Consider the following 144179-nt stretch of genomic DNA (forward strand, 5'->3'; position numbering starts at 1 on the left):
ATACTGCAGGCTGGGTGCAATGGCGTTTGCGCCGTCTTTATTCAAAATACAACACAAATAAACCAAATGTTTTTAACAAAAAGAGAAAACTGTGCTCACTGAGCAAAATAAACAGTTAAACAAAAAACAAGTCACGAACACAAAAAAGAAATACAATAACTGGTCCAGGTCAGGCTGAGCTGCAGCCGTCACTGTTCCTGGACCTATTCTTAAACTTAAAGCTTTTTCTCTCTCTCTCTCCCTCGTTGCTCTCGCTCTTACTACACCACCACCCCGAGCTGGAGAGCTGCAGACTTTTTATACAGGTGACCATCTCCCAATTAGCAACAAATTAAATCACCTGATTAATTCGGGAGATGGCCACCTTCTGCACGAGTTTTCTAATCAACGGCTATACCGTCACAAATACATAAATAATAATATACGCGGCGCTGAGCCGTCCTAAAACATAATAAATAAATAAACAAACAAACAAACACAAAATAACACGGCCGGAGGGGGACCCCGTTCTAAAATAAAACAAACAAATACTGTACAGGGCTGCTCGCCCTGTTACAGTCCCTCAAAATACATTCCATCAGAACATCGGTTTACCATCCACAATGTGATGGGCTTGTGGAACGTTTTAATAAGACTCTAAAACAAATGCTGCGCTGATTCGCCAAAAAGGAAGCAAAGAATTGGATCAAAATGCTTCCGTATCTTCTCTTTGCTATCCGAGAAGTACCACAGGCATCAACAGGCTTTTCGCCCTTTGAGCTCCTGTATGGGTGACAACCCTGGGGTATTCTCGATTTAGTAAAGGAAGGGTAGGAAGCAAACCAAAGCCGAGCACAGAATATAGTAAAGTACGTGCTCGAATTGAGAGACCGTCTGGAGTTGGTTGGTCGTTTTGCTAAGAAAAGCCTGGAGGCGGTGCAGCATACACAGAAGCAACAAAATAATAAAAATGCTCGCATCAGGACTTTCCAACCTGGGGACCGAGTGCTATTACTCCTCCCCTCGGCGGAATGTAAATTGTTTGTAAAAATTTGCATTGACTCTGGCCCTCCTGTGGGCCAGGAGGCAAAATTATCAGGGTCTGTTTCTCCTCACCACAGTGGACCCTACTGGCCAGGTGCTCAAGCGGACTCCTGGTGGACTGGCTTATGTCCACCAGGGGCCAATAACTTGCTGACACCCGTTCTTAAGCTCCAGGAAGTAAAAAGGGAATTAGTTTGGTTGATGGATAGGAGGAATCACTGTCCTTCAGAACTGATGCAATGAGGGAACTTACTGAAATTGGACATTACAAAGTGTGGAAAGAACAAGTGTCAAATAATTGAGCACTCTAAGTATGTGGATATACAACACATTTTGTCGGGTTCTCAGGATGAATATATCATATTCTAGATTACGATTGTGTTCTAATAATTACATGTGGGTTGTATATTGGTTTGTGAACTGTACACACACTGTACGGTAGTACAGTAAACAAAAAATATAATTATAAAACACTTGGATAGATGTACAGTAGCACACCCTATTGACCAAACACATGCCAGTTGCATCTCAAAAAGGAATCATAATGAAACATCATTTCAGAACATAAATGCCGCAGGAACCCAAGAAGGTGTGAATATGCTAATACCTTTGTATCATTGTATGTATTACCTGCATCTTGGCTCTAATAATGTAGTTAGGCTTTGTGAATGTACTGTATTTAATGCTTCAGAACTATTTCAAAGAATCAGTGGATCCCCTAACTGAGCATCTTTACAGTATTTTGTGGTGAAGTAGGTAAATACTGTTATCTAATAATAACTTTATATAGCACTTTTCATAGTGGACCACCATCACAAAGTGCTTTACAGAGGTAGGCTGTGAACTGTGCATTATATACAGAGCCACTTACAATACGACACTGATTTAACATCTCATCTGCAGGATGGAGCACAAGGTTAAGTGACTTGCTCAGGGTCACACAGTGAGTCAGTCAGTGGCTGTGGTGGGATTTGAACCGGTGACCTTCTGGTTACAAGCCCTGGACTTTAACCACTGGACCACACTACCTCCTTGTAAATACATTAGGGGCGGAGCGTACATTGAAGCAGCCGAGGCAGCTAGGTACATTTTTCAAAAAATAAAAGTACAAAATATATCTAAAGATTTTTTTTTAAATAATGTGCCCTCTTTCATTTTTAAGAGTGTGTGGCAAAGTGGTTAACAGTGTGCAGGTGCAGGAATGCAGCTAGTGATCAATGAACAGACAGACAACGGTAATCCAGGTGCAATGTTATTTATTTTTATACTCCAATGTCTGATGACAAAACGGCAGTAAACAATAACAATGAGAAGCAGGAAATACAGCACCATTTATTGCACTGTTTTAATCCACGGGTTGGTCCCGAAATAATAGTCCCAATCTTATACACCCACACGTAACACAAAACACAAACACAAGTCCACAGTGAGTGCTAAAGTGCTTGTGGTGTAAATACAGTTATTCGTGAAACAAAGTGCAGTGTAGTCCGGATAAGTGCTGGCCTTTTGTGACAGCTCCGGATCGTGTTAGCCGTGTAAATAACAACAAACAGTATATTTAATAACAACAAAACACGATAATAACACATGTCTTTCCTTCTGGTTCAGCTTAACCATAACAAGGAACAGATCACTTCGCTGCTCCCCCTTTTGTACCGTCAATCATGACCCCTTGGTTAACTAGAGCAACTGCTCCTCCAATCCACAGCTGCCATGTCGTTTCCCTTCCAGGTCGATGATTTAGTGTATCGTAGCTCCGTCCCCTTTCTAGATGACCGACTTCCTTCTAACCCTGGGAATAAATAGTTTGGCCACCCAGTCGGCACTCTGTTCCCTTTACACAGCGCTCTCTCAGGTCAGGAGAGAGATTTATCACCAAGAATCATTCTGTGGCATAATCGACATGTTTTTATCAGACCTGTCAACTCTCCCTTATTTGCCGGAAGTCTCCTGTTTTTTGGACACTTCTCCCGAACAACTCACGGGACATATGCTCAAAACTACTGTTTAACCCCTTTATGTCAGCAAACCTTTAATTTATTATTATTATTTTTTATTTCTTAGCAGACGCCCTTATCCAACTCAATGTCGACAGGAATGTTTTATGTTATTTTTTTATTTGCCATTTCTTCGTAATATGGTTGTGATCTCAGGCGGTATACAAATTTGACTGCCAGGGTATTGAAACATCGTGCCACACAGACATCTTCGCTTCTCATTGGTCAGTTTCCCTAGTTACGCCACGTGTAGCTTCAGAATTGGATCAAGATTAGTGATCATTGGAGTCTGATCCAGATCCGCATTAGTACAACACCTTCTTATGATCCGACTCCAGTGAATTCGGTTCCGATCCTGTTTTTTGTTCTACAACCGGTCCCCGGAGCAGCGGGTAGTCCAGTATATTATTTAGTGGACTGTTCGGTACTGTACATACTAGATGAAACGAAGAAACCAATCTATAACGCATTTCTTTCAGAAGAAGCCAGCTTTAGAGGCATGTTTACACAGAAGCAAACTGCCATGTCTGTGTTGGCACGGATGCACTATCACTGTCATTGTAAACGGGAAATGTCGCACTTTATGACGGCACTGAACCACCTCTCCAGGCGGTTCAGAGACCATTCTGTGCTGGCCCTAAAACAGCTTTTCTTCAGTGTAAACTGCAATGCCACCACTGACACTGCATTTTGCATTCAAGATGGATTTTTTTCTCAAGTAAACGCAATTTCCTGTTCCGCCATGTGTTGATTGAAGAAATAAATCCATCAAAATGGCAAGTGACCCAGGCAGTAATTGGTCTGAAAAAGAAGGAAGGGAGCTTTTGACCATCAGAGCAGAATAAGAGATAAATGCACAACTTGATGGAACTGTGTGAGATGCTAACGTGTATTCCACAAGAGTAGAAAAGTTAATGACACGCGGTGTTGTGCGTAATAAAAAGCAAGTGATGGCTAAATTCTCTCTGTATGTCTTCCAATCTTTTCATTAGTCTATTGTGGTATTCAGAAAGTATAGTGAGAAATATCACGCCTACCACGGCAGGTACCAAAGGCATCATTGTTTTGATCACAGTACTGAACACTAGCAAAATTATGCTTACGTGAGAATATCCGCCTTCTGTGTAAATGGGGGTAAGCCGCCAAATTGCCGACACTGAACTGGCAATATTGTTGTGTGTGTAAAAGGTGAATTTAGAAAACGAAGTGCGGCATCAGTGTAAGCACTGATCCTGCATTTTCTGTGGGAATACGGCTTGGGTAAGAATGTTTAGTGATTTTATTTCTTATATTAATATTGTTTTTCTGCTGACAGTCCTGTGTGATATTTAGCTGCGATACGTTTTGATAAATCAATGTTTTTCTGGCGCAATGGCAACTCCTTCCCCCTCCCCCGTATTAAATGATTCATAGCTGTTAGTTTTTAGTACTTTTAATGTATTGTATTTTTGTACGATGGCCCCCGATGCCATGGGCTAGAAGAATTTGAGGTAATTCTATCCATACATTCACTGTTTGGCAACAGCAGTTTTTAAAAATATATATTTTCCTAATGTTTTCTTTAGAGAAAAAATAATCCAAGGAAGTACTGTTTTTAATACTGATGTGTTGTAGAAAATGTGTAAATCGGGCAGCTGAGTTTGCTTTATTTAAATGGGTATATTTATTTCTTGTCACTTTAACTGCACACTGGTGCTCTGTCCAGGTATTGCCCTACCTGGCGTATGTTTATAGTGTTATACAGTACTGTCTACTGGCGAATGGGCCCTGTGTATTTGGCACACAGGCCGACTCGCTACAGTCCCAGGAGTAGCAGCACCAGTCTTACCAGTTCCATCTGTAGCATCAGTGTCACCAGTCTCAGCATTAACTTCAGTAGCAGTGAACCAAACGCATGTCTCTCAATGAAGGTATAAACCCATCTACTTAGTCATATTTATAAGTTCTATTCTTCTTGTCCTTTTAATGTCACCTATTTCTGACTATGTGAATAGGGTCATTTTAGGTTGGTGTTGTTTTGCCAGGGAGACATATAAAAAAAATATGCGTCATGAAATTTCAAACATCATCCAAGGTGGGTCACTGGCTAAACAATTAGCGACGTATATTGCTTTGCAGTTTGCATTAATAGTCTCTAGGCTTTATACAATTGTAACACTTACCTTCATAACATATGCAGGGTTTTTTTTTTTAGACAAAAAATCTATTCCTAGCTACACCCCTGTATGTGTCTGTGTGTGTAATTTTATATATATATATATATATATATATATATATATATATATATATATATATATATATATATTATATAGCCTGTGTTACAAATACATTCCTTTTAATATTTAAATGTATTCATTTACGCAGCATTACAATCAGGGTGGGACAACCAAGTTTATCTTATGACCCTATTTTGTTTCACGAATTTCCTGCAAATGCCATAATTGTACTTAACAAAATGTATCCATTTTTGATCATTGGTTCCACTTCTATTATAGGAATATCAAGAACAGAGGAAGGGCCAGGAAATTCTGTGACCTTTCCCATCATATTGCTATACTGTGCTTCGCATTGCGTGGCTGTAGATACCAATCACTTACTGTAGAATAGTGCCAATAGGCGCATGTGCTTATAGTTGAGAACATGTTTTCTGAGACAACCCTCCACAGCTGAAGAGAAGTGTAAATGCAAGAGGTGGGGGCTCAGATGTATATACACCTGCATGGCAAGTTGCTACGGTAGCAGAAATATAAAATACCACAATAAAGCCTTGTAAGTGGATTTATAATCTATTTTATCCTGTATTAGAGCACTTCCATACATAAGCTCATGTGCCTATTTGTGCAGTTACAGTATTAGAAGTAACGGTAGCGCTGCAAAGAGAGGCCTTGCATTGCTGCTGCCCACGTCATCCTTCTGCTCTGTGTATCAATAGAAGACAGGTTTATTGTTTTCAAACCGTTTCTTCTTACAAGTGCTACAGATAAGTAAATAAGAAAATAATGTAAGTAAATAAATGTATCTTAAACTCTTTTCAATATGTAGTTGCAGATGTTGCATCATTCCCCCCCCCCCCCATACTTTGAGTAACTTATTTGTGTGAAAAGAAACATTTGTAAGAATAAACCGTTAGTTAAAACAAAAAGGAGCTAGCTTTAATTCACCTATACCTTTTACAGTAGAATACACAAACAGCTTTATAAAGGACTATAATATTTACACAGTATGCAAATCATGTAATGGTCTGAAACTTGTACATCTGTTGGGTTCCGTTAATAGTTTCAACTGGTTAAAGAGTTAAAACAAACTAAAGACCTTAAAGACTCTGTCAGTGTGTCTGTGAACATGCAGCCTGGGTCTGGATTAACCTTTGCTACTTTTTCCAAAGCAGGAGGAATACATTTGAGCCATTCTTGTCCTTTAAAATGACCTAACAATAAATTAGTGTAATTGCATACATTATATATATATATATAGAAAATGCGAGTGATAATTACATTAAGACACGATTGAGTATATTACATTATTTACTATTACATAGAAATACATTCTATATCTCATGTAACTTGTTTGCCTTCTTAGAGTGGTCACTTATACAATGCATACTTGATAATTTAAGACATTTTCTGTAAACGGATCCAAGAGACACAGATGAATACATAGTTAAGGTAATCGTGTCTTGGCTCTGATTGCATCATTATACAGTTTCCAACAAGAGACCATTAAGGATATATGTAATGAATTCTTTGTAACTGTTCTGAATCAAGTAATTCCAGCTGGTGTAGGTTATTAACACAGTCAACGATGTCCCTCTATCTCTTTAATTTGCTCATCTGCTTTCCCATGAGGGGCAAGGGAGCATATGCCATTATAAACCCAGACAGCATAGCATGCTGCTTGCACCAAGCAGACAAACACAATCCATCTTCCTAAATACACACACTATACCTTCTCCAGCAACAGAAAAAAAATGCATGAAAACATAAGCAGTGTATTATTTCAAGTAGAGACTTGCATATCATTTTTAGAACATTGGTCTTTTTATTGTTGAACATATTAAAGTGATAACACACGAATACAGCCACTGCAAAACTAAAAATCCCTAAAACCATCTGCAGTGCACTGCAAGAAGTCTTGACAAAACCTGTTATAACAAATGTTCTGTTAAGGAGTGTTGAAGACCATTTTGATTACATAAATCACACATGCGGTTCCTAATCCTTTATGAACAGATTTTTTTTACCGTTTTTCAAAGCATTAATTTACAACAGTTTTGATTAGGGCCCCATTGCCTCCAAGTGTATTTATTTTGTCTCATATTTGTAAAGAGCCAAGGATTTCTATTATTGAAACAGTGGTAGTATATAGAGCCACAGCCATTTCAAAACAATAGAATTCAGAATGTATTCTATTGAAGTCCTATACAGTATAATACCTTTAGTGCATCCACTGCATTATCTAGTCAATGTAATGCCTTATTTTGTTGTGTGTACTTAACTGGTACGAAAGATTTAAAAAAAAATACCAGTAGTGCAAGTCTGAGGGTGAAGTATTGAGACTACACATCTGATTAGGAATACATAAAAAAAAAAGCAAGACAGGAGAACATTTATGACATTTTTCATGGGAGTCCAGGCCAAGTGCTGACTTCAGTGCTGTAAATGTTGCAAACCCCCCCAATCATGCAATGTAAAATCTAGCACACTTAACCCAATATATACTTATTTCTTGATTCCCGATTTTTTCTGTATGTAGAGAAACCACCCATGAAGAATTATGAGTTACATGACCACATCTGTGGCCCAGGGGCCTGAACTAGGATATATCTAAACCTTTATAAAAATAAAGGTTATGCATCCAAAACTTCTTTACAGTCTGTAGTAGAATAGCTCCACATTCCTGTCATTTTTTGTAGAGGCTTTTTACTGAACTTTAGTACTTGTGAAAGACTCGGTATATAAAGTGGAAAGAAAATGTCACTGTTCCGTATGACTTTCAAAAACAGCCAAAGACCGATGACAAACACTAGTGCCACATGTATTCCATGCCCACACAAGATCATATGTCCCAATTGCATAGATCAGCAAGTCAATGTTTCTGGTGGCAATGTACCAACTCCTTTACTAACACCAGATGAAGCACTCTAAAAATAAATGCAGCAGGTCATTTAAAAAAAATAAAGCCAGCAAACTTACTAACATACAAGTCAGTTTCTCTAATCCTTCTTGACTTAATGTGACCCCCACCCCCCCTCCTCAATATTTGGTGCAGGATTTTAAAAGTTAGTTGGCAGGGGAAATAAACCCACAAGGAGGAGACAATGTCAACACAAGATAAAGGTTTATTCAAGTTAGAGACTGCTTCTCTAGGACCTGGCCATTTGCAAGACAATCCATTTGAGGAAGAGCATTACAACAGATACCGAGACCAGCAGAGCAAGCAGCCCCAGGAGACCATGGAAGTGTGTCCAGTGCTTCCCTGCAAGAGGAAGAAATAAAACAGTTACTGGCAAAGCATTCTGGTGTTCAAGTGAGGAATAAGCTTCAGGTCTGGCTTTGGCCCAAAGAGGGCAACCTCCATCTTCAAGGAAACAATACATGAAAAAGGGTAGTACTGCTTTAGTCCACATGATCTCAATCACTTACCCATTTGTTCATGGGGCACAGGCTCATCCAAAAGGAAGGTTCCTTCACCGACAGCAATGAGGCCAGTATGACCATGAGCAGCTCGCTTGACTACGTTGGATTTCCCAGGACAGGGCTTTCCTGCACAGAGCCCTCCCACACCAAGATCCACTGGAACAGGCATATCTGTGGAAGGAGAAAGTTATCTGGAACATTTTAATCAAGTGGTATAACGATTGCCCAAATGTTAGTCAGGGGAGCAGAACTTAAATACTTCAGGGGAAAGTCAAAAATATACAATGCAAGATGCAATAAAATTTAAGGCTGGACCTAAAGATAGGCAGACTTCAAAAAGGACTAACATCCTCAGAAACTGTGGGTCTAGAGTGCTTTTCAGTAACATACCTCTCCCATCAAAGCATCCTTCATTACAAACACTGTGTTCTGGGGAACACACTTCAGTTGAACACATAAAATAGATCTAAAAAGAAAGTAAATGGCATTAGAGCAGCTGTAGATCTGCATTTGTCAAATATACCATTTATGACTAGGCATTTGGAGACAAGCTTGGAGTACATGATTGGACCACTATTAAAACAAACAAAAAAACTCACTTCCTCATCCAAATGCTGCTTGGTCTTGTAGTCCAGGAACTGGAAGCTTTGTATTTCAAAGCGTCGAGTGTGCTTGGATACAGGCATGTTATTGTATTTCACATGGAGGCCAGCAGCACTGCTGTAATCCAGGATGTTGGGACAACTGTGGGGTAGAAATTCAGAAGGGAGTCAGACAGCTGCCAACTAGGAGGCTTGAAGTGCATGGCAGCCATATTGCCACACTTCTAGCAGCTGCGACAGTCTAAATAGCGTGCAAAGATTTACTTCAGGTGTTTGCAGCCAATAGTATTGGATAATCTGAGCCACTCCCTTAACCTGTTGCCGAAATTACAAATCCTGTATAAAACAGCTCCAATACAAGTAGGTGCTGATGCAGCCGTTGAGTGGGTAAGAGTATGAAGGGTTGACTTCAGAAGGAGAGAATAAAAAGGTCAGCAGTCATATCTGGCATGTTGCTTTGTCCAGACAAATGGAGACATCAGGATACTTGAACACCGTCTATGATTCAGGATACTCACCCTTCATAGAGGATCACCCAGGCAGCTTGAGAGGACTGGGGATAGGCGATGCAGTAGTGGACCAGCAGAACTACATTGGGGTTAGGAGGGTTTACAAGCTGCACTTCCAGATACACCTTGCTTCCAAGCAAGAAGCTCAGGGGCAGATGGGACCGAGGGTAGAAGCTAGTGTAGCTGGTGTCTGCAAGAGACAAGTGCTTTAGAATAACTGGACACCAGGTACTCCGTGTGCATCTCTTCATACACCAGCCATTGAAAGAGGGACTTCAGCCAGTCAAACCTAGCAGTCATTACGGGACATGATGCCCAACATACGGCTACAGCACCACAAGACCAAGTGGGAGGAGAAGTTCTGACATCCACGACCCTCTCATCAAGAACTGTAGTGTACTTATTAATGGAATAATAAAAAATAAAGGTTAGACATCATGCATGATGTTCAATTACCTGTGGCAATCCTTAACCTAACCCCAAGTGAGCCAAAAGCCAAGGCTGCTGATGGAGGCGGTGGGTTCACCACCAAGTAACCAGTGCTGGCCAAATGCCCTTTAGAATAGCGACATTCCACCTGGAAACTGCAGTGCAGAGAGGAGACAGTGAAGAGAAAGAATCAATGTAGATACCAGTTGGCAGAGATGGTCCATTCCTTGACAAAACCCATACTCCGATCATGGGGTCCCAACCCACCCATTACAACCAGCAAAGTATGCTGGAAAACAGGTGTCTTTCAGCAAGTGGGTTAACTGACACTTCCCAGCTCGTAAAAGAAATTACCGATAAGGGCCATCTCTGGTAATTTGTCCATACATCTGCTGGTTCCCCCGAACCAAGCCATGAACTTCAGCAAGATAAATTGTAGTCTCCGCCACCGTCTACAGAAACAAAAAAAGCTTGTGGGTGAGAACTGAAGCAGATAGGAGGAGGACTGGAAAATCAACTGGGCCAGTGCAAAACCAGTGGTATTGCATTAGATTAGCACCCTACCACCACCCTTTAAAAAAAACATATGGCTACAAGGACTGTAGCCTAAAATCCTAACCTTTGTTGTAGTGACAAAACTAGCAAACCCCAGAGGAGGAGGGAACTTACAAAGACATGTGTCCCACAGCCAGTCACAGGAAATTTGAAGATGGCAAAGTCTGGAGTGCAGATTACTGGGGCACATGATCGGTTTCCTGCAATTACTAGACTGCCAGGATCGATTTCTGGCTTAGTTGAGGTGCGGTCTACGGAGAATACAAAATGGCCATCTGCAGTGCATGCTGAAAAAGTAGAAGCAAAGAATTCCATTAATGCAAATAGTGAAGCTTGTGAAAGTGTTTACCTGAAGGACCAGGTCTCCTGTACAGCAAGATTGCAATTGAAGTCAATTATCTCCCCGCCCTCTCCAAATTTTCCTATACAAGCTGTTCAGTTAATCTGGATTGCTCATTAGATGAGCAGTACTATATTAAAACCAAGCCATACCATTCAAAGGATAGTAACACTGGGAAGTTGTTGCATCCACACAACATCCATTGGCCACACACAGTTGTGGATCAGCATTAGGTGGACCACAAGCAACCTGCTGACTTCTTGGTATCTTGCACCCTGCAAAACAGTACACTTAAATGTTTCACATTGTATAGGGAAGACCCTGTAGTTTAGGTTAACATCTTGGGTAGGGAAATCCGAGAGACTTGGTCAAAAGGCACACGGCATTCAAGTAAAACAAACATGATGCAGCAACAGCAGATTTGGTAGACGAGCAGCACCAGACTTGAGCATTCCTGCATTATGAAGAAGTGTCCAGTGAATAAACACTTACCCTCACGTGGTACTAGACCAGGAACAGGACACTTGGCCTGTATATCTCCTCGCTCCCCAGTAAGAGTGGTGTAAATGACTCTCAGGATGTAGAAGTTGTTCTAGAAGTGGAAAGGGAGTTGCTCATTCCTGACAGTATTTTGATCACTCCCAATACAAATGGGGATTACAGCTGCAATTGCCCTCCGCTTACCAGTATCTTGACATTGCAGGCCTTGTAAGGAGCGGTCAAGATGTTCTTGCCGTTCCCCCTCACCAAACTGAGGCCACAAGTCTTGGGAGCACTGGCAACAGCTACCAAGTTGTTGGATTCATCTACAACAGATGCCACATTTAGAGCATGCTTTCTGTTTTACAGCACCCAAATTACTGTGTACCAAGCCAACTCACCCATTAACTGGATATCTTGTAGCAGTCCCCCAGGAAGTTCCACTGTCATGCAAGTATCACTGCAGAGGACAGAAACCCCAAAGGGAGGGAGCGGCAACCCTGTTGGTAAAGCTGCACTGACTGGACATTTCATCTGCACCAGTACCCTTTCCCCAGTAAGGGTTACATATGCTAGAGTCAGGACATAATTCCCATTCTGGAAGAGAATTAAGGGAGGGGAGAGCATATGTACATGCTTTTAAAATTCATATGCAACAATACAAAAAGCTAAATATTTACCAGCATCTTCACATCACAGGCTGTGTAAGGGGTTGTGAAGAGGTTCTTTCCTCTCACATGCACCAAGCTGTAGCCACACTTTCTGGTATCATCTTTGACAGTTACCAGAGTGTTGGATTTATCTGCAAAAGGCAAGGATGCCACGAAATTGGGTTTCCAGGGTTATCCTCACTGCCAAGCAATTCGGGAGGAAAGTTACCTGGGCCAAGGCACAACTTACCTATCAGGGCTACTTGTTCAATTGGTCCTTCAGGCAGCTCTATTGTCATGACTGAGGCTTTGCAGACAGTGGGTATTGGTGGTTTTCCAGTAGTGGTTGTAGAGGAAGGTGTTTTTGTGGGTGCTGCAGCACTGGTGGGGCATTTCATGTGAACATAAACTTGTTGCCCAGAAGTTGTATAGCGGAGGGTCAAGATGTAGTTCTCATTCTAGAACAAGGAGGAAGTTGGCTTCAGAATGTAGAACAAGCAAATTGCAGGCTTCGGGTAGTAGTCCAGACATTTTGGTCATGTCAGCAGGTGTCAAATGGCTTGCTTTGAAGCAGACCAGAAGATCTACTAGGCACACTCTTGCAATAATGCCTTCAATTTGTTGTCCCACTTCAGTGGGATCACACTTACCTGGACTAGTTTCAAAACTAAATCTGTTTACATTTCAAGCCTGCAGTGTGTTGCTGAAGTTTCAGGATGGAGCTGCACTTTGGTAGTTGCAAACAATATTGCCAGCAAGATGCATTTATACTACTTCCAAATATCTGACATCACTTCAAAATGTCTATGATTTGATGCTCAGATTTCCTGGAAAATGAGTTTGAGCAAGAAATGGCAGGTTACCAATCTGTCTGATCTACTTCCCCAAACTGCAACAATTTTTTTTAATTTTTTTTTTTATATAGAACCTTGGGCTAAGCAGCCATAAAACAGGGTTCAAAATGTCATGTCAAAGCTTAGGGTGTACATGGTTTGCATTACGCAATTACCCAAATTAAAATGCAACATACAAAATGGACCATGCAGCTTTATGCAATTAAAGCAGCTTATACATATAGCCGTGTGATGGAGAGAGAGGAAGGATCAATGCTGTAAAATCTCCCTCCCAACTAGAAAGGGCGCTGTGTAAGGGGGAAGGTATGCTGCCTCCTAGATCTGCCACCTCTGTGGTAGGTGGAAGCCGGGAGGTGACCATATTAGGAGGGGCGCATAGCTGCAAGTACTCGGGACGATTCCATTGCAGTCAGCTGCAGGGCCGCCCTCTATTGGAGAAACCATGGCGACGCATTAACCGCGGGCAGGAGTTTGCTGGGTACAAAGGGGCAGCAGCTACGTCCGTACCTCCCCTTGCGCTGAGAAAATAGAGCAACTGGCTGGAGCCGTTTATTTTCTGTGCGTTAAGGGTTTGTGTTTTCTAGAGGAGCAGGAGGACGGGAGGCTGTAGCCGGAGAGCCAACTTTTACCCCAGAGCACGCCCCTCACCACGATCCCCCTAAAGGAATAAAGCACTGTTTACGGGCACGGAGGATTGTGGCTATCTTAGTGTCTGGTTTATCTTTTTTGGACTCCAAACTGTTTTGCCCCAATACCATCGTTGGTAGCAGGGCTTATTTATTTGGAATTATTATTGATGGACTTTGATATTAAAAAAGGCTTTTTTGGGAAAACAGCAGTTTGGACATTACATTCTTTGCACTGCACCAGTCAGTCACAAGCTGATATGCATTTAACCATATCATACAATCATCCATCCATCTAATCACACACAAAAACACCCATGTACCATTGTTCAGGTGTTTTAAAATATCCCACACCTCCCTCCCCATGATTACCAGTATCCTGACATCACAGGCTTTGTAGGGGGTTATGAAAAGGGTCCTTCCACTTCCCTGCAGCAAGGTGTAGTTGCAGTACATGGGAGCCTTGTTGACAACTACCCATTTGTTGGCATAATCTACAACAAGAAAAAAAAGTTACCGTAAGATTCCACTACTGTCCCATGGACAAATTTGCAGGTGTCGGCCAAAAGTCCAACTCACCTAGAAGCTCCACTAGGTCTAAAGAGTCCTTGGGCAGCTCCACCATCATTCCGGATGAGTTGCACACCACATCTGGTGCTGGGGGGGTCCTTGTTGATTTCCTGGTCGTGTTTGTAGTTGCAGGATCTTTTGTTGGTTCTCCTGCACTGGTTGGACATTTCATCTGCACATACCCTACTTTACCATCAATTGTTGTATAGCGCAAGGCCAAGAAGTAGTTCTCATTCTAGAATTCAATTTGCATATAAAAAAAGGTTTAGGGTAAAAGGAAAGTAAACTCACAAGCAGAAACTGGAACCAGCTAATCCCCAATGAGGGTCTTTGGAGTACTTCATACAACATAAGGAAATCCAAGAGCAGTACAAGTCAGGGTATGTGAAACCAGCCCCATCTGTTTTGCAAGCACTACTTTGGGTTCATTCTCTACCCCCCTCCCCTTATGGCATTAGACCATCACCTTGCAGAAACCCCTTTACAGTTGTGTATTTACAGTCCAAGTTTGAATAGAAGTACAGGAGTAGCCTATTTTGCTAGAAATGGGATTACCAGAATCTTGACATCACACGCCATGTAGGGGGTTTTGAAGAAGTTCCTTTCTCGGCTCTGAACCAAGGTGTAGTTGCAATCCTCAGGAGCATCAATGACAGCTACCCACTTGCTGGATTCAGCTACAAGAGAAGAGTGCATAAAAATTCCCCTAGTGCCCTTGCCAAGTTCATCCACATGGGATCAAAAAACCCAACTCACCTAGAAGCTCTACTAGTACCAGAGGTTCCTTGGACAGCTCCACTACCATACTAGAGGCTGTGCAGACTACAGTTGGCTCCCCACCAGTGGTTGTCACAGTTGTCTTCGTAGCAATTCCAGTGGTCCTGGTCGGTTTGGTTCGCGCCCATGTAGTGGGAGTAGTTGTTGGGGCTTTTGTGGGTTCTCCAGCACTGGTTGGGCATTTCATCACCACATACCCTTTTATGCCACCAGTTGTCAGATACCATATCTTCAAAACATAGTTGTTATTCTAGAACAAATATATAATACCAACATTGATTCCATGGTTAATCACACAAGATGGAAATATGAACTTAATTTAACAGAAGGACAAGAGGAAAGCAGAGCAAGTTGGGCCAATCATACCATTGCCTAAAAATTTATATACTGAGCAACAAAAGAAACTGGACTATTACAACACATTTAAAAAAAATGCCCAAGATCAGATCATTTTGCAGCATCTTCGTGATGTCAATTGTTAAATCAGCACAATAAAAAGTCACTGCACCTGCTCTAAAACAGAAGTCATTTTTCAATCACATTTAGTGAATTTTATCCAAATACAAAGACACGTTTCTTTTGATGCTCAGTATATGAAGCTTTAATGAAAGCACAGAAGTTTGGTTGGAGGGGAGAGAAGGCACACAGTACAGTGTTGAGTAGCTAGGTGAGCTTGGACACAAGGATTACCAATATCCTGACATCACAGGCCGTGTAGGGGGTTATGAAGAAGTTCCCTCCCCTTCCCTGCAACAAGGTGTAGTTGCAGTACTTGGGAGCATCAATGACAGCTACCCACTGGTTGGATTTATCTACAAAGAGAGAGAAAGTTACCATAGCCTCCATTAGTGTCACACGATGCCCCTCAAATACCCAACTCACCTAGAACCTTGACCAGTCTTAGAGGTTCATTGGGCAGCTCCACCACCATACTGGAAGCTGTGCAGACCACAGTTGTAGGGGCCTTGGTTGTCTTCCCAATGGTGGTCCTGGTCGGCTCCCCAATGGTGGTTGTGGTGGTCTTCCTGCTGGTGGTCCTAGTTGGCTCCCCAATGGTTGTTGTGATGGTCCTCCTGCTGGTGGTCCTGGTAGGCCTCCTGCTGGTGGTCTTCCTGCTGGTGGTCCTGGTTGGCTCCCCAATGGTTGTTGTAGTAGTTCTCCTGCTGGTGGTCCTGGTTGGCTCCCCAATGGTTGTTGTGGTAGTCCTCCTGCTGGTGGTCCTGGTAGGCCTCCTGCTGGTGGTCTTCCTGCTGGTGGTCCTGGTTGGCTCCCCAATGGTTGTTGTAGTAGTCCTCCTGCTGGTGGTCCTGGTAGGCCTCCTGCTGGTGGTCCTGGTAGGCCTCCTGCTGGTGGTCCTGGTAGGCCTCCTGCTGGTGGTCCTGATAGGCTCCCCAATGGTTGTTGTAGTAGTCCTCCTGCTGGTGGTCCTGGTAGGCCTCCTGCTGGTGGTCTTCCTGCTGGTGGTCCTGGTTGGCTCCCCAATGGTTGTTGTAGTAGTCCTCCTGCTGGTGGTCCTGGTAGGCCTCCTGCTGGTGGTCTTCCTGCTGGTGGTCCTGGTTGGCTCCCCAATGGTTGTTGTGGTAGTCCTCCTGCTGGTGGTCCTGGTAGGCCTCCTGCTGGTGGTCCTGGTAGGCCTCCTGCTGGTGGTCCTGGTAGGCCTCCTGCTGGTGGTCCTGGTTGGCTCCCCAATGGTTGTTATGGTAGTCTTCCTGATGGTGGTCCTGGTAGGCCTCCTGCTGGTGGTCCTGGTTGGCTCCCCAATGGTTGTTGTGGTAGTCCTCCTGCTGGTGGTCCTGGTAGGCCTCCTGCTGGTGGTCTTCCTGCTGGTGGTCCTGGTTGGCTCCCCAATGGTTGTTATGGTAGTCCTCCTGCTGGTGGTCCTGGTAGGCCTCCTGCTGGTGGTCTTCCTGCTGGTGGTCCTGGTTGGCTCCCCAATGGTTGTTGTGGTAGTCCTCCTGCTGGTGGTCCTGGTAGGCCTCCTGCTGGTGGTCCTGGTTGGCTCCCCAATGGTTGTTGTGGTAGTCCTCCTGCTGGTGGTCCTGGTAGGCCTCCTGCTGGTGGTCTTCCTGCTGGTGGTCCTGGTTGGCTCCCCAATGGTTGTTGTGGTAGTCCTCCTGCTGGTGGTCCTGGTAGGCCTCCTGCTGGTGGTCCTGGTTGGCTCCCCAATGGTTGTTGTGGTAGTCCTCCTGCTGGTGGTCCTGGTAGGCCTCCTGCTGGTGGTCTTCCTGCTGGTGGTCCTGGTTGGCTCCCCAATGGTTGTTGTGGTAGTCCTCCTGCTGGTGGTCCTGGTAGGCCTCCTGCTGGTGGTCCTGGTTGGCTCCCCAATGGTTGTTGTGGTAGTCCTCCTGCTGGTGGTCCTGGTAGGCCTCCTGCTGGTGGTCTTCCTGCTGGTGGTCCTGGTTGGCTCCCCAATGGTTGTTGTGGTAGTCTTCCTGATGGTGGTCCTGGTAGGCCTCCTGCTGGTGGTCCTGGTTGGCTCCCCAATGGTTGTTGTGGTAGTCCTCCTGATGGTGGTCCTGGTACTCTTGGTTGGCTCCCAAGTAGTTGTTGGTGCTTTTGTGGGTTCTCCAGCATCGGTGGGGCATTTCATCACCATATACCCTTTTTTGCCACCAGTTGCCAAATACCAGATCTTCAAAACATAGTTGTTATTCTAGAATGAGAGGAAACATCTTTAATATACCCAACTGATCAACGCTTTTAAAATTGCACCACACAAGATGCAGATATCCAATCGGATATTAACACTAGAACCTCCACAGCAGCCATTTTGACAAGGCTTTCAAAAATTAAGTAACTCTGCATGGCTGAATGTTATGCGGTTGTCCATTTAGGACTCACTACATGTATTAAATATCCCGACAGTATTGGAAAGGCAGGATCACAAAAGGGAAGATACAATCCCTCCCACATAGAACTGCCAGCAGTTATTTTGACTGCCTTTTACAATAGATGCTTTTTTTTTTGTTATTTAATACAAGCTGGTTATCTGTACTAGACCCGACAACCACCAATTCCTTCATTTTGTACAAGGAATGCACTGGGGAAAATCTCTCTTGAAGCTAGCCACAGCGCTTCAGCAAAAACATTGATCAGAGAAATGTAAAAGCAGCAGGCTGCTGAAGTTCATCCTGGATTCAGTGCTACACAGAGGAAACGCATGTTACTTCTGTTTTAAAAGTAAACACATTTGTTTTTAGTATGTACATATACCCGTTTACACACTAGTTTCATTTAAAAGTAGTGCTTTGTGGCACGCTAGAAAGTAACCCCTTATGTTTAATTGTTCCTTTTAAATAGTGTTTGGTCATGCAGATGTTTGCTAGGACATGCTTGAATAAAAGTTGTTGCATCATAGTTGCCTTCCATTTTAATACGGATGTTTAAAATGAAAATCACAAATACTGCGTGCGGTGGTTTTAGGTACAAGTAACTGCAGCGGTTCTAGTGTGAAGTCACAAGTGTTGGAGAGTCACGATAAAAACTTGGACAAGAGGGAAGCAGAGAAAGTTGGGCCAATCACACCACCACTAAACACTTCAGGAAGCTTGATTTAAAAGAATGCTCGACACGGAGAGAGCAAGTGTCTTAATTACATTGCCTTTAGGCAAAGGCAGAAGCCATATGGACTTGATAATGTGAAACAATTGGACAGGGTTCACCACCTCCAATTACACAAAAGGATTACCAATATCCTGACATCACAGGCCGTGTAGGGGGTTATGAAGAAGTTCCCTCCCCTTCCCTGCAACAAGGTGTAGTTGCAGTACTTGGGAGCATCAATGACAGCTACCCACCGGTTGGATTTATCTACAAAAGAAAAGAGAAATTTGCCATAAAGACTCCCCCTACAGTGTCAGACATGATGCCCCTCCAATATCCAAAGCCTAACTCACCTAGAACCTTCACAAGTCTTAGAGGTTCCTTGGGCAGCTCCACCACCATACTGGAGGCGGTGCAGACCACAGTTGCAGGGGCCTCGGTCACCCCTACAGTGGCGATACTGGTAGTCTTCCTAGTGGTGGTTCTAGAAGTCTTGGTTGGCTTAGTAGTGGTTTTTATTGGACATCTCATGTGCACGTAGCCTCCCTTAGCAATGGTTATGTAGAGTAAGGTTAAGATGTAGCTTCCATCCTGCAAGTGAAGGGACAGAACTAGTTGAATGCAGAAGGATGTTATGCCTTTGTTTTTCCACTGCAGAGCTACCGACGTCACACGCAGTGAAAGACAGTTACCGAGTTAGTCAAAAGCACAAACTGTTCAAAAAAAAAAACCCAACAGTACAGCTGTATTGCTATAGTTTCCAAATATTTAGGACTGTCTAAAAATCCCTGAATTGATTTAGTTAAAATTAGTTTTGTTGAAGGGGGGGTTTAAATAGGATTTGACAATGATCTCATTTAAGGATAGTCATCTAGTTTGTTTGGGTGCTAAAAGAATTCTGTGCAGTTTGGTTCGGCTTGAGAAAGCCAGTTGAGAACTACCTGTACCCGTACCCTATCGAGCCCTCGCAGGTCGGATGTGCTAGTGGAGAAGGGGTATCAAGGTTGTAGTATTGGAGATTAATCTTCAGATTAGCATACAATGTACGATTCCTACCTGTATCCGGACATCACAAGCCCTGTAGGGGGTTGTAAAGAAGTTCCTGCCGCCTCCTCCCTGCACCAAACTGTAGTTGCAGTAACTGGGAGCATTACTGATATCTACCCATTCATTGGATGGACCTATACAAAAACAAAGTTACTTTACCTACCAAGATGGATCAGTTCCCTCCCAAAAGTGTTTGGGCCAAATTCAAACTCACTCAATAGTAGAACTTGAAGCAACTCAGAGGGCAATTCTACAGTCATGCTGGAGGCTCTGCAGAGAGCAGCGTCAGGGAGAGTAGGCATTGTAGGTTTCCAAGTAGTTGTCGTTTCTCCAGCAGTAGTTCCGGTCAGCTCCCCACCAGAGGGGCTAGTAGTCTCTGTTGGCTCCCCACCAGTGGTGGGACATCTAATGTCCAAGTACCCTCGTTTATCAGCAGCAGTTATGTAAAGCAAGGTCAACATGTAGTTTCCATTCTGAAAGTGAAGGGACACAACAAGTTGAAGACTGGAAGGACTATTCCACGACAGTGTACATCATCTCATCTGCTTCTCAACTCTGGGAGGCTTCCATAGCTGGCAACCATCTTGCCTCAAAAGTGGAGTTTAGTGTGTTACAGTAAAATTTAAAAATGTACTCCAGCTCTACATCCCACCCATATTCATGCTTAAAATGTGTCTAGCATCAGCAACATTAAATTGTGGTGCCAGATTAGATAGCAATGCACTACATTCTAGCGCCATCATGCCAAATTTGCACCACTGGGATAGCTTAGGCTTGAACACACCAATGCTTTCAAGTGTAGTCCTGCGGTGAAAAAGGTACCAGAGACATTGAACATATCAAAATGCATTGCGAGACTAGTTAAACCTAAACTGTCCCAGTGAACACATTGTCATACGAGGACCTGAATGCATGCCTGCCACAGGCATAACCTGGGTCCTAAAAAAGTGTGACAGGCAGCAATTGTGCTGCAGTAACAGAGATTTTTAGAACCCAAAACATTGGAGAGAAATTACTTTTGCAAAAATGCAAGTTTAAAATATGGGAGAAAAAAAAAAAATCAGCCAAGGAGAAGGGCCTAAAGTAAGGGAGACGCCCAGTAAAAAGGGGAGTCGACAGGTCCGAGTGCAGGTGAAATGTATTGCTTGGAGAGAAGGAGACCGGGGATAATACGGTTATGTTTGTGAAGATTTGCTTTACAATAGCCAGTTGTCCAAGCTAATTGGGACAAATACTAGTTTGCATAATCTATTCGTATGGATAATCAAACAGGTATTAATTACTGCAACTAATGTAAAGTTTACACAAGTACAGATGAACCCGTTTCATATCACCTCGCTTATCACGACTTAAATCCACCACTTGCCATACACCGTAGGTTCTTTGAGAACTTTGAATATCTTCACAAAGCTGCTTCGGTCACATTTTGTACAGCCGGTCAAATGCTTCATGGCTGGGCTTTACCAAGTAACCACAAGAGGATGTCAGTGCTTATACACCCTACAACAAATCATCTCGTTGCCAAAATCCATCAAGTTATACAAATGCACACACAAGAAAGCGCAACACCTAACTGATGGTGCAGTCGAATTCATGCCTTGTATAAACAGACTCATTCCAACCAATGACACAAATGTCCTGTAGTACACTATGCGTTTGTTTAAATGAAAGAATGACAGGGTACAGTATTACACACCTAATTCTCTATCAAACTTTGAAAATCAAATACAAATTTCAGTACAACTGCCAAATTACACAACTTCAGCAATCATTAACTTCAAACATTTAATAAAAGTGTTTCTATACTTGCTGTTAAGGCATTGGAAGAACATGCAATTAAACAAAAAGTTCTTAGCTGCTCAAATACAGGATCTCCAGCCCCTCCTGACACAAAACAATGACGGGATGGTTTAAGTTTGCTTAACTGCAACAGTTTAAAAACACACTATAATCCATCTAAGGTTTTGGCGGTCAGAATTCCTTAACTGGCATTTGCCTCCGTCTGATGCTCCTTTTTGGTAGATAAATCTCAGCCATGTCTAGCAGTAGAAGCTGTGTGCACCACACACCTATACAATTCACCACGAGACTACTGTACAGAGGAACCGTTTTGAATTGCATATTTTGGACTGGGTTTACAATTTCAGATTGCAATTTACATAGTTTCAAAACGAGGGATAAAAGGCTCAGCCCTTCCCCAAGAGAGTTAGGACAAAGTTTAGTTAGGGCTCAGAGGGAACTAGGTTTTGTTTCCCCATTTGTTATAAAAGAAAAGAGTGTGCTGGAACACACTTCACTGTGTTGGTATCATTGAACAAGTCCTGGCAAGAGGCTAGCAATCCTGCGTTCCCAAATTACCTAAAATTTTAGGATTGAGAACACATAGTAGGCAGCAGTGTGGAGTAGTGGTGATGGCTCTGGACCACAGGGTCGGGAGTGCAGTCTCAGATGGGGGACACTGCTGCTGTACCCTTGAGCAAGGTACTTGACCTAGATTGCTCCAGTAAAAACCCAACTGTATAAAAGGGGTAATTGTATGTAAAAAAAATAATGTGATATTGCAAGTCACCCTGGATAAGGGCCTCTGCAAAGAAAGAACTACATAGTAAAACTTCACATAACCGCCGGTCTCCACTAAGCACCAGGGCTGCTGTGAAATAAGGTAGATAGACGCCGGGTGTCTAAAATGGCAAGTTATGAATACTGCAAGACAAGAATTTCGTGAGCAAGAAATGTTTGCTAATTTAGCGTTCGTTAAATCTGTAAAGTTAACGTGCCGGAAAATAAAAGCGCAAACATTTATTGCAGCAAAGATGGACCTTCAAGGCCATTAGCAAAGTGAAGCTGCCGCAAGAAAACAAACCTGTTCCAGTAATAGAATGCAAGCCATACATTATAACGTTATTCATTTTAAAACCAGTTGAAGCTTTGAGCGTGCTGAAAGTAATTCAGAACTTGTTTCCCGATATTAACACGGGTGCCGTGGTGTATTTGTACCATTTTGTAGAACAGTATTTTGTGCATTTGAGTCTTGCAACATAGTATTACCCCTCTTCCAGCGGTTTATTAATGTACACGTTATAAAAACACAAATTAATCACTTTTGCTTGTGATGAAACTGGTACTTGAGTTTATTGTGAATCAACAGTTTGAAGCATAGGAGTGTTGAGCCAACAGTATGAACTTGTTTCATATTAAACACAGTATTTCATGTGGTTGTTTTGCAATGAAGATTCTTTGCTGGTTAATTTCTCAGAGAGTCCATGCCTACCAATGTACACGTTTTGTGGGTTAAAAAAAAAAAAAAAAAAAAAAAAGATACCAATTAATTTTAGAACCATGTTTGTGCTGCAGGCCTACCTTAATACACAGTTGTGTTCCAATATTCACAGGGTTCTCTAGTGGATTTCTGTTTTTATTACTACTACACCACATTGTTATTACCCACTTACACGAATGCATCTGTGTCAGCATGAAAATCAAAGGACACAGAATTCTATTAGGTACAGAAATATACCACATTTGAAAACACCAGAATTCACTTTGATTGAACTTGCCTTTTTTTTAATTCAGCAAATCAAGAACATTCGTTGTTGAGCTGTGGTACAGAATTTAACGTAGGCTTCAGTTTTATTCCCGAAATGTGTTTAGCACATCCTCTACAGTTTGTCATTCATTGTCAGTCATAAATTGACTGAATCATCATTTTAAAAAATAAAATAAAAAGGTACAGGGCTAGTTTTAAAAGGCTACAATGTATAGAGGTGTGCATATATGTGGCCATTTGTTCAGGAGTATGGGCCCACAAGCGTATGTGTGCCTAGGGCCCAGCAATAGGTTAATCTGGCACTGCATGCAAATCAAAAGAAACTACAATGTATCAAAGTCCATCAGAAGCCATAATACAGTATTTCATGTTACAAATTGAAATGTCACATTTATGAAGTATATGGAAACACATATATAGTGCCATGTAATTCCATAGCTTAAAAGTAACATTGAGCAGGTTTCATTCAACTTCATGAATGAACACTGGTTAATTCTATAGGGGGGGGATGGAGATCGGTCACAGCTGTAAATCTTGGGATTGGCACATCAAGATTATGTAGTTGGGTACAAAGCCACTTCCTCTGAATTGCAATTCCATTTTCTCCCTTCAAATTAGTGCAGATTAACAGCAGTCATGCCCCCCAACCCCACCACAGATCAAATGGAGGATTACCATACAATGTATTCCTACCTGTATCCGGACATCACAAGCCCTGTAAGGGGCTGTAAAGAAGTTCCTGCCGCCTCTTCCCTGCACCAAACTGTAGTTGCAGTAACTGGGAGCAGCATCGATATCTACCCATTCATTGGACAGATCTACAAAGAAACCAGATTGACATGAACTACCAAGGACTACTCAGTTCCCTCCAAAAATGCTGGAGCCAAATTCAAACTCACTCAATAACAAAACTTGTAGTGACCCAGAGGGCAGTGCTACAGTCATGCTGGAGGCTTTGCAGACAGGAGTGGGAGGGAGAGTTGGTTTTGTAGGTTTCCCAGTAGTCACTGGCTTCCCAATAGTTGTAGACCTAGTAGTAAGGGATGTTGTCTCTACAGCTGGACAAGTCATTTGCACCATCCCTCTTACCCCAGTTGCAGTTGTGTAGATTACAGTCAAGACATAGTTTTTATTCTGGAAAGAAAAGGGTAGACACAAGAACACCGGCACCAAGAGATTACAGTGGGGAACGCTTCTCAACTTTCATTTAGTTGAAATCAAATGTTCTACGTGAAACATTCAAAGCCTAACTTACAGATACATGCAAGAAATTACTAGTAGACTTAAAGGCCAGCCATATGGCTCTGCGATTCTTCTAGTTAAGCCTTTAAAAAGGACCTGGATAGTGTGAACACGATCATAATGAAGTGGGCTTTTAGGACCACGATCATGTAAAACACAATAAAAATAAAGGTTTCTTGTGAATTTATAGGAAGAGCGTCAACTACAGCCAAAAAGCACCTGGTCCTGGGGAGTGTCTCGCGTCCAGACTACGGGGCGCATCCTGCACTCTACTCAAGTGCTTTTACTGGATGCGCCACTCAGGAGCCCCTGTACAAGGTTGCTTGAGGTACCTCAAAGCTGTCATGTTTGAAGGAGTAAGTATTCCTTGTCCCTGTAGTTGTAGTTTTTTTTCTGGTTCACCAGCACCACTTGGGCATTCCATTTCCCAAACGCCCCAATATCCCAGTGGATGCAAGAATATTGTTAGGACAATTGTTCTGGCTATAGAAAAGTTGGGATTAGGGTCATTTCTATTTAGAATGTGCATCTGTTTCCACAAGTTATTCTTGGTCGCCATAGTCTATCCTCACAAGGTCCCGTCCCCCCCCCCCCCCAAAAAAAAGGTGCTGGCCCAAAGTTGAAGCCATCAAAGTGGAGACCTAATCAATAATCCATTTTCTTACCACAATGCAATTCTATTTTGGTTCTTTGATCTACATATTGCGTATTAATGATCAAATACAACTGGTCCAGAATGCAGGCGCTTACTCCTGAAGTATCATTACAGCACATGTATGCTTAAATAAAAGCCAGGAAAAAAACCCCCAGCAAGAAGCTGCCATAATCTTAATGCCTTTCTTCATTACATATGCATAGTGCATGGAACCCAATACCATGGGCCCTGCTCATTTATATCATGTTGCCCAGATCAGAGGGTTAGTCATTACCAGTATCCAGACATGACAGGCCTTGTAGGAGGTTATGAAGAGGTTTCTTCCTCTTTCCTTCATCAGTGTGTAGTTGCAGTTCTTTGGGACATCCTTTACAGCTACCCATAGCCCATTGGAGGCATCTACAAAAGTAAACCAGTTTCCATGAGGATCATCATAACCATTACATACACACAATGATCATATACAATATAAATAAAATATTCTTACTCATTATCTTGACTTGTTCCAGAGGCCCCTCAGGCAGCTCCACGATCATGCTGGAAGCGCCACAGACAGGAGTTGGAGGAATGGGTTTTGTAGAGGGAGGGGGTTTTGTTGGTTCTCCAGTGGTAGGGCATTCCATCTGCACTGACGCAAAGCCTCCAGAATAACTTGTATACATAATGGCCAGGACATAGTTTCCATTCTACATGTACAAGGGGAGAAGGACAGTGGCAAAGTATGAAAGCATTAATTGGACAAAATGCCACTCTATAAGCTAAAGTTGATTTGATGCCATTAATATAATTCATGGAGGGGAGGCCATTTGGCCCATCCAAGCCAATTCAGTAGTCAACCACCCAAAAACTCAGTTACCACTATAAAATTCAAAATAAAATGTTGTACCAATTTTGCTATGAAGTAGAAGTAAATTTAGGATTAAAAAAAAATATATATTTATCAGTCTCATCACAAGTTGTGTAGGGGGATATAAACCTGCAACGTTAGCCATCAGTTATGGAAAAAGTTGATTACCAGAACAGTATGTACAGAACGGGGGGGGGGGGGGGGGGGGGGGGGGATGACGACAGACCTCCAGAGTCAGATGCAAGGGACATGCAGATGAACAGACACATGGGTCCCCAGAAACTGATACTCAAGCTAAAATGTTAATACCACCTTCCATGACAATTAAACGAGGGGTTCTCCAGACATGCAAAACAGTGATAGGTAGACAGCCACCGCTATCCCCCCCAGTGTCTAGTCCCTGTCTGATGCTACTTCTGAAAAAACGAACAAAAGACTTCATCCAAGAATCAAATTGAGATGATCTTGTCAGGACAGTGTTCAAACTCTAAAAATGCAAGTGCTGACTGAAGGCAAACATGCTTTCAAAATTACATTAAGCCAGCCCCACTTTACCAAGACATTTCATAGCGTTACAGGGTTCCAATATACCCCAAAACATTGGTGCTTTCAAGTTATTTTCAGCAAATGCAGAGTATTTGCCTATATAGTGGAGAGTACACAAACACTGAAGACAATTACCAGGATCTTGACATCACAGGCACTGTAGGGAGCTGTGAAGAGGATCTGTCCTCTTCTCTCCACCATGCTGTAATTGCAGGACTTGGGCGCATCAATGACTTTTACTGGCCTGTTGAGGTGATCTGCAACACAAATGTATCCATGAGTTCACATCCAGGATAGGACTAGTCCTTGATACTTGGTAACGCAAGTACCCCACCACAAAAAAAAGTTCTAGTATCCAAATCTATCTTGTAAACACACCTAGAACCAAGACTTTTTCCAGAGATCCTGCAGGCAGCACCACAGTCATGTTAGAGGACCTGCAGACACTAATGGGTTTCCCCACAGTGGCTGAAAGAGGAGGCAATTCTGTAGGGCTTCCAGCACTGGTTGGGCATTCCATCCGCACAGACCCTCGATTCCAAGTAGCTGTCCTGTACAGGACAGTCAGGACATACCGATCTCCCTAGTAGGAACATAAATGACCAAGGCATGTAAAAGCATATACAATTTCGCACAAGTACCACTGCCATGCAAGGATGTACAAACAATGTCCAGTCCCATTCAACTTTATGGATGAAAATGTTAGCTCAAGGTCAAACCGAAATATTAAGAGATTACATATCAAGCTAGCCCCCAGGTAACCATGAAAACTGTTCTAGTGTCACGTGAAATGTACTTACCACTTGCTCAACAAAACAGCCAGTGTAGGTAGTTGTAAAGATTATTTTCTCCAGATGCAGAGAGAGATTGTAATGGCATCGTTCTGCAAAATCACTAGTCACAGTGATCTCTTTGCCAGAAAGATCTGCAATAAAGGAGACATCATTACAGCAAGTACAAGACTATGAAATGCCACTACAGCTTTAAGCCAAAAATAAAAAAAAGGGATCACAAGACACATTCACCATGCATTGGTTAATCAAATACACCAGCTAAAAAAGCGGGCATCAGTACTCCGATAGTCACCAGTTGTTTAGATCGCTTTCCAAGAGCCAAGAATAGTGGACAACATTGTGATAGTCAGTGCTGTGGAATGCCCACCCTAAGGCACCAAGGAGAGTGAATGAATAAATGTGAATCTGTATGTATAGGTGCCTCCATTAGTCAATTCACAGGAGGTTTTGCACTGGGGGGGGGGGGGGAGGAAAGAGAAGAAAATCGGTCACTCACCTTTCACTCTAATCCCCCACCAAGGACCATTGGGTAGAACTACTGTCATGCCATCCTTGTTGCAGATGGTAGCAGACACATCCGCAGGAATTACTGTAGACAGTATACTGGAAGTTACATCTCGAGTTGTAGGAGTATCAGGTTGGGAAGTTGGTTTTGGCCCCCCACCTGCATGGCAAAGCGCAGAGACCTCTCCCATTACACGATCAGCATGCTGGAACTTGATATTCAAGGCAAAGCAACCATCCTTAAAAACAAAGAAACTGCACACTCAGTATTGCTTGTACTAAAGCAGTTTACTGGAAGCATGCAGCAACATTTAATAATCATGGCCGCAATATTCTTACCACAAACGCAACTTGACAGCTTTGGAAGGAAGCAATCAAGATGATGTGTCCAGTCTTCATTTGAAAGAGTTGATAATTACATTTCTTGGCAATACTACCGACAGGTATTGCCTTGCCAAAACCATCTGCAGAAGACAAATTCCATGAGTTCCCTGCACAGCAAGTTTTTCTAAATGCTTATTATACTACTCCAGTAGTAGCCAGCAAGCCAAGAACCATCTGCAATTGAACCTGCGAATGGCTCACAACTTCAATTTCTATGTCCATCAGAAAGGGTTGACACTATCAGAATTCATAGGACCATAGATGCAGCTCACCTATCACTTTGACTGCATCAAGACGTCCCTTAGGCAATTTGATTATCATGCCAGACTTGGCACAAAATACAGACGGCAAAGACGCTTCAGGCGGGACTGTGACATTAATTCCGGTCCTACAAGACATGAGTGCCTGTCCTAGCTTCCCTGGAGCCATTTGATAGTAGATGTTATAGAAGTAACGATCCATCTAGGAGGGTCAAAAAATAAAAAATGGCATCACTGGAGTTTTAATCGCCACAGTACTCTCTTCCTATGGGTAGGAAGGCTCTCCTAGTTTTAATTATAGAAGTGAACAGCCAAATTGAGTGCAACAATTCCAATATTTAAATAGGAAAATAAACCCATTATATAATTATATATATATATATATATATATATATATATATATATATATAACACAATTTGTATGGGCACACAGGTGAAATACTGTATTGGTCCATTCTTCCTAGGTTACAATGCAGGCTGTATACAGAGCAGACTGTTCCGTATACTGGTGGAAAGCAGGATACACGTACCGATCTCCTCACGTGACATCCATTGTAGGAAGTAGTGAAAGTGATCCTTCCCTCTGAATCACGCAACAGTTGATATTTGCATTTAACAGCAACTTGGTGAACGGATACCCATTTGTTTAATTTATCTACAATTAGAAGAAATTTAGAGAGATCTATTAATAGGCAGCATTTCTCAATTGGCTACACAGCAGCGAGAGGAAACTGGCTACAATATACATCTATTTCGTTACTCAGAACCACTACAAAAAAAAGAAAGAAACCCACCATCACCTCCTCACAGATCCCAGTATTATCCATCACTGAAGTGCACCCAAGACTGACCACCACCACACCAGTACTTTAAAACTGAAATCTAAAATGCTTTTGAAAAGGGTGCTATAGTCCTTTTGTTCAAGGACATTTACTACTTTAAACATGTACTGCAGCATATATGCAACAGTTTCAAATGCATGCAAGGAGTTGCAGCAAGATATATGGTGAAGCAAATACACCCATACATTCCAAAGTAGGTCATTTAGCGACAGGCAGGAACAACTCACTTTTTACACGAAGTGCTTCTACTGGTCCTGCTGGGAGTGTGATGGTCATGCTACTCGTACCACAGATTGTAACAGGTTTATCAGGTGTAGAAATTGGACAGGTCATATGCACATAGTGGTTTCTCCACATCAGGGTCAGGACATATTGCCCACCCTGCAAGAAAAGGTAAGAAGTCAGGTTGAATGGGAATGTTATAGCCAACATCTGCAATTGTAAAGTCTCAAAGTTGAAAGCAGATACACTAGTTCACAAAAAAAAAAAAAAAAGAAATTAAGTTAATTGTATACATGGAACAGCAGTCCCGTGGCATTTGCTTTGTCAGTTTAACATTTATACTGCACAAGACCAGCAAGTGCGTATCTGATGCCATAGTAGCAGACTTTTGAAGTTATTAATCCAACTCTTACCTGTATCTTCACATTGCAACCTTTGAAGGCAGTTGTAAAGTGGACAACTCCATTTCTCTCAAACACTTTGTATCTGCACCTCTGCGTAATCTTGCTTACTTCAACAAATATGAAGGCAGCTGTGGGAGAAGTTAGTGAGATTTGATAATCGTACCTCTTCCAGAATTAAACAGATACCAAGTTAACAAGAACCCTTACCTCGCACTTTGAGGTCTGTTAGCCTTCCACCAAACAATTTGATGGCCATGTCTGCAACACCACATGTAGTTGCTGAAGCCAGGGTGGTTGGCTCTCCTGTGCTATGGGGAGGAGGGTTTGGTGGGGTAATAGGTCGATTAAATACACCATAGGGCCCCATAGAGGCATCATAGATGCTGCTTGGCACCCTGGGACCTCCGGAGAGATCAGGAGAGTTGAGTGCACTGGCAATCTTAAGAGCTGGAGAAAGAGCTTCATCCAACTCCAGATTTATATCAGTAAGTACAGAGCGGTCAAAAGAAGAAACATGCATTTCATTGAGGTCACCAGTAACTTGGTCCTTACGATGATAGGAATGCACACCAGGATGCAAAGTATCAGTGCCATCCTTTTCAAGATCTGCAAAGGCAACAGAATCATAGCCTAGGGTTTCAGAATAGGTACCAGACTTGTGGTCAGAAGAATCAAACTCTTTGCCAAGTTCACCTATACCCATTTCTGCTGCAAGATTAACCGAATCATTGAGATCAAGGCTAGCAATATTAGACACATTTTCTTTATCTGAAGTAGCTAAATCAGCATATGCTGAGACTTCTGGGAAGTCATCAGGGTCATTACTCCGATCAGTAAAAAGTGCATGTTCCACATCGCCTTCAGAGTCTGAAGCCATAGGGTAGTCGTCAGCAGCAAAAGGGACAGAGTTCTTGGTCAAATCAGAATTGAAGTCATCACTATCTGGATTGGAAAAGCCAGGCTGTTCAAGAGCATCCACATCATACCTATAATGCTGGCTGAAATCAAAAAGCCCATCGTTTGTAGAATCAGACTCAGAAAACACATGATCAAGAGACTGCATCTGTTGTTCTGCAGAATAACCAGCAATCTCAGAAAGTTCACTTTTTCCATTTGGTGAAAAGTAATCCAGTTTAGAAAAAAGGTCCTCAGCATAAGGAATGGCTAAATCAGTAGCTAAGCTCAAGTTCCCTCCACGATCCAAGTTTCCTGTCCCTGACATGGAATTTGCAGCTGCTTCATCCTGCAGGCGATCATGAGCTGAAGCAAGAGCTTGTGTGAGCCTCAAGACCCAGGCCAATAAGAAGAAAGGCAGCATCGCCTGCCCTCTCCGTAACATCGTTGTTGTAACTAAAATCCAACCAAAAAACAACACAAAAAAAAGCAGTCAATATGTCTGCGTTCTACGGGCGCGGGTATTTAAGTTGTGAGGCTTAAAGTGTTTTAATTGAATTTGCAATTGGCAAGCCAATTGCTGCCGTTGAATTATCAGCATTCTTAGATCATTAGTAAAGCACTGCTAGACTAAATTCTGCACGAGAGAAAATCACCTGATTTAATTTTCAAAAAACGTCAGTATGTGTATACCGAGAAACGTGTGTAAACGTGCCCTATACTTAAAAGATGAAAATAGCATTACATTAGATATAGGGATGAATGTAATGAAAGAAACAATAAAAATGAAGAAGCAATGGATCTTGTAAACGATAATCACCAGTGCTTAATGTGTAAACAAAGAGGTGCCGGGGCGCAAGCAATGACAATAATATCGATCGACCGCACATTCAAAATCATAACAAGTTTATTTGGAAGAGCATGTACAAGTATTAGATTTTATAATCGCATATTCTACATCACTATACAAAGTAGTAGTATGTGTAGAAAAATAAATTAAAGGGACGGGGGGGTTGGGGGGAGACTATGTATTTTGCCCGTCCACTTTATTTTTGTTCTGTGTATATGCACTATTATTGTGTTTGGTATTGTTTGGTATTTAAAGGGTTTCAAATGAAATAAAAAATGGAAAGGCATTCAGATGACTCCAAAAAAAAAAAAAAAAAAAAACGATACACCGCACCCTACACAAACATTGATTTGACCCATGGTCCGCGCTGTGTCAGGTATGCATGCAAGCGTTTAATGTCAACATCCCTAAATAACATGTTGTTCCTGTTAGTAGGCCTAGTAATAATCGGATGCAGTGGTATTTAAAAATAACAAAGGCCAGTTTTCACTATAGTGAAGTAGGCTACACCTTTCTTTTCATTTAAAACGTGTTGTTTATTGAAATTCATGTTCAGCTTTCATACTGAAACATGTTGTGTACTATTCATTCAATCAAGCAGTCATATATATGAATCTGCCTGTATCGTTCAAAACGTTTTTCAAAGCAACTAAGCTTATTTGTGTATAAAAAACGACATCTTTATGGCACGTAGCTGAAATCGTAAAGTAATTAAATGTTTCTGGCAGCGGACTGTGTTGACAATTTTAAGAAAACGCATTTGCGAGCAAAACACTTTATGATATTTTTAACTAGCTGAAGAGGTGCCGGGGTACGCCTCGTCAAGCCCCGTAACCACTGAATCCATGAGGTGTTGTAATATATCATCGATAACTTTAAAACACATTCTATCAGTGGTAGAATATGTAGTACACTGAAAGACAAAACATACTAAGGGGATGTTTTAGGCACTGGGTTTCCATTGACAAGACTGTCAGGGTCTCAAAAGTGATGAATAAGATGAACTTGCAAAAGAAGAGGGCCAGCGGTACCGTCCATCACCAAGCGCATTTGGGCAGCAGCTAAGGATGTGCTCTAGTGTTTTCTTTACTAAAACGTATATTAATGTTCACTTTTATTTTAGATTAATGGTAACCACACAGACACACATAAATGCCGACGCGCTGTCATTTCATACCTTTTGTTAGGATGACAAAACAAAGTCATATCTCAGCCATCCAACCAGCAAACTTGTTTTTTTAAAGCGTGGGTCATAGCCATGACTACGGGGCGTGTCATGACACCATTGGTTTAGGGTTAGGGTGGGCGGGAAATATAATATATTGATTACAAGTACGATTCTCTGCCGACGCCAGCAATAGGTCTATCGCATGTGATGCCAAAAGTTAGGTGTTTGTGGACGTCTGTTTATTAGCTCATTTTCGTTTACTTTTTCTTGTCGATTCATTATTTATCTGTAGTCGTTATTATTATTTAGAAATGCATTTATTATTTTTTTAACGTAATATTTTTTTATTTGATGTGTAAAATAATGAGGAATAATTATTTGGTTGTTAATATTATTATTATTATTATTATTATTATTATTATTATTATTATTATTATTATTATTATTATTTAGCCATGTATTTGCCAACAATGGACATATGAGGAGGAACACACAATGGACAAATAGGGCTTAGGCCAGTAGTGTTCAAAGCAGCCTGGAAAGTCTCTGCCTGGAGAGAGGGGGAGAGGTGCCTCACCAGTAGAGGTCACTGAAGTGTAATGAGGTGAAATATCCCAACCCCATGTGAGCACAAAGACCACCCCTTAGAAAAGTTTCCCACAGTAAAAAGCATAGTGTAATAAGGTATGGTGAAAACAAGTGGCCAATTAAAATATAGATTTTTCTAAAACAAATTATACAAACTCACGTTTTATTTGTACATTGAACTTGAGGTAACATTTAATAAGTATTGCATGTGTCTCGCATGCAACTTTTAGGTTACTCCCCCAGTGCTGCCAGATTGGCATTTTTCCAGCTAAATCTGGCTTGTTTTGAAAGCATCTACCAGGATAATGTTGTCTTTGGGGATGTGGCAGGGCGAGGAGCCCTGCACATGAAAAGGGGGCGAGGCAAAGCCCTGCTATAAATGTATTCTTTATTTTTAGAACGGGGTACCCCTCTGGCCCTGTGCAATTTATTATTTTGTATTTGTTTTGTTGTATTATATTATTATAATGATTTATTGATTTATTTATTTATAAATATATGACGGCATAGCCCTGTTTTTGTTATTGTTTTATTAAATGTGACCGTGAAGAGCAGTAGGTTTTGGTTAGCAGCGTGGATGGGAAGCTCCATCCACAATTTAAAAACCTTGTGTAGAAGGTGGCCATCTCCCAAATTAATTAAGTGATTAATTTGTTGCTAATCGGGTGATGGTCACCTCCATATAAGCCTGCAGTTCTCCCTGCTCTGGGTGGGTGTTCAGAGGAGAGAACAGGTGTGATGAACAGGTGTGATGAACAGGTGTGATGTAATTTGTATGTAATTTGCAAATTAGTTAGTTCATTTTACAAATAATTTGACTTAAAGAATAAATACATACCTTGTTTTTGGAGGTTTTAGATACCAGTATGTTTGTTTGCAAACACAGGGTGTGGCCTGCAGGTGAGTTTAGATTTTGATTACTTTTTAAAATGTTTTTTGTTATGTGCAGGGTACAGTATGTGGTCTTCATAGTTTGATACCACTGATATCAAATGCACTTTAGTCTTGATGCACACGAATATAAAATCCACCACAGTATGTGTTTCAGTCCAGTTATTTCTGATATGAACTTGTGGATGTGCAAATTGCATGAGAGCTGCTGGTTACTTTGCATATAATCTAAAATGACCTTGCTAAAGTGCCAGTTTTATCTTACTGTACATTCTCCACTTTCAGACTTAAAGGAATTCATTTATGAAGTACAGTAACTAAGTTATCTTGCTAATTTTCAAAATGTCCAACGGTAGGCTTGGATAATTGCTGTATATATCCTACATCTTTATATTGGAAACTGAAGTCTTAATGAAACTGTACTCAGGTCTCATTATCCTATTTCCTGTTTTTTTTTTTTGTTTTGTTTTATTCATCCAGGAGCAATATCTTCATGGGTGGTGATATTCATACTCCCAATCAACAGTGCCCTCAAACCAATCTTGTATACTCTGACCACGAGTTTCTTCAGAGAGAAAGTGGAACTACTGCTGTGCACATGGCAGAGGAATTCAGCTCATAGAAAAGGCAGAAAACGTCTGTCTAGTTCAGGCAACTATACAGACAGTTCAAGATTTTCCTTAGGATTTCTGCAACGATTTCAGAGAGGTGAATTCAAGACGTGGATGACAAAAGATATTGAAAGAAAAGATAAGGCAAACTTTACGTTTTTTGCATCTCCATGGTGGGGGGCGGGGGGAGGCACATGGTGGTGGTTGGTTTCATCTGCACTGTGCCATTACTTTCCAGGCTAGCTATGTCATGAGTCCTGGACCCTAGAAGCAGCCAACATATTTTTATTTAGTTCTCTGCCGCCCTCTGCTGGATACCTATTTTCCTAGTGAAAGTAGAGGTAGTGGAAAAAAACTGGAAACACCTGGGTAAATGAGGGACACCAAGTATATTGAAAGCAAGGGCTTCCACACAGGTGTGGCTGATGCGTTAATTAAGCAAATACCATCCCAGCATGCTTAGGGTCATGTATAAAAATGCTGGACAGGCCTGGTTGCCTATAATTATGGCTAGCATGGCTGCAAGAGGTGACCTCAGTGACTTTGAAAGAGGGGTGATTGTTGGGTCGCGTTTGGCAGGAGCTTCAGTGACCAAGACAGCTCAACTTGCTGATGTTTCACGAGCAACGATGTCTAAGGTGATGTCGGCATAGAACTCTGAGGGAAAGACATCATCAGCCAAGGGCAACAGTGGGCGGAAGCACATACTCCAGGATCGTGATATCCGTGCATTAATTCGAAGTGCAAGGCAAAACAGGTGATCAACTGCAGATCAATTGACTGCAAATTTCAACCTGGGGCGCGAGCAGCCAATTTCATCAAAAACGGTCCGCCGAGAACTCCACAGAGCAGGATACCATAGTTTTCAGGATGGTGATTTGTTGGCTCATTAAATGGGTAACTTTAACAGTGAGTTGACTTACTAAGATATTCAGCAGACGTGGGTTTAGACTCATTCCCCACAGTCTTCTATTAGCCATGGGGGAATAAAGAGTTTCTAGCTGCAGCCAGCTGCTGTCAGCTCTGTGCGTGGAATAATATACAAGAGAAAAGGATTACACTGTCTTAAGGTTTTACAGTTTGCTCCAAATGTTCCCAAAGTTGTTGTGGGTCAGGGATTGGTGGTAAAGAATAACAGGTGAGATTCATTAATTGGAGGTCCAAAGTTAATCTATTTTAAACCTCATACCGCAACAGTGGCACAGTCCTGCTCTCCTTCACAGTCGTGTTACAGACCAAATGTGACTTGGAGCTGAATGAAACCGAGCAAAAGACTCAACATTCTCAAACCTAATTCACAGTATTTAGTGGTATGAATACATTGTATTAACCAAAGTCAATTTAAGATGTTTGTTAAACTACAGTTTTATAATTGGACAGGCCATTGGGAATATTAAGTACGAATTATGCTCTATAAACTAGTGATTAACTAAAACATGTGTCATGACACTCCAACTGCCAGATCTCAAACCATTACGACAGAGTGTGATAACGTTAACTGACAAGCACATACAGTAGATAACTGTACTTGATTGTGAAACTTTGCCAAAGTCCAGGATTAATGGCCGTGTTCCAGTTCCGTTTCCAGACCGCTTGCGCTACACTGAAAGTTCTGGACTGTAGTGTCATTCCGTTATACACTCCCCACACCCCAACACAACTACAGCCCTGAAACTTAAAGACCTGCAATGGACCAAGCTCAATTCCTGGAGTTCCTGCAGGAGCAGGAGTGTCGACAGGATGCGCAGGAGAGTCAAAAGCAACTGCAGTGGGCAGGGCTTTTTAATCAATTGGCTGAGAAAGTAGCCACCAACCTTGGGTCCAGTATGGATGCGATTGTTGCTCGGACCATGGCCGTGACCCCCAAACTGACCAAAATAGCCCTGTGCCTGATGGGGGAAGCCCAAGCGGTGTACCGAGCCCTGGAGGCAGAAGAAGCTCAAGACTGTGAGCTGGTTAAAAAGGCCAAACTCCACCGCATGGGGATCAATCCCGAAACGTACCAACTACGGTTCAGAAAATTCCAGATGGAGGAGGGAATGCGGCCGCGAGTGGCTGCCACTTGTGCCATCACTGGTTGGAACCGGAGGACCAAACGGGACCTCGGGTGGCGGATTGAATTTTCACGGAAGAGTTGCTGGAAGTACTGCCCCAGCGGGTCAGTGCATGAGTCCGACGGCTCCAGCACAAAACCACCGCAGAGGCGGTAGATCTAGCAGAAGAGTACAAGGAGGCGGCCAAACCAGCCCCTTCACCCAAGCCTGAGAGAGAGGGGGCGGGGAGCCCGAGGGCAACTCTCCGGGCAGGAGGTAAGGTAAATCCTTGTGGGGCCTACCAACAAGTCACGCCACAACCCCCTTGGCCGGACCCCAGGTGCGGTATAGAAAACCTCCCTAGCCCACCCCTGGCTGGGCGAGACAATGATAAACCTTTCTCCCCGAGCTTGCGTCTGTTCATAAGGCATAAGATTGCTACCTGCTCCCTGATGGAGTGTGACCTCAAGTGGACGGGACAGCCGGTGCTGGAAAGTATGGGGGGAACTGGGTGTCGGGGGTCTTCCTATCTAGTGGCGGTACAGGTGGTCAAACCTTAATTTGACTAGAGCTCCTGGGGTGCACGACCTGGCAGTCCAAACAGCCGGTAGCCATCTTCTGTATTCACAGGGATACCAGGTGGTACCCTACCACTAAGATTAGGATGACAGTGGGTCATCGGACAGCAGACATAAATGTTGCAGTCGCAAAAAGGCTACCACATTCGGTTATATTGGGACAAGAGTGGCCATTGATTAATGAAATGTTGAAGGAGAGTACAGTGTGTGTGGCCACTCGGTTTCAACCAACAGGGGAACAATTGATTGGCGTGATTTCCCCCTTGCAGTCTGACCTGTTTAATCCCTGCATCCGCCTTAGGAAAACAAGAAAGGAGCATAGGGCTGAGATAGTAGAGGGTACTAGATGTAGACTGGAAGAGGGGGAGGGGTCAGATCAAACCCCACCGAGAAAAGGGGGGGGGGGGGAGTAGGGGTGCAGTGTGAGCTTCAGGGTGTACCCAACCATGAACCCCCCATTTGATCGGATCCTGATGGATATCGTGGGCCCGTTGGCTGGCACAGACACAGGGTATCGGTTTGTTCTGTGACTGGTTAGTTTAGTTTTGTGTTGCCCCCTTGTGGTCACCTTTTATATATTTCCTAAGTGTCATGTTCTTCTGTTAATTTCTCGATTGGTTTGGAGGCATCACATGACCAGAAGTAAAAGTCTCCATTGCCTCAGCACATTGTAGTACACTGTTCAGTACTCAATCTGTTTGCATCTGTAATCGTTGCTGCCTTGGAAAGCATTATTTGTAAGTATCTGTTGAATATATATATATATTAATTGTGATTTTGACATGATTATTATATTGATGATGTGCTTTATTTCGCTATTTCCAAGTTCTGTTAGTCCAGAGGCTGTGTAAATAAACAGCATTAGCGGATTGATAGCCAGCAGTATTTTATGTTTGTTTCATTATAAGTATGGCTTAGTGTTATACGATATACAAACTAGGATTGATGGGTGTATATGCTTAGATTTAATCGCTATATTGTTACATGTTTAGTATATACTGTACTTATTGGTTATGTAAGTACTGTGCAGACTGAAAATAGGTATATTTTATATATTATAAAAATATGTCCAATAAGGATGGTGTTATGCGGTTATATTGCACTGTATGTACACCTTGTAAGGAACATCTGCAGTTGTGATTAAGTACTGTACTTCTTTCTTTCTTAGTTTCACACCATTTTTTACTGCTGCATGAGTGGCTAAACAATAAACATCGGCATTCAAATGTTCTTCACGTCTCTTCGTGTAGTGGTGAAAGAAGGAGTTTAGCTGCCTGTTAAATTGTACAGAGTTACGTGCAAGGAGAACAGAACACGGTTCATTTTACCAATAGTGGACTACGCAACCCGATACCCTGAAGCTGTCTCAATGCGCAGCCTCAGCGCAGAGTCAGTGGCAAATGAGTTGGTGAAACTGTTTTCTTGCGTAGGTATACCTAGGGAGACTCTGACTGATCAGGGGACAGCCGTTATGTCTCAATGCATTCAACAACTTTGTGGGTCCCTTAAAATACATTCCATCAGAACATCGGTTTACCATCCACAATGTGATGGGCTTGTGGAACGGTTTAATAAGACTAAAACAAATGCTGCGCCGACTCGCCAAAAAGGAAGCAAAGAATTGGATCAAAATGCTTCCCTATCTTCTATTTGCTATCCGAGAAGTACCACAGGCATCAACTGGCTTTTTGCCCTTTGAGCTCCTGTATGGGAGACAACCCTGGGGTATTCTCGATTTAGTAAAGGAAGGGTGGGAAGCAAACCAAAGCCGAGCACAGAATATAGTAAAGTACGTGCTCGAATTGAGAGACCGTCTGGAGTTGGTTGGTCGTTTTGCTAAGAAAAGCCTGGAGGCGGCGCAGCATACACAGGAGCAACAAAATAATAAAAATGCTCGCATCAGGACTTTCCAACCTGGGGACCGAGTGCTATTACTCCTCCCCTCGGCGAAATGTAAATTGTTTGTAAAATGTTGCATTTACTCTGGCCCTCCTGTGGGCCAGGAGGCAAAATTATCAGGGTTTGTTTCTCCTCACCACAGTGGACCCTACTGGCCAGGTGCTCAAGCGGACTCCTGGTGGACTGGCCTTTGTCCACCAGGGGCCAGTAACTCGCTGACACCAGTTCTTAAGCTCCGGGAAGTAAAAAGGGAATTGGTTTGGGTGACGGATAGGAGGAATCACTGTCCTTCAGAACTGCTGCAATGAGGGAACTTACTGTAATTGGACATTACAAAGTGTGGAAAGAACAAGTGTCAAATAATTGAGCACTCTAAGTATGTGGATATACAACACATTTTGTCGGGTTCTCAGGATGAATCTCTCGTATTCTAGATTACGATTGTGTTCTAATAATTACATGTGGGTTGTATATTGGTTTGTGAACTGTACACACACTGTACGGTAGTACAGTAAACAAAAAATATAATTATAACACACTTGGACAGATGTACAGTAGCACACCCTATTGACCAAACACATGCCAGTTGCATCTCAAAAAGGAATCATAATGAAACATCATTTCAGAACGTTAATGCCACAGGAACCGAAGGAGGTGTGAATATGCCAATACCTTTATCATTGCATGTATTGCCTGCATCTTGGCTCTAATAGTGTAGTTAGGCTATGTGAATGTACTGTACTTAATGCTTCATAACTATTTCAAAGAATCAGTGGATCCCCTAACTGAGCATCTTTACAGTATTTTGTGGTGAAGTAGATAAATACCATTAACTTTGCAACTGTTATCTAATAACTTTATATAGCACTTTTCATAGTGGACCACCATCACAAAGCGCTTTACAGCGGTAGGCTGTGAACTGTGCATTATATGCAGAGCCACTTACATTGATTTAACATCTCATCCGCAGGATGGAGCACAAGGTTAAGTGACTAGCTCAGGGTTACACAGTGAGGTAGTCAGTCAGTGGTGGGATTTGAACCAGTGACCTTCTGGTTACAAGCCCCTGGACTTTAACCACTGGACCACACTGCCTCCTTGTAAATCTATCAGGGGCGGAGCGTACATTGAAGCAGCCGAGGCAGCTAGGTACATTTTTTTAAAAATAAAAGTACAAAAATATATCTATAGATTTTTTTTTTTTTTTAATTATGTGCCCACTTTCATTTTTAAGAGTGTGTGGCAAAGTGGTTAAAAGTGTGCAGGTGCAGGAATGCAGCTAGTGATCAATGAACAGACAGACAACGGTAATCCAGGTGCAATGTTATTTATTTTTATACTCCAATGTCTGATGACAAAACGGCAGTAAACAATAACAATGAGAAGTAGGCAATACAACACCGTTTATTGCACTGTTTTCATCCACGGGGTTGGTCCCGAAATAATAGTCCTGATCTTATACACCCAGACGTAACACAAAACAAACACAAGTCCACAGTGAGTGCTAAAGTGCTCGTGGTGTAAATACAGTTATTCGTGAAACAAAGTGCAGTGTAGTCCGGATAAGTGCTGGCCTTTTGTGACAGCTCCGGATCGTGTTAGCCGTGTAAATAACAGTATATTTAATAACGACAAAACAAACAAAACACTCACGATAATAACACACGTCTTTCCTTCTGGTTCAGCTTAACCATAACAAGGAACAGATCACTTCGCTGCTCCCCCTTTCGTACCGTCAATCATGACCCCTTGGTTAACTAGAGCAACTGCTCCTCCAATCCACAGCTGCCATGTCGTTTCCCTTCCAGGTCGATGATTTAGTGTATCGTACTTTTTGAGTAACTCATTTGTGTGAAAAGAAACATTTGTACGAATAAACCGTTAGTTAAAACAAAAAGGAGCTAGCTTTAATTCACCTATACCTTTTACAGTAGAATACACAAACAGCTTTATAAAGGACTATAATATTTACACAGTATGCAAATCATGTAATGGTCTGAAACTTGTTCATCTGTTGGGTTCAGTTAATGGGTTCAGTTAAAACAAACTGTAAAGACCTTAAAGACTCTGTCAATGTGTCTGTGAACATGCAGCCTGGGTCTGCATTAACCTTTTTCCAAAGCAGGAGGAATACATTTGAGCCATTCTTGTCCTTTAAAATTACCTGACAATAAATGTGTAACTGTATACATTATATATATAGAAAATGTGAGTTATAATTACATTAAGACACGATTGAGTATATTACATAGAAATACATTCTATATCTCATGTAACTTGTTTGCCTTCTTAGAGTGGTCACTTATACAATGCATACTTGATAATTTAAGACATTTTCTGTAAACGGATCCAAGAGACACACAGATGAATACATAGTTAAGGTAATCGTGTCTTGGCTCCGATTGCATCATTATACAGTTTCCAACAAGAGAACATTAAGGATATATGTAATGAATTCTTTGTAACTGTTCTGAATCAAGTAATTCCAGCTGGTGTAGGTGATTAACACTCAGTCAACGATGTCCCTCTATCTCTTTAATTTGCTCATCTGCTTTCCCCGAGGGGCAAGGGAGCATATGCCATTGTAAACCCAGACAGCATAGCATGCTGCTTGCACCAAGCAGACAAACACAATCCATCTTCCTATATACACACACACACTATACCTTCTCCAGCAACAGAAAAAATGCTGGAAACATAAGCAGTGTATTATTTCAAGTAGAGACTTGCATATCATTTTTAGAACATTGGTCTTTTTATTGTTGAACACCATATTGAAAAGTGATAACACACAAATACAGCCACTGTAAAACTAAAAATCCCTAAAACCATCTGCAGTGCACTGCAAGATGTCCGTTGACAAAACCCGTTTTAACAAATGTTTTGTTAAGGAGTGTTGAAGATCATTTTGATTACATAAATCACACATGCGGTTCCTAACCCTTGATTTTTTGTTTTACTGTTTTTCAAAGCATTAAATTGACAACAGTTTTGATTAGGGCCCATTGCCTCCAAGTGTATTTGTTTTGTCTCATTTGTAGAGACAAGGATTTCTATTTAAACAGTGGCAGTATATAGAGCCACAGCCATTTCAAAACAATAGAATTCAGAATGTATTCCATTGAAGTCCTATACTGTATAATACCTTTAGTGCATCCACTGCATTATCTAGTCAATGTAATGCCTTATTTTGTTGTGTGTACTTAACTGGTAGAAGAGGATTTAAAAATTATATATATATATATATATTATATACACACACACACAAGTAATGCAAGTCGGAGGGTGAAGTATTGAGACTACACATCTGATTAGGAATATATACAAAAAAAAAAAAAAAAGCAAGACAGGAGAACATTTATGACATTTTCAAGGGAGGCCTGGCCAAGTGCTGACTTCAGTGCTGTAAATGTTGCAAACCCCCGGTATATGAAGTGGCAAGAAAATGTCATCACTGTTCCGTATGACTTTCAAAAACAGCCTGTTGGAAAACATGGATTGAGAATTGATTAGCAGTTTGCTACACATGTGGACTGGCAGAACTATACTGGTGTTCTTTTCTGAAAAGACTAATATTGCAGATAGCAGACTGGTTGGTTCAAATTGCATGTACTGCTAACAATTGATGAGACCTTGAGTCTACAAGCTTCTTGTCCAACATTGACTGCAAGCCAACTATGCTGTGGACCAGAAGGGGCCAGGCTCCAAGACTTTTGGAATACAAAGCATAAAAGGAGCTAAAAGGCTCCCAGGGACTGCCGTTGGACCCAAAGGTTCACAGGGAGAATAAGAGATAATGCCACTGGACGCAAAGGGTCTCAGGCAAAACTGAGAGATAGGAACAAGGAAGATGACAAAAACCCAGATGTATGGACCTTTTGGGGTACCAGGGGTCTGAAGAATGCACCGAGTTCAGAGGTTGCCGAATTAGACTAGAAACACACACATTAATTAAATGCATATGGTACACAGCAATTGTATTAACTGTATTGTTTTCTCTTTACATTGAGTAAAGAGATAGTAATTGTTTGTTGCTCATGACATACGTACATGGAGAAACAGCAAAGGCACAGTAGATACCTACACATAATGTAGAGATTTAGAATGGGAGGACAGATGCTTTACTATAATACATCATAACATGTTACTTGGTGCGACTGCTCAGAATCGGCGAAGAGGACGTCAGATGGTTCAGGGGTACCTCGTGTGGACAAAATGTCATGGTAGGACCCCACCCATCTTATATTTTAAAAGTGGGGTTATGTTGGAAAACATGAAACAAGCATTGAATAGCAGTTTGCGACGCATGAGGAATGACGGCTGTATTCATGTTATTTTTCTGAAGTGATTTAACATTGGATAGAAAAAAAAAAAAAAAGCTTAGTTCAAAAAAATGCAAGCACTGCTGTAATAGATGAAGGCTGGCTATATACTCTGGGTATATAGATACTTGCACTGCATTGACTCCGAGCAAGCAAGAAATAGCAGCTTCATGGAGCAATGGATGGTAGCAGAGAGCTGAGAAAAACACCAAGTTAACGTATATTTAACTATATTTAAACAACCGCACATTAGAAGTAAATTGAAGGCAATATGGTAGAGAAGTTACGACAACTGAAAAGTTGATTCTTTTGTGTCAAAGCAAAAATGACTGGCCAGCAGCACAAGGTTGTACAAACAAGTCCTTTGACCTCCAGCCCCGACATGAAAGACGTTTGCCCTTCGGGGAGTCCGCTGTGGGGTATAAAACTAATTAAACAAGTTTTTGCTTCGAATATACAGCTGGTTTATGAGGGGTCATAAAGCTAGTCTTCAGGGGGATCTGGAAGGAGCCAGACACTTCAAAAGGGGCCGATAAGAGATTTGTATAAACTAATCAAGAGAAACTTGTTTTTTCGCCCCCGATTGGAGTGCACATGGTACATAGTGACCAGAATAATGCATTGTCCCTTTGCCATTGGTTGAGTGTTATAGGAAGAGGAGGAGAGAGACACCTATGCAGAAGGGTATTTAATGTCATGTAAAAGATGTAACAACTGGTAATCGGTTCTATACTTTGACTGGTTTCCCTGCGTGTATGAAATAAACTTAACACCGATTAAGAAATGGCATCTGTGCAGTTTAAGAAACACCGATACTCACGTTTTAAGTTACATCACAGCCAAAGACCGATGAAACACTAGTGCCACATGTATTCCAGCTGAATATGCCCACACAAGATCATATGTTCCAATTGTATAGATCAGCAAGTCAATGGTTCTGGGGGCAATGTACCAACTCCTTTACTAGCACCAGATGAAGCGCTCTAAAAATAATGCAGCAGTCATTTTTTAAAAAAGCCAGCAAATTTACTAACATACAAGTCAGTTTCTCTAATCCTTCTTGACAATAATAGTGCAGGATTTTAAAAGTTAGTTGGCAGGGGAAATAAACCCACAAGGAGGAGACAATGTCAACACAAGATAAAAGGTTTATTCAAGTTAGAGACTGCTTCTCTAGGACCTGGCCATTTGCAAGACAACCCATTTTTTGAGGAAGAGCATTACAACAGATACCGAGACCAGCAGAGCAAGCAGCCCCAGGAGACCATGGAAGTGTGTCCAGTGCTTCTCTGCAAGAGGAAGAAATAAAACGGTTACTGGCAAAGCATTCTGGTGTTCAAGTGAGGAATAAGCTTCAGGTCTGGCTTTGGCCCAAAGAGGGCAACCTCCATCTTCAAGGATGGAATACATGAAAAAGGGTAGTACTGCTTTAATCCACATGATCTCAAAATCACTTACCCATTTGTTCATGGGGCACAGGCTCATCCAAAAGGAAGGTTCCTTCACCGACAGCGATGAGGCCAGTATGACCATGAGCAGCTCGCTTGACTACATTGGATTTCCCAGGACAGGGCTTTCCTGCACAGCGCCCTCCCACACCAAGATCTACTGGAACAGGCATATCTGTGGAAGGGGAAAGTTATCTGGAACATTTTAAATCAAGTGGTATAACGATCGCCCAAATGTTAGTCAGGGGAGCAGAACGTAAATACTTCAGGGGAAGTCAAAAATTACATATATATATATAATGCAAGATGCAATAAAATTTAAGGCTAGACCTAAAAATAGCCAAACTTCAAAAAGGACTAACATCCTCAGAAACTGTGGGTCTAGAGTGCTTTTCAGCAACATACCTCTCCCATCAAAGCATCCTTCATTACAAACACGGTGTTCTGGGGAACACACTTCAGTTGAACACATAAAATAGATCTAAAAAGAAAGTAAATGGCATTAGAGCAGCTGTAGATCGGCATTTGTCTAAAATATACCATTTATGACTAGGCATTTGGAGACAAGCTTGGAGTACATGATTGGACCACTATTAAAACAAACAAAAAACTCACTTCCTCATCCAAATGCTGCTTGGTCTTGTAGTCCAGGAACTGGAAGCTTTGTATTTCAAAGCGTCGAGTGTGCTTGGATACAGGCATGTTATTGTATTTCACATGGAGGCCAGCAGCACTGCTGTAATCCAGGATGTTGGGACAACTGTGGGGTAGAAATTCAGAAGGGAGTCTGACAGCTGCCAACTAGGAGGCTTGAAGTGCATGGCAGCCATACTGCCACACTTCTAGCAGCTGCGACAGTCCAAATAGCGTGCAAAGATTTACTTCAGGCGTTTGCAGCCAATAGTATTGGATAATCTGAGCCACTCCCTTAACCTGTTGCCGAAATTACAAATCCTGTATAAAACAGCTCCAATACAAGTAGGTGCTGATGCAGCCGTTGAGTGGGTAAGAGTATGAAGGGTTGACTTCAGAAGGAGAGAATAAAGAGGTCAGCAATTTGGTCAGTAGTCATATCTGGCATGTTGCTTTGTCCAGACAAATGGAGACATCAGGATACTTGAACACCGTCGATGATTCAGGATACTCACCCTTCATAGAGGATCACCCAGGCAGCTTGAGAGGACTGGGGATAGGCGATGCAGTAGTGGACCAGCAGAACTACATTGGGGTTAGGAGGGTTTACAAGCTGCACTTCCAGATACACCTTGCTTCCAAGCAAGAAGCTCAGGGGCAGATGGGACCGAGGGTAGAAGCTAGTGTAGCTGGTGTCTGCAAGAGACAAGTGCTTTAGAATAACTGGACACCAGGTACTCCGTGTGCATCTCTTCATACACCAGCCATTGAAAGAGGGACTTCAGCCAGTCAAACCTAGCAGTCATTACGGGACATGATGCCCAACATAGGGCTACAGCACCACAAGACCAAGTGGGAGGAGAAGTTCTACTGACATCCACGACCCTCTCATCAAGAACTGTAGTGTACTTATTAATGGAATAAAAATAAAAAATAAAGGTTAGACATCATGCATGATGTTCAATTACCTGTGGCAATCCTTAACCTAACCCCAAGTGAGCCAAAAGCCAAGGCTGCTGATGGAGGCGGTGGGTTCACCACCAAGTAACCAGTGCTGGCCAAATGCCCTTTAGAATAGCGACATTCCACCTGGAAACTGCAGTGCAGAGAGGAGACAGTGAAGAGAAAGAATCAATGTAGATACCAGTTGGCAGAGATGGTCCATTCCTTGACAAAACCCATACTCCGATCATGGGGTCCCAACCCACCCATTACAACCAGCAACGTATGCTGGAAAACAGGCGTCTTTCAGCAAGTGGGTTAACCGACACTTCCCAGCTCGTAAAAGAAATTACCGATAAGGGCCATCTCTGGTAATTTGTCCATACATCTGCTGGTTCCCCCGAACCAAGCCATGAACTTCAGCAAGATAAATTGTAGTCTCCGCCACCGTCTACAGAAACAAAAAAAGCTTGTGGGTGAGAACTGAAGCAGATAGGAGGAGGACTGGAAAATCAACTGGGCCAGTGCAAAACCAGTGGTATTGCATTAGATTAGCACCCTACCACCATCCTTTAAAAAAAAAAACATATGTAGCCTAAAGTCCTAACCTTTGATGTAGTGACAAAACTAGCAAACCCCAGAGGAGGAGGGAACTTACAAAGACATGTGTCCCACAGCCAGTCACAGGAAATTTGAAGATGGCAAAGTCTGGAGTGCAGATTACTGGGGCACATGATCGGTTTCCTGCAATTACTAGACTGCCAGGATCGATTTCTGGCTTAGTTGAGGTGCGGTCTACGGAGAATACAAAATGGCCATCTGCAGTGCATGCTGAAAAAGTAGAAGCAAAGAATTCCATTAATGCAAATAGTGAAGCTTGTGAAAGTGTTTACCTGAAGGACCAGGTCTCCTGTACAGCAAGATTGCAATTGAAGTCAATTATCTCCCCGCCCTCTCCAAATTTTCCTATACAAGCTGTTCAGTTAATCTGGATTGCTCATTAGATGAGCAGTACTATATTAAAACCAAGCCATACCATTCAAAGGATAGTAACACTGGGAAGTTGTTGCATCCACACAACATCCATTGGCCACACACAGTTGTGGATCAGCATTAGGTGGACCACAAGCAACCTGCTGACTTCTTGGTATCTTGCACCCTGCAAAACAGTACACTTAAATGTTTCACATTGTATAGGGAAGACCCTGTAGTTTAGGTTAACATCTTGGGTAGGGAAATCCGAGAGACTTGGTCAAAAGGCACACGGCATTCAAGTAAAACAAACATGATGCAGCAACAGCAGATTTGGTAGACGAGCAGCACCAGACTTGAGCATTCCTGCATTATGAAGAAGTGTCCAGTGAATAAACACTTACCCTCACGTGGTACTAGACCAGGAACAGGACACTTGGCCTGTATATCTCCTCGCTCCCCAGTAAGAGTGGTGTAAATGACTCTCAGGATGTAGAAGTTGTTCTAGAAGTGGAAAGGGAGTTGCTCATTCCTGACAGTATTTTGATCACTCCCAATACAAATGGGGATTACAGCTGCAATTGCCCTCCGCTTACCAGTATCTTGACATTGCAGGCCTTGTAAGGAGCGGTCAAGATGTTCTTGCCGTTCCCCCTCACCAAACTGAGGCCACAAGTCTTGGGAGCACTGGTAACAGCTACCAAGTTGTTGGATTCATCTACAACAGATGCCACATTTAGAGCATGCTTTCTGTTTTACAGCACCCAAATTACTGTGTACCAAGCCAACTCACCCATTAACTGGATATCTTGTAGCAGTCCCCCAGGAAGTTCCACTGTCATGCAAGTATCACTGCAGAGGACAGAAACCCCAAAGGGAGGGAGCGGCAACCCTGTTGGTAAAGCTGCACTGACTGGACATTTCATCTGCACCAGTACCCTTTCCCCAGTAAGGGTTACATATGCTAGAGTCAGGACATAATTCCCATTCTGGAAGAGAATTAAGGGAGGGGAGAGCATATGTACATGCTTTTAAAATTCATATGCAACAATACAAAAAGCTAAATATTTACCAGCATCTTCACATCACAGGCTGTGTAAGGGGTTGTGAAGAGGTTCTTTCCTCTCCCATGCACCAAGCTGTAGCCACACTTTCTGGTATCATCTTTGACAGTTACCAGAGTGTTGGATTTATCTGCAAAAGGCAAGGATGCCACGAAATTGGGTTTCCAGGGTTATCCTCACTGCCAAGCAATTCGGGAGGAAAGTTACCTGGGCCAAGGCACAACTTACCTATCAGGGCTACTTGTTCAATTGGTCCTTCAGGCAGCTCTATTGTCATGACTGAGGCTTTGCAGACAGTGGGTATTGGTGGTTTTCCAGTAGTGGTTGTAGAGGAAGGTGTTTTTGTGGGTGCTGCAGCACTGGTGGGGCATTTCATGTGAACATAAACTTGTTGCCCAGAAGTTGTATAGCGGAGGGTCAAGATGTAGTTCTCATTCTAGAACAAGGAGGAAGTTGGCTTCAGAATGTAGAACAAGCAAATTGCAGGCTTCGGGTAGTAGTCCAGACATTTTGGTCATGTCAGCAGGTGTCAAATGGCTTGCTTTGAAGCAGACCAGAAGATCTACTAGGCACACTCTTGCAATAATGCCTTCAATTTGTTGTCCCACTTCAGTGGGATCACACTTACCTGGACTAGTTTCAAAACTAAATCTGTTTACATTTCAAGCCTGCAGTGTGTTGCTGAAGTTTCAGGATGGAGCTGCACTTTGGTAGTTGCAAACAATATTGCCAGCAAGATGCATTTATACTACTTCCAAATATCTGACATCACTTCAAAATGTCTATGATTTGATGCTCAGATTTCCTGGAGAATGAGTTTGAGCAAGAAATGGCAGGTTACCAATCTGTCTGATCTACTGCAACAATTTTTTTTTTTTTTTTTATATATATAGAACCTTGGGCTAAGCAGCCATAAAACAGGGTTCAAAATGTCATGTCAAAGCTTAGGGTGTACATGGATTGCATTACGCAATTACCCAAATTAAAATGCAACATACAAAATGGACCATGCAGCTTTATGCAATTAAAGCAGCTTATACATATAGCCGTGTGATGGAGAGAGAGGAAGGATCAATGCTGTAAAATCTCCCTCCCAACTAGAAAGGGCGCTGTGTAAGGGGGAAGGTATGCTGCCTCCTAGATCTGCCACCTCTGTGGTAGGTGGAAGCCGGGAGGTGACCATATTAGGAGGGGCGCATAGCTGCAAGTACTCGGGACGATTCCATTGCAGTCAGCTGCAGGGCCGCCCTCTATTGGAGAAACCATGGCGACGCATTAACCGCGGGCAGGAGTTTGCTGGGTACAAAGGGGCAGCAGCTACGTCCGTACCTCCCCTTGCGCTGAGAAAATAGAGCAACTGGCTGGAGCCGTTTATTTTCTGTGCGTTAAGGGTTTGTGTTTTCTAGAGGAGCAGGAGGACGGGAGGCTGTAGCCGGAGAGCCAACTTTTACCCCAGAGCACGCCCCTCACCACGATCCCCCTAAAGGAATAAAGCACTGTTTACGGGCACGGAGGATTGTGGCTATCGTAGTGTCTGGTTTATCTTTTTTGGACTCCAAACTGTTTTGCCCCAATACCATCGTTGGTAGCGGGGCTTATTTATTTGGAATTATTATTGATGGACTTTGATATTAAAAAAGGCTTTTTTGGGAAAACAGCAGTTTGGACATTACATTCTTTGCACTGCACCAGTCAGTCACAAGCTGATATGCATTTAACCATATCATACAATCATCCATCCATCTAATCACACACAAAAACACCCATGTACCATTGTTCAGGTGTTTTAAAATATCCCACACCTCCCTCCCCATGATTACCAGTATCCTGACATCACAGGCTTTGTAGGGGGTTATGAAAAGGGTCCTTCCACTTCCCTGCAGCAAGGTGTAGTTGCAGTACATGGGAGCCTTGTTGACAACTACCCATTTGTTGGCATAATCTACAACAAGAAAAAAGTTACCGTAAGATTCCACTACTGTCCCATGGACAAATTTGCAGGTGTCGGCCAAAAGTCCAACTCACCTAGAAGCTCCACTAGGTCTAAAGAGTCCTTGGGCAGCTCCACCATCATTCCGGATGAGTTGCACACCACATCTGGTGCTGGGGGGGTCCTTGTTGATTTCCTGGTCGTGTTTGTAGTTGCAGGATCTTTTGTTGGTTCTCCTGCACTGGTTGGACATTTCATCTGCACATACCCTACTTTACCATCAATTGTTGTATAGCGCAAGGCCAAGAAGTAGTTCTCATTCTAGAATTCAATTTGCATATAAAAAAAGGTTTAGGGTAAAAGGAAAGTAAACTCACAAGCAGAAACTGGAACCAGCTAATCCCCAATGAGGGTCTTTGGAGTACTTCATACAACATAAGGAAATCCAAGAGCAGTACAAGTCAGGGTATGTGAAACCAGCCCCATCTGTTTTGCAAGCACTACTTTGGGTTCATTCTCTACCCCCCTCCCCTTATGGCATTAGACCATCACCTTGCAGAAACCCCTTTACAGTTGTGTATTTACAGTCCAAGTTTGACTAGAAGTACAGGAGTAGCCTATTTTGCTAGAAATGGGATTACCAGAATCTTGACATCACACGCCATGTAGGGGGTTTTGAAGAAGTTCCTTTCTCGGCTCTGAACCAAGGTGTAGTTGCAATCCTCAGGAGCATCAATGACAGCTACCCACTTGCTGGATTCAGCTACAAGAGAAGAGTGCATAAAAATTCCCCTAGTGCCCTTGCCAAGTTCATCCACATGGGATCAAAAAACCCAACTCACCTAGAAGCTCTACTAGTACCAGAGGTTCCTTGGACAGCTCCACTACCATACTAGAGGCTGTGCAGACTACAGTTGGCTCCCCACCAGTGGTTGTCACAGTTGTCTTCGTAGCAATTCCAGTGGTCCTGGTCGGTTTGGTTCGCGCCCATGTAGTGGGAGTAGTTGTTGGGGCTTTTGTGGGTTCTCCAGCACTGGTTGGGCATTTCATCACCACATACCCTTTTATGCCACCAGTTGTCAGATACCATATCTTCAAAACATAGTTGTTATTCTAGAACAAATATATAATACCAACATTGATTCCATGGTTAATCACACAAGATGGAAATATGAACTTAATTTAACAGAAGGACAAGAGGAAAGCAGAGCAAGTTGGGCCAATCATACCATTGCCTAAAAATTTATATACTGAGCAACAAAAGAAACTGGACTATTACAACACATTTAAAAAAAATGCCCAAGATCAGATCATTTTGCAGCATCTTCGTGATGTCAATTGTTAAATCAGCACAATAAAAAGTCACTGCACCTGCTCTAAAACAGAAGTCATTTTTCAATCACATTTAGTGAATTTTATCCAAATACAAAGACACGTTTCTTTTGATGCTCAGTATATGAAGCTTTAATGAAAGCACAGAAGTTTGGTTGGAGGGGAGAGAAGGCACACAGTACAGTGTTGAGTAGCTAGGTGAGCTTGGACACAAGGATTACCAATATCCTGACATCACAGGCCGTGTAGGGGGTTATGAAGAAGTTCCCTCCCCTTCCCTGCAACAAGGTGTAGTTGCAGTACTTGGGAGCATCAATGACAGCTACCCACTGGTTGGATTTATCTACAAAGAGAGAGAAAGTTACCATAGCCTCCATTAGTGTCACACGATGCCCCTCAAATACCCAACTCACCTAGAACCTTGACCAGTCTTAGAGGTTCATTGGGCAGCTCCACCACCATACTGGAAGCTGTGCAGACCACAGTTGTAGGGGCCTTGGTTGTCTTCCCAATGGTGGTCCTGGTCGGCTCCCCAATGGTGGTTGTGGTGGTCTTCCTGCTGGTGGTCCTAGTTGGCTCCCCAATGGTTGTTGTAGTCCTCCCCGTGGTAGTCCTCCTGCTGGTGGTCCTGGTAGTCTCCCCAATGGTTGTCGTAGTCCTCTTGCTGGTGGTCTTGGTTGGCTCCCCAGTGGTTGTCCTCCTGCTGGTGGTCCTGGTAGGCTCCCCAATGGTTGTTGTAGTCCTCCTGCTGGTGGTCCTGGTAGGCCTCCTGCTGGTGGTCCTAGTTGGCTCCCCAATGGTTGTTGTGGTAGTCCTCCTGCTGGTGGTCCTGGTAGGCCTCCTGCTGGTGGTCCTAGTTGGCTCCCCAATGGTTGTTGTGGTAGTCCTCCTGCTGGTGGTCCTGGTAGGCCTCCTGCTGGTGGTCTTCCTGCTGGTGGTCCTGGTTGGCTCCCCAATGGTTGTTGTGGTAGTCCTCCTGCTGGTGGTCCTGGTAGGCTCCCCAATGGTTGTGGTAGTCCTCCTGCTGGTGGTCCTGGTAGGCCTCCTGCTGGTGGTCTTCCTGCTGGTGGTCCTGGTTGGCTCCCCAATGGTTGTTATGGTAGTCCTCCTGCTGGTGGTCCTGGTAGGCCTCCTGCTGGTGGTCTTCCTGCTGGTGGTCCTGGTTGGCTCCCCAATGGTTGTTGTGGTAGTCCTCCTGCTGGTGGTCCTGGTAGGCCTCCTGCTGGTGGTCTTCCTGCTGGTGGTCCTGGTTGGCTCCCCAATGGTTGTTATGGTAGTCCTCCTGCTGGTGGTCCTGGTAGGCCTCCTGCTGGTGGTCTTCCTGCTGGTGGTCCTGGTTGGCTCCCCAATGGTTGTTGTGGTAGTCCTCCTGCTGGTGGTCCTGGTAGGCCTCCTGCTGGTGGTCTTCCTGCTGGTGGTCCTGGTTGGCTCCCCAATGGTTGTTGTGGTAGTCCTCCTGCTGGTGGTCCTGGTAGGCCTCCTGCTGGTGGTCTTCCTGCTGGTGGTCCTGGTTGGCTCCCCAATGGTTGTTGTGGTAGTCCTCCTGCTGGTGGTCCTGGTAGGCCTCCTGCTGGTGGTCCTGGTTGGCTCCCCAATGGTTGTTATGGTAGTCCTCCTGCTGGTGGTCCTGGTAGGCCTCCTGCTGGTGGTCTTCCTGCTGGTGGTCCTGGTTGGCTCCCCAATGGTTGTTGTGGTAGTCCTCCTGCTGGTGGTCCTGGTAGGCCTCCTGCTGGTGGTCCTGGTTGGCTCCCCAATGGTTGTTGTGGTAGTCCTCCTGCTGGTGGTCCTGGTAGGCTCCCCAATGGTTGTGGTAGTCCTCCTGCTGGTGGTCCTGGTAGGCCTCCTGCTGGTGGTCTTCCTGCTGGTGGTCCTGGTTGGCTCCCCAATGGTTGTTGTGGTAGTCCTCCTGCTGGTGGTCCTGGTAGGCCTCCTGCTGGTGGTCTTCCTGCTGGTGGTCCTGGTTGGCTCCCCAATGGTTGTGGTGGTAGTCCTCCTGCTGGTGGTCCTGGTAGGCCTCCTGCTGGTGGTCTTCCTGCTGGTGGTCCTGGTTGGCTCCCCAATGGTTGTTATGGTAGTCCTCCTGCTGGTGGTCCTGGTAGGCCTCCTGCTGGTGGTCTTCCTGCTGGTGGTCCTGGTTGGCTCCCCAATGGTTGTTGTGGTAGTCCTCCTGCTGGTGGTCCTGGTAGGCCTCCTGCTGGTGGTCCTGGTTGGCTCCCCAATGGTTGTTGTGGTAGTCCTCCTGCTGGTGGTCCTGGTAGGCCTCCTGCTGGTGGTCCTGGTTGGCTCCCCAATGGTTGTTGTGGTAGTCCTCCTGCTGGTGGTCCTGGTAGGCCTCCTGCTGGTGGTCCTGGTCGGCTCCCCAATGGTTGTTGTGGTAGTCCTCCTGATGGTGGTCCTGGTACTCTTGGTTGGCTCCCAAGTAGTTGTTGGTGCTTTTGTGGGTTCTCCAGCATCGGTGGGGCATTTCATCACCATATACCCTTTTTTGCCACCAGTTGCCAAATACCAGATCTTCAAAACATAGTTGTTATTCTAGAATGAGAGGAAACATCTTTAATATACCCAACTGATCAACGCTTTTAAAATTGCACCACACAAGATGCAGATATCCAATCGGATATTAACACTAGAACCTCCACAGCAGCCATTTTGACAAGGCTTTCAAAAATTAAGTAACTCTGCATGGCTGAATGTTATGCGGTTGTCCGTTTAGGACTCACTACATGTATTAAATATCCCGACAGTATTGGAAAGGCAGGATCACAAAAGGGAAGATACAATCCCTCCCACATAGAACTGCCAGCAGTTATTTTGACTGCCTTTTACAATAGATGCTTTTTTTTTTGTTATTTAATACAAGCTGGTTATCTGTACGAGACCCGACAACCACCAATTCCTTCATTTTGTACAAGGAATGCACTGGGGAAAAATCTCTCTTGAAGCTAGCCACAGCGCTTCAGCAAAAACATTGATCAGAGAAATGTAAAAGCAGCAGGCTGCTGAAGTTCATCCTGGATTCAGTGCTACACAGAGGAAACGCATGTTACTTCTGTTTTAAAAGTAAACACATTTGTTTTTAGTATGTACATATACCCGTTTACACACTAGTTTCATTTAAAAGTAGTGCTTTGTGGCACGCTAGAAAGTAACCCCTTATGTTTAATTGTTCCTTTTAAATAGTGTTTGGTCATGCAGATGTTTGCTAGGACATGCTTGAATAAAAGTTGTTGCATCATAGTTGCCTTCCATTTTAATACGGATGTTTAAAATGAAAATCACAAATACTGCGTGCGGTGGTTTTAGGTACAAGTAACTGCAGCGGTTCTAGTGTGAAGTCACAAGTGTTGGAGAGTCACGATAAAAACTTGGACAAGAGGGAAGCAGAGAAAGTTGGGCCAATCACACCACCACTAAACACTTCAGGAAGCTTGATTTAAAAGAATGCTCGACACGGAGAGAGCAAGTGTCTTAATTACATTGCCTTTAGGCAAAGGCAGAAGCCATATGGACTTGATAATGTGAAAATTGGACAGGGTTCACCACCTCCAATTACACAAAAGGATTACCAATATCCTGACATCACAGGCCGTGTAGGGGGTTATGAAGAAGTTCCCTCCCCTTCCCTGCAACAAGGTGTAGTTGCAGTACTTGGGAGCATCAATGACAGCTACCCACCGGTTGGATTTATCTACAAAAGAAAAGAGAAATTTGCCATAAAGACTCCCCCTACAGTGTCAGACATGATGCCCCTCCAATATCCAAAGCCTAACTCACCTAGAACCTTCACAAGTCTTAGAGGTTCCTTGGGCAGCTCCACCACCATACTGGAGGCGGTGCAGACCACAGTTGCAGGGGCCTCGGTCACCCCTACAGTGGCGATACTGGTAGTCTTCCTAGTGGTGGTTCTAGAAGTCTTGGTTGGCTTAGTAGTGGTTTTTATTGGACATCTCATGTGCACGTAGCCTCCCTTCGCAATGGTTATGTAAAGTAAGGTTAAGATGTAGCTTCCATCCTGCAAGTGAAGGGACAGAACTAGTTGAATGCAGAAGGATGTTATGCCTTTGTTTTTCCACTGCAGAGCTACCGACGTCACACGCAGTGAAAGACAGTTACCGAGTTAGTCAAAAGCACAAACTGTTCAAAAAAAAAACCCAACAGTACAGCTGTATTGCTATAGTTTCCAAATATTTAGGAATGTCTAAAAATCCCTGAATTGATTTAGTTAAAATTAGTTTTGTTGAAGGGGGGGTTTAAATAGGATTTGACAATGATCTCATTTAAGGATAGTCATCTAGTTTGTTTGGGTGCTAAAAGAATTCTGTGCAGTTTGGTTCGGCTTGAGAAAGCCAGTTGAGAACTACCTGTACCCGTACCCTATCGAGCCCTCGCAGGTCGGATGTGCTAGTGGAGAAGGGGTATCAAGGTTGTAGTATTGGAGATTAATCTTCAGATTAGCATACAATGTACGATTCCTACCTGTATCCGGACATCACAAGCCCTGTAGGGGGTTGTAAAGAAGTTCCTGCCGCCTCCTCCCTGCACCAAACTGTAGTTGCAGTAACTGGGAGCATTACTGATATCTACCCATTCATTGGATGGACCTATACAAAAACAAAGTTACTTTACCTACCAAGATGGATCAGTTCCCTCCCAAAAGTGTTTGGGCCAAATTCAAACTCACTCAATAGTAGAACTTGAAGCAACTCAGAGGGCAATTCTACAGTCATGCTGGAGGCTCTGCAGAGAGCAGTGTCAGGGAGAGTAGGCATTGTAGGTTTCCAAGTAGTTGTCGTTTCTCCAGCAGTAGTTCCGGTCAGCTCCCCACCAGAGGGGCTAGTAGTCTCTGTTGGCTCCCCACCAGTGGTGGGACATCTAATGTCCAAGTACCCTCGTTTATCAGCAGCAGTTATGTAAAGCAAGGTCAACATGTAGTTTCCATTCTGAAAGTGAAGGGACACAACAAGTTGAAGACTGGAAGGACTATTCCACGACAGTGTACATCATCTCATCTGCTTCTCAACTCTGGGAGGCTTCCATAGCTGGCAACCATCTTGCCTCAAAAGTGGAGTTTAGTGTGTTACAGTAAAATTTAAAAATGTACTCCAGCTCTACATCCCACCCATATTCATGCTTAAAATGTGTCTAGCATCAGCAACATTAAATTGTGGTGCCAGATTAGATAGCAATGCACTACATTCTAGCGCCATCATGCCAAATTTGCACCACTGGGATAGCTTAGGCTTGAACACACCAATGCTTTCAAGTGTAGTCCTGCTGTGAAAAAGGTACCAGAGACATTGAACATATCAAAATGCATTGCGAGACTAGTTAAACCTAAACTGTCCCAGTGAACACATTGTCATACGAGGACCTGAATGCATGCCTGCCACAGGCATAACCTGGGTCCTAAAAAAGTGTGACAGGCAGCAATTGTGCTGCAGTAACAGAGATTTTTAGAACCCAAAACATTGGAGAGAAATTACTTTTGCAAAAATGCAAGTTTAAAATATGGGAGAAAAAAAAAAAAAATCAGCCAAGGAGAAGGGCCTAAAGTAAGGGAGACGCCCAGTAAAAAGGGGAGTCGACAGGTCCGAGTGCAGGTGAAATGTATTGCTTGGAGAGAAGGAGACAGGGGATAATACGGTTATGTTTGTGAAGATTTGCTTTACAATAGCCAGTTGTCCAAGCTAATTGGGACAAATACTAGTTTGCATAATCTATTCGTATGGATAATCAAACAGGTATTAATTACTGCAACTAATGTAAAGTTTACACAAGTACAGATGAACCCGTTTCATATCACCTCGCTTATCACGACTTAAATCCACCACTTGCCATACACCGTAGGTTCTTTGAGAACTTTGAATATCTTCACAAAGCTGCTTCGGTCACATTTTGTACAGCCGGTCAAATGCTTCATGGCTGGGCTTTACCAAGTAACCACAAGAGGATGTCAGTGCTTATACACCCTACAACAAATCATCTCGTTGCCAAAATCCATCAAGTTATACAAATGCACACACAAGAAAGCGCAACACCTAACTGATGGTGCAGTCGAATTCATGCCTTGTATAAACAGACTCATTCCAACCAATGACACAAATGTCCTGTAGTACACTATGCATTTGTTTAAATGAAAGAATGACAGGGTACAGTATTACACACCTAATTCTCCATCAAACTTTGAAAATCAAATACAAATTTCAGTACAACTGCCAAATTACACAACTTCAGCAATCATTAACTTCAAACATTTAGTAAAAGTGTTTCTATACTTGCTGTTAAGGCATTGGAAGAACATGCAATTAAACAAAAAGTTCTTAGCTGCTCAAATACAGGATCTCCAGCCCCTCCTGACACAAAACAATGACGGGACGGTTTAAGTTTGCTTAACTGCAACAGTTTAAAAACACACTAAAATCCATCCAAGGTTTTGGCGGTCAGAATTCCTTAACTGGCATTTGCCTCCGTCTGATGCTCCTTTTTGGTAGATAAATCTCAGCCATGTCTAGCAGTAGAAGCTGTGTGCACCACACACCTATACAATTCACCATGAGACTACTGTACAGAGGAACCGTTTTGAATTGCATATTTTGGACTGGGTTTACAATTTCAGATTGCAATTTACATAGTTTCAAAACGAGGGATAAAAGGCTCAGCCCTTCCCCAAGAGAGTTAGGACAAAGTTTAGTTAGGGCTCAGAGGGAACTAGGTTTTGTTTCCCCATTTGTTATAAAAGAAAAGAGTGTGCTGGAACACACTTCACTGTGTTGGTATCATTGAACAAGTCCTGGCAAGAGGCTAGCAATCCTGCGTTCCCAAATTACCTAAAATTTTAGGATTGAGAACACATAGTAGGCAGCAGTGTGGAGTAGTGGTGATGGCTCTGGACCACAGGGTCGGGAGTGCAGTCTCAGATGGGGGACACTGCTGCTGTACCCTTGAGCAAGGTACTTGACCTAGATTGCTCCAGTAAAAACCCAACTGTATAAAAGGGGTAATTGTATGTAAAAAAAAATAATGTGATATTGCAAGTCACCCTGGATAAGGGCCTCTGCAAAGAAAGAACTACATAGTAAAAACTTCACATAACCGCCGGTCTCCACCAAGCACCAGGGCTGCTGTGAAATAAGGTAGATAGACGCCGGGTGTCTAAAATGGCAAGTTATGAATACTGCAAGACAAGAATTTCGTGAGCAAGAAATGTTTGCTAATTTAGCGTTCGTTAAATCTGTAAAGTTAACGTGCCGGAAAATAAAAGCGCAAACATTTATTGCAGCAAAGATGGACCTTGAAGGCCATTAGCAAAGTGAAGCTGCCGCAAGAAAACAAACCTGTTCCAGTAATAGAATGCAAGCCATACATTATAACGTTATTCATTTTAAAACCAGTTGAAGCTTTGAGCGTGCTGAAAGTAATTCAGAACTTGTTTCCCGATATTTACACGGGTGCCGTGGTGTATTTGTACTATTTTGTGCATTTGAGTCTTGCAACATAGTATTACCCCTTTCAGCGGTTTATTAATGTACACGTTATAAAAACACAAATTAATCACTTTTGCTTGTGATGAAACTGGTACTTGAGTTTATTGTGAATCAACAGTTTGAAGCATAGGAGTGTTGAGCCAACAGTATGAACTTATTTCATATTAAACACAGTATTTCATGTGGTTGTTTTGCAATGAAGATTCTTTGCTGGTTAATTTCTCAGAGAGTCCATGCCTACCAATGTACACGTTTTGTGGGTTAAAAAAAAAAAAAAGATACCAATTAATTTTAGAACCATGTTTGTGCTGCAGGCCTACCTTAATACACAGTTGTGTTCCAATATTCACAGGGTTCTCTAGTGGATTTCTGTTTTTATTACTACTACACCACATTGTTATTACCCACTTACACGAATGCATCTGTGTCAGCATGAAAATCAAAGGACACAGAATTCTATTAGGTACAGAAATATACCACATTTGAAAACACCAGAATTCACTTTGATTGAACTTGCCTTTTTTTTTTTAATTCAGCAAATCAAGAGCATTCGTTGTTGAGCTGTGGTACAGAATTTAACGTAGGCTTCAGTTTTATTCCTGAAATGTGTTTAGCACATCCTCTACAGTTTGTCATTCATTGTCAGTCATAAATTTACTGAATCATCATTTTAAAAAATAAAATAAAAAGGTACAGGGCTAGTTTTAAAAGGCTACAATGTATAGAGGTGTGCATATATGTGGCCATTTGTTCAGGCGTATGGGCCCACAAGCGTATGTGTGCCTAGGGCCCAGCAATAGGTTAATCTGGCACTGCATGCAAATCAAAAGAAACTACAATGTATCAAAGTCCATCAGAAGCCATAATACAGTATTTCATGTTACAAATTGAAATGTCACATTTATGAAGTATATGGAAACACATATAGTGCCATGTAATTCCATAGCTTAAAAGTAACATTGAGCAGGTTTCATTCAACTTCATGAATGAACACTGGTTAATTCTATAGGGGGGGGATGGAGATCGGTCACAGCTGTAAATCTTGGGATTGGCACATCAAGATTATGTAGTTGGGTACAAAGCCACTTCCTCTGAATTGCAATTCCATTTTCTCCCTTCAAATTAGTGAAGATTAACAGCAGTCATGCCCCCCAACCCCACCACAGATCAAATGGAGGATTACCATACAATGTATTCCTACCTGTATCCGGACATCACAAGCCCTGTAAGGGGCTGTAAAGAAGTTCCTGCCGCCTCTTCCCTGCACCAAACTGTAGTTGCAGTAACTGGGAGCAGCATCGATATCTACCCATTCATTGGACAGATCTACAAAGAAACCAGATTGACATGAACTACCAAGGACTACTCAGTTCCCTCCAAAAATGCTGGAGCCAAATTCAAACTCACTCAATAACAAAACTTGTAGTGACCCAGAGGGCAGTGCTACAGTCATGCTGGAGGCTTTGCAGACAGGAGTGGGAGGGAGAGTTGGTTTTGTAGGTTTCCCAGTAGTCACTGGCTTCCCAATAGTTGTAGACCTAGTAGTAAGGGATGTTGTCTCTACAGCTGGACAAGTCATTTGCACCATCCCTCTTACCCCAGTTGCAGTTGTGTAGATTACAGTCAAGACATAGTTTTTATTCTGGAAAGAAAAGGGTAGACACAAGAACACCGGCACCAAGAGATTACAGTGGGGAACACTTCTCAACTTTCATTTAGTTGAAATCAAATTTTCTACGTGAAACATTCAAAGCCTAACTTACAGATACATGCAAGAAATTACTAGTAGACTTAAAGGCCAGCCATATGGCTCTGCGATTCTTCTAGTTAAGCCTTTAAAAAGGACCTGGATAGTGTGAACACGATCATAATGAAGTGGGCTTTTAGGACCACGATCATGTAAAACACAATAAAAATAAAGGTTTCTTGTGAATTTATAGGAAGAGCGTCAACTACAGCCAAAAAGCACCTGGTCCTGGGGAGTGTCTCGCGTCCAGACTACGGGGCGCATCCTGCACTCTACTCAAGTGCTTTTACTGGATGCGCCACTCAGGAGCCCCTGTACAAGGGTGCTTGAGGTACCTCAAAGCTGTCATGTTTGAAGGAGTAAATATTCCTTGTCCCTGTAGTTGTAGTTTTTTTTCTGGTTCACCAGCACCACTTGGGCATTCCATTTCCCAAACGCCCCAATATCCCAGTGGATGCAAGAATATTGTTAGGACAATTGTTCTGGCTATAGAAAAGTTGGGATTAGGGTCATTTCTATTTAGAACGTGCATCCGTTTCCACAAGTTATTCTTGGTCGCCATAGTCTATCCTCACAAGGTCCTGTAACCCCCCCCCCCCCCCCAAAAAAAAGGTGCTGGCCCAAAGTTGAAGCCATCAAAGTGGAGACCTAATCAATAATCCATTTTCTTACCACAATGCAATTCTATTTTGGTTCTTTGCTCTACATATTGCGTATTAATGATCAAATACAACCGGTCCAGAATGCAGGCGCTTACTCCTGAAGTATCATTACAGCACATGTATGCTTAAATAAAAGCCAGGAAAAAAAACCCCAGCAAGAAGCTGCCATAATCTTAATGCCTTTCTTCATTACATATGCATAGTGCATGGAACCCAATACCATGGGCCCTGCTCATTTATATCATGTTGCCCAGATCAGAGGGTTAGTCATTACCAGTATCCAGACATGACAGGCCTTGTAGGAGGTTATGAAGAGGTTTCTTCCTCTTTCCTTCATCAGTGTGTAGTTGCAGTTCTTTGGGACATCCTTTACAGCTACCCATAGCCCATTGGAGGCATCTACAAAAGTAAACCAGTTTCCATGAGGATCATCATAACCATTACATACACACAATGATCATATACAATATAAATAAAATATTCTTACTCATTATCTTGACTTGTTCCAGAGGCCCCTCAGGCAGCTCCACGATCATGCTGGAAGCGCCACAGACAGGAGTTGGAGGAATGGGTTTTGTAGAGGGAGGGGGTTTTGTTGGTTCTCCAGTGGTAGGGCATTCCATCTGCACCGACGCAAAGCCTCCAGAATAACTTGTATACATAATGGCCAGGACATAGTTTCCATTCTACATGTACAAGGGGAGAAGGAGGAGGACAGTGGCAAAGTATGAAAGCATTAATTGGACAAAATGCCACTCTATAAGCTAAAGTTGATTTGATGCCATTAATATAATTCATGGAGGGGAGGCCATTTGGCCCATCCAAGCCAATTCAGTAGTCAACCACCCAAAAACTCAGTTACCACTATAAAATTCAAAATAAAATGTTGTACCAATTTTGCTATGAAGTAGAAGTAAATTTAGGATTAAAAAAATATATATATTTATCAGTCTCATCACAAGTTGTGTAGGGGGATATAAACCTGCAACGTTAGCCATCAGTTATGGAAAAAGTTGATTACCAGAACAGTATGTACAGAACGGGGGGGGGGGGGGGGGGGACGACGACAGACCTCCAGAGTCAGATGCAAGGGACATGCAGATGAACAGACACATGGGTCCCCAGAAACTGATACTCAAGCTAAAATGTTAATACCACCTTCCATGACAATTAAAACAAGGGGTTCTCCAGACATGCAAAACAGTGATAGGTAGACAGCCACCACTATCCCCCCCAGTGTCTAGTCCCTGTCTGATGCTACTTCTGAAAAAACGAACAAAAGACTTCATCCAAGAATCAAATTGAGATGATCTTGTCAGGACAGTGTTCAAACTCTAAAAATGCAAGTGCTGACTGAAGGCAAACATGCTTTCAAAATTACATTAAGCCAGCCCCACTTTACCAAGACATTTCATAGCGTTACAGGGTTCCAATATACCCCAAAACATTGGTGCTTTCAAGTTATTTTCAGCAAATGCAGAGTATTTGCCTATATAGTGGAGAGTACACAAACACTGAAGACAATTACCAGGATCTTGACATCACAGGCACTGTAGGGAGCTGTGAAGAGGATCTGTCCTCTTCTCTCCACCATGCTGTAATTGCATGACTTGGGCGCATCAATGACTTTTACTGGCCTGTTGAGGTGATCTGCAACACAAATGTATCCATGAGTTCACATCCAGGATAGGACTAGTCCTTGATACTTGGTAGCGCAAGTACCCCACCACAAAAAAAAGTTCTAGTATCCAAATCTATCTTGTAAACACACCTAGAACCAAGACTTTTTCCAGAGATCCTGCAGGCAGCACCACAGTCATGTTAGAGGACCTGCAGACACTAATGGGTTTCCCCACAGTGGCTGAAAGAGGAGGCAATTCTGTAGGGCTTCCAGCACTGGTTGGGCATTCCATCCGCACAGACCCTCGATTCCAAGTAGCTGTTCTGTACAGGACAGTCAGGACATACCGATCTCCCTAGTAGGAACATAAATGACCAAGGCATGTAAAAGCATATACAATTTCGCACAAGTACCACTGCCATGCAAGGATGTACAAACAATGTCCAGTACAGTCCCATTCAACTTGATGGATGAAAATGTTAGCTCAAGGTCAAACCGAAATATTAAGAGATTACATATCAAGCTAGCCCCCAGGTAACCATGAAAACTGTTCTAGTGTCACGTGAAATGTACTTACCACTTGCTCAACAAAACAGCCAGTGTAGGTAGTTGTAAAGATTATTTTCTCCAGATTCAGAGAGAGATTGTAATGGCATCGTTCTGCAAAATCACTAGTCACAGTGATCTCTTTGCCAGAAAGATCTGCAATAAAGGAGACATTACAGCAAGTACAAGACTATGAAATGCCACTACAGCTTTAAGCCAAAAAAAAAAAAAAAAAAAAAGGGATCACAAGACACATTCACCATGCATTGGTTAATCAAATACACCAGCTAAAAAGCGGGCATCAGTACTCCGATAGTCACCAGTTGTTTAGATCGCTTTCCAAGAGCCAAGAATAGTGGACAACATTGTGATAATCAGTGCTGTGGAATGCCCACCCTAAGGCACCAAGGAGAGTGAATGAATAAATGTGAATCTGTATGTATAGGTGCCTCCATTAGTCAATTCACAGGAGGTTTTGCACTGGGGGGGGGGGGAGGAAAGAAGAAAATCGGTCACTCACCTTTCACTCTAATCCCCCACCAAGGACCATTGGGTAGAACTACTGTCATGCCATCCTTGTTGCAGATGGTAGCAGACACATCCGCAGGAATTACTGTAGACAGTATACTGGAAGTTACATCTCGAGTTGTAGGAGTATCAGGTTGGGAAGTTGGTTTTGGCCCCCCACCTGCATGGCAAAGCGCAGAGACCTCTCCCATTACACGATCAGCATGCTGGAACTTGATATTCAAGGCAAAGCAACCATCCTTAAAAACAAAGAAACTGCACACTCAGTATTGCTTGTACTAAAGCAGTTTACTGGAAGCATGCAGCAACATTTAATAATCATGGCCGCAATATTCTTACCACAAACGCAACTTGACAGCTTTGGAAGGAAGCAATCAAGATGATGTGTCCAGTCTTCATTTGAAAGAGTTGATAATTACATTTCTTGGCAATACTACCGACAGGTATTGCCTTGCCAAAACCATCTGCAGAAGACAAATTCCATGAGTTCCCTGTACAGCAAGTTTTTCTAAATGCTTATTATACAAGACAGACAAAGTGTTTGAGGCTTCAGTCGTACTACTCCAGTAGTAGCCAGCAAGCCAAGAACCATCTGCAATTAAACATGCGAAAGGTTCACAACTTCAATGTCTATGTCCATCAGAAAGGAGGGGGTGGGTTGACACGATCAGAATTCATAGGACCATAGATGCAGCTCACCTATCACTTTGACTGCATCAAGACGTCCCTTAGGCAATTTGATTATCATGCCAGACTTGGCACAAAATACAGACGGCAAAGACGCTTCAGGTGGGACTGTGACATTAATTCCGGTCCTACAAGACATGACTGCCTGTCCTAGCTTCCCTGGAGCCATTTGATAGTAGATGTTATAGAAGTAACGATCCATCTAGGAGGGTCAAAAAATAAAAAAAAATGGCATCACTGGAGTTTTAATCTTCACAGTACTCTGTTCCTCTGGGTAGGAAGGCTCTCCTAGTTTTAATTATAGAAGTGAACAGCCAAATTGAGTGCAACAATTCCAATATTTAAATAGGAAAATAAACCCATTGTATATATATATATATATATATATTATATATGTATGTCACACAATTTGTATGGGCACACAGGTGAAATACTGTATTGGTCCATTCTTCCTAGGTTACAATGCAGGCTGTATACAGAGCATAATGTTTCCGATACTGGTGGAAAGCAGGATACACGTACCGATCTCCTCACGTGACATCCATTGTAGGAAGTAGTGAAAGTGATCCTTCCCTCTGAATCACGCAACAGTTGATATTTGCATTTAACAGCAACTTGGTGAATGGATACCCATTTGTTTAATTTATCTACAATTGGAAGAAATTTAGAGATCTATTAATAGGCAGCATTTCTCAATTGGCTACACAGCAGCGAGAGAACTGGCTACAATATACAGCTTGTATTTAGTTACTCAGAACCACTACAAAAAAAAGAAACCCACCATCACCTCCTCACAGATCCCAGTATTATCCATCACTGAAGTGCACCCAAGACTGACCACCACCACACCAGTACTTTAAAACTGAAATCTAAAATGCTTTTGAAAAGGGTGCTATAGTCCTTTTGTTCAAGGACATTTACTACTTTAAACATGTACTGCAGCATATATGCAACAGTTTCAAATGCATGCAAGGAGTTGCAGCAAGGTATATGGTGAAGCAAATACACCCATACATTCCAAAGTAAGATGTCATTTAGTGACAGGCAGGAACAACTCACTTTTTACACGAAGTGCTTCTACTGGTCCTGCTGGGAGTGTGATGGTCATGCTACTCGTACCACAGATTGCAACAGGTTTATCAGATGTAGAAATTGGACAGGACATATGCACATAGTGGTTTCTCCACATCAGGGTCAGGACATATTGCCCACCCTGCAAGAAAAGGTAAGAAGTCAGGTTGAATGGGAATGTTATAGCCAACATCTGCGATTGTAAAGTCTCAAAGTTGAAAGCAGATACACTAGTTCACAAAAAAAAAGAAATTAAGTTAATTGTATACATGGAACAGCAGTCCCGTGGCATTTGCTTTGTCAGTTTAACATTTATACTGCACAAGGCCAGCAAGTGCGTATCTGATGCCATAGTAGCAGACTTTTGAAGTTATTAATCCAACTCTTACCTGGATCTTCACATTGCAACCTTTGAAGGCAGTTGTAAAGTGAACAACTCCATTTCTCTCAAACACTTTGTATCTGCACCTCTGCGTAATCTTGCTTACTTCAACAAATATGAAGGCAGCTGTGGGAGAAGTTAGTGAGATTTGATAATCGTACCTCTTCCAGAATTAAACAGATACCAAGTTAACAAGAACCCTTACCTCGCACTTTGAGGTCTGTTAGCCTTCCACCAAACAATTTGATGGCCATGTCTGCAACATTGCATGTAGTTGCTGAAGCCAGGGTGGTTGGCTCTCCTGTGCTATGGGGAGGAGGGTTTGGTGGGGTAATAGGTCGATTAAATGTACCATAGGGCCCTATAGAGGCATCATAGATGCTGCTTGGCACCCTGGGACCTCCGGAGAGATCAGGAGAGTTGAGTGCACTGGCAATCTTAAGAGCTGGAGAAAGAGCTTCATCCAACTCCAGATTTATATCAGTAAGTACAGAGCGGTCAAAAGAAGAAACATGCATTTCATTAAGGTCACCAGTAACTTGGTCCTTACGATGATAGGAATGCACACCAGGATGCAAAGTATCAGTGCCTTCCTTTTCAAGATCTGCAAAGGCAGCAGAATCATAGCCTAGGGTTTCAGAATAGGTAACAGACTTGTGGTCAGAAGAATCTAACTCTTTGCCAAGTTCACCTATACCCATTTCTGCTGCAAGATTAACCAAATCATTGAGATCAAGGGTAGCAGTATTAGACACATTTTCTTTATCTGAAGTAGCTAAATCAGCATATGCTGAGACTTCTGGGAAGTCATCAGGGTCATTACTCCGATCAGTAAAGAGTGCATGTTCCACATCGCCTTCAGAGTCTGAAGCCATAGGGTAGTTGTCAGCAGCAAAAGGGACAGAGTTCTTGGTCAAATCAGAATTGAAGTCATCACTATCTGGATTGGAAAAGCCAGGCTGTTCAAGAGCATCCTCATCATACCTATAATGCTGGCTGAAATCAAAAAGCCCATCGTTTGTAGCATCAGACTCAGAAAACACATGATCAAGAGACTGCCTCTGTTGATCTGCAGAATAACCAGCAATCTCAGAAAGTTCACCTTTTCCATTTGGTGAAAAGTAATCCTGTTTAGAAAAAAGGTCCTCAGCATAAGGAATGGCTAAATCAGTAGCTAAGCTCAAGTTCCCTCCACGATCCAAGTTTCCTGTCCCTGACATGGAATTTGCAGCTGCTTCATCCTGCAGGCGATCATGAGCTGAAGCAAGAGCTTGTGTGAGCCTCAAGACCCAGGCCAATAAGAAGAAAGGCAGCATCGCCTGCCCTCTCCGTAACATCGTTATTGTAAATAAAATGCAACCAAAAAACAACACAAAAAGCAGTCAATATGTCTGCGTTCTACGGGCGCGGGTATTTAAGTTGTGAGGCTTAAAGTGTTTTAATTGAATTTGCAATTGGCAAGCCAATTGCTGCCGTTGAATTATCAGCATTCTTAGATCATTATTAAATCACTGCTAGGCTATTTCTGCACGAGAGAAAATCACCTGATTTAATTTTCAAAAACCGTCAGTATGTGTATACTGAGAAACGTGTGTAAACGTGCCCTATACTTAAAAGATGAAAATAGCATTACATTAGATATAGGGATGAATGTAATGAAAGAAACAATAAAAATGAAGAAGCAATGGATCTTGTAAACGATAATCACCAGTGCTTAATGTGTAAACAAAGAGGTGCCGGGGCGCAAGCAATGACAATAATATCGATCGACCGCACATTCAAAATCATAACGAGTTTATTTGGAAGAGCATGTACAAGTATTAGATTTTATAATCGCATATTCTACATCACTATACAAAGTAGTAGTATGTGTAGAAAAATAAATTAAAGGGACGGGGGGGTTGGGGGGAGACTATGTATTTTGCCCGTCCACTTTATTTTTGTTCTGTGTATATGCACTATTATTGTGTTTGGTATTGTTTGGTATTTAAAGGGTTTCAAATGAAATAAAAAATGGAAAGGCATTCAGATGACTCCAAAAAAAAAAAAAAAAAAAACGATACACCGCACCCTACACAAACATTGATTTGACCCATGGTCCGCGCTGTCAGGTATGCATGCAAGCGTGTAATGTCAACATCCCTAAATAACATGTTGTTCCTGTTAGTAGGCCTAGTAATAATCGGATGCAGTGGTATTTAAAAATAACAAAGGCCAGTTTTCACTATAGTGAAGTAGGCTACAACTTTCTTTTCATTTAAAACGTGTTGTTTATTAAAATTCATGTTCAGCTTTCATACTGAAACATGTTGTGTACTATTCATTCAATCAAGCAGTCATATATATGAATCTGCCTGTATCGTTCAAAACGTTTTTCAAAGCAACTAAGCTTATTTGTGTATAAAAAACGACATCTTTATGGCACGTAGCTGAAATCGTAAAGTAATTAAATGTTTCTGGCAGCGGACTGTGTTGACAATTTTAAGAAAACGCATTTGCGAGCAAAACACTTTATGATATTTTTAACTAGCTGAAGAGGTGCCGGGGTACGCCTCGTCAAGCCCCGTAACCACTGAATCCATGAGGTGTTGTATATATCATCGATAACTTTAAAACACATTCTATCAGTGGTAGAATATGTAGTACACTGAAAGACAAAACATACTAAGGGGATGTTTTAGGCACTGGGTTTCCATTGACAAGACTGTCAGGGTCTCAAAAGTGATGAATAAGATGAACTTGCAAAAGAAGAGGGCCAGCGGTACCGTCCATCACCAAGCGCATTTGGGCAGCAGCTAAGGATGTGCTCTAGTGTTTTCTTTACTAAAACGTATATTAATGTTCACTTTTATTTTAGATTAATGGTAACCACACAGACACACATAAATGCCGACGCGCTGTCATTTCATACCTTTTGTTAGGATGACAAAACAAAGTCATATCTCAGCCATCCAACCAGCAAACTTGTTTTTTTAAAGCGTGGGTCATAGCCATGACTACGGGGCGTGTCATGACACCATTGGTTTAGGGTTAGGGTGGGCGGGAAATATAATATATTGATTACAAGGACGATTCTCTGCCGACGCCAGCAATAGGTCTATCGCATGTGATGCCAAAAGTTAGGTGTTTGTGGACGTCTGTTTATTAGCTCATTTTCGTTTACTTTTTCTTGTCGATTCATTATTTATCTGTAGTCGTTATTATTATTTAGAAATGCATTTATTATTTTTTTAACGTAATATTTTTTTATTCGATGTGTAAAATAATGAGGAATAATTATTTGGTTGTTAATATTATTATTATTATTATTATTATTATTATTATTATTATTATTATTATTATTTAGCCATGTATTTGCCAACAATGGACATATGAGGAGGAACACACAATGGACAAATAGGGCTTAGGCCAGTAGTGTTCAAAGCAGCCTGGAAAGTCTCTGCCTGGAGAGAGGGGGAGAGGTGCCTCACCAGTAGAGGTCACTGAAGTGTAATGAGGTGAAATATCCCAACCCCATGTGAGCACAAAGACCACCCCTTAGAAAAGTTTCCCACAGTAAAAAGCATAGTGTAATAAGGTATGGTGAAAACAAGTGGCCAATTAAAATATAGATTTTTCTAAAACAAATTATACAAACTCACGTTTTATTTGTACATTGAACTTGAGGTAACATTTAATAAGTATTGCATGTGTCTCGCATGCAACTTTTAGGTTACTCCCCCAGTGCTGCCAGATTGGCATTTTTCCAGCTAAATCTGGCTTGTTTTGAAAGCATCTACCAGGATAATGTTGTCTTTGGGGATGTGGCAGGGCGAGGAGCCCTGCACATGAAAAGGGGGCGAGGCAAAGCCCTGCTATAAATGTATTCTTTATTTTTAGAACGGGGTACCCCTCTGGCCCTGTGCAATTTATTATTTTGTATTTGTTTTGTTGTATTATATTATTATAATGATTTATTGATTTATTTATTTATAAATATATGACGGCATAGCCCTGTTTTTGTTATTGTTTTATTAAATGTGACCGTGAAGAGCAGTAGGTTTTGGTTAGCAGCGTGGATGGGAAGCTCCATCCACAATTTAAAAACCTTGTGTAGAAGGTGGCCATCTCCCAAATTAATTAAGTGATTAATTTGTTGCTAATCGGGTGATGGTCACCTCCATATAAGCCTGCAGTTCTCCCTGCTCTGGGTGGGTGTTCAGAGGAGAGAACAGGTGTGATGAACAGGTGTGATGAACAGGTGTGATGTAATTTGTATGTAATTTGCAAATTAGTTAGTTCATTTTACAAATAATTTGACTTAAAGAATAAATACATACCTTGTTTTTGGAGGTTTTAGATACCAGTATGTTTGTTTGCAAACACAGGGTGTGGCCTGCAGGTGAGTTTAGATTTTGATTACTTTTTAAAATGTTTTTTGTTATGTGCAGGGTACAGTATGTGGTCTTCATGGTTTGATACCACTGATATCAAATGCACTTTAGTCTTGATGCACACGAATATAAAATCCACCACAGTATGTGTTTCAGTCCAGTTATTTCTGATATGAACTTGTGGATGTGCAAATTGCATGAGAGCTGCTGGTTACTTTGCATATAATCTAAAATGACCTTGCTAAAGTGCCAGTTTTATCTTACTGTACATTCTCCACTTTCAGACTTAAAGGAATTCATTTATGAAGTACAGTATCTAAGTTATCTTGCTAATTTTCAAAATGTCCAACGGTAGGCTTGGATAATTGCTGTATATATCCTACATCTTTATATTGGAAACTGAAGTCTTAATGAAACTGTACTCAGGTCTCATTATCCTATTTCCTGTTTTTTTTTTTTGTTTTGTTTTATTCATCCAGGAGCAATATCTTCATGGGTGGTGATATTCATACTCCCAATCAACAGTGCCCTCAAACCAATCTTGTATACTCTGACCACGAGTTTCTTCAGAGAGAAAGTGGAACTACTGCTGTGCACATGGCAGAGGAATTCAGCTCATAGAAAAGGCAGAAAACGTCTGTCTAGTTCAGGCAACTATACAGACAGTTCAAGATTTTCCTTAGGATTTCTGCAACGATTTCAGAGAGGTGAATTCAAGACGTGGATGACAAAAGATATTGAAAGAAAAGATAAGGCAAACTTTACGTTTTTTGCATCTCCATGGTGGGGGGCGGGGGGAGGCACATGGTGGTGGTTGGTTTCATCTGCACTGTGCCATTACTTTCCAGGCTAGCTATGTCATGAGTCCTGGACCCTAGAAGCAGCCAACATATTTTTATTTAGTTCTCTGCCGCCCTCTGCTGGATACCTATTTTCCTAGTGAAAGTAGAGGTAGTGGAAAAAAACTGGAAACACCTGGGTAAATGAGGGACACCAAGTATATTGAAAGCAAGGGCTTCCACACAGGTGTGGCTGATGCGTTAATTAAGCAAATACCATCCCAGCATGCTTAGGGTCATGTATAAAAATGCTGGACAGGCCTGGTTGCCTATAATTATGGCTAGCATGGCTGCAAGAGGTGACCTCAGTGACTTTGAAAGAGGGGTGATTGTTGGGGCGTGTTTGGCAGGAGCTTCAGTGACCAAGACAGCTCAACTTGCTGATGTTTCACGAGCAACGATGTCTAAGGTGATGTCGGCATAGAACTCTGAGGGAAAGACATCATCAGCCAAGGGCAACAGTGGGCGGAAGCACATACTCCAGGATCGTGATATCCGTGCATTAATTCGAAGTGCAAGGCAAAACAGGTGAGCAACTGCAGATCAATTGACTGCAAATTTCAACCTGGGGCGCGAGCAGCCAATTTCATCAAAAACGGTCCGCCGAGAACTCCACAGAGCAGGATACCATAGTTTTCAGGATGGTGATTTGTTGGCTCATTAAATGGGTAACTTTAACAGTGAGTTGACTTACTAAGATATTCAGCAGACGTGGGTTTAGACTCATTCCCCACAGTCTTCTATTAGCCATGGGGGAATAAAGAGTTTCTAGCTGCAGCCAGCTGCTGTCAGCTCTGTGCGTGGAATAATATACAAGAGAAAAGAATTACACTGTCTTAAGGTTTTACAGTTTGCTCCAAATGTTCCCAAAGTTGTTGTGGGTCAGGGATTGGTGGTAAAGAATAACAGGTGAGATTCATTAATTGGAGGTCCAAAGTTAATCTATTTTAAACCTCATACCGCAACAGTGGCACAGTCCTGCTCTCCTTCACAGTCGTGTTACAGACCAAATGTGACTTGGAGCTGAATGAAACCGAGCAAAAGACTCAACATTCTCAAACCTAATTCACAGTATTTAGTGGTATGAATATATTGTATTAACCAAAGTCAATTTAAGATGTTTGTTAAACTACAGTTTTATAATTGGACAGGCCATTGGGAATATTAAGTACGAATTATGCTCTATAAACTAGTGATTAACTAAAACATGTGTCATGACACTCCAACTGCCAGATCTCAAACCATTACGACAGAGTGTGATAACGTTAACTGACAAGCACATACAGTAGATAACTGTACTTGATTGTGAAACTTTGCCAAAGTCCAGGATTAAAGGCCGTGTTCCAGTTCCGTTTCCAGACCGCTTGCGCTACACTGAAAGTTCTGGACTGTAGTGTCATTCCGTTATACACTCCCCACACCCCAACACAACTACAGCCCTGAAACTTAAAGACCTGCAATGGACCAAGCTCAATTCCTGGAGTTCCTGCAGGAGCAGGAGTGTCGACAGGATGCGCAGGAGAGTCAAAAGCAACTGCAGTGGGCAGGGCTTTTTAATCAATTGGCTGAGAAAGTAGCCACCAACCTTGGGTCCAGTATGGATGCGATTGTTGCTCGGACCATGGCCGTGACCCCCAAACTGACCAAAATAGCCCTGTGCCTGATGGGGGAAGCCCAAGCGGTGTACCGAGCCCTGGAGGCAGAAGAAGCTCAAGACTGTGAGCTGGTTAAAAAGGCCAAACTCCACCGCATGGGGATCAATCCCGAAACGTACCAACTACGGTTCAGAAAATACCAGATGGAGGAGGGAATGCGGCCGCGAGTGGCTGCCACTTGTGCCATCACTGGTTGGAACCGGAGGACCAAACGGGACCTCGGGTGGCGGATTGAATTTTCACGGAAGAGTTGCTGGAAGTACTGCCCCAGCGGGTCAGTGCATGAGTCCGACGGCTCCAGCACAAAACCACCGCAGAGGCGGTAGATCTAGCAGAAGAGTACAAGGAGGCGGCCAAACCAGCCCCTTCACCCAAGCCTGCGAGAGAGGGGGCGGGGAGCCCGAGGGCAACTCTCCGGGCAGGAGGTAAGGTAAATCCTTGTGGGGCCTACCAACAAGTCACGCCACAACCCCCTTGGCCGGACCCCAGGTGCGGTATAGAAAACCTCCCTAGCCCACCCCTGGCTGGGCGAGACAATGATAAACCTTTCTCCCCGAGCTTGCGTCTGTTCATAAGGCATAAGATTGCTACCTGCTCCCTGATGGAGTGTGACCTCAAGTGGACGGGACAGCCGGTGCTGGAAAGTATGGGGGGAACTGGGTGTCGGGGGTCTTCCTATCTAGTGGCGGTACAGGTGGTCAAACCTTAATTTGACTAGAGCTCCTGGGGTGCACGACCTGGCAGTCCAAACAGCCGGTAGCCATCTTCTGTATTCACAGGGATACCAGGTGGTACCCTACCACTAAGATTAGGATGACAGTGGGTCATCGGACAGCAGACATAAATGTTGCAGTCGCAAAAAGGCTACCACATTCGGTTATATTGGGACAAGAGTGGCCATTGATTAATGAAATGTTGAAGGAGAGTACAGTGTGTGTGGCCACTCGGTTTCAACCAACAGGGGAACAATTGATTGGCGTGATTTCCCCCTTGCAGTCTGACCTGTTTAATCCCTGCATCCGCCTTAGGAAAACAAGAAAGGAGCATAGGGCTGAGATAGTAGAGGGTACTAGATGTAGACTGGAAGAGGGGGAGGGGTCAGATCAAACCCCACCGAGAAAAGGGGGGGGGGAGTAGGGGTGCAGTGTGAGCTTCAGGGTGTACCCAACCATGAACCCCCCATTTGATCGGATCCTGATGGATATCGTGGGCCCGTTGGCTGGCACAGACACAGGGTATCGGTTTGTTCTGTGACTGGTTAGTTTAGTTTTGTGTTGCCCCCTTGTGGTCACCTTTTATATATTTCCTAAGTGTCATGTTCTTCTGTTAATTTCTCGATTGGTTTGGAGGCATCACATGACCAGAAGTAAAAGTCTCCATTGCCTCAGCACATTGTAGTACACTGTTCAGTACTCAATCTGTTTGCATCTGTAATCGTTGCTGCCTTGGAAAGCATTATTTGTAAGTATCTGTTGAATATATATATATATTAATTGTGATTTTGACATGATTATTATATTGATGATGTGCTTTATTTCGCTATTTCCAAGTTCTGTTAGTCCAGAGGCTGTGTAAATAAACAGCATTAGCGGATTGATAGCCAGCAGTATTTTATGTTTGTTTCATTATAAGTATGGCTTAGTGTTATACGATATACAAACTAGGATTGATGGGTGTATATGCTTAGATTTAATCGCTATATTGTTACATGTTTAGTATATACTGTACTTATTTGTTATGTAAGTACTGTGCAGACTGAAAATAGGTATATTTTATATATTATAAAAATATGTCCAATAAGGATGGTGTTATGCGGTTATATTGCACTGTATGTACACCTTGTAAGGAACATCTGCAGTTGTGATTAAGTACTGTACTTCTTTCTTTCTTAGTTTCACACCATTTTTTACTGCTGCATGAGTGGCTAAACAATAAACATCGGCATTCAAATGTTCTTCACGTCTCTTCGTGTAGTGGTGAAAGAAGGAGTTTAGCTGCCTGTTAAATTGTACAGAGTTACGTGCAAGGAGAACAGAACACGGTTCATTTTACCAATAGTGGACTACGCAACCCGATACCCTGAAGCTGTCTCAATGCGCAGCCTCAGCGCAGAGTCAGTGGCAAATGAGTTGGTGAAACTGTTTTCTTGCGTAGGTATACCTAGGGAGACTCTGACTGATCAGGGGACAGCCGTTATGTCTCAATGCATTCAACAACTTTGTGGGTCCCTTAAAATACATTCCATCAGAACATCGGTTTACCATCCACAATGTGATGGGCTTGTGGAACGGTTTAATAAGACTAAAACAAATGCTGCGCCGACTCGCCAAAAAGGAAGCAAAGAATTGGATCAAAATGCTTCCCTATCTTCTATTTGCTATCCGAGAAGTACCACAGGCATCAACTGGCTTTTTGCCCTTTGAGCTCCTGTATGGGAGACAACCCTGGGGTATTCTCGATTTAGTAAAGGAAGGGTGGGAAGCAAACCAAAGCCGAGCACAGAATATAGTAAAGTACGTGCTCGAATTGAGAGACCGTCTGGAGTTGGTTGGTCGTTTTGCTAAGAAAAGCCTGGAGGCGGCGCAGCATACACAGGAGCAACAAAATAATAAAAATGCTCGCATCAGGACTTTCCAACCTGGGGACCGAGTGCTATTACTCCTCCCCTCGGCGAAATGTAAATTGTTTGTAAAATGTTGCATTGACTCTGGCCCTCCTGTGGGCCAGGAGGCAAAATTATCAGGGTTTGTTTCTCCTCACCACAGTGGACCCTACTGGCCAGGTGCTCAAGCGGACTCCTGGTGGACTGGCCTTTGTCCACCAGGGGCCAGTAACTCGCTGACACCAGTTCTTAAGCTCCGGGAAGTAAAAAGGGAATTGGTTTGGGTGACGGATAGGAGGAATCACTGTCCTTCAGAACTGCTGCAATGAGGGAACTTACTGTAATTGGACATTACAAAGTGTGGAAAGAACAAGTGTCAAATAATTGAGCACTCTAAGTATGTGGATATACAACACATTTTGTCAGGTTCTCAGGATGAATCTATCGTATTCTAGATTACGATTGTGTTCTAATAATTACATGTGGGTTGTATATTGGTTTGTGAACTGTACACACACTGTACGGTAGTACAGTAAACAAAAAGATAATTATAAAACACTTGGATAGATGTACAGTAGCACACCCTATTGACCAAACACATGCCAGTTGCATCTCAAAAAGGAATCATAATGAAACATCATTTCAGAACGTTAATGCCACAGGAACCGAAGAAGGTGTGAATATGCCAATACCTTTATCATTGCATGTATTGCCTGCATCTTGGCTCTAATAGTGTAGTTAGGCTATGTGAATGTACTGTACTTAATGCTTCATAACTATTTCAAAGAATCAGTGGATCCCCTAACTGAGCATCTTTACAGTATTTTGTGGTGAAGTAGATAAATACCATTAACTTTGCAACTGTTATCTAATAACTTTATATAGCACTTTTCATAGTGGACCACCAACACAAAGCACTTTACAGCGGTAGGCTGTGAACTGTGCATTATATGCAGAGCCACTTACATTGATTTAACATCTCATCCGCAGGATGGAGCACAAGGTTAAGTGACTAGCTCAGGGTTACACAGTGAGGTAGTCAGTCAGTGGTGGGATTTGAACCAGTGACCTTCTGGTTACAAGCCCCTGGACTTTAACCACTGGACCACACTGCCTCCTTGTAAATCTATCAGGGGCGGAGCGTACATTGAAGCAGCCGAGGCAGCTAGGTACATTTTTTAAAAAATAAAAGTACAAAAATATATCTATAGATTTTTTTTTTTTTTTTAAATTATGTGCCCACTTTCATTTTTAAGAGTGTGTGGCAAAGTGGTTAAAAGTGTGCAGGTGCAGGAATGCAGCTAGTGATCAATGAACAGACAGAGGTAATCCAGGTGCAATGTTATTTATTTTTATACTCCAATGTCTGATGACAAAACGGCAGTAAACAATAACAATGAGAAGTAGGCAATACAACACCGTTTATTGCACTGTTTTCATCCACGGGTTGGTCCCGAAATAATAGTCCCGATCTTATACACCCAGACGTAACACAAAACACAAACACAAGTCCACAGTGAGTGCTAAAGTGCTCGTGGTGTAAATACAGTTATTCGTGAAACAAAGTGCAGTGTAGTCCGGATAAGTGCTGGCCTTTTGTGACAGCTCCGGATCGTGTTAGCCGTGTAAATAACAGTATATTTAATAACGACAAAACACTCACGATAATAACACACGTCTTTCCTTCTGGTTCAGCTTAACCATAACAAGGAACAGATCACTTCGCTGCTCCCCCTTTCGTACCGTCAATCATGACCCCTTGGTTAACTAGAGCAACTGCTCCTCCAATCCACAGCTGCCATGTCGTTTCCCTTCCAGGTCGATGATTTAGTGTATCGTACTTTTTGAGTAACTCATTTGTGTGAAAAGAAACATTTGTACGAATAAACCGTTAGTTAAAACAAAAAGGAGCTAGCTTTAATTCACCTATACCTTTTACAGTAGAATACACAAACAGCTTTATAAAGGACTATAATATTTACACAGTATGCAAATCATGTAATGGTCTGAAACTTGTTCATCTGTTGGGTTCAGTTAATGGGTTCAGTTAAAACAAACTGTAAAGACCTTAAAGACTCTGTCAATGTGTCTGTGAACATGCAGCCTGGGTCTGCATTAACCTTTTTCCAAAGCAGGAGGAATACATTTGAGCCATTCTTGTCCTTTAAAATTACCCGACAATAAATGTGTAACTATATACATTATATATATAGAAAATGTGAGTTATAATTACATTAAGACACGATTGAGTATATTACATTTACTATTACATAGAAATACATTCTATATCTCATGTAACTTGTTTGCCTTCTTAGAGTGGTCACTTATACAATGCATACTTGATAATTTAAGACATTTTCTGTAAACGGATCCAAGAGACACAGATGAATACATAGTTAAGGTAATCGTGTCTTGGCTCCGATTGCATCATTATACAGTTTCCAACAAGAGACCATTAAGGATATATGTAATGAATTCTTTGTAACTGTTCTGAATCAAGTAATTCCAGCTGGTGTAGGTGATTAACACTCAGTCAACGATGTCCCTCTATCTCTTTAATTTGCTCATCTGCTTTCCCATGAGGGGCAAGGGAGCACATGCCATTGTAAACCCAGACAGCATAGCATGCTGCTTGCACCAAGCAGACAAACACAATCCATCTTCCTATATACACACACTATACCTTCTCCAGCAACAGAAAAAATGCTGGAAACATAAGCAGTGTATTATTTCAAGTAGAGACTTGCATATCATTTTTAGAACATTGGTCTTTTTATTGTTGAACACCATATTGAAAAGTGATAACACACAAATACAGCCACTGTAAAACTAAAAATCCCTAAAACCATCTGCAGTGCACTGCAAGATGTCCGTTGACAAAACCCGTTTTAACAAATGTTTTGTTAAGGAGTGTTGAAGATCATTTTGATTACATAAATCACACATGCGGTTCCTAACCCTTTATTTTTTGTTTTACTGTTTTTCAAAGCATTAAATTGACAACAGTTTTGATTAGGGCCCATTGCCTCCAAGTGTATTTGTTTTGTCTCATTTGTAGAGACAAGGATTTCTATTTAAACAGTGGCAGTATATAGAGCCACAGCCATTTCAAAACAATAGAATTCAGAATGTATTCCATTGAAGTCCTATACTGTATAATACCTTTAGTGCATCCACTGCATTATCTAGTCAATGTAATGCCTTATTTTGTTGTGTGTACTTTTAACTGGTAGAAGAGGATTTAAAAATTTATAATATATATATATATATATATATATTATATATTACACACACACACAAGTAATGCAAGTCGGAGGGTGAAGTATTGAGACTACACATCTGATTAGGAATACATACAAAAAAAAAAAAAAAAAAAAAAGCAAGACAGGAGAACATTTATGACATTTTCAAGGGAGGCCTGGCCAAGTGCCGACTTCAGTGCTGTAAATGTTGCAAACCCCCGGTATATGAAGTGGCAAGAAAATGTCACTGTTCCGTATGACTTTCAAAAACAGCCTGTTGGAAAACATGGATTGAGAATTGATTAGCAGTTTGCTACACATGTGGACTGGCAGAACTATACTGGTGTTCTTTTCTGAAAAGACTAATATTGCAGATAGCAGACTGGTTGGTTCAAATTGCATGTACTGCTAACAATTGATGAGACCTTGAGTCTACAAGCTTCTTGTCCAACATTGACTGCAAGCCAACTATGCTGTGGACCAGAAGGGGCCAGGCTCCAAGACTTTTGGAATACAAAGCATAAAAGGAGCTAAAAGGCTCCCAGGGACTGCCGTTGGACCCAAAGGTTCACAGGGAGAATAAGAGATAATGCCACTGGACGCAAAGGGTCTCAGGCAAAACTGAGAGATAGGAACAAGGAAGATGACAAAAACCCAGATGTATGGACCTTTTGGGGTACCAGGGGTCTGAAGAATGCACCGAGTTCAGAGGTTGCCGAATTAGACTAGAAACACACACATTAATTAAATGCATATGGTACACAGCAATTGTATTAACTGTATTGTTTTCTCTTTACATTGAGTAAAGAGATAGTAATTGTTTGTTGCTCATGACATACGTACATGGAGAAACAGCAAAGGCACAGTAGATACCTACACATAATGTAGAGATTTAGAATGGGAGGACAGATGCTTTACTATAATACATCATAATAACATGTTACTTGGTGTGACTGCTCAGAATCGGCGAAGAGGACAGATGGTTCAGGGGTACCTCGTGTGGACAAAATGTCATGGTAGGACCCCACCCATCTTATATTTTAAAAGTGGGGTTATGTTGGAAAACACGAAACAAGCATTGAATAGCAGTTTGCGACGCATGAGGAATGACGGCTGTATTCATGTTATTTTTCTGAAGTGATTTAACATTGGATAGAAAAAAAAAAAAAGCTTAGTTCAAAAAAATGCAAGCACTGCTGTAATAGATGAAGGCTGGCTATATACTCTGGGTATATAGATACTTGCACTGCATTGACTCCGAGCAAGCAAGAAATAGCAGCTTCATGGAGCAATGGATGGTAGCAGAGAGCTGAGAAAAACACCAAGTTAACGTATATTTAACTATATTTAAACAACCGCACATTAGAAGTAAATTGAAGGCAATATGGTAGAGAAGTTACGACAACTGAAAAGTTGATTCTTTTGTGTCAAAGCAAAAATGACTGGCCAGCAGCACAAGGTTGTACAAACAAGTCCTTTGACCTCCAGCCCCGACATGAAAGACGTTTGCCCTTCGGGGAGTCCACTGTGGGGTATAAAACTAATTAAACAAGTTTTTGCTTCGAATATACAGCTGGTTTATGAGGGGTCATAAAGCTAGTCTTCAGGGGGATCTGGAAGGAGCCAGACACTTCAAAAAGGGGCCGATAAGAGATTTGTATAAACTAATCAAGAGAAACTTGTTTTTCCCCCCCCCCCGATTGGAGTGCACATGGTACATAGTGACCAGAATAATGCATTGTCCCTTTGCCATTGGTTGAGTGTTATAGGAAGAGGAGGAGAGAGACACCTATGCAGAAGGGTATTTAATGTCATGTAAAAGATGTAACAACTGGTAATCGGTTCTATACTTGGACTGGTTTCCCTGCGTGTATGAAATAAACTTAACACCGATTAAGAAATGGCATCTGTGCAGTTTAAGAAACACCGATACTCACGTTTTAAGTTACATCACAGCCAAAGACCGATGAAACACTAGTGCCACATGTATTCCAGCTGAATATGCCCACACAAGATCATATGTTCCAATTGTATAGATCAGCAAGTCAATGGTTCTGGGGGCAATGTACCAGCTCCTTTACTAGCACCAGATGAAGCGCTCTAAAAATAATGCAGCAGTCATTTTTAAAAAAGGGGAAATAAACCCACAAGGAGGAGACAATGTCAACACAAGATAAAAGGTTTATTCAAGTTAGAGACTGCTTCTCTAGGACCTGGCCATTTGCAAGACAACCCATTTTTTGAGGAAGAGCATTACAACAGATACCGAGACCAGCAGAGCAAGCAGCCCCAGGAGACCACGGAAGTGTGTCCAGTGCTTCTCTGCAAGAGGAAGAAATAAAACGGTTACTGGCAAAGCATTCTGGTGTTCAAGTGAGGAATAAGCTTCAGGTCTGGCTTTGGCCCAAAGAGGGCAACCTCCATCTTCAAGGAAACAATACATGAAAAAGGGTAGTACTGCTTTAATCCACATGATCTCAAAATCACTTACCCATTTGTTCATGGGGCACAGGCTCATCCAAAAGGAAGGTTCCTTCACCGACAGCGATGAGGCCAGTATGACCATGAGCAGCTCGCTTGACTACATTGGATTTCCCAGGACAGGGCTTTCCTGCACAGCGCCCTCCCACACCAAGATCTACTGGAACAGGCATATCTGTGGAAGGGGAAAGTTATCTGGAACATTTTAAATCAAGTGGTATAACGATCGCCCAAATGTTAGTCAGGGGAGCAGAACGTAAATACTTCAGGGGAAGTCAAAAATTACATATATATATATAATGCAAGATGCAATAAAATTTAAGGCTAGACCTAAAAATAGCCAAACTTCAAAAAGGACTAACATCCTCAGAAACTGTGGGTCTAGAGTGCTTTTCAGCAACATACCTCTCCCATCAAAGCATCCTTCATTACAAACACGGTGTTCTGGGGAACACACTTCAGTTGAACACATAAAATAGATCTAAAAAGAAAGTAAATGGCATTAGAGCAGCTGTAGATCGGCATTTGTCTAAAATATACCATTTATGACTAGGCATTTGGAGACAAGCTTGGAGTACATGATTGGACCACTATTAAAACAAACAAAAAACTCACTTCCTCATCCAAATGCTGCTTGGTCTTGTAGTCCAGGAACTGGAAGCTTTGTATTTCAAAGCGTCGAGTGTGCTTGGATACAGGCATGTTATTGTATTTCACATGGAGGCCAGCAGCACTGCTGTAATCCAGGATGTTGGGACAACTGTGGGGTAGAAATTCAGAAGGGAGTCTGACAGCTGCCAACTAGGAGGCTTGAAGTGCATGGCAGCCATACTGCCACACTTCTAGCAGCTGCGACAGTCCAAATAGCGTGCAAAGATTTACTTCAGGCGTTTGCAGCCAATAGTATTGGATAATCTGAGCCACTCCCTTAACCTGTTGCCGAAATTACAAATCCTGTATAAAACAGCTCCAATACAAGTAGGTGCTGATGCAGCCGTTGAGTGGGTAAGAGTATGAAGGGTTGACTTCAGAAGGAGAGAATAAAAAGGTCAGCAATTTGGTCAGTAGTCATATCTGGCATGTTGCTTTGTCCAGACAAATGGAGACATCAGGATACTTGAACACCGTCGATGATTCAGGATACTCACCCTTCATAGAGGATCACCCAGGCAGCTTGAGAGGACTGGGGATAGGCGATGCAGTAGTGGACCAGCAGAACTACATTGGGGTTAGGAGGGTTTACAAGCTGCACTTCCAGATACACCTTGCTTCCAAGCAAGAAGCTCAGGGGCAGATGGGACCGAGGGTAGAAGCTAGTGTAGCTGGTGTCTGCAAGAGACAAGTGCTTTAGAATAACTGGACACCAGGTACTCCGTGTGCATCTCTTCATACACCAGCCATTGAAAGAGGGACTTCAGCCAGTCAAACCTAGCAGTCATTACGGGACATGATGCCCAACATAGGGCTACAGCACCACAAGACCAAGTGGGAGGAGAAGTTCTACTGACATCCACGACCCTCTCATCAAGAACTGTAGTGTACTTATTAATGGAATAAAAATAAAAAATAAAGGTTAGACATCATGCATGATGTTCAATTACCTGTGGCAATCCTTAACCTAACCCCAAGTGAGCCAAAAGCCAAGGCTGCTGATGGAGGCGGTGGGTTCACCACCAAGTAACCAGTGCTGGCCAAATGCCCTTTAGAATAGCGACATTCCACCTGGAAACTGCAGTGCAGAGAGGAGACAGTGAAGAGAAAGAATCAATGTAGATACCAGTTGGCAGAGATGGTCCATTCCTTGACAAAACCCATACTCCGATCATGGGGTCCCAACCCACCCATTACAACCAGCAACGTATGCTGGAAAACAGGTGTCTTTCAGCAAGTGGGTTAACTGACACTTCCCAGCTTGTAAAAGAAATTACCGATAAGGGCCATCTCTGGTAATTTGTCCATACATCTGCTGGTTCCCCCGAACCAAGCCATGAACTTCAGCAAGATAAATTGTAGTCTCCGCCACCGTCTACAGAAACAAAAAAAGCTTGTGGGTGAGAACTGAAGCAGATAGGAGGAGGACTGGAAAATCAACTGGGCCAGTGCAAAACCAGTGGTATTGCATTAGATTAGCACCCTACCACCATCCTTTAAAAAAAACATATGTAGCCTAAAGTCCTAACCTTTGATGTAGTGACAAAACTAGCAAACCCCAGAGGAGGAGTGAACTTACAAAGACATGTGTCCCACAGCCAGTCACAGGAAATTTGAAGACGGCAAAGTCTGGAGTGCAGATTACTGGGGCACATGATCGGTTTCCTGCAATTACTAGACTGCCAGGATCAATTTCTGGCTTAGTTGAGGTGCGGTCTACGGAGAATACAAAATGGCCATCTGCAGTGCATGCTGAAAAAGTAGAAGCAAAGAATTCCATTAATGCAAATAGTGAAGCTTGTGAAAGTGTTTACCTGAAGGACCAGGTCTCCTGTACAGCAAGATTGCAATTGAAGTCAATTATCTCCCCGCCCTCCCCAAATACTCCACAAGTTTTCCTATACCAGCTGTTCAGTTAATCTGGATTGCTCATTAGATGAGCAGTGCTATATTAAAACCAAGCCATACCATTCAAAGGATAGTAACACTGGGAAGTTGTTGCATCCACACAACATCCATTGGCCACACACAGTTGTGGATCAGCATTAGGTGGACCACAAGCAACCTGCTGACTTCTTGGTATCTTGCACCCTGCAAAACGGTACACTTAAATGTTTCACATTGTATAGGGAAGACCCTGTAGTTTAGGTTAATATCTTGGGTAGGGAAAGCTGAGACCGACGTCGTCAAGAGGCACATGGCATTCAAGTAAAAGAAACATGCAGCAACAGCAGGATTTGGTAGACTAGCAGCACCAGACTTGAGCATTCCTGCATTATGAAGAAGTGTCCAGTGAATAAACACTTACCCTCACGTGGTACTAGACCAGGAACAGGACACTTGGCCTGTATATCTCCTCGCTCCCCAGTAAGAGTGGTGTAAATGACTCTCAGGATGTAGAAGTTGTTCTAGAAGTGGAAAGGGAGTTGCTCATTCCTGACAGTATTTTGATCACTCCTAATACAAATGGGGATTACAGCTGCAATTGCCCTCCGCTTACCAGTATCTTGACATTGCAGGCCTTGTAAGGAGCGGTCAAGATGTTCTTGCCGTTCCCCCTCACCAAACTGAGGCCACAAGTCTTGGGAGCACTGGTAACAGCTACCAAGTTGTTGGATTCATCTACAACAGATGCCACATTTAGAGCATGCTTTCTGTTTTACAGCACCCAAATTACTGTGTACCAAGCCAACTCACCCATTAACTGGATATCTTGTAGCAGTCCCCCAGGAAGTTCCACTGTCATGCAAGTATCACTGCAGAGGACAGAAACCCCAAAGGGAGGGAGCGGCAACCCTGTTGGTAAAGCTGCACTGACTGGACATTTCATCTGCACCAGTACCCTTTCCCCAGTAAGGGTTACATATGCTAGAGTCAGGACATAATTCCCATTCTGGAAGAGAATTAAGGGAGGGGAGAGCATATGTACATGCTTTTAAAATTCATATGCAACAATACAAAAAGCTAAATATTTACCAGCATCTTCACATCACAGGCTGTGTAAGGGGTTGTGAAGAGGTTCTTTCCTCTCCCATGCACCAAGCTGTAGCCACACTTTCTGGTATCATCTTTGACAGTTACCAGAGTGTTGGATTTATCTGCAAAAGGCAAGGATGCCACGAAATTGGGTTTCCAGGGTTATCCTCACTGCCAAGCAATTCGGGAGGAAAGTTACCTGGGCCAAGGCACAACTTACCTATCAGGGCTACTTGTTCAATTGGTCCTTCAGGCAGCTCTATTGTCATGACTGAGGCTTTGCAGACAGTGGGTATTGGTGGTTTTCCAGTAGTGGTTGTAGAGGAAGGTGTTTTTGTGGGTGCTGCAGCACTGGTTGGGCATTTCATGTGAACATAAACTTGTTGCCCAGAAGTTGTATAGCGGAGGGTCAAGATGTAGTTCTCATTCTAGAACAAGGAGGAAGTTGGCTTCAGAATGTAGAACAAGCAAATTGCAGGCTTCGGGTAGTAGTCCAGACATTTTGGTCATGTCAGCAGGTGTCAAATGGCTTGCTTTGATGCAGACCAGAAGATCTACTAGGCACACTCTTGCAATAATGCCTTCAATTTGTTGTCCCACTTCAGTGGGATCACACTTACCTGGACTAGTTTCAAAACTAAATCCGTTTACATTTCAAGCCTGCAGTGTGTTGCTGAAGTTTCAGGATGGAGCTGCACTTTGGTAGTTGCAAACAATATTGCCAGCAAGATGCATTTATACTACTTCCAAATATCTGACATCACTTCAAAATTTCTATGGATTTGATGCTCAGATTTCCTGGAGAATGAGTTTGAGCAAGAAATGGCAGGTTACCAATCTGTCTGATCTACTTCCCCAAACTGCAACAATTTTTTTTTTTTTTTTATATATAGAACCTTGGGCTAAGCAGCCATAAAACAGGGTTCAAAATGTCATGTCAAAGCTTAGGGTGTACATGGATTGCATTACGCAATTACCCAAATTAAAATGCAACATACAAAATGGACCATGCAGCTTTATGCAATTAAAGCAGCTTATACATATAGCCGTGTGATGGAGAGAGAGGAAGGATCAATGCTGTAAAATCTCCCTCCCAACTAGAAAGGGCGCTGTGTAAGGGGGGGGAAGGTATGCTGCCTCCTAGATCTGCCACCTCTGTGGTAGGTGGAAGCCGGGAGGTGACCATATTAGGAGGGGCGCATAGCTGCAAGTACTCGGGACGATTCCATTGCAGTCAGCTGCAGGGCCGCCCTCTATTGGAGAAACCATGGCGACGCATTAACCGCGGGCAGGAGTTTGCTGGGTACAAAGGGGAAGCAGCTACGTCCGTACCTCCCCTTGCGCTGAGAAAATAGAGCAACTGGCTGGAGCCGTTTATTTTCTGTGCGTTAAGGGTTTGTGTTTTCTAGAGGAGCAGGAGGACGGGAGGCTGTAGCCGGAGAGCCAACTTTTACCCCAGAGCACGCCCCTCACCACGATCCCCCTAAAGGAATAAAGCACTGTTTACGGGCACGGAGGATTGTGGCTATCGTAGTGTCTGGTTTATCTTTTTTGGACTCCAAACTGTTTTGCCCCAATACCATCGTTGGTAGCGGGGCTTATTTATTTGGAATTATTATTGATGGACTTTGATATTAAAAAAGGCTTTTTTGGGAAAACAGCAGTTTGGACATTACATTCTTTGCACTGCACCAGGTCAGTCACAAGCTGATATGCATTTAACCATATCATACAATCATCCATCCATCTAATCACACACAAAAACACCCATGTACCATTGTTCAGGTGTTTTAAAATATCCCACACCTCCCTCCCCATGATTACCAGTATCCTGACATCACAGGCTTTGTAGGGGGTTATGAAAAGGGTCCTTCCACTTCCCTGCAGCAAGGTGTAGTTGCAGTACATGGGAGCCTTGTTGACAACTACCCATTTGTTGGCATAATCTACAACAAGAAAAAAGTTACCGTAAGATTCCACTACTGTCCCATGGACAAATTTGCAGGTGTCGGCCAAAAGTCCAACTCACCTAGAAGCTCCACTAGGTCTAAAGAGTCCTTGGGCAGCTCCACCATCATTCCGGATGAGTTGCACACCACATCTGGTGCTGGGGGGGTCCTTGTTGATTTCCTGGTCGTGTTTGTAGTTGCAGGATCTTTTGTTGGTTCTCCTGCACTGGTTGGACATTTCATCTGCACATACCCTACTGTACCATCAATTGTTGTATAGCGCAAGGCCAAGAAGTAGTTCTCATTCTAGAATTCAATTTGCATATAAAAAAAGGTTTAGGGTAAAAGGAAAGTAAACTCACAAGCAGAAACTGGAACCAGCTAATCCCCAATGAGGGTCTTTGGAGTACTTCATACAACATAAGGAAATCCAAGAGCAGTACAAGTCAGGGTATGTGAAACCAGCCCCATCTGTTTTGCAAGCACTACTTTGGGTTCATTCTCTACCCCCCTCCCCTTATGGCATTAGACCATCACCTTGCAGAAACCCCTTTACAGTTGTGTATTTACAGTCCAAGTTTGAATAGAAGTACAGGAGTAGCCTATTTTGCTAGAAATGGGATTACCAGAATCTTGACATCACACGCCATGTAGGGGGTTTTGAAGAAGTTCCTTTCTCGGCTCTGAACCAAGGTGTAGTTGCAATCCTCAGGAGCATCAATGACAGCTACCCACTTGCTGGATTCAGCTACAAGAGAAGAGTGCATAAAAATTCCCCTAGTGCCCTTGCCAAGTTCATCCACATGGGATCAAAAAACCCAACTCACCTAGAAGCTCTACTAGTACCAGAGGTTCCTTGGACAGCTCCACTACCATACTAGAGGCTGTGCAGACTACAGTTGGCTCCCCACCAGTGGTTGTCATAGTTGTCTTCGTAGCAATTCCAGTGGTCCTGGTCGGTTTGGTTTGCTCCCATGTAGTGGGAGTAGTTGTTGGGGCTTTTGTGGGTTCTCCAGCACTGGTTGGGCATTTCATCACCACATACCCTTTTATGCCACCAGTTGTCAGATACCATATCTTCAAAACATAGTTGTTATTCTAGAACAAATATATAATACCAACATTGATTCCATGGTTAATCACACAAGATGGAAATATGAACTTAATTTAACAGAAGGACAAGAGGAAAGCAGAGCAAGTTGGGCCAATCGTACCATTGCCTAAAAATTTATATACTGAGCAACAAAAGAAACTGGACTATTACAACACATTTAAAAAAAATGCCCAAGATCAGATCATTTTGCAGCATCTTCGTGATGTCAATTGTTAAATCAGCACAATAAAAAGTCACTGCACCTGCTCTAAAACAGAAGTCATTTTTCAATCACATTTAGTGAATTTTATCCAAATACAAAGACACGTTTCTTTTGATGCTCAGTATATGAAGCTTTAATGAAAGCACAGAAGTTTGGTTGGAGGGGAGAGAAGGCACACAGTACAGTGTTGAGTAGCTAGGTGAGCTTGGACACAAGGATTACCAATATCCTGACATCACAGGCCGTGTAGGGGGTTATGAAGAAGTTCCCTCCCCTTCCCTGCAACAAGGTGTAGTTGCAGTACTTGGGAGCATCAATGACAGCTACCCACTGGTTGGATTTATCTACAAAGAGAGAAAGTTACCATAGCCTCCATTAGTGTCACACGATGCCCCTCAAATACCCAACTCACCTAGAACCTTGACCAGTCTTAGAGGTTCATTGGGCAGCACCACCACCATACTGGAAGCTGTGCAGACCACAGTTGTAGGGGCCTTGGTTGTCTTCCCAATGGTGGTCCTGGTCGGCTCCCCAATGGTGGTTGTGGTGGTCTTCCTGCTGGTGGTCCTAGTTGGCTCCCCAATGGTTGTTGTAGTCCTCCTGCTGGTGGTCCTGGTTGGCTCCCCAATGGTTGTTGTGGTAGTTCTCCTGCTGGTGGTCCTGGTAGGCCTCCTGCTGGTGGTCTTCCTGCTGGTGGTCCTGGTTGGCTCCCCAATGGTTGTTGTAGTAGTCCTCCTGCTGGTGGTCCTGGTTGGCTCCCCAATGGTTGTTGTGGTAGTTCTCCTGCTGGTGGTCCTGGTAGGCCTCCTGCTGGTGGTCTTCCTGCTGGTGGTCCTGGTTGGCTCCCCAATGGTTGTTGTAGTAGTCCTCCTGCTGGTGGTCCTGGCTGGCTCCCCAATGGTTGTTGTGGTAGTTCTCCTGCTGGTGGTCCTGGTAGGCCTCCTGCTGGTGGTCTTCCTGCTGGTGGTCCTGGTTGGCTCCCCAATGGTTGTTGTGGTAGTCCTCCTGCTGGTGGTCCTGGTAGGCCTCCTGCTGGTGGTCTTCCTGCTGGTGGTCCTGGTTGGCTCCCCAATGGTTGTTGTAGTAGTCCTCCTGCTGGTGGTCCTGGTAGGCCTCCTGCTGGTGGTCCTGGTAGGCCTCCTGCTGGTGGTCCTGGTAGGCCTCCTGCTGGTGGTCCTGGTAGGCCTCCCAATGGTTGTTGTAGTAGTCCTCCTGCTGGTGGTCCTGGTAGGCCTCCTGCTGGTGGTCTTCCTGCTGGTGGTCCTGGTTGGCTCCCCAATGGTTGTTGTAGTAGTCCTCCTGCTGGTGGTCCTGGTAGGCCTCCTGCTGGTGGTCCTGGTAGGCTCCCCAATGGTTGTTGTAGTAGTCCTCCTGCTGGTGGTCCTGGTAGGCCTCCTGCTGGTGGTCTTCCTGCTGGTGGTCCTGGTTGGCTCCCCAATGGTTGTTGTAGTAGTCCTCCTGCTGGTGGTCCTGGTAGGCCTCCTGCTGGTGGTCTTCCTGCTGGTGGTCCTGGTTGGCTCCCCAATGGTTGTTGTAGTCCTCCTGCTGGTGGTCCTGGTAGTCATCCTGCTGGTGGTCCTAGTTGGCTCCCCAATGGTTGTTGTGATGGTCCTCCTGCTGGTGGTCCTGGTAGGCCTCCTGCTGGTGGTCTTCCTGCTGGTGGTCCTGGTAGGCCTCCTGCTGGTGGTCCTAGTTGGCTCCCCAATGGTTGTGGTGGTAGTCCTCCTGCTGGTGGTCCTGGTAGGCCTCCTGCTGGTGGTCTTCCTGCTGGTGGTCCTGGTTGGCTCCCCAATGGTTGTTATGGTAGTCCTCCTGCTGGTGGTCCTGGTAGGCTCCCCAATGGTTGTGGTAGTCTTCCTGCTGGTGGTCCTGGTAGGCCTCCTGCTGGTGGTCCTAGTTGGCTCCCCAATGGTTGTGGTGGTAGTCCTCCTGCTGGTGGTCCTGGTAGGCCTCCTGCTGGTGGTCTTCCTGCTGGTGGTCCTGGTCGGCTCCCCAATGGTTGTTATGGTAGTCCTCCTGCTGGTGGTCCTGGTAGGCTCCCCAATGGTTGTGGTAGTCCTCCTGCTGGTGGTCCTGGTAGGCCTCCTGCTGGTGGTCCTGGTAGGCTCCCCAATGGTTGTGGTAGTCCTCCTGCTGGTGGTCCTGGTAGGCCTCCTGCTGGTGGTCCTGGTAGGCTCCCCAATGGTTGTGGTAGTCCTCCTGCTGGTGGTCCTGGTAGGCCTCCTGCTGGTGGTCCTGGTAGGCTCCCCAATGGTTGTGGTAGTCCTCCTGCTGGTGGTCCTGGTAGGCCTCCTGCTGGTGGTCCTGGTTGGCTCCCCAATGGTTGTTATGGTAGTCCTCCTGCTGGTGGTCCTGGTAGGCCTCCTGCTGGTGGTCTTCCTGCTGGTGGTCCTGGTAGGCTCCCCAATGGTTGTTGTGGTAGTCCTCCTGCTGGTGGTCCTGGTAGGCCTCCTGCTGGTGGTCCTGGTTGGCTCCCCAATGGTTGTTGTGGTAGTCCTCCTGCTGGTGGTCCTGGTAGGCCTCCTGCTGGTGGTCTGCCTGCTGGTGGTCCTGGTCGGCTCCCCAATGGTTGTTATGGTAGTCTTCCTGATGGTGGTCCTGGTACTCTTGGTTGGCTCCCAAGTAGTTGTTGGTGCTTTTGTGGGTTCTCCAGCATCGGTGGGGCATTTCATCACCATATACCCTTTTTTGCCACCAGTTGCCAAATACCAGATCTTCAAAACATAGTTGTTATTCTAGAATGAGAGGAAACATCTTTAATATACCCAACTGATCAACGCTTTTAAATTGCACCACACAAGATGCAGATATCCAATCGGATATTAACACTAGAACCTCCACAGCAGCCATTTTGACAAGGCTTTCAAAAATTAAGTAACTCTGCATGGCTGAATGTTATGCGGTTGTCCGTTTAGGACTCACTACATGTATTCAATATCCCGACAGTATTGGAAAGGCAGGATCACAAAAGGGAAGATACAATCCCTCCCACATAGAACTGCCAGCAGTTATTTTGACTGCCTTTTACAATATATGCTTTTTTTTGTTATTTAATACAAGCCGGTTATCTGTACTAGACCCGACAACCACCAATTCCTTCATTTTGTACAAGGAATGCACTGGGGAAAATCTCTCTTGAAGCTAGCCACAGCGCTTCAGCAAAAACATTGATCAGAGAAATGTAAAAGCAGCAGGCTGCTGAAGTTCATCCTGGATTCAGTGCTACACAGAGGAAACGCATGTTACGTCTGTTTTAAAAGTAAACACATTTGTTTTTAGTATGTACATATACCCATTTACACACTAGTTTCATTTAAAAGTAGTGCTTTGTGGCACGCTAGAAAGTAACCCCTTATGTTTAATTGTTCCTTTTAAATAGTGTTTGGTCATGCAGATGTTTGCTAGGACATGCTTGAATAAAAGTTGTTGCATCATAGTTGCCTTCCATTTTAATACGGATGTTTAAAATGAAAATACTGCCTGCGGTGGTGTTAGGTACAAGTAACTGCAGCGGTTCTAGTGTGAAGTCACAAGTGTTGGAGAGTCACGACAAAACTTGGACAAGAGGGAAGCAGAGAAAGTTGGGCCAATCACACCACTAAACACTTCAGGAAGCTTGATTTAAAAGAATGCTTGACACGGAGAGAGCAAGTGTCTTAATTACATTGCCTTTAGGCAAAGGCAGAAGCCATATGGACTTGATAATGTGAAACAATTGGACAGGGTTCACCACCTCCAATTACACAAAAGGATTACCAATATCCTGACATCACAGGCCGTGTAGGGGGTTATGAAGAAGTTCCCTCCCCTTCCCTGCAACAAGGTGTAGTTGCAGTACTTGGGAGCATCAATGACAGCTACCCACCGGTTGGATTTATCTACAAAAGAAAAGAGAAATTTGCCATAAAGACTCCCCCTACAGTGTCAGACATGATGCCCCTCCAATATCCAAAGCCTAACTCACCTAGAACCTTCACAAGTCTTAGAGGTTCCTTGGGCAGCTCCACCACCATACTGGAGGCGGTGCAGACCACAGTTGCAGGGGCCTCGGTCACCCCTACAGTGGCGATACTGGTAGTCTTCCTAGTGGTGGTTCTAGAAGTCTTGGTTGGCTTAGTAGTGGTTTTTATTGGACATCTCATGTGCACGTAGCCTCCCTTAGCAATGGTTATGTAGAGTAAGGTTAAGATGTAGCTTCCATCCTGCAAGTGAAGGGACAGAACTAGTTGAATGCAGAAGGATGTTATGCCTTTGTTTTTCCACTGCAGAGCTACCGACGTCACACGCAGTGAAAGACAGTTACTGAGTTAGTCAAAAGCACAAACTGTTCAAAAAAAAAAAACCCAACAGTACAGCTGTATTGCTATAGTTTCCAAATATTTAGGAATGTCTAAAAATCCCTGAATTGATTTAGTTAAAATTAGTTTTGTTGAAGGGGGGGTTTAAATAGGATTTGACAATGATCTCATTTAAGGATAGTCATCTAGTTTGTTTGGGTGCTAAAAGAATTCTGTGCAGTTTGGTTCGGCTTGAGAAAGCCAGTTGAGAACTACCTGTACCCGTACCCTATCGAGCCCTCGCAGGTCGGATGTGCTAGTGGAGAAGGGGTATCAAGGTTGTAGTATTGGAGATTAATCTTCAGATTAGCATACAATGTACGATTCCTACCTGTATCCGGACATCACAAGCCCTGTAGGGGGTTGTAAAGAAGTTCCTGCCGCCTCCTCCCTGCACCAAACTGTAGTTGCAGTAACTGGGAGCATTACTGATATCTACCCATTCATTGGATGGACCTATACAAAAACAAAGTTACTTTACCTACCAAGATGGATCAGTTCCCTCCCAAAAGTGTTTGGGCCAAATTCAAACTCACTCAATAGTAGAACTTGAAGCAACTCAGAGGGCAATTCTACAGTCATGCTGGAGGCTCTGCAGAGAGCAGTGTCAGGGAGAGTAGGCATTGTAGGTTTCCAAGTAGTTGTCGTTTCTCCAGCAGTAGTTCCGGTCAGCTCCCCACCAGAGGGGCTAGTAGTCTCTGTTGGCTCCCCACCAGTGGTGGGACATCTAATGTCCAAGTACCCTCGTTTATCAGCAGCAGTTATGTAAAGCAAGGTCAACATGTAGTTTCCATTCTGAAAGTGAAGGGACACAACAAGTTGAAGACTGGAAGGACTATTCCACGACAGTGTACATCATCTCATCTGCTTCTCAACTCTGGGAGGCTTCCATAGCTGGCAACCATCTTGCCTCAAAAGTGGAGTTTAGTGTGTTACAGTAAAATTTAAAAATGTACTCCAGCTCTACATCCCACCCATATTCATGCTTAAAATGTGTCTAGCATCAGCAACATTAAATTGTGGTGCCAGATTAGATAGCAATGCACTACATTCTAGCGCCATCATGCCAAATTTGCACCACTGGGATAGCTTAGGCTTGAACACACCAATGCTTTCAAGTGTAGTCCTGCGGTGAAAAAGGTACCAGAGACATTGAACATATCAAAATGCATTGCGAGACTAGTTAAACCTAAACTGTCCCAGTGAACACATTGTCATACGAGGACCTGAATGCATGCCTGCCACAGGCATAACCTGGGTCCTAAAAAAGTGTGACAGGCAGCAATTGTGCTGCAGTAACAGAGATTTTTAGAACCCAAAACATTGGAGAGAAATTACTTTTGCAAAAATGCAAGTTTAAAATATGGGAGAAAAAAAAAAAATCAGCCAAGGAGAAGGGCCTAAAGTAAGGGAGACGCCCAGTAAAAAGGGGAGTCGACAGGTCCGAGTGCAGGTGAAATGTATTGCTTGGAGAGAAGGAGACAGGGGATAATACGGTTATGTTTGTGAAGATTTGCTTTACAATAGCCAGTTGTCCAAGCTAATTGGGACAAATACTAGTTTGCATAATCTATTCGTATGGATAATCAAACAGGTATTAATTACTGCAACTAATGTAAAGTTTACACAAGTACAGATGAACCCGTTTCATATCACCTCGCTTATCACGACTTAAATCCACCACTTGCCATACACCGTAGGTTCTTTGAGAACTTTGAATATCTTCACAAAGCTGCTTCGGTCACATTTTGTACAGCCGGTCAAATGCTTCATGGCTGGGCTTTACCAAGTAACCACAAGAGGATGTCAGTGCTTATACACCCTACAACAAATCATCTCGTTGCCAAAATCCATCAAGTTATACAAATGCACACACAAGAAAGCGCAACACCTAACTGATGGTGCAGTCGAATTCATGCCTTGTATAAACAGACTCATTCCAACCAATGACACAAATGTCCTGTAGTACACTCTGCGTTTGTTTAAATGAAAGAATGACAGGGTACAGTATTACACACCTAATTCTCTATCAAACTTTGAAAATCAAATACAAATTTCAGTACAACTGCCAAATTACACAACTTCAGCAATCATTAACTTCAAACATTTAGTAAAAGTGTTTCTATACTTGCTGTTAAGGCATTGGAAGAACATGCAATTAAACAAAAAGTTCTTAGCTGCTCAAATACAGGATCTCCAGCCCCTCCCGACAAAACAATGACGGGACGGTTTAAGTTTGCTTAACTGCAACAGTTTAAAAACACACTATAATCCATCCAAGGTTTTGGCAGTCAGAATTCCTTAACTGGCATTTGCCTCCGTCTGATGCTCCTTTTTGGTAGATAAATCTCAGCCATGTCTAGCAGTAGAAGCTGTGTGCACCACACACCTATACAATTCACCACGAGACTACTGTACAGAGGAACCGTTTTGAATTGCATATTTTGGACTGGGTTTACAATTTCAGATTGCAATTTACATAGTTTCAAAACGAGGGATAAAAGGCTCAGCCCTTCCCCAAGAGAGTTAGGACAAAGTTTAGTTAGGGCTCAGAGGGAACTAGGTTTTGTTTCCCCATTTGTTATAAAAGAAAAGAGTGTGCTGGAACACACTTCACTGTGTTGGTATCATTGAACAAGTCCTGGCAAGAGGCTAGCAATCCTGCGTTCCCAAATTACCTAAAATTTTAGGATTGAGAACACATAGTAGGCAGCAGTGTGGAGTAGTGGTGATGGCTCTGGACCACAGGGTCGGGAGTGCAGTCTCAGATGGGGGACACTGCTGCTGTACCCTTGAGCAAGGTACTTGACCTAGATTGCTCCAGTAAAAACCCAACTGTATAAAAGGGGTAATTGTATGTAAAGAAAAAATAATGTGATATTGCAAGTCACCCTGGATAAGGGCCTCTGCAAAGAAAGAACTACATAGTAAAACTTCACATAACCGCCGGTCTCCACTAAGCACCAGGGCTGCTGTGAAATAAGGTAGATAGACGCCGGGTGTCTAAAATGGCAAGTTATGAATACTGCAAGACAAGAATTTCGTGAGCAAGAAATGTTTGCTAATTTAGCGTTCGTTAAATCTGTAAAGTTAACGTGCCGGAAAATAAAAGCGCAAACATTTATTGCAGCAAAGATGGACCTTGAAGGCCATTAGCAAAGTGAAGCTGCCGCAAGAAAACAAACCTGTTCCAGTAATAGAATGCAAGCCATACATTATAACGTTATTCATTTTAAAACCAGTTGAAGCTTTGAGCGTGCTGAAAGTAATTCAGAACTTGTTTCCCGATATTAACACGGGTGCCGTGGTGTATTTGTACTATTTTGTAGAACAGTATTTTGTGCATTTGAGTCTTGCAACATAGTATTACCCCTTTTCCAGCGGTTTATTAATGTACACGTTATAAAAACACAAATTAATCACTTTTGCTTGTGATGAAACTGGTACTTGAGTTTATTGTGAATCAACAGTTTGAAGCATAGGAGTGTTGAGCCAACAGTATGAACTTGTTTCATATTAAACACAGTATTTCATGTGGTTGTTTTGCAATGAAGATTCTTTGCTGGTTAATTTCTCAGAGAGTCCATGCCTACCAATGTACACGTTTTGTGGGTTAAAAAAAAAAAAAAAAAAAAAAAGATACCAATTAATTTTAGAACCATGTTTGTGCTGCAGGCCTACCTTAATACACAGTTGTGTTCCAATATTCACAGGGTTCTCTAGTGGATTTCTGTTTTTATTACTACTACACCACATTGTTATTACCCACTTACACGAATGCATCTGTGTCAGCATGAAAATCAAAGGACACAGAATTCTATTAGGTACAGAAATATACCACATTTGAAAACACCAGAATTCACTTTGATTGAACTTGCCTTTTTTTTAATTCAGCAAATCAAGAGCATTCGTTGTTGAGCTGTGGTACAGAATTTAACGTAGGCTTCAGTTTTATTCCCGAAATGTGTTTAGCACATCCTCTACAGTTTGTCATTCATTGTCAGTCATAAATTGACTGAATCATTTTAAAAAATAAAATAAAAAGGTACAGGGCTAGTTTTAAAAGGCTACAATGTATAGAGGTGTGCATATATGTGGCCATTTGTTCAGGAGTAGGGGCCCACAAGCGTATGTGTGCCTAGGGCCCAGCAATAGGTTAATCTGGCACTGCATGCAAATCAAAAGAAACTACAATGTATCAAAGTCCATCAGAAGCCATAATACAGTATTTCATGTTACAAATTGAAATGTCACATTTATGAAGTATATGGAAACACATATATAGTGCCATGTAATTCCATAGCTTAAAAGTAACATTGAGCAGGTTTCATTCAACTTCATGAATGAACACTGGTTAATTCTATAGGGGGGGGGATGGAGATCGGTCACAGCTGTAAATCTTGGGATTGGCACATCAAGATTATGTAGTTGGGTACAAAGCCACTTCCTCTGAATTGCAATTCCATTTTCTCCCTTCAAATTAGTGAAGATTAACAGCAGTCATGCCCCCCAACCCCACCACAGATCAAATGGAGGATTACCATACAATGTATTCCTACCTGTATCCGGACATCACAAGCCCTGTAAGGGGCTGTAAAGAAGTTCCTGCCGCCTCTTCCCTGCACCAAACTGTAGTTGCAGTAACTGGGAGCAGCATCGATATCTACCCATTCATTGGACAGATCTACAAAGAAACCAGATTGACATGAACTACCAAGGACTACTCAGTTCCCTCCAAAAATGCTGGAGCCAAATTCAAACTCACTCAATAACAAAACTTGTAGTGACCCAGAGGGCAGTGCTACAGTCATGCTGGAGGCTTTGCAGACAGGAGTGGGAGGGAGAGTTGGTTTTGTAGGTTTCCCAGTAGTCACTGGCTTCCCAATACTTGTAGACCTAGTAGTAAGGGATGTTGTCTCTACAGCTGGACAAGTCATTTGCACCATCCCTCTTACCCCAGTTGCAGTTGTGTAGATTACAGTCAAGACATAGTTTTTATTCTGGAAAGAAAAGGGTAGACACAAGAACACCGGCACCAAGAGATTACAGTGGGGAACACTTCTCAACTTTCATTTAGTTGAAATCAAATGTTCTACGTGAAACATTTAAAGCCTAACTTACAGATACATGCAAGAAATTACTAGTAGACTTAAAGGCCAGCCATATGGCTCTGCGATTCTTCTAGTTAAGCCTTTAAAAAGGACCTGGATAGTGTGAACACGATCATAATGAAGTGGGCTTTTAGGACCACGATCATGTAAAACACAATAAAAATAAAGGTTTCTTGTGAATTTATAGGAAGAGCGTCAACTACAGCCAAAAAGCACCTGGTCCTGGGGAGTGTCTCGCGTCCAGACTACGGGGCGCATCCTGCACTCTACTCAAGTGCTTTTACTGGATGCGCCACTCAGGAGCCCCTGTACAAGGTTGCTTGAGGTACCTCAAAGCTGTCATGTTTGAAGGAGTAAGTATTCCTTGTCCCTGTAGTTGTAGTTTTTTTTCTGGTTCACCAGCACCACTTGGGCATTCCATTTCCCAAACACCCCAATATCCCAGTGGATGCAAGAATATTGTTAGGACAATTGTTCTGGCTATAGAAAAGTTGGGATTAGGGTCATTTCTATTTAGAATGTGCATCCGTTTCCACAAGTTATTCTTGGTCGCCATAGTCTATCCTCACAAGGTCCCGTCCCCCCCCCCCCCAAAAAAAAGGTGCTGGCCCAAAGTTGAAGCCATCAAAGTGGAGACCTAATCAATAATCCATTTTCTTACCACAATGCAATTCTATTTTGGTTCTTTGATCTACATATTGCGTATTAATGATCAAATACAACCGGTCCAGAATGCAGGCGCTTACTCCTGAAGTATCATTACAGCACATGTATGCTTAAATAAAAGCCAGGAAAAAAAAACCCCAGCAAGAAGCTGCCATAATCTTAATGCCTTTCTTCATTACATATGCATAGTGCATGGAACCCAATACCATGGGCCCTGCTCATTTATATCATGTTGCCCAGATCAGAGGGTTAGTCATTACCAGTATCCAGACATGACAGGCCTTGTAGGAGGTTATGAAGAGGTTTCTTCCTCTTTCCTTCATCAGTGTGTAGTTGCAGTTCTTTGGGACATCCTTTACAGCTACCCATAGCCCATTGGAGGCATCTACAAAAGTAAACCAGTTTCCATGAGGATCATCATAACCATTACATACACACAATGATCATATACAATATAAAAAATATTCTTACTCATTATCTTGACTTGTTCCAGAGGCCCCTCAGGCAGCGCCACGATCATGCTGGAAGCGCCACAGACAGGAGTTGGAGGAATGGGTTTTGTAGAGGGAGGGGGTTTTGTTGGTTCTCCAGTGGTAGGGCATTCCATCTGCACTGACGCAAAGCCTCCAGAATAACTTGTATACATAATGGCCAGGACATAGTTTCCATTCTACATGTACAAGGGGAGAAGGACAGTGGCAAAGTATGAAAGCATTAATTGGACAAAATGTCACTCTATAAGCTAAAGTTGATTTGATGCCATTAATATAATTCATGGAGGGGAGGCCATTTGGCCCATCCAAGCCAATTCAGTAGTCAACCACCCAAAAACTCAGTTACCACTATAAAATTCAAAATAAAATGTTGTACCAATTTTGCTATGAAGTAGAAGTAAATTTAGGATTAAAAAAAATATATATATTTATCAGTCTCATCACAAGTTGTGTAGGGGGATATAAACCTGCAACGTTAGCCATCAGTTATGGAAAAAGTTGATTACCAGAACAGTATGTACAGAACAGGGGGGGGGACGGGGACGACAGACCTCCAGAGTCAGATGCAAGGGACATGCAGATGAACAGACACATGGGTCCCCAGAAACTGATACTCAAGCTAAAATGTTAATACCACCTTCCATGACAATTAAACGAGGGGTTCTCCAGACATGCAAAACAGTGATAGGCTGACTGAAGGCAAACATGCTTTCAAAATTACATTAAGCCAGCCCCACTTTACCAAGACATTTCATAGCGTTACAGGGTTCCAATATACCCCAAAACATTGGTGCTTTCAAGTTATTTTCAGCAAATGCAGAGTATTTGCCTATATAGTGGAGAGTACACAAACACTGAAGACAATTACCAGGATCTTGACATCACAGGCACTGTAGGGAGCTGTGAAGAGGATCTGTCCTCTTCTCTCCACCATGCTGTAATTGCATGACTTGGGCGCATCAATGACTTTTACTGGCCTGTTGAGGTGATCTGCAACACAAATGTATCCATGAGTTCACATCCAGGATAGGACTAGTCCTTGATACTTGGTAGCGCAAGTACCCCACCACAAAAAAAAGTTCTAGTATCCAAATCTATCTTGTAAACACACCTAGAACCAAGACTTTTTCCAGAGATCCTGCAGGCAGCACCACAGTCATGTTAGAGGACCTGCAGACACTAATGGGTTTCCCCACAGTGGCTGAAAGAGGAGGCAATTCTGTAGGGCTTCCAGCACTGGTTGGGCATTCCATCCGCACAGACCCTCGATTCCAAGTAGCTGTCCTGTACATTACAGTCAGGACATACCGATCTCCCTAGTAGGAACATAAAATGACCAAGGCATGTAAAAGCATATACAATTTCGCACAAGTACCACTGCCATGCAAGGATGTACAAACAATGTCCAGTCCCATTCAACTTTATGGATGAAAATGTTAGCTCAAGGTCAAACCGAAATATTAAGAGATTACATATCAAGCTAGCCCCCAGGTAACCATGAAAACTGTTCTAGTGTCACGTGAAATGTACTTACCACTTGCTCAACAAAACAGCCAGTGTAGGTAGTTGTAAAGATTATTTTCTCCAGATGCAGAGAGAGATTGTAATGGCATCGTTCTGCAAAATCACTAGTCACAGTGATCTCTTTGCCAGAAAGATCTGCAATAAAGGAGACATTACAGCAAGTACAAGACTATGAAATGTCACTACAGCTTTAAGCCAAAAAAAAAAAAAAAAAAGGGATCACAAGACACATTCACCATGCATTGGTTAATCAAATACACCAGCTAAAAAGCGGGCATCAGTACTCCGATAGTCACCAGTTGTTTAGATCGCTTTCCAAGAGCCAAGAATAGTGGACAACATTGTGATAATCAGTGCTGTGGAATGCCCACCCTAAGGCACCAAGGAGAGTGAATGAATAAATGTGAATCTGTATGTATAGGTGCCTCCATTAGTCAATTCACAGGAGGTTTTGCACTGGGGGGGGGGGGGGGGGGGGGGGAGGAAAGAAGAAAATCGGTCACTCACCTTTCACTCTAATCCCCCACCAAGGACCATTGGGTAGAACTACTGTCATGCCATCCTTGTTGCAGATGGTAGCAGACACATCCGCAGGAATTACTGTAGACAGTATACTGGAAGTTACATCTCGAGTTGTAGGAGTATCAGGTTGGGAAGTTGGTTTTGGCCCCCCACCTGCATGGCAAAGCGCAGAGAGCTCTCCCATTACACGATCAGCATGCTGGAACTTGATATTCAAGGCAAAGCAACCATCCTTAAAAACAAAGAAACTGCACACTCAGTATTGCTTGTACTAAAGCAGTTTACTGGAAGCATGCAGCAACATTTAATAATCATGGCCGCAATATTCTTACCACAAACGCAACTTGACAGCTTTGGAAGGAAGCAATCAAGATGATGTGTCCAGTCTTCATTTGAAAGAGTTGATAATTACATTTCTTGGCAATATTACCAACAGGTATTGCCTTGCCAAAACCATCTGCAGAAGACAAATTCCATGAGTTCCCTGCACAGCAAGTTTTTCTAAATGCTTATTATACTACTCCAGTAGTAGCCAGCAAGCCAAGAACCATCTGCAATTGAACCTGCGAATGGCTCACAACTTCAATTTCTATGTCCATCAGAAAGGGTTGACACTATCAGAATTCATAGGACCATAGATGCAGCTCACCTATCACTTTGACTGCATCAAGACATCCCTTAGGCAATTTGATTATCATGCCAGACTTGGCACAAAATACAGACGGCAAAGACGCTTCAGGTGGGACTGTGACATTAATTCCGGTCCTACAAGACATGACTGCCTGTCCTAGCTTCCCTGGAGCCATTTGATAGTAGATGTTATAGAAGTAACGATCCATCTAGGAGGGTCAAAAAAAAAAAAAAAAAATGGCATCACTGGAGTTTTAATCGCCACAGTACTCTCTTCCTATGGGTAGGAAGGCTCTCCTAGTTTTAATTATAGAAGTGAACAGCCAAATTGAGTGCAACAATTCCAATATTTAAATAGGAAAATAAACCCATTATATAATTATATATATATATAACACAATTTGTATGGGCACACAGGTGAAATACTGTATTGGTCCATTCTTCCTAGGTTACAATGCAGGCTGTATACAGAGCATAACGTTTCGTATACTGGTGGAAAGCAGGATACACGTACCGATCTCCTCACGTGACATCCATTGTAGGAAGTAGTGAAAGTGATCCTTCCCTCTGAATCACGCAACAGTTGATATTTGCATTTAACAGCAACTTGGTGAATGGATACCCATTTGTTTAATTTATCTACAATTAGAAGAAATTTAGAGAGATCTATTAATAGGCAGCATTTCTCAATTGGCTACACAGCAGCGAGAGGAAACTGGCTACAATATACATCTATTTCGTTACTCAGAACCACTACAAAAAAAAGAAAGAAACCCACCATCACCTCCTCACAGATCCCAGTATTATCCATCACTGAAGTGCACCCAAGACTGACCACCACAGTACTTTAAAACTGTAATCCAAAATGCTTTTGAAAAGCGTGCTATAGTCCTTTTGTTCAAGGACATTTACTACTTTAAACATGTACTGCAGCATATATGCAACAGTTTCAAATGCATGCAAGGAGTTGCAGCAAGATATATGGTGAAGCAAATACACCCATACATTCCAAAGTAGGTCATTTAGCAACAGGCAGGAACAACTCACTTTTTACACGAAGTGCTTCTACTGGTCCTGCTGGGAGTGTGATGGTCATGCTACTCGTACCACAGATTGTAACAGGTTTATCAGGTGTAGAAATTGGACAGGTCATATGCACATAGTGGTTTCTCCACATCAGGGTCAGGACATATTGCCCACCCTGCAAGAAAAGGTAAGAAGTCAGGTTGAATGGGAATGTTATAGCCAACATCTGCAATTGTAAAGTCTCAAAGTTGAAAGCAGATACACTAGTTCACAAAAAAAAAAAAAAAAAGAAATTAAGTTAATTGTATACATGGAACAGCAGTCCCGTGGCATTTGCTTTGTCAGTTTAACATTTATACTGCACAAGACCAGCAAGTGCGTATCTGATGCCATAGTAGCAGACTTTTGAAGTTATTAATCCAACTCTTACCTGTATCTTCACATTGCAACCTTTGAAGGCAGTTGTAAAGTGGACAACTCCATTTCTCTCAAACACTTTGTATCTGCACCTCTGCGTAATCTTGCTTACTTCAACAAATATGAAGGCAGCTGTGGGAGAAGTTAGTGAGATTTGATAATCGTACCTCTTCCAGAATTAAACAGATACCAAGTTAACAAGAACCCTTACCTCGCACTTTGAGGTCTGTTAGCCTTCCACCAAACAATTTGATGGCCATGTCTGCAACACCACATGTAGTTGCTGAAGCCAGGGTGGTTGGCTCTCCTGTGCTATGGGGAGGAGGGTTTGGTGGGGTAATAGGTCGATTAAATACACCATAGGGCCCCATAGAGGCATCATAGATGCTGCTTGGCACCCTGGGACCTCCGGAGAGATCAGGAGAGTTGAGTGCACTGGCAATCTTAAGAGCTGGAGAAAGAGCTTCATCCAACTCCAGATTTATATCAGTAAGTACAGAGCGGTCAAAAGAAGAAACATGCATTTCATTGAGGTCACCAGTAACTTGGTCCTTACGATGATAGGAATGCACACCAGGATGCAAAGTATCAGTGCCTTCCTTTTCAAGATCTGCAAAGGCAACAGAATCATAGCCTAGGGTTTCAGAATAGGTACCAGACTTGTGGTCAGAAGAATCAAACTCTTTGCCAAGTTCACCTATACCCATTTCTGCTGCAAGATTAACCGAATCATTGAGATCAAGGCTAGCAATATTAGACACATTTTCTTTATCTGAAGTAGCTAAATGAGCATATGCTGAGACTTCTGGGAAGTCATCAGGGTCATTACTCCGATCAGTAAAAAGTGCATGTTCCACATCGCCTTCAGAGTCTGAAGCCATAGGGTAGTCGTCAGCAGCAAAAGGGACAGAGTTCTTGGTCAAATCAGAATTGAAGTCATCACTATCTGGATTGGAAAAGCCAGGCTGTTCAAGAGCATCCACATCATACCTATAATGCTGGCTGAAATCAAAAAGCCCATCGTTTGTAGAATCAGACTCAGAAAACACATGATCAAGAGACTGCCTCTGTTGTTCTGCAGAATAACCAGCAATCTCAGAAAGTTCACTTTTTCCATTTGGTGAAAAGTAATCCGGTTTAGAAAAAAGGTCCTCAGCATAAGGAATGGCTAAATCAGTAGCTAAGCTCAAGTTCCCTCCACGATCCAAGTTTCCTGTCCCTGACATGGAATTTGCAGCTGCTTCATCCTGCAGGCGATCATGAGCTGAAGCAAGAGCTTGTGTGAGCCTCAAGACCCAGGCCAATAAGAAGAAAGGCAGCATCGCCTGCCCTCTCCGTAACATCGTTGTTGTAACTAAAATCCAACCAAAAAACAACACAAAAAAAAGCAGTCAATATGTCTGCGTTCTACGGGCGCGGGTATTTAAGTTGTGAGGCTTAAAGTGTTTTAATTGAATTTGCAATTGGCAAGCCAATTGCTGCCGTTGAATTATCAGCATTCTTAGATCATTAGTAAAGCACTGCTAGACTAAATTCTGCACGAGAGAAAATCACCTGATTTAATTTTCAAAAAACGTCAGTATGTGTATACCGAGAAACGTGTGTAAACGTGCCCTATACTTAAAAGATGAAAATAGCATTACATTAGATATAGGGATGAATGTAATGAAAGAAACAATAAAAATGAAGAAGCAATGGATCTTGTAAACGATAATCACCAGTGCTTAATGTGTAAACAAAGAGGTGCCGGGGCGCAAGCAATGACAATAATATCGATCGACCGCACATTCAAAATCATAACAAGTTTATTTGGAAGAGCATGTACAAGTATTAGATTTTATAATCGCATATTCTACATCACTATACAAAGTAGTAGTATGTGTAGAAAAATAAATTAAAGGGACGGGGGGGTTGGGGGGAGACTATGTATTTTGCCCGTCCACTTTATTTTTGTTCTGTGTATATGCACTATTATTGTGTTTGGTTTTGTTTGTTATTTAAAGGGTTTCAAATGAAATAAAAAATGGAAAGGCATTCAGATGACTCCAAAAAAAAACCAAAAAAAAAAACGATACACCGCACCCTACACAAACATTGATTTGAACCATGGTCCGCGCTGTCAGGTATGCATGCAAGCGTTTAATGTCAACATCCCTAAATAACATGTTGTTCCTGTTAGTAGGCCTAGTAATAATCGGATGCAGTGGTATTTAAAAATAACAAAGGCCAGTTTTCACTATAGTGAAGTAGGCTACACCTTTCTTTTCATTTAAAACGTGTTGTTTATTGAAATTCATGTTCAGCTTTCATACTGAAACATGTTGTGTACTATTCATTCAATCAAGCAGTCATAAGAATCTGCTTGTATCGTTCAAAACGTTTTTCAAAGCAACTAAGCTTATTTGTGTATAAAAAACGACATCTTTATGGCACGTAGCTGAAATCGTAAAGTAATTAAATGTTTCTGGCAGCGGACTGTGTTGACAATTTTAAGAAAACGCATTTGCGAGCAAAACACTTTATGATATTTTTAACTAGCTGAAGAGGTGCCGGGGTACGCCTCGTCAAGCCCCGTAACCACTGAATCCATGAGATGTTGTAATATATCATCGATAACTTTAAAACACATTCTATCAGTGGTAGAATATGTAGTACATTGAAAGACAAAACATACTAAGGGGATGTTTTAGGCACTGGGTTTCCATTGACAAGACTGTCAGGGTCTCAAAAGTGATGAATAAGATGAACTTGCAAAAGAAGAGGGCCAGCGGTACCGTCCATCACCAAGCGCATTTGGGCAGCAGCTAAGGATGTGCTCTAGTGTTTTCTTTACTAAAACGTATATTAATGTTCACTTTTATTTTAGATTAATGGTAACCACACAGACACACATAAATGCCGACGCGCTGTCATTTCATACCTTTTGTTAGGATGACAAAGCAAGTCATATCTCAGCCATCCAACCAGCAAACTTGTTTCTTTAAAGCGTGGGTCATAGCCATGACTACGGGGCGTGTCATGATACCATTGGTTTAGGGTTAGGGTGGGCGGGAAATATAATATATTGATTACAAGGACGATTCTCTGCCGACGCCAGCAATAGGTCTATCGCATGTGATGCCAAAAGTTAGGTGTTTGTGGACGTCTGTTTATTAGCTCATTTTCGTTTACTTTTTCTTGTCGATTCATTATTTATCTGTAGTCGTTATTATTATTTAGAAATGCATTTATTGTTTTTTTTAACGTAATATTTTTTTATTCGATGTGTAAAATAATGAGGAATAATTATTTGGTTGTTATTATTATTATTATTATTATTATTATTATTATTATTATTATTATTATTATTATTTAGCCATGTATTTGCCAACAATGGACATATGAGGAAGAACACACAATGGACAAATAGGGCTTAGGCCAGTAGTGTTCAAAGCAGCCTGGAAAGTCTCTGCCTGGAGAGAGGGGGAGAGGTGCCTCACCAGTAGAGGTCACTGAAGTGTAATGAGGTGAAATATCCCAACCCCATGTGAGCACAAAGACCACCCCTTAGAAAAGTTTCCCACAGTAAAAAGCATAGTGTAATAAGGTATGGTGAAAACAAGTGGCCAATTAAAATATAGATTTTTCTAAAACAAATTATACAAACTCACGTTTTATTTGTACATTGAACTTGAGGTAACATTTAATAAGTATTGCATGTGTCTCGCACGCAACTTTTAGGTTACTCCCCCAGTGCTGCCAGATTGGCATTTTTCCAGCTAAATCTGGCTTGTTTTGAAAGCATCTACCGGGATAATGTTGTCTTTGGGGATGTGGCAGGGCGAGGAGCCCTGCACATGAAAAGGGGGCGGGGCAAAGCCCTGCTATAAATGTATTCTTTATTTTTAGAACGGGGTACCCCTCTGGCCCTGTGCAATTTATTATTTTGTATTTGTTTTGTTGTATTATATTATTATAATGATTTATTGATTTATTTATTTATAAATATATGACGGCATAGCCCTGTTTTTGTTATTGTTTTATTAAATGTGACCGTGAAGAGCAGTAGGTTTTGGTTAGCAGCGTGGATGGGAAGCTCCATCCACAATTTAAAAACCTTGTGTAGGTGGCCATCTCCCAAATTAATTAAGTGATGTTGCTAATCGGGTGATGGTCACCTCCATATAAGCCTGCAGTTCTCCCTGCTCTGGGTGGGTGTTCAGAGGAGAGAACAGGTGTGATGAACAGGTGTGATGTAATTTGTACGTAATTTGCAAATTAGTTAGTTCATTTTACAAATAATTTGACTTAAAGAATAAATACATACCTTGGTTTTGGAGGTTTTAGATACCAGTATGTTTGTTTGCAAACACAGGGTGTGGCCTGCAGGTGAGTTTAGATTTTGATTACTTTTTAAAATGTTTTTTGTTATGTGCAGGGTACAGTATGTGGTCTTCATAGTTTGATACCACTGATATCAAATGCACTTTAGTCTTGATGCACACGAATATAAAATCCACCACAGTATGTGTTTCAGTCCAGTTATTTCTGATATGAACTTGTGGATGTGCAAATTGCATGAGAGCTGCTGGTTACTTTGCATATAATCTAAAATGACCTTGCTAAAGTGCCAGTTTTATCTTACTGTACATTCTCCACTTTCAGACTTAAAGGAATTCATTTATGAAGTACAGTAACTAAGTTATCTTGCTAATTTTCAAAATGTCCAACGGTAGGCTTGGATAATTGCTGTATATATCCTACATCTTTATATTGGAAACTGAAGTCTTAATGAAACTGTACTCAGGTCTCATTATCCTATTTCCTGTTTTTTTTTTTTGTTTTGTTTTATTCATCCAGGAGCAATATCTTCATGGGTGGTGATATTCATACTCCCAATCAACAGTGCCCTCAAACCAATCTTGTATACTCTGACCACGAGTTTCTTCAGAGAGAAAGTGGAACTACTGCTGTGCACATGGCAGAGGAATTCAGCTCATAGAAAAGGCAGAAAACGTCTGTCTAGTTCAGACAACTATACAGACAGTTCAAGATTTTCCTTAGGATTTCTGCAACGATTTCAGAGAGGTGAATTCAAGACGTGGATGACAAAAGATATTGAAAGAAAAGATAAGGCAAACTTTACGTTTTTTGCATCTCCATGGTGGGGGGCGGGGGGAGGCACATGGTGGTGGTTGGTTTCATCTGCACTGTGCCATTACTTTCCAGGCTAGCTATGTCATGAGTCCTGGACCCTAGAAGCAGCCAACATATTTTTATTTAGTTCTCTGCCGCCCTCTGCTGGATACCTATTTTCCTAGTGAAAGTAGAAGTAGTGGAAAAAAACTGGAAACACCTGGGTAAATGAGGGACACCAAGTATATTGAAAGCAAGGGCTTCCACACAGGTGTGGCTGATGCGTTAATTAAGCAAATACCATCCCAGCATGCTTAGGGTCATGTATAAAAATGCTGGACAGGCCTGGTTGCCTATAATTATGGCTAGCATGGCTGCAAGAGGTGACCTCAGTGACTTTGAAAGAGGGGTGATTGTTGGGTCGCGTTTGGCAGGAGCTTCAGTGACCAAGACAGCTCAACTTGCTGATGTTTCACGAGCAACGATGTCTAAGGTGATGTCGGCATAGAACTCTGAGGGAAAGACATCATCAGCCAAGGGCAACAGTGGGCGGAAGCACATACTCCAGGATCGTGATATCCGTGCATTAATTCGAAGTGCAAGGCAAAACAGGTGATCAACTGCAGATCAATTGACTGCAAATTTCAACCTGGGGCGCGAGCAGCCAATTTCATCAAAAACGGTCCGCCGAGAACTCCACAGAGCAGGATACCATAGTTTTCAGGATGGTGATTTGTTGGCTCATTAAATGGGTAACTTTAACAGTGAGTTGACTTACTAAGATATTCAGCAGACGTGGGTTTAGACTCATTCCCCACAGTCTTCTATTAGCCATGGGGGAATAAAGAGTTTCTAGCTGCAGCCAGCTGCTGTCAGCTCTGTGCGTGGAATAATATACAAGAGAAAAGGATTACACTGTCTTAAGGTTTTACAGTTTGCTCCAAATGTTCCCAAAGTTGTTGTGGGTCAGGGATTGGTGGTAAAGAATAACAGGTGAGATTCATTAATTGGAGGTCCAAAGTTAATCTATTTTAAACCTCATACCGCAACAGTGGCACAGTCCTGCTCTCCTTCACAGTCGTGTTACAGACCAAATGTGACTTGGAGCTGAATGAAACCGAGCAAAAGACTCAACATTCTCAAACCTAATTCACAGTATTTAGTGGTATGAATACATTGTATTAACCAAAGTCAATTTAAGATGTTTGTTAAACTACAGTTTTATAATTGGACAGGCCATTGGGAATATTAAGTACGAATTATGCTCTATAAACTAGTGATTAACTAAAACATGTGTCATGACACTCCAACTGCCAGATCTCAAACCATTACGACAGAGTGTGATAACGTTAACTGACAAGCACATACAGTAGATAACTGTACTTGATTGTGAAACTTTGCCAAAGTCCAGGATTAATGGCCGTGTTCCAGTTCCGTTTCCAGACCGCTTGCGCTACACTGAAAGTTCTGGACTGTAGTGTCATTCCGTTATACACTCCCCACACCCCAACACAACTACAGCCCTGAAACTTAAAGACCTGCAATGGACCAAGCTCAATTCCTGGAGTTCCTGCAGGAGCAGGAGTGTCGACAGGATGCGCAGGAGAGTCAAAAGCAACTGCAGTGGGCAGGGCTTTTTAATCAATTGGCTGAGAAAGTAGCCACCAACCTTGGGTCCAGTATGGATGCGATTGTTGCTCGGACCATGGCCGTGACCCCCAAACTGACCAAAATAGCCCTGTGCCTGATGGGGGAAGCCCAAGCGGTGTACCGAGCCCTGGAGGCAGAAGAAGCTCAAGACTGTGAGCTGGTTAAAAAGGCCAAACTCCACCGCATGGGGATCAATCCCGAAACGTACCAACTACGGTTCAGAAAATTCCAGATGGAGGAGGGAATGCGGCCGCGAGTGGCTGCCACTTGTGCCATCACTGGTTGGAACCGGAGGACCAAACGGGACCTCGGGTGGCGGATTGAATTTTCACGGAAGAGTTGCTGGAAGTACTGCCCCAGCGGGTCAGTGCATGAGTCCGACGGCTCCAGCACAAAACCACCGCAGAGGCGGTAGATCTAGCAGAAGAGTACAAGGAGGCGGCCAAACCAGCCCCTTCACCCAAGCCTGCGAGAGAGGGGGCGGGGAGCCCGAGGGCAACTCTCCGGGCAGGAGGTAAGGTAAATCCTTGTGGGGCCTACCAACAAGTCACGCCACAACCCCCTTGGCCGGACCCCAGGTGCGGTATAGAAAACCTCCCTAGCCCACCCCTGGCTGGGCGAGACAATGATAAACCTTTCTCCCCGAGCTTGCGTCTGTTCATAAGGCATAAGATTGCTACCTGCTCCCTGATGGAGTGTGACGTCAAGTGGACGGGACAGCCGGTGCTGGAAAGTATGGGGGGAACTGGGTGTCGGGGGTCTTCCTATCTAGTGGCGGTACAGGTGGTCAAACCTTAATTTGACTAGAGCTCCTGGGGTGCACGACCTGGCAGTCCAAACAGCCGGTAGCCATCTTCTGTATTCACAGGGATACCAGGTGGTACCCTACCACTAAGATTAGGATGACAGTGGGTCATCGGACAGCAGACATAAATGTTGCAGTCGCAAAAAGGCTACCACATTCGGTTATATTGGGACAAGAGTGGCCATTGATTAATGAAATGTTGAAGGAGAGTACAGTGTGTGTGGCCACTCGGTTTCAACCAACAGGGGAACAATTGATTGGCGTGATTTCCCCCTTGCAGTCTGACCTGTTTAATCCCTGCATCCGCCTTAGGAAAACAAGAAAGGAGCATAGGGCTGAGATAGTAGAGGGTACTAGATGTAGACTGGAAGAGGGGGAGGGGTCAGATCAAACCCCACCGAGAAAAGGGGGGGGGGAGTAGGGGTGCAGTGTGAGCTTCAGGGTGTACCCAACCATGAACCCCCCATTTGATCGGATCCTGATGGATATCGTGGGCCCGTTGGCTGGCACAGACACAGGGTATCGGTTTGTTCTGTGACTGGTTAGTTTAGTTTTGTGTTGCCCCCTTGTGGTCACCTTTTATATATTTCCTAAGTGTCATGTTCTTCTGTTAATTTCTCGATTGGTTTGGAGGCATCACATGACCAGAAGTAAAAGTCTCCATTGCCTCAGCACATTGTAGTACACTGTTCAGTACTCAATCTGTTTGCATCTGTAATCGTTGCTGCCTTGGAAAGCATTATTTGTAAGTATCTGTTGAATATATATATATATTAATTGTGATTTTGACATGATTATTATATTGATGATGTGCTTTATTTCGCTATTTCCAAGTTCTGTTAGTCCAGAGGCTGTGTAAATAAACAGCATTAGCGGATTGATAGCCAGCAGTATTTTATGTTTGTTTCATTATAAGTATGGCTTAGTGTTATACGATATACAAACTAGGATTGATGGGTGTATATGCTTAGATTTAATCGCTATATTGTTACATGTTTAGTATATACTGTACTTATTTGTTATGTAAGTACTGTGCAGACTGAAAATAGGTATATTTTATATATTATAAAAATATGTCCAATAAGGATGGTGTTATGCGGTTATATTGCACTGTATGTACACCTTGTAAGGAACATCTGCAGTTGTGATTAAGTACTGTACTTCTTTCTTTCTTAGTTTCACACCATTTTTTACTGCTGCATGAGTGGCTAAACAATAAACATCGGCATTCAAATGTTCTTCACGTCTCTTCGTGTAGTGGTGAAAGAAGGAGTTTAGCTGCCTGTTAAATTGTACAGAGTTACGTGCAAGGAGAACAGAACACGGTTCATTTTACCAATAGTGGACTACGCAACCCGATACCCTGAAGCTGTCTCAATGCGCAGCCTCAGCGCAGAGTCAGTGGCAAATGAGTTGGTGAAACTGTTTTCTTGCGTAGGTATACCTAGGGAGACTCTGACTGATCAGGGGACAGCCGTTATGTCTCAATGCATTCAACAACTTTGTGGGTCCCTTAAAATACATTCCATCAGAACATCGGTTTAGCATCCACAATGTGATGGGCTTGTGGAACGGTTTAATAAGACTAAAACAAATGCTGCGCCGACTCGCCAAAAAGGAAGCAAAGAATTGGATCAAAATGCTTCCCTATCTTCTATTTGCTATCCGAGAAGTACCACAGGCATCAACGGGTTTTTTGCTCTTTGAGCTCCTGTATGGGAGACAACCCTGGGGTATTCTCGATTTAGTAAAGGAAGGGTGGGAAGCAAACCAAAGCCGAGCACAGAATATAGTAAAGTACGTGCTCGAATTGAGAGATCGCCTGGAGTTGGTTGGTCGTTTTGCTAAGAAAAGCCTGGAGGCGGCGCAGCATACACAGGAGCAACAAAATAATAAAAATGCTCGCATCAGGACTTTCCAACCTGGGGACCGAGTGCTATTACTCCTCCCCTCGGCGAAATGTAAATTGTTTGTAAAATGTTGCATTGACTCTGGCCCTCCTGTGGGCCAGGAGGCAAAATTATCAGGGTCTGTTTCTCCTCACCACAGTGGACCCTACTGGCCAGGTTCTCAAGCGGACTCCTGATGGACTGGCCTTTGTCCACCAGGGGCCAGTAACTCGCTGACACCAGTTCTTAAGCTCCAGGAAGTCAAAAGGGAATTGGTTCGGGTGACGGATAGGAGGAATCACTGTCCTTCAGAACTGCTGCAATGAGGGAACTTACTGTAATTGGACATTACAAAGTGTGGAAAGAACAAGTGTCAAATAATTGAGCACTCTGAGTATGTGGATATACAACACATTTTGTCGGGTTCTCAGGATGAATCTATCGTATTCTAGATTACGATTGTGTTCTAATAATTACATGTGGGTTGTATATTGGTTTGTGAACTGTACACACACTGTACGGTAGTACAGTAAACAAAAAATATAATTATAAAACACTTGGACAGATGTACAGTAGCACACCCTATTGACCAAACACATGCCAGTTGCATCTCAAAAAGGAATCATAATGAAACATCATTTCAGAACGTTAATGCCACAGGAACCGAAGAAGGTGTGAATATGCTAATACCTTTATCATTGCATGTATTGCCTGCATCTTGGCTCTAATAGTGTAGTTAGGCTATGTGAATGTACTGTACTTAATGCTTCATAACTATTTCAAAGAATCAGTGGATCCCCTAACTGAGCATCTTTACAGTATTTTGTGGTGAAGTAGACAAATACCATTAACTTTGCAACTGTTTTATATATATAACTTTATATAGCGCTTTTCATAGTGGACTACCATCACAAAGCGCTTTACAGAGGTAGGCTGTGAACTGTGCATTATATGCAGAGCCACTTACAATATGACATTGATTTAACATCTCATCTGCAGGATGGAGCACAAGGTTAAGTGACTAGCTCAGGGTTACACAGTGACTTAGTCAGTCAGTGGTGGGATTTGAACCAGTGACCTTCTGGTTACAAGCCCCTGGACTTTAACCACTGGACCACACTGCCTCCTTGTAAATCTATCAGGGACGGAGCATACATTGAAGCAGCCGAGGCAGCTAGGTACATTTAAAAAAAAATAAAAGTACAAAAATATATCTAAAGATTTTTTTTTCACTTTCATTTTTAAGAGTGCGTGGCAAAGTGGTTAACAGTGTGCAGGTGCAGGAATGCAGCAGTGATCAATGAACAGACAGACAACGGTAATCCAGGTGCAATGTTATTTATTTTTATACTCCAATGTCTGATGACAAAATGGCAGTAAACAATAACAATTATTATTATTATTATTATTTATTTCTTAGCAGACGCCCTTATCCAGGGCGACTTACAATCGCAAGCAAATACAAATACATTCAAGTGTTACAATACAAGTCATACAATAAGAGCAAGAAATACAATATTTTTTTTTCAAGTGTGACAAACCACAATTCAATAATACAGCAGATAATAGTGAAAGTTACATCAGGATATGATTAAATAGCGATAGTTACATCAGGATATGATTAAGTGCAAAATACTACAGGTTAAACACTTGGCAGATTACAATATTCTGAAGTACAGGATTAAATGTAGTAAAATAGGGGGCAGATAAGAGCAACATAAAGCATATTTAAATGAAGGGTGATAGTGTCCCAGGATACAACAGAGGAGTTCTACAGGTGCTGTTTGAAGAGGTGAGTCTTAAGGAGGCGCCGGAATGTGGTCAGGGACTGGGCAGTCCTGACATCTGTAGGAAGGTCATTCCACCACTGCGGAGCAAGGGTGGAGAAGGAGCGGGCTCGGGAGGCAGGGGAGCGTAGCGGAGGTAGAGCCAGTCTTCTAGTGCAGGCGGAGCGGAGAGGTCGAGTGGGGGTGTAGGGAGAGATGAGGGTCTGGAGGTAGCTGGGTGCAGTCTGGTCAAGGCATCTGTAGGCTAGTACAAGAGTCTTGAACTGGATGCGAGCGGTGATCGGGAGCCAGTGGAGTGAGCGGAGTAGTGGAGTAGCGTGGGCGAAGGGGGAATGAGAAGTAGGCAATACAACACTATTTATTGCACTGTTTTAATGCACGGGTTGGTCCCGAAATAATAGTCCCGATCTTATACACCCACACGTAACACAAAACACAAACACAAGTCCACAGTGAGTGCTAAAGTGCTTGTGGTGTAAATACAGTTATTCGTGAAACAAAGTGCAGTGTAGTCCGGATAAGTGCTGGCCTTTTGTGACAGCTCCGGATCGTGTTAGCCGTGTAAATAACAACAAACAGTATATTTAATAACAACAAAACACGATAATAACGCATGTCTTTCCTTCTGATTCAGCTTAACCATAACAAGGAACAGATCACTTCGCTGCACCCCCTTTTGTACCGTCAATCATGACCCCTTGGTTAACTAGAGCAACTGCTCCTCCAATCCGCAGCTGCCATGTCGTTTCCCTTCTAGGTCGATGATTTAGTGTATCGTAGCTCCGCCCCCTTTCTAGATGACCGACTTCCTTCTAACACTGGGAATAAATTGTCTGGCCATCCAGTCCAGGGCACTCTGTTCCCTTTACACAGCGCTCTGTCAGGTCAGGAGAGAGATTTATCACCAAGAATCATTCTGTGGCATAATCGACATGTTTTTATCAGACCTGTCCCTTATTTGCCGGAAGTCTCCTGTTTTTTGGACACTTCTCCTGAACAACTCACGGAACATATGCTCAAAACTACTGTTTAACCGCTTTATGTCAGCAAACCTTTAATTTATTATTATTGTTTATTTCTTAGGAGACGCCCTTATCCAGGGCAACTTACAATTGTTAGAAGAGATCACATTATTTTTACATACAATTACCCATTTATACAGTTGGGTTTTTACTGGAACAATCTAGGTAAAGTACCTTGTTCAAGGGTACAGCAGCAATGTCCCCCACCTGGGACTGAACCCACGACCCTCCGGTCAAGAGTCCAGAGCCCTAACCACTACTCCACACTGCTGTCACTGCAATCCCTGTCTGTTTGCATGTGGTAAGCCCTCCTGGTAAAAAAAAACAAAAATATTGATGAAATTTTCAAGCTTCTTGCACAACAACATAATCCTGAGCAACACTGGAAAAAGGCATACTCTCTGTAAACTATGCAGAACTGATTTTAATGGTGGGACATGGGAGCAAGAATGACGCCAGTGACGCTCAGAAAACCAGCGCTTCAATTATTACATCTTTCATTGCCAAAGAAAAAACGGAGATCAAGAAAGTTACAAATGCAGAGACCTTTACATGTTGTGACTAGTTCAGCAAATCTGTAGTAGACATGTTCCCAGACTCACAATTACAATTCAACATTGCTTTAGAAATTCAGATTGATTGATTATATACAGCAATAGTGTGTTCACTTAAAATAGAAGAGAGCTGACAATGAAATGTTCCTGGCAGTGGTATTATTGATCAGCCACATATGCTTATGTGCAGTGTAATGAATAACGTTGCAATACCACATTGTTGTGTATTTTGGCTTTTTTTAATTGATTTATTTTTTATGATGGAGCACCGTGTCACAGTCTATCATTCTACCAAATAATAAAGTGGAATGGTTGTACCGGTATGCCTTTGTCTTATGTAGGTATTCACTTCAATTCGGGCCACTAAGATTTCAATTTACAAAAGCTCCCTTATTTTGACAACTCAATGTTGACAGGAATGTTTTATGTTATTTTTTTATTTGCCATTTCTTTGTAATATTACTGTGATCTCAGGCTGTATACAAATTTGACTGCCCATATTTGACTGCCCAAATTTGACCATCAGAGCAGAATAAGAGATAAATGCACAACTTGATGGAACTGTGTGAGATGCTAATGTGTATTCCACAAGAGTAGAAAAGTTAATGACACGCGGTGTTGTGCGTAATAAAAAGCAAGTGATGGCTAAATTCTCTCTGTATGTCTTCCAATCTTTTCATTAGTCTATTGTGGTATTCAGAAAGTATAGTGAGAAATATCACGCCTACCACGGCAGGTACCAAAGGCATCATTGTTTTGATCACAGTACTGAACACTAGCAAAATTATGCTTACGTGAGAAAATCCGCCTTCTGTGTAAATGGGGGTAAGCCGCCAAATTGCCGACACTGAACTGGCAATATTGTTGTGTGCGTAAAAGGTGAATTTAGAAAACGAAGTGCGGCATCATTGTAAGCACTGATCCTGCATTTTCTGTGGGAATACGGCTTGGGTAAGAATGTTTAGTGATTTTATTTCTTATATTAATGTTGTTTTTCTGCTGACAGTCCTGTGTGATATTTAGCTGCGATATGTTTTGATAAATCAATGTTTTTCTGGCGCAATGGCAACTCCTTCCCCCTCCCCCGTATTAAATGATTCATAGCTGTTAGTTTTTAGTACTTTTAATGTATTGTATTTTTGTACGATGGCCCCCGATGCCATGGGCTAGAAGAATTTGAGGTAATTCTATCCATACATTCACTGTTTGGCAACAGCAGTTTTTAAAAATATATATTTTCCGAATGTTTTCTTTAGAGAAAAAAAAATCCAAGGAAGTACTGTCTTTAATACTGATGTGTTGTAGAAAATGTGTAAATCGGGCAGCTGAGTTTGCTTTTTAAATGGGTATATTTATTTCTTGTCACTTTAACTGCACACTGGTGCTCTGTCCAGGTATTGCCCTACCTGGCGTATGTTTATAGTGTTATACAGTACTGTCTACTGGCGAATGGGCCCTGTGTATTTGGCACACAGGCCGACTCGCTACAGTCCCAGGAGTAGCAGCACCAGTCTTACCAGTTCCATCTGTAGCATCAGTGTCACCAGTCTCAGCATTAACTTCAGTAGCAGTGAACCAAACGCATGTCTCTCAATGAAGGTATAAACCCATCTACTTAGTCATATTTATAAGTTCTATTCTTCTTGTCCTTTTAATATCACCTACTTCTGACTATGTGAATAGGGTCATTTTAGGTTGGTGTTGTTTTGCCAGGGAGACATATAAAAAAATATGCGTCATGAAATTTCAAACATCATCCAAGGTGGGTCACTGGCTAAACAATTAGCGACGTATATTGCTTTGCAGTTTGCATTAATAGTCTCTAGGCTTTATACAATTGTAACACTTACCTTCATAACATATGCAGGGTTTTTTTTTTTAGACAAAAAATCTATTCCTAGCTACACCCCTGTATGTGTGTGTGTGTGTAATTATATATATATATATATAGCCTGTGTTACAAATACATTCCTTTTAATATTTAAATGTATTCATTTACGCAGCATTACAATCAGGGTGGGACAACCAAGTTTGTCTTATGACCCAATTTTGTTTCACGAATTTCCTGCAAATGCCATAATTGTACTTAACAAAATGTATCCATTTTTGATCATTGGTTCCACTTCTATTATAGGAATATCAAGAACAGAGGAAGGGCCAGGAAATTCTGTGACCTTCCCCATCATATTGCTATACTGTGCTTCGCATTGCGTGGCTGTAGATACCAATCACTTACTGTAGAATAGTGCCAATAGGCGCACGTGCTTATACTTGAGAACATGTTGTTTTCTGAGACAACCCTCCACAGCTGAAGAGAAGTGTAAATGCAAGAGGTGGGGGCTCAGATGTATATACAAGTTGCTACGGTAGCATAAATATAAAATATCACAATAAAGCCTTGTAAGTGGATTTATAATCTATTTTCTCCTGTATTAGAGCACTTCCATCCATAAGCTCATGTGCCTATTTGTGCAGTTACAGTATTAGAAGTAACGGTAGCGCTGCAAAGAGAGGCCTTGCATTGCTGCTGCCCACGTCATCCTTCTGCTCTGTGTATCAATAGAAGACAAGTTTATTGTTTTCAAACTGTTTCTTATTACAAGTGCTACAGATAAGTAAGTAAATAAGAAAATAAAGTAAATGTATCTTAAACTGTTTTCAATATGTAGTTGCAGATGTTGCATCATTCCCCCCCCCCCCATACTTTGAGTAACTTATTTCTGTGAAAAGAAATATTTGTAAGAATAAACCGTTACTTAAAACAAAAAGGCGCTAGCTTTAATTCACCTATACCTTTTACAGTAGAATACACAAACAGCTTTATAAAGGACTATAATATTTACACAGTATGCAAATCATGTAATGGTCTGAAACTTGAACAGCTGTTGGGTTCAGTTAATGGTTTCCACTAGTTAAAGAGTTAAAACAAACTGTAAAGACCTTAAAGACTCTGTCAATGTGTCTGAACATGCAGCCTGGGTCTGGAATAACCTTTGCTACTTTTTCCAAAGGAGGAGGAATACATTTGAGCCATTCTTGTCCTTTAAAATTTTAGTGTAATTGCATACATTATATATATATAGAAAATGCAAGTGATAATTACATTAAGACACAATTGAGTATATTACATTATTTACTATTACATAGAAATACATTGTATATCTCATGTAACTTGTTTGCCTTCTTAGAGTGGTCACTTATACAATGCATACTTGATAATTTAAAACATTTTCTGTAAACGGATCCAAGACACAGATGAATACATAGTTAAGGTAATGTGTCTTGGCTCTGATTGCATCATTATACAGTTTCCTACAAGAGACCATTAAGGATATATGCAATGAATTCTTTGCAACTGTCCTGAATCAAGTAATTCCAGCTGGTGTAGGTGATTAACACTCAGTCAGTCAATGATGTCCCTCCATCTCTTTAATTTGCTCATCTGCTTTCCCATGAGGGGCAAGGGAGCATATGCCATTGTAAACCCAGACAGCATAGCATGCTGCTTGCACCAAGCAGACAAACACAATCCATCTTCCTAAATACACACACTATACCTTCTCCAGCAACAGAAAAACGCATGAAAACATAAGCAGTGTATTTTCAAGTAGAGACTTGCATATCATTTTTAGAACATTGGTCTTTTTATTGTTGAACATAAAGTGAGAACACACAAATACAGCCACTGCAAAACTAAAAATCCCTAAAACCATCTGCAGTGCACTGCAAGATGTCTTGACAAAACCTGTTTTAACAAATGTTTTGTTAAGGAGTGTTAAAGACCATTTTGATTACATAAATCACACATGCGGTTCCTAATCCTTTATGAACAGATTTTTTTCTTTTTTTTTTAAAACTGTTTTTCAAAGCATTAAATTTACAACAGTTTTGATTAGGGCCCATTGCCTCCAAGTGTATTTATTTTGTCTTATATTTGTAAAGAGCCAAGGATTTCTATTATTTAAACAGTGGTAGTATATAGAGCCACAGCCATTTCAAAACAATACAATTCAGAATGTATTCTATTGAAGTCCTATACAGTATAATACCTTTTTAGTGCATCCACTGCAAGACAGGAGAACATTTATGACATTTTCAAAGGGAGGCCTGGCCAAGTGCTGTAAATGTTGCAACCCCCCCCCCCCCCCCAATCATGCAATGTAAAATCTAGCACACACAACCCAATATATACTTATTTTTTGATTCCTGATTTGTTCTGCATGTAGAGAAACCACCCATGAAGAATTATGAGTTACATGACCACATCTGTGGCCCAGGGGCCTGAACTAGGATATATCTAAACCTTTATAAAAATAAAGGTTATGCATCCAAAACTTCTTTACAGTCTGTAGTAGAATAGCTCCACATTCCTGTCATTTTTTGTAGAGGCTTTTTACTGAACTTTAGTACTTGTGAAAGACTCCGGTATATAAAGTGGAAAGAAAATGTCACTGTTCCGTATGACTTTCAAAAACAGCCAAAGACTGATGACAAACACTAGTGCCACATGTATTCCATGCCCACACAAGATCATATGTTCCAATTGCATAGATCAGCAAGTCAATGTTTCTGGTGGCAATGTACCAACTCCTTTACTAGCACCAGATGAAGCGCTCTAAAAATAAATGCAGCAGGTCATTTAAAAAAAATAAAGCCAGCAAATTTACTAACATACAAGTCAGTTTCTCTAATCACTCCACCCCCCCCCCCCCCCCTCCTCAATAATTATGCAGGATTTTAAAAGTTAGTTGGCAGGGGAAATAAACCCACAAGGAGGAGACAATTTCAACACAAGATAAAGGTTTATTCAAGTTAGACTGCTTCTCTAGGACCTGGCCATTTGCAAGACAACCCATTTGAGGAAGAGCATTACAACAGATACCGAGACCAGCAGAGCAAGCAGCCCCAGGAGACCATGGAAGTGTGTCCAGTGCTTCTCTGCAAGAGGAAGAAATAAAACAGTTACTGGCAAAGCATTCTGGTGTTCAAGTGAGGAATAAGCTTCAGGTCTGGCTTTGGCCCAAAGAGGGCAACCTCCATCTTCAAGGATGGAATACATGAAAAAGGGTAGTACTGCTTTAATCCACATGATCTCAAAATCACTTACCCATTTGTTCATGGGGCACAGGCTCATCCAAAAGGAAGGTTCCTTCACCGACAGCGATGAGGCCAGTATGACCATGAGCAGCTCGCTTGACTACGTTGGATTTCCCAGGACAGGGCTTTCCTGCACAGCGCCCTCCCACACCAAGATCCACTGGAACAGGCATATCTGTGGAAGGAGAAAGTTATCTGGAACATTTTAATCAAGTGGTATAACTATTGCCCAAATGTTAGTCAGGGGAGCAGAACTTAAATACTTCAGGGGAAAGTCAAAAATATATATAACGCAAGATGCAATAAAATTTAAGGCTGGACCTAAAGATAGCCAGACTTCAAAAGTGACCAACATCCTCAGAAACTGTGGGTCTAGAGTGCTTTTCAGTAACATACCTCTCCCATCAAAGCATCCTTCATTACAAACACGGTGTTCTGGGGAACACACTTCAGTTGAACACATAAAATAGATCTAAAAAGAAAGTAAATGGCATTAGAGCAGCTGTAGATTGGCATTTGTCTAAAATATACCATTTATGACTAGGCATTTGGAGACAAGCTTGGAGTACATGATTGGACCACTATTAAAACAAACAAAAAACTCACTTCCTCATCCAAATGCTGCTTGGTCTTGTAGTCCAGGAACTGGAAGCTTTGTATTTCAAAGCGTCGAGTGTGCTTGGATACAGGCATGTTATTGTATTTCACATGGAGGCCAGCAGCACTGCTGTAATCCAGGATGTTGGGACAACTGTGGGGTAGAAATTCAGAAGGGAGTCCGACAGCTGCCAACTAGGAGGCTTGAAGTGCATGGCAGCCATATTGCCACACTTCTAGCAGCTGCGACAGTCTAAATAGCGTGCAAAGATTTACTTCAGGTGTTTGCAGCCAATAGTATTGGATAATCGAAGCCACTCCCTTAACCTGTTGCTGAAATTACAAATCCTATAGAATAGCTGTAATAAAAGTAGGTGCTGATGCAGCCGTTGCGTGGGTAAGGGTATGAAGGGTTGACTTCAGAAGGAGAGAATAAAAAAGGTCAGCAATTTGGTCAGTAGTCATATCTGGCATGTTGCTTTGTCCAGACAAATGGAGACATCAGGATACTTGAACACCGTCAATGATGCAGGATACTCACCCTTCATAGAGGATCACCCAGGCAGCTTGAGAGGACTGGGGATAGGCGATGCAGTAGTGGACCAGCAGAACTACATTGGGGTTAGGAGGGTTTACAAGCTGCACTTCCAGATACACCTTGCTGCCAAGCAAGAAGCTCAGGGGCAGATGGGACCGAGGGTAGAAGCTAGTGTAGCTGGTGTCTACAACAGACAAGTGCTTTAGAATAACTGGACACCAGGTACTCCGTGTGCATCTCTACATACATCTCTTCAGTCATTACGGGACATGATGCCCAACATACAGCTACAACGCCACAAGACCAAATGGGAGAAGTTCTGAAAGCCACTACCCTCTCATCAAGTACACTACCGTTCTTCTTAATGGAATAAAAAATAAAAAGGTTAGACATGTTCAATTACCTGTGGCAATCCTTAACCTAACCCCAAGTGAGCCAAAAGCCAAAGCTGCTGATGGAGGCGGTGGGTTCACCACCAAGTAACCAGTGCTGGCCAAATGCCCTTTAGAATAGCGACATTCCACCTGGAAACTGCAGTGCAGAGAGGAGACAGTGAAGAGAAAGAATCAATGTAGTTACCAGTTGGCAGAGATGGTCCATTCAGTGACAAAACCCATACTCCGATCATGGGGTCCCAACCCACCCATTACAACCAGCAAAGTATGCTGGAAAACCGGTGTCTTTCAGCAAGTGGGTTAACTGACACTTCCCAGCTCGTAAAAGAAATTACCGATAAGGGCCATCTCTGGTAATTTGTCCATACATCTGCTGGTTCCCCCGAACCAAGCCATGAACTTCAGCAAGATAAATTGTAGTCTCCGCCACCGTCTACAGAAACAAAAAAAGCTGGTGGGTGAGAACTGAAGCAGATGGGAGGATTGGAAAATCAACTGGGCCAGCGCAAAACCAGTGGTACTGCATTAGATTAGCACCCTACCACCATCCTTTAAAAAACATATGGCTACAAGGACTGTAGGCTAAAGTCCTAACCTTTGTTGTAGTGACAAAACTAGCAAACCCCAGAGGAGGAGTGGACTTACAAAGACATGTGTCCCACAGCCAGTCACAGGAAATTTGAAGATGGCAAAGTCTGGAGTGCAGATTACTGGGGCACATGATCGGTTTCCTGCAATTACTAGACTGCCAGGATCGATTTCTGGCTTGGCTGAGGTGCGGTCTACGGAGAATACAAAATGGCCATCTGCAGTGCATGCTGAAAAAGTAGAAGCAAAGAATTACATTAATACAAATAGTGAAGCTTGTGAAAGTGTTTACCTGAAAGACCAGGTCTCCAATTCCAACCTTGCTGTACAGAAGTCAATTATCTCCCCGCCCTCCCCAAATTTTCCTATACAAGCTGTTCAGTTAATCTGGATTGCTCATTAGATGAGCAGTGCTATATTAAAGTCTAAAACCAAGCCATACCATTCAAAGGATAGTAACACTGGGAAGTTGTTGCATCCACACAACATCCACTGGCCACACACAGTTGTGGATCAGCATTAGGAGGACCACAAGCAACCTGCTGACTTCTTGGTATCTTGCACCCTGCAAAACAGTACACTTAAATGTTTCACATTGTATAGGGAAGACCCTGTAGTTTAGGTTAATATCTTGGGTAGGGAAATCTGAGACAGACGTCAAGAGGCACATGGCATTCAAGTAAAAGAAACATGATGCAGCAACAGCAGGATTTGGGAGACTAGCAGCACCAGACTTGAGCATTCCTGCATTATGAAGAAGTGTCCAGTGAATAAACACTTACCCTCACGTGGTACTAGACTAGGAACAGGACACTTGGCCTGTATATCTCCTCGCTCCCCAGTAAGAGTGGTGTAAATGACTCTCAGGATGTAGAAGTTGTTCTAGAAGTGGAAAGAGAGTTGCTCATTCTTGGCAGTATTTTGATCACTCCTAATACAAATGGGGATTACAGCTGCAATTGCCCTCCGCTTACCAGTATCTTGACATTGCAGGCCTTGTAAGGAGCGGTCAAGATGTTCTTGCCGTTCCCCCTCACCAAACTGTAGCCACAAGTCTCGGAAGCACCGGTAACAGCTACCAAGTTGTTGGATTCATCTACAACAGATGCCACACTTAGAGCATGCTTTCTGTTTTACAGCACCCAAATTACTGCGTACCAAGCCAACTCACCCATTAACTGGATATCTTGTAGCAGTCCCCCAGGAAGTTCCACTGTCATGCAAGTATCACTGCAGAGGACAGAAACCCCAAAGGGAGGGAGTGGCAACCCTGTTGGTAAAGCTGCACTGACTGGACATTTCATCTGCACCAGTACCCTTTCCCCAGTAAGGATTACATATGCTAGAGTCAGGACATAATTCCCATTCTGGAAGAGAATTAAGGGAAGGGAGAGAACAAGTGAGCATATGTACATGCTTTTAAAATTCATATGCAACAGTACAAAAAGCTAAATATTTACCAGCATCTTCACATCACAGGCTGTGTAAGGGGTTGTGAAGATGTTCTTTCCTCTCCCATGCACCAAGCTGTATCCACACTTTCTGGTATCATCTTTGACAGTTACCAGAGTGTTGGATTTATCTGCAAAAGGCAAGGATGCCACGAAATTGGGTTTCCAGGGTTATCCTCATTGCCCAGCAATTTGGGAGGAAAGTTATCTGGGCCAAGGCACAACTTACCTATCAGGGCTACTTGTTCAATTGGTCCTTCAGGCAGCTCTATTGTCATGACTGAGGCGTTGCAGACAGTGGGTATTGGTGGTTTTCCAGTAGTGGTTGTAGAGGAAGGTGTTTTTGTGGATGCTGCAGCACTGGTTGGGCATTTCATGTGAACATAAACTTGTTGCCCAGAAGTTGTATAGCGGAGGGTCAAGATGTAGTTCTCATTCTAGAACAAGGAAGAAGTTGGCTTCAAAATGTAGAACCAGGAAACAAGCAAATTGCAGGCTTCGGGTAGTAGTCCAGACATTTGTCATGTCAGCAGGTGTCAAATGGCTTGCTTTGAAGCAAAGACCAGAAGATCTACTAGGCACACTCGTGCAATAATGCCTTCAACTTGCTGTCCCACATCAGTGGGATAACGCTTAACTGGACTAGTTTCAAAACTAATCTGGTTTACATTTCAAGCCTGCAGTGTGTTGAAGTTTCAGGATGGAGCTGCGCTTTGGTAGTTCAAAACAATATTGCCAGCAAGATGCATTTATACTACTTCCAAACATCCGACGTCACTTCAAATTTCTATGGATTTGATGCTCAGATTTCCTTTTTTTTTTATAGAACCTTGGGCTTAGCAGCCATAAAACAGGGTTCAAAATTATTTCATGTCAAAACTTAGGGTGTACATGGTTTGCATTATGCAATTACCCAAATTAAAATGCAACATACAAAATGGACCATGCAGCTTTATGCAATTAAAGCAGCTTATACATATAGCTGTGTGATGGAGAGAGAAAGGATCAATGCTGTAAAATCTCCCTCCCAACTAGAAAAGGCGCTGTGCAAAGGGGGGGGGGGGGGGGGAAGGTATGCTGCATCCTAGATCTGCCACCTCTGTGGTAGGTGGGAGCCGGAAGGTGACCATATTAGGAGGGGCGCGTAGCTGCAAGTACTCAGGACGATTCCATTGCAGTCAGCTGCGGGGCCGCCCTCTATTGGAGAAACCATGGCAACGCGTTGACTGCGGGCAGGAGTTTGCTGGGTACAAAGGGGAAGCAGCTACGTCAGTACCTCCCCTTGCGCTGAGAAAATAGAGCAACTGGCCGGAGCAGTTTACTTTGTGTGTTAAGGGTTTGTGTTTTCTAGAGGAGCAGGAGGACGGGAGGCTGTAGCCGGAGAGCCAACTTTTACCCCAGAGCACGCCCCTCACCACACCATCCCCCTGAAGGAATAGAGCACCGTTTACATGCATGGAGGATTGTGGCTATCCGAGTGTCTGGTTTATCTTTTTTGGACTCCAAACTGTTTTGCCCCAATACCATTGTTGGTAGCGGGGCTTATTTAATTGGAATTATTATTGATGGACTTTGTGATTTATTAAAAAAAGGCTTATTTTTGGGAAAACTGCAGTTTGGACATTCTTTGCACTGCACCAGTCATTCACAAGCTGATAAGCATTTAACCATATCATTACAATCAGAAAGATGCACTTAAACTAAACTATTCTATATATAGATAGAATAGTTATATATATATTAGATATAATCACACACATACCATTGTTCAGGTGTTTTAAAATATCCCACACCTCCCTCCCCATGATTACCAGTATCCTGACATCACAGGCTTTGTAGGGGGTTATGAAAAGGGTCCTTCCACTTCCCTGCAGCAAGGTGTAGTTGCAGTACATGGGAGCCTTGTTAACAACTACCCATTTGTTGGAATAATCTACAAAAAGAAAAAAAAAAAAGTTACCGTCAGATTCCACTACTGTTCCATGGACAAATTTGCAGGCATCTGCCAAAAGTCCAACTCACCTAGAAGCTCCACTAGGTCTAAAGAGTCCTTGGGCAGCTCCACCATCATTCCGGATGAGTTGCACACCACATCTGGTGCTGGGGGGGTCCTTGTTGATTTCCTGGTCGTGTTTGTAGTTACAGGTGCTTTTGTTGGTTCTCCTGCACTGGTTGGACATTCCATCTGCACATAGCCTACTTTACCATCAATTGTTGTATAGCGCAAGGCCAAGAAGTAGTTCTCATTCTAGAATTCAATTTGCATATAAAAAGGTTTAGGGTAAAAGGAAAGTAAACTCACAAGCAGAAACTGGAACCAGCTAATCCCCCAATGAGGGTCTTTGGAGTACTTCATACAACATAAGGAAATCCAAGAGCAGTACAAGTCAGGGTATGTGAAACCAGCCCCATCTGTTTTGCAAGCACTACTTTGGGTTAATTCTCTACCCCCCTCCCCTTATGGCATTAGACCATCACCTTGCAGAAACCCCTTTACAGTTGTGTATTTACAGTCCAAGTTTGAATAGAAGTACAGGAGTAGCCTATTTTGCTAGAAATGGGATTACCAGAATCTTTACATCACACGCCGTGTAGGGGGTTTTGAAGAGGTTCCTTTCTCTGCTCTGAACCAAGGTGTAGTTGCAATCCTCAGGAGCATCAATGACAGCTACCCACTTGCTGGATTCAGCTACAAGAGAAGAGTGCATAAAAATTCCCCTAGTGCCCTTGCCAAGTTCATCCACATGGGATCAAAAAACCCAACTCACCTAGAAGCTCTACTAGTACCAGAGGTTCCTTGGACAGCTCCACTACCATACTAGAGGCTGTGCACACTACAGTTGGCTCCCCACCAGTGGTTCTCATAGTTGTCTTCGTAGCAATTCCAGTGATCCTTGTCGGTTTGGTTTGCTCCCATGTAGTGGGAGTAGTTGTTGGGGCTTTTGTGGGTTCTCCAGCACTGGTTGGGCATTTCATCACCACATACCCTTTTATGCCACCAGTTGTCAGATACCATATCTTCAAAACATAGTTGTTATTCTAGAACAAATATAATACCAACATTGATTCCATGGTTAATCACACAAGATGGAAATATGAACTTAATTTAACAGAAGGACAAGAGGAAAGCAGAGCAAGTTGGGCCAATCGTACCATTGCCTAAAAATGTTATATACTGAGCAACAAAAGAAACTGGACTATTACAACACATTTTAAAAAAAAAATGCCCAAGATCAGATCATTTTGCAGCATCTTCGTGATGTCAATTGTTAAATCAGCACAATAAAAAGTCACTGCACCTGCTCTAAAACAGAAGTCATTTTTCAATCACATTTAGTGAATTTTATCCAAATACAAAGACACGTTTCTTTTGATGCTCAGTATATGAAGCTTTAATGAAAGCACAGAAGTTTGGTTGGAGGGGAGAGAAGGCACACAGTACAGTGTTGAGTAGCTAGGTGAGCTTGGACACAAGGATTACCAATATCCTGACATCACAGGCCGTGTAGGGGGTTATGAAGAAGTTCCCTCCCCTTCCCTGCAACAAGGTGTAGTTGCAGTACTTGGGAGCATCAATGACAGCTACCCACTGGTTGGATTTATCTACAAAGAAAGAGAAAGTTACCATAGCCTCCATTAGTGTCACACGATGCCCCTCAAATACCCAACTCACCTAGAACCTTGACCAGTCTTAGAGGTTCATTGGGCAGCTCCACCACCATACTGGAAGCTGTGCAGACCACAGTTGTAGGGGCCTTGGTTGTCTTCCCAATGGTGGTCCTGGTTGGCTCCCCAATGGTGGTTGTGGTAGTAATCCTGCTGGTGGTCCTGGTAGTCCTCCCCGTGGTGGTCTTCCTGCTGGTGGTCCTGGTAGGCTCCCCAATGGTTGTTGTAGTCCTCTTGCTGGTAGTCTTGGTTGGCTCCCCAGTGGTCCCGGTAGTCCTCCTGCTGGTGGTCCCGGTAGTCCTCCTGCTGGTGGTCCCGGTTGGCTCCCCAATGGTTGTTGTAGTCCTCCCCGTGGTGGTCTTGCTGGTGGTCCTGGTTGGCCTCCTGCTGATGGTCCTCCTGCTGGTGGTCCTGGTTGGCTCCCCAATGGTTGTTGTAGTCCTCCTGCTGGTGGTCCTGGTAGGCTCCCCAATGGTTGTTGTGGTAGTCTTGATGGTGGTCCTGGTAGGCCTCCTGCTGATGGTCCTCCTGCTGGTGGTCCTGGTTGGCTCCCCAATGGTTGTTGTAGTAGTCCTCCCCGTGGTGGTCTTCCTGGTGGTCCTGGTTGGCTCCCCAATGGTTGTTGTAGTAGTCCTCCCCGTGGTGGTCTTGCTGGTGGTCCTGGTTGGCCTCCTGCTGATGGTCCTCCTGCTGGTGGTCCTGGTTGGCTCCCCAATGGTTGTTGTAGTCCTCCTGCTGGTGGTCCTGGTAGGCTCCCCAATGGTTGTTGTAGTAGTCCTCCCCGTGGTAGTCCTGCTGGTGGTCCTGGTAGGCCTCCTGCTGATGGTCCTCCTGCTGGTGGTCCTGGTTGGCTCCCCAATGGTTGTTGTGGTAGTCTTGATGGTGGTCCTGGTAGTCCTCCTGCTGGTGGTCCTCCTGCTGGTGGTCCTGGTTGGCTCCCCAATGGTTGTTGTAGTAGTCTTCTTGATGGTGGTCCTGGTAGGCCTCCTGCTGATGGTCCTCCTGCTGGTGGTCCTGGTAGGCTCCCCAATGGTTGTTGTGGTAGTCCTGCTGGTGGTCCTGGTAGGCCTCCTGCTGATGGGCCTCCTGCTGGTGGTCCTGGTTGGCTCCCCAATGGTTGTTGTGGTAGTCTTGATGGTGGTCCTGGTAGGCCTCCTGCTGATGGTCCTCCTGCTGGTGGTCCTCCTGCTGGTGGTCCTGCTAGTGGTCCTGGTAGGCCTCCTGCTGGTGGTCTGCCTGCTGGTGGTCCTGGTTGGCTCCCCAATGGTTGTTGTGGTAGTCTTCCTGATGGTGGTCCTGGTACTCTTGGTTGGCTCCCAAGTAGTTGTTGGTGCTTTTGTGGGTTCTCCAGCATCGGTGGGGCATTTCATCACCATATACCCTTTTTTGCCACCAGTTGCCAAATACCAGATCTTCAAAACATAGTTGTTATTCTAGAATGAGAGGAAACATCTTTAATATACCCAACTGATCAACGCTTTTAAATTGCATCACACAAGATGCGGATATCTAATCCGATATCAACACTAGAACCTCCATTTGCCATTTTGACAAGGCTTTCAAAAATTAAGTAACTCTGCATGGCTGAATGTTATGCGGTTGTCCGTTTAGGACTCACTACATGTATTCAATATCCCGACAGTATTGGAAAGGCAGGATCACAAAAGGGAAAATACAATCCCTCCTACATAGAACTGCCAGTTATTTTGACTGCCTTTTACAATACATGCTTTTTTTATTATTATTTAATACAAGCTAGTTATCTGTACTAGACCCGACAGCCACCAATTCCTTCATTTTGTACAAGGAATGCACTGGGGAAAAAGATCAGTAGGAGAGATTATCTTTAAGCTAGCCACAGCGCTTTAGCAAAAACATTGATCAGAGAAATGTAAAGCTGCAGTTCATCCTGGATTCAGTGCTACAGAGGAAACATGTGACTTCTGTTTTAAAAGTAAAGACATTTGTTTTTAGCATGTACATATACCCATTTACACACTAGTTTCATTTAAAATTAGTGCTTTGTGGCACGCTAGAAAAGTAACCCCTTATGTTTAATTGTTCATTTTACATAGTGTTTGGGCATGCAGATGTTTGCTAGGACATGCTTGAATAAAAGTTGTTGCATCATAGTTGCCTTCCATTTTAATACGGATGTTTAAAATGAAAATACTGCCTGCGGTGGTGTTAGGTACAAGTAACTGCAGCGGTTCTAGTGTGAAGTCACAAGTGTTGGAGAGTCACGACAAAACTTGGACAAGAGGGAAGCAGAGAAAGTTGGGCCAATCACACCACTAAACACTTCAGGAAGCTTGATTTAAAAGAATGCTTGACACGGAGAGAGCAAGTGTCTTAATTACATTGCCTTTAGGCAAAGGCAGAAGCCATATGGACTTGATAATGTGAAACAATTGGACAGGGTTCACCACCTCCAATTACACAAAAGGATTACCAATATCCTGACATCACAGGCCGTGTAGGGGGTTATGAAGAAGTTCCCTCCCCTTCCCTGCAACAAGGTGTAGTTGCAGTACTTGGGAGCATCAATGACAGCTACCCACCGGTTGGATTTATCTACAAAAGAAAAGAGAAATTTGCCATAAAGACTCCCCCTACAGTGTCAGACATGATGCCCCTCCAATATCCAAAGCCTAACTCACCTAGAACCTTCACAAGTCTTAGAGGTTCCTTGGGCAGCTCCACCACCATACTGGAGGCGGTGCAGACCACAGTTGCAGGGGCCTCGGTCACCCCTACAGTGGTGATACTGGTAGTCTTCCTAGTGGTGGTTCTAAAAGTCTTGGTTGGCTTAGTAGTGGTTTTTATTGGACATCTCATGTGCACGTAGCCTCCCTTAGCAATGGTTATGTAGAGTAAGGTTAAGATGTAGCTTCCATCCTGCAAGTGAAGGGACAGAACTAGTTGAATGCAGAAGGATGTTATGCCTTTGTTTTTCCACTGCAGAGCTACCGACGTCACACGCAGTGAAAGACAGTTACCGAGTTTGTCAAAAGCACAAACTGTTCCAAAAATAAAAAAAACCCAACAGTACAGCTGTATTACTATAGTTTAAATATTTAGGAATGTCTAAAAACAATTACTGAATTGATTTAGTTAGTTAAATTAGTTTTGTTGAAAGGGGGGGGGGGGGGGGGGTTAAATAGGATTTGCCAAAGATCTCATTTAAGGATAGTCATCTAGTTTGTTTGGGTTCTAAAAGAATTCTGTGCAGTTTGGTTCGGCTTGAGAAAGCCAATGGAGAACTACCTGTACCATATCGAGCCCTCGCAGGTCGGATGTGCTAGTAGAGAAGGGGTATTAAGGTTAGTATTACAGATTAATCTTCAGATTAGCATACAATGTACGATTCCTACCTGTATCCGGACATCACAAGCCCCGTAGGGGGCTGTAAAGAAGTTCCTACCGCCTCCTCCCTGCACCAAACTGTAGTTGCAGTAAGTGGGAGCAGCATTGATATCTACCCATTCATTGGATGGACCTATACAAAAACAAAGTTACTTTACCTACCAAGATGGATCAGTTCCCTCCCAAAAGTATTTGTGCCAAATTTAAACTCACTCAATAGTAGAACTTGAAGCAACTCAGAGGGCAATTCTACAGTCATGCTGGAGGCTCTGCAGAGAGCAGTGTCAGGGAGAGTTGGCATTGTAGGTTTCCAAGTAGTTGTTGTTTCTCCAGCAGTAGTTCCGGTCAGCTCCCCACCAGACATTCTAGTAGTCTCTGTTGGCTCCCCACCAGTGGTTCTGGTCAGCTCCACACCAGAGGTTCTAGTAGTCTCTGTTGGCTCCCCACCAGTGGTGGGACATCTAATGTCCAAGTACCCTCGTTTATCAGCAGCAGTTATGTAAAGCAAGGTCAACATGTAGTTTCCATTCTGAAAGTGAAGGGACACAACAAGTTGAAGACTGGAAGGACTATTCCACGACAGTGTACATCTCATCTGCTTCTCAACTCTGGGAGGCTTCCATAGCTGGCAACCATCTTGCCTCAAAAGTGGAGTTTAGTGTGTTACAGTAAAATGTAAAAATGTACTCCAGCTCTACATCCCATGCATATTCATGCTTACCCACTTCATTTTTAAAATGCATCAGCAACATTAAATTGTGGTGCCAGATTAGATAGCCAGGCACTACATTCTAGCATCGTTCCAATACACCTTACAACAAATCATCTCGTTGCCAAAATCCATCAAGTTATACAAATGCACACACAAGAAAGCGCAACACCTGATGGTGCAGTCGAATTCATGCCTTGTATAAAAAGACTCATTCCAACTAATGACACAAATGTCCTGTAGTACACTATGCATTTGTTTAAATGAAAGTGTACAGTATTACACACCTAATTCTCTACCAAACTTTGAAAATCAAATACAAATTCCAGTAGAAGTGCCAAATTACACAACTTCAGGAATCATTAAACTTCAAACATTTAGTAAAAGTGTTTCTATACTTGCTGTTAAGGCATTGGAAGAACATGCAATTAAACAAAAAGTTCTTAGCTGCTCAAATACAGGATCTCCAGCCCCTCCTGACACGAAAGAATGACGGGACGGTTTAAGTTTGCTTAACTGCAACAGTTTAAAAACACACTATAATCCATCTAAGGTTTTGGCGGTCAGAATTCCTTAACTGGCATTTACCTCCGTCTGATGCTCCTTTTTTGGTAGCTAAATCTCAGCCATGTCTAGCAGTATCAGCCGTGTGCACCACACACACCTATACAATTCACCACGAGACTACTGTACAGAGGAACAGTTTTGAATTGCTTATTTTGGACTGGGTTTACAATTTCAGATTGCAATTTACATAGTTTCAAAATGAGGGATAAAAGGCTCAGCCCTTCCCCAAGAGAGTTAGGACAAAGTTTAGTTAGGGCTCAGAGGGAACTAGGTTTTGTTTCCACTTGGTTTCCCCATTTGTTATAAAAGTGTGCTGGAACACACTTCACTGTGTTGGTATCATTGAACAAGTCCTGGCAAGAGGCTAGCGTTCCCAAATTACCTAAAATTTTAGGATTGAGAACACATAGTAGGCAGCAGTGTGGAGTAGTGGTTAGGGCTCTGGACCACAGGGTCGGGAGTGCAGTCTCAGATGGGGGACACTGCTGCTGTACCCTTGAGCAAGGTACTTGACCTAGATTGCTCCAGTAAAAACCCAACTGTATAAAAGGGGTACTTGTATGTAGAAAATAATGCGATATTGCAAGTCACCCTGGATAAGGGCATCTGCAAAGAAATAACTACATAGTAAAACTTCACATAACCGCCGGTCTCCACCAAGCACCAGGGCTGCTGTGAAATAAGGTAGATAGACGCCGGGTGTCTTAAATGGCAAGTTATGAATACTGCAAGACAAGAATTTCGCGAGCAAGAAACGTTTGCTAATTTAGCGTTCGTTAAATCTGTAAAGTTAATGTGCCGGAAAATAAAAGCGCAAACATTTATTGCAGCAAAGATGGACCTTCAAGGCCATTAGCAAAGTGAAGCTGCCGCAAGAAAACAAACCTGTTCCAGTAATAGAACGCGAGCCATACTGAAAGTTCCAGCCAACACACGGCTGAATTTAATTTTAAAATGTACACGCAAGGCATACATAACATTATTCATTTTAAAACCAGTTGAAGCTTTGAGCGTGCTGAAAGTAATTCATAACTTGTTTCCTGATATTAACACGGGTGCCGTGGTGTATTTGTACTATTTTGTATAACAGTATTTTGTGCATTTGAGTCTTGCAACATAGTATTACTCCTTTTCCAGTGTTTATTAATGTACACGTTATAAAACACAAATTAATCACTTTTGCTTGTGATGAAACTGGTACTTGAGTTTACTGTGAATCAATAAACGGTTTGAAGCATGAAGTGTTGAGCCAACAGTATGAACTTATTTTTCATAAAAACACAGTATTTCACGTAGTCGTTTTGCAATGAAGATTCTTTGCTGGTTAATTTCATAGAGAGTCCATGCCTACCAATGTACATGTTTGGTGGGTTAATAAATGGGTTAAAAAGATACCAATTAATTTTAGAACCATGTTTGTGCTGCAGGCCTAGCTTTTTCATGATTGCATCTGAAGTATTTGCAGATGTTAGTGATCTTGCATAAAATGCTTCAAATACACAGGGGGCTACTGGCAAATATTGCAAGTAAAACGCAGAGGCATTTATTGAACGTTCTATGCAATAGATAATGATTTAAAAATCAGGCCCGGATTAAGGCAGGAAAACTGGCAGGTGCCTAGGGCTTGAACTCAGGGACAGGCCCAAAACAGTTGTGTCTTTACATCTACAGATTTGCACCTGTACTGTACATTTAGCCTCAGGGGGGGTCGAATGCATCTGTGTCAGCATGAAAATCAAGGACACAGAATTCCATTAGGTACAGAAATATACCACATTTGAAAACACCAGAATTCACTTGTATGCCAAAACCTCTGCTCGAGAAATTTAACAAAGTAAAATACCAGCCAAATCAGGTTTCTGTACTTTGACTACACAATGTACAGGTAGTTTTGTTTCTTTTCTGTTTGTGGACCACTGTAGAGCTACAGTTTGATCAATTTTCATATGAATTTCAACGTCATATGGTGTTTGATTGAACTTGACTTTTTATTCAGCAAATCAGGAGCATTAGTTGAGCTGTGGTACAGAATTTAACGTAGGCTTCAGTTTTATTCCCGAAATGTGTTTAGCACATCCTCTACAGTTTGTCATTCATTGGTCAGTCATAAATTGACTGAATCATCATTTAAAAAAAAAAAAAAAAAAAAAAGGTACAGGGCTAGTTTTAAAAGGCTACAATGTATAGAGGTGTGCATATATGTGGCCATTTGTTCAGGAGTAGGGGCCCACAAGCGTATGTGTGCCTAGGGCCCAGCAATAGGTTAATCTGGCACTGCATGCAAATCAAAAGAAACTACAAAATAGCAAAGTCCATCAGAAGCCATAATACAGTATTTCATGTTACAAATTGAAATGTCACATTTATGAAGTATATGGAAACACACATATATATAGTGCCATGTAATCCCATAGCTTAAAAGTAACATTGAGCAGGTTTCATTCAACTTCATGAATGAACACTGGTTAATTCTATAGGGGGGGGGGGGGGGGATGGAGATCGGTCACAGCTGTAAATCATGGAATTGGCACATCAAGATTATGTAGTTGGGTACAAAGCCACTTCCTCTGAATTTCAATTCCATTTTCTCCCTTCAAATTAGTGAAGATTAACAGCAGTCATGCCCCCTCCCCCCCACCACAGATCAAATGGAGGATTACCATACAATGTATTCCTACCTGTATCCGGACATCACAAGCCCTGTAAGGGGCTGTAAAGAAGTTCCTGCCGCCTCTTCCCTGCACCAAACTGTAGTTGCAGTAACTGGGAGCAGCATCGATATCTACCCATTCATTGGACAGATCTACAAAGAAACCAGATTGACATGAACTACCAAGGACTACTCAGTTCCCTCCAAAAATGCTGGAGCCAAATTCAAACTCACTCAATAACAAAACTTGTAGTGACCCAGAGGGCAGTGCTACAGTCATGCTGGAGGCTTTGCAGACAGGAGTGGGAGGGAGAGTTGGTTTTGTAGGTTTCCCAGTAGTCACTGGCTTCCCAATAGTTGTAGACCTAGTAGTAAGGGATGTTGTCTCTACAGCTGGACAAGTCATTTGCACCATCCCTCTTACCCCAGTTGCAGTTGTGTAGATTACAGTCAAGACATAGTTTTTATTCTGGAAAGAAAAGGGTAGACACAAGAACATCGGCACCAAGAGATTACAGTGGGGAACACGTCTCAACTTTCATTTAGTTGAAATCAAATGTTCTACGTGAAACATTCAAAGCCTAAACTTACCAATACATGCAAGAAATGGAGAAATTACTAGTAGACTTAAAGGCCAGCCATATGGCTCTGCGATTCTTTTAGTTAAGCCTTTAAAAAAGGACCTGGATAGTGTGAACACGATCATAATGAAGTGGACTTTTAGGACCAGGATCATGTAAAACACAATAAAAATAAAGGTTTCTTGTGAATTTATAGGAAGAGCGTCAACTACAGCCAAAAAGCACCTGGTCCTGGGGAGTGTCTCACGTCCAGACTACAGGGCGCATCCTGCACTCTACTCAAGTGCTTTTACTGGATGCGCCACTCAGGAGCCCCTGTACAAGGTTGCTTGAGGTACCTCAAAGCCGTCATGTTTGAAGGAGTAAGTATTCCCTGTCCCTGTAGTTGTAGTTTTTTTCTGGTTCACCAGCACCACTTGGCATTCCATTTCCCAAATGCCCCAATATCTCAGTGGATGCAAGAATATTGTTAGGACAATTGTTCTGGCTATAGAAAAGTTGGGATTAGGGTCATTTCTATTTAGAACGTGCATCCGTTGCCACAAGTTATTCTTGGTCGCCATAGTCTATCCTCACAAGGTCCCCGCCCCCCCCCCCCCCCCCCCCCAAAAAAAAAAGTGCTGGCCCAAAGTTGAAGCTAAAGTGGAGAACTAATAATCAATTCTTGCCACAATGCAATACTAGAAGTTCCTTCTATTTTGGTTCTTTGATCTACATATTGCGTATGATCAAATACAACAGGTCCAGAATGCAGGCGCTTACTCCTGAAGTATCATTACAGCACATGTATGCTCAAATAAAAACCAGGAAAAAACCCAGCAAGAGGCCGCCATAATCTTAATGCCTTTCTTCATTACATATGCACAGTGCATGAAACCCAATACCATGGGCCCTGCTCATTTATATTATGTCGCCCAGATCAGAGGGTTAGTCATTACCAGTATCCAGACATGACAGGCCTTGTAAGAGGTTGTGAAGAGGTTTCTTCCTCTTTCCTTCATCAGTGTGTAGTTGCAGTTCTTTGGGACATCCTTTACAGCTACCCATAGCCCACTGGAGATATCTACAAAAGTAAACCAGTTTCCATGAGGATCATCATAACCATATATATATATATATATATATATATATATATATATATATATATATATATATATATATATAAATACAATGATCATATATAATATAAAAAATTCTTACTCATTATCTTGACTTGTTCCAGAGGCCCCTCAGGCAGCTCCACCATCATGCTGGAAGCTCCGCAGACAGGAGTTGGAGGAATGGGTTTTGTAGAGGGAGGGGGTTTTGTTGGTTCTCCAGTGGTAGGGCATTCCATCTGCACTGATGCAAAGTCTCCAGAATAACTTGTATACATAATGGCCAGGACATAGTTTCCATTCTACATGTACAAGGGGAGAAGGAGGAGGACAGTGGCAAAGTATGAAAGCATTAATTGGACAAAATGCCACTTTATAATCTAAAATTCAAAATAAAATGTTGTACCAATTTAGCTATGAAGTAGAAGTAAATTTAGGATTAAATATATATAGTCTCATCACAAGTCGTGTAGGGGGGATATAAACCTGCAACATTAGCCATCAGTTATGGAAAAAGTTGATTACCAGACCAGTATGTACGGGGACGGGGGGGACGGACACGACAGACCTCCAGGAGGTCAGATGCAAGGGACATGCAGATGAACACAGACACATGGCTCCCCAGAGACTGATACTCAAGCTAAAATGTTAATACCACCTTCCATGACAATTAAACAAGGGGTTCTCCAGACATGCAAAACAGTGATCGGTAGACAGCCACCACTATCCCCCAGTGTCTAGTCCCCGTCTGATGCTACTTCTGAAAAAACGAACAGACTTCATCCAATAATCAAATTGAGGTGATCTTGTTGTCAGGACAGTGTTCAAACTCTAAAAATGCAAGTGCTGGCTGAAGGCAAACATGCTTTCAAAATTACATTCAGATAAGCCAGCCCCACTTTACCAAGACATTTCATAGCATTACAGGGTTCCAATATACCCTAAAATGTTAGTGCTTAAGTTATTTTCACCAAATACAGAGTGCAATTGCCTATATAGTGTAGAGTACACAAACACTGAAGACAATTACCAGGATCTTGACATCACAGGCACTGTAGGGAGCTGTGAAGAGGATCTGTCCTCTTCTCTCCACCAAGCTGTAATTGCATGACTTGGGCGCATCAATGACTTTTACTGGCCTGTTGAGGTGATCTGCAACACAAATGTTTCCGTGAGTTCACATCCAGGATAGGACTAGTCCTTGATAGCGCAAGTACCCCACCGCAAAAATGTTCTCGTACCCAAATCTATCTTGTAACACACCTAGAACCAAGACTTTTTCCAGAGATCCTGCCGGCAGCACCACAGTCATGTTAGAGGACCTGCAGACAGGAATGGGTTTCCCCACAGTGGCTGAAAGAGGAGGCAATTCTGTAGGGCTTCCAGCACTGGTTGGGCATTCCATCCGCACAGACCCTCGATTCCAAGTAGCTGTCCTGTACATTACAGTCAGGACATACCGATCTCCCTAGTAGGAACATAAATGACCAAGGCATGTAAAAGCATATACAATTTTGCACAAGTACCACTGCCATGCAAGGATGTACAAACAACGTCCAGTACAGTCCCATTCAACTTGGATGAAAATGTTAGCTCAAGGTCAAACCAAAATATTAAAAGAATACACATCAAGCTAGCCCCCAGGTAACCATGAAAACTAGTGTCACGTGAAATGTACTTACCACTTGCTCAACAAAACAGCCAGTGTAGGTAGTTGTAAAGATTATTTTCTCCAGATGCAGAGAGACATTGTAATGGCATCGTTCTGCAAAATCACTAGTCACAGTGATCTCTTTGCCAGAAAGATCTGCAATAAAGGAGACATCATTACAGCAAGTACAAGTCTTTGAAATGCCACTATAGCTTTAAGACAAAAAAAGGGATCACAAGACGCATTCACCATGCATTGGTTAATCAAATACACCAGCTAAAAAGCGGGCATCAGTACTCCGATAGTCACCAGTTGTTTAGATCGCTTTCCAAGAGCCAAGAATAGTGGACAACATTGTGATAATCAGTGCTGTGGAATGCCCACCCTAAGGCACCAAGGAGAGAGAATGAATAAATGTGAATCTGTATGTATAGGTGCCTCCATTAGTCAATTCACAGGAGGTTTTGCACATTTGGGGGGGGGGGGGGGAGAAGAAATTCGGTCACTCACCTTTCACTCTAATCCCCCACCAAGGACCATTGGGTAGAACTACTGTCATGCCATCCTTGTTGCAGATGGTAGCAGACACATCCACAGGAATTACTGTAGACAGTATACTGGAAGTTACATCTCGAGTTGTAGGAGTATCAGGTTGGGAAGTTGGTTTTGGCCCCCCACCTGCATGGCAAAGCGCAGAGACCTCTCCCATTACACGATCAGCATGCTGGAACTTGATATTCAAGGAAAAGCAACCATCCTTAAACAAAGAAATTGCACACTCAGTATTGCTTGTACTAAAGCAGTTTACTGGAAGCATGCAGCAACATTTAATAATCATGGCCGCAATATTCTTACCACAAACGCAACTTGACAGCTTTGGAAGGAAGCAATCAAGATGATGTGTCCAGTCTTCATTTGAAAGAGTTGATAATTACATTTCTTGGCAATACTACCGACAGGTATTGCCTTGCCAAAACCATCTGCAGAAGACAAATTCCATGAGTTCCCTGTACAGCAAGTTTTTCTAAATGCTTATTATACAAGACAGACAAAGTGTTTGAGGCTTCAGTCGTACTACTCCAGTAGTAGCCAGCAAGCCAAGAACCATCTGCAATTAAACATGCGAAAGGTTCACAACTTCAATGTCTATGTCCATCAGAAAGGAGGGGGTGGGTTGACACTATCAGAATTCATAGGACCATAGATGCAGCTCACCTATCACTTTGACTGCATCAAGACGTCCCTTAGGCAATTTGATTATCATGCCAGACTTGGCACAAAATACAGACGGCAAAGACGCTTCAGGTGGGACTGTGACATTAATTCCGGTCCTACAAGACATGACTGCCTGTCCTAGCTTCCCTGGAGCCATTTGATAGTAGATGTTATAGAAGTAACGATCCATCTAGGAGGGTCAAAAAAAAAAAAAAAAAATGGCATCACTGGAGTTTTAATCGCCACAGTACTCTCTTCCTATGGGTAGGAAGGCTCTCCTAGTTTTAATTATAGAAGTGAACAGCCAAATTGAGTGCAACAATTCCAATATTTAAATAGGAAAATAAACCCATTATATATATATATGTATGTCACACAATTTGTATGGGCACACAGGTGAAATACTGTATTGGTCCATTCTTCCTAGGTTACAATGCAGGCTGTATACAGAGCAGACTGTTCCGTATACTGGTGGAAAGCAGGATACACGTACCGATCTCCTCACGTGACATCCATTGTAGGAAGTAGTGAAAGTGATCCTTCCCTCTGAATCACGCAACAGTTGATATTTGCATTTAACAGCAACTTGGTGAATGGATACCCATTTGTTTAATTTATCTACAATTGGAAGAAATTTAGAGATCTATTAATAGGCAGCATTTCTCAATTGGCTACACAGCAGCGAAAGAACTGGCTACAATATACAGCTTGTATTTAGTTACTCAGAACCACTACAAAAAGAAACCCACCATCACCTCCTCACAGATCCCAGTATTATCCATCACTGAAGTGCACCCAAGACTGACCACCACCACACCAGTACTTTAAAACTGAAATCTAAAATGCTTTTGAAAAGGGTGCTATAGTCCTTTTGTTCAAGGACATTTACTACTTTAAACATGTACTGCAGCATATATGCAACAGTTTCAAATGCATGCAAGGAGTTGCAGCAAGGTATATGGTGAAGCAAATACACCCATACATTCCAAAGTAAGATGTCATTTAGTGACAGGCAGGAACAACTCACTTTTTACACGAAGTGCTTCTACTGGTCCTGCTGGGAGTGTGATGGTCATGCTACTCGTACCACAGATTGCAACAGGTTTATCAGATGTAGAAATTGGACAGGACATATGCACATAGTGGTTTCTCCACATCAGGGTCAGGACATATTGCCCACCCTGCAAGAAAAGGTAAGAAGTCAGGTTGAATGGGAATGTTATAGCCAACATCTGCGATTGTAAAGTCTCAAAGTTGAAAGCAGATACACTAGTTCACAAAAAAAAAAAAAAAAAAAAGAAATTAAGTTAATTGTATACATGGAACAGCAGTCCCGTGGCATTTGCTTTGTCAGTTTAACATTTATACTGCACAAGGCCAGCAAGTGCGTATCTGATGCCATAGTAGCAGACTTTTGAAGTTATTAATCCAACTCTTACCTGGATCTTCACATTGCAACCTTTGAAGGCAGTTGTAAAGTGAACAACTCCATTTCTCTCAAACACTTTGTATCTGCACCTCTGCGTAATCTTGCTTACTTCAACAAATATGAAGGCAGCTGTGGGAGAAGTTAGTGAGATTTGATAATCGTACCTCTTCCAGAATTAAACAGATACCAAGTTAACAAGAACCCTTACCTCGCACTTTGAGGTCTGTTAGCCTTCCACCAAACAATTTGATGGCCATGTCTGCAACATTGCATGTAGTTGCTGAAGCCAGGGTGGTTGGCTCTCCTGTGCTATGGGGAGGAGGGTTTGGTGGGGTAATAGGTCGATTAAATGTACCATAGGGCCCTATAGAGGCATCATAGATGCTGCTTGGCACCCTGGGACCTCCGGAGAGATCAGGAGAGTTGAGTGCACTGGCAATCTTAAGAGCTGGAGAAAGAGCTTCATCCAACTCCAGATTTATATCAGTAAGTACAGAGCGGTCAAAAGAAGAAACATGCATTTCATTAAGGTCACCAGTAACTTGGTCCTTACGATGATAGGAATGCACACCAGGATGCAAAGTATCAGTGCCTTCCTTTTCAAGATCTGCAAAGGCAGCAGAATCATAGCCTAGGGTTTCAGAATAGGTAACAGACTTGTGGTCAGAAGAATCTAACTCTTTGCCAAGTTCACCTATACCCATTTCTGCTGCAAGATTAACCAAATCATTGAGATCAAGGGTAGCAGTATTAGACACATTTTCTTTATCTGAAGTAGCTAAATCAGCATATGCTGAGACTTCTGGGAAGTCATCAGGGTCATTACTCCGATCAGTAAAGAGTGCATGTTCCACATCGCCTTCAGAGTCTGAAGCCATAGGGTAGTTGTCAGCAGCAAAAGGGACAGAGTTTTTGGTCAAATCAGAATTGAAGTCATCACTATCTGGATTGGAAAAGCCAGGCTGTTCAAGAGCATCCTCATCATACCTATAATGCTGGCTGAAATCAAAAAGCCCATCGTTTGTAGCATCAGACTCAGAAAACACATGATCAAGAGACTGCCTCTGTTGATCTGCAGAATAACCAGCAATCTCAGAAAGTTCACCTTTTCCATTTGGTGAAAAGTAATCCTGTTTAGAAAAAAGGTCCTCAGCATAAGGAATGGCTAAATCAGTAGCTAAGCTCAAGTTCCCTCCACGATCCAAGTTTCCTGTCCCTGACATGGAATTTGCAGCTGCTTCATCCTGCAGGCGATCATGAGCTGAAGCAAGAGCTTGTGTGAGCCTCAAGACCCAGGCCAATAAGAAGAAAGGCAGCATCGCCTGCCCTCTCCGTAACATCGTTATTGTAAATAAAATGCAACCAAAAAACAACACAAAAAGCAGTCAATATGTCTGCGTTCTACGGGCGCGGGTATTTAAGTTGTGAGGCTTAAAGTGTTTTAATTGAATTTGCAATTGGCAAGCCAATTGCTGCCGTTGAATTATCAGCATTCTTAGATCATTATTAAATCACTGCTAGACTCAATTCTGCACGAGAGAAAATCACCTGATTTAATTTTCAAAAAACGTCAGTATGTGTATACTGAGAAACGTGTGTAAACGTGCCCTATACTTAAAAGATGAAAATAGCATTACATTAGATATAGGGATGAATGTAATGAAAGAAACAATAAAAATGAAGAAGCAATGGATCTTGTAAACGATAATCACCAGTGCTTAATGTGTAAACAAAGAGGTGCCGGGGCGCAAGCAATGACAATAATATCGATCGACCGCACATTCAAAATCATAACAAGTTTATTTGGAAGAGCATGTACAAGTATTAGATTTTATAATCGCATATTCTACATCACTATACAAAGTAGTAGTATGTGTAGAAAAATAAATTAAAGGGACGGGGGGGTTGGGGGGAGACTATGTATTTTGCCCGTCCACTTTATTTTTGTTCTGTGTATATGCACTATTATTGTGTTTGGTATTGTTTGTTATTTAAAGGGTTTCAAATGAAATAAAAAATGGAAAGGCATTCAGATGACTCCAAAAAAAAAAAAAAAAAAAACGATACACCGCACCCTACACAAACATTGATTTGAACCATGGTCCGCGCTGTCAGGTATGCATGCAAGCGTGTAATGTCAACATCCCTAAATAACATGTTGTTCCTGTTAGTAGGCCTAGT

General features: G+C 42.6%; 4 protein-coding genes across 4 annotated transcripts; all 4 read right to left on the bottom strand.

Annotated features, from left to right (window-relative positions):
* Positions 1 to 8340: 8340 nt before the first annotated feature.
* On the bottom strand, positions 8341 to 31277 carry LOC117406275 (uncharacterized). The gene is made up of 38 exons (XM_059028560.1): positions 30093 to 31277; positions 29895 to 30013; positions 29487 to 29640; positions 28948 to 29072; positions 28430 to 28619; positions 28113 to 28237; positions 27766 to 28012; positions 27276 to 27400; positions 26854 to 27058; positions 26611 to 26732; positions 25570 to 25768; positions 25357 to 25481; positions 24085 to 24319; positions 23879 to 24003; positions 19853 to 20111; positions 19648 to 19772; positions 18945 to 19182; positions 18737 to 18858; positions 15931 to 17701; positions 15739 to 15860; positions 15028 to 15298; positions 14827 to 14948; positions 14281 to 14506; positions 14074 to 14195; positions 12472 to 12679; positions 12252 to 12373; positions 11973 to 12168; positions 11776 to 11897; positions 11584 to 11683; positions 11244 to 11366; positions 10866 to 11038; positions 10551 to 10648; positions 10224 to 10351; positions 9777 to 9957; positions 9256 to 9400; positions 9047 to 9122; positions 8663 to 8827; positions 8341 to 8495 (listed from the first exon to the last, which is right to left on the bottom strand). The coding sequence occupies exons 1-38, from the start codon at positions 31222 to 31224 to the stop codon at positions 8383 to 8385; spliced, it is 8556 nt and encodes a 2851-aa protein (XP_058884543.1). The 5' UTR covers positions 31225 to 31277; the 3' UTR covers positions 8341 to 8382.
* Positions 31278 to 44847: 13570 nt separating this feature from the next.
* Positions 44848 to 68155, bottom strand: LOC117972885 (uncharacterized). Its single transcript, XM_059028561.1, has 38 exons — positions 66974 to 68155; positions 66776 to 66894; positions 66375 to 66528; positions 65838 to 65962; positions 65328 to 65517; positions 64968 to 65092; positions 64621 to 64867; positions 64132 to 64256; positions 63705 to 63909; positions 63462 to 63583; positions 62421 to 62619; positions 62208 to 62332; positions 60932 to 61166; positions 60726 to 60850; positions 56722 to 56980; positions 56517 to 56641; positions 55815 to 56052; positions 55607 to 55728; positions 52454 to 54572; positions 52262 to 52383; positions 51551 to 51821; positions 51350 to 51471; positions 50804 to 51029; positions 50599 to 50720; positions 49007 to 49214; positions 48787 to 48908; positions 48508 to 48703; positions 48311 to 48432; positions 48119 to 48218; positions 47779 to 47901; positions 47401 to 47573; positions 47096 to 47193; positions 46769 to 46896; positions 46316 to 46496; positions 45783 to 45927; positions 45573 to 45648; positions 45178 to 45342; positions 44848 to 45008 (listed from the first exon to the last, which is right to left on the bottom strand). The coding sequence occupies exons 1-38, from the start codon at positions 68103 to 68105 to the stop codon at positions 44893 to 44895; spliced, it is 8907 nt and encodes a 2968-aa protein (XP_058884544.1). The 5' UTR covers positions 68106 to 68155; the 3' UTR covers positions 44848 to 44892.
* A 13485-nt stretch (positions 68156 to 81640) lies between these two features.
* Positions 81641 to 104982, bottom strand: LOC117972723 (uncharacterized). The gene is made up of 38 exons (XM_059028562.1): positions 103791 to 104982; positions 103593 to 103711; positions 103184 to 103337; positions 102651 to 102775; positions 102156 to 102345; positions 101839 to 101963; positions 101492 to 101738; positions 100995 to 101119; positions 100572 to 100776; positions 100329 to 100450; positions 99438 to 99636; positions 99227 to 99351; positions 97955 to 98189; positions 97749 to 97873; positions 93726 to 93984; positions 93521 to 93645; positions 92817 to 93054; positions 92609 to 92730; positions 89265 to 91587; positions 89075 to 89196; positions 88364 to 88634; positions 88163 to 88284; positions 87617 to 87842; positions 87412 to 87533; positions 85808 to 86015; positions 85588 to 85709; positions 85309 to 85504; positions 85112 to 85233; positions 84920 to 85019; positions 84580 to 84702; positions 84191 to 84363; positions 83889 to 83986; positions 83562 to 83689; positions 83109 to 83289; positions 82576 to 82720; positions 82366 to 82441; positions 81971 to 82135; positions 81641 to 81801 (listed from the first exon to the last, which is right to left on the bottom strand). Exons 1-38 carry the CDS (start codon positions 104920 to 104922, stop codon positions 81686 to 81688), a joined length of 9111 nt encoding a protein of 3036 aa, XP_058884545.1. The 5' UTR covers positions 104923 to 104982; the 3' UTR covers positions 81641 to 81685.
* Positions 104983 to 121184: 16202 nt separating this feature from the next.
* On the bottom strand, positions 121185 to 128961 carry LOC117972689 (uncharacterized). The gene is made up of 20 exons (XM_059028563.1): positions 128741 to 128961; positions 128549 to 128670; positions 127836 to 128106; positions 127635 to 127756; positions 127090 to 127315; positions 126879 to 127000; positions 125297 to 125504; positions 125077 to 125198; positions 124788 to 124983; positions 124591 to 124712; positions 124399 to 124498; positions 124059 to 124181; positions 123674 to 123846; positions 123364 to 123461; positions 123037 to 123164; positions 122637 to 122817; positions 122105 to 122249; positions 121895 to 121970; positions 121509 to 121673; positions 121185 to 121339 (listed from the first exon to the last, which is right to left on the bottom strand). The coding sequence occupies exons 1-20, from the start codon at positions 128787 to 128789 to the stop codon at positions 121227 to 121229; spliced, it is 2862 nt and encodes a 953-aa protein (XP_058884546.1). The 5' UTR covers positions 128790 to 128961; the 3' UTR covers positions 121185 to 121226.
* Positions 128962 to 144179: the final 15218 nt, after the last annotated feature.

Source organism: Acipenser ruthenus, chromosome 8 (assembly GCF_902713425.1).
Source record: "Acipenser ruthenus chromosome 8, fAciRut3.2 maternal haplotype, whole genome shotgun sequence".
Taxonomy (NCBI): domain Eukaryota; kingdom Metazoa; phylum Chordata; class Actinopteri; order Acipenseriformes; family Acipenseridae; genus Acipenser; species Acipenser ruthenus.

Excerpts from the sequence above, each read along its gene's own strand:
- LOC117406275 (XM_059028560.1), bottom strand. The coding sequence starts at position 31,224 with ATGTTACGGAGAGGGCAGGCGATGCTGCCTTTCTTCTTATTGGCCTGG. Across the intron at positions 30,014-30,092 it reads AACAGACCTCAAAGTGCGAG|CTGCCTTCATATTTGTTGAA; the intron begins GTAAGGGTTCTT and ends CTTCTCCCACAG. Across the intron at positions 24,320-25,356 it reads CCTGTCATGTCTGGATACTG|AATAAAAACTATGTCTTGAC; the intron begins GTAATGACTAAC and ends TTTTCTTTCCAG.
- LOC117972885 (XM_059028561.1), bottom strand. The coding sequence starts at position 68,105 with ATGTTACGGAGAGGGCAGGCGATGCTGCCTTTCTTCTTATTGGCCTGG. Across the intron at positions 54,573-55,606 it reads CCTGTGATGTCAGGATATTG|AATAACAACTATGTTTTGAA; the intron begins GTAATCCTTTTG and ends CTCTCATTCTAG. Across the intron at positions 52,384-52,453 it reads AAGACTGGTCAAGGTTCTAG|ATAAATCCAACCAGTGGGTA; the intron begins GTGAGTTGGGTA and ends CTCTCTTTGTAG.
- LOC117972723 (XM_059028562.1), bottom strand. The coding sequence starts at position 104,922 with ATGTTACGGAGAGGGCAGGCGATGCTGCCTTTCTTCTTATTGGCCTGG. Across the intron at positions 85,710-85,807 it reads TGAACAAGTAGCCCTGATAG|ATAAATCCAACACTCTGGTA; the intron begins GTAAGTTGTGCC and ends TGCCTTTTGCAG. Across the intron at positions 82,721-83,108 it reads TGGGTGATCCTCTATGAAGG|TTGTCCCAACATCCTGGATT; the intron begins GTGAGTATCCTG and ends TCTACCCCACAG.
- LOC117972689 (XM_059028563.1), bottom strand. The coding sequence starts at position 128,789 with ATGGTGGTGGAGCTGCCCAATGAACCTCTAAGACTGGTCAAGGTTCTA. Across the intron at positions 128,107-128,548 it reads CCTGTGATGTCAGGATATTG|AATAACAACTATGTTTTGAA; the intron begins GTAATCCTTGTG and ends TATTTGTTCTAG. Across the intron at positions 122,818-123,036 it reads TAGGTTAAGGATTGCCACAG|ACACCAGCTACACTAGCTTC; the intron begins GTAATTGAACAT and ends TGTCTGTTGTAG.